This window comes from Phocoena sinus, chromosome 19 (genome assembly GCF_008692025.1).
Source record: "Phocoena sinus isolate mPhoSin1 chromosome 19, mPhoSin1.pri, whole genome shotgun sequence".
NCBI classification, from domain to species: Eukaryota; Metazoa; Chordata; class Mammalia; order Artiodactyla; family Phocoenidae; genus Phocoena; species Phocoena sinus.
The window spans coordinates 7,105,045-7,238,604 of record NC_045781.1 but is presented as its reverse complement, the minus strand read 5'-3'; the positions used below and the strand labels follow the sequence as shown (position 1 = coordinate 7,238,604).

The following is a 133,560-nucleotide window of genomic DNA, read 5'->3' as shown; positions in this document are numbered from 1 at the left end:
TGGGTGGGAAATTTGGGACCTTGCTAGGTTCGGCACACCCCGTTGCTAAAGATCCTTGCTTTTGACAATCAGAGTCCCTCGGGTGGCACCGAAACCAGGGTTCGGAAACAGGAGGATGGGGCAGCCCAGAACACCCCCCTCCTCCCCAGCCCCACCAAGAAGCTCGAACCTTGGTGCTCAGGCTGCCAAGCGAGGAGATGGTAGAGGCGCTGCTGGCCAGGCTGAGGCTGCTCCGAGGTCTGCCTTCCTCCATCAAGGGCTTGGGGATAGGAAAAAAAAGGGGCTGTGTGTGCCTCTCTGCAGATGACCCGGCTGGGGACAGAGACAGGGTCAGGGGCTTGCAGGTCGGAGGAGGCTGAGGAGAAAGAGCCTGTTGTTTGGGGCCTGGGGGGACTGGGGGAGGCCCTGGCCCGGGACCGCATACCAAGAGTGATGCCAAGAGAGGTGGGCGGCACTGGCAGCTGCAGGGAGGGGGCAGCTGTCTGCAGCTAGAGACAGAGAATAGGAGCCCCTTTATTCTTGCCCCCCCTGCACACTGGCCAGGAATTTGACCCTCTCTGTGCTCAAGACCCCCCATTCCCTGTCTCTTTCCCCCCAGCTACCTGTCTCCTGCCCTCCCACGTGCACCCCCAGAACATCCCCACTGAGACCCGGGCACCAGGAATGTGCACCCAGGCAGCTCCTCCCTCCCAGCCAAGCCAGGGAACTTACCAGCTCTGGGGTCCCAAGGACAGAGGGCACAAGAGGGCAGCGTGGAACCTGGGACACCCAGGCACAGTCCCCCTACTCCTCTGCCCCTTAGGGGATGACTCTCATAGCCCTCAGTTCTCACCTGCTCATTCACACCCTTTTGTCTCTTTGTCTCTGACAGTGAGTCTTCCTCTCACGCTCTACCTTCCTCTTATACTGTCTCTCTCTCCAGTCTCACCTTCTGTCTCTCTCACTCTCTAATCTCTGTCTCTTCCAATCTCTCACTCATTCCCTCCTCGGCAGCATCCCCACCGCCATATCACTTTCTCTCCCAATCTTTCTGGTTCTGTCCAAATCTTTTTCTGGGACTCATGGAGTCTCTTCTTTAAGTCTCCATCCTGTTCTCTCTCTCTCTCTCTCTCTCTCTCTCTCTCTCGCTCGCTCGCTCGCTCGCTCGCTCGCTCTCGCTCTCGCTCTCTCGCTCTCGCTCTTGCTCTCTCCCTCTCTGTTCCCCCTTGTCTCTCTCTCTCCCGTACACTCAATCTCTTTCTCTTTCTCCGTGGCCCTCCACGTCTACTGTTTCCTCCTCGCTCAGGTTTCCCTTCTTTCTCTTCCCCGCTCTCCCAGTTTCTCTTTCCTCTCTGCGGGTCCTTCCCTCCGTCTGCCAGCCGCCCACGCGACTGCCTCCCCTCCCAATCCCGGCTGACCCCGCCCCTCTTGGCCTCCCCACCACAGCCTGACCTCTGGCTCAGCTGACCCCATGCTGAGGGGCCACACACACACACCCCTCCCCGATTCCTAGGTCCCTGTTGGGCTGGAGCCTGGGGAGCCAGGGTCCCATAGAGGCTGAAGCTGGGATTCCTAAATGTTTGGAGAGTAGGAGCTGGACCTGGACTCCAGGGCCTCAGTGGGCTGGTGGTAGTCAGGGGCCTAAGTCATGGGCACCACGCGCCCTCCCCCGAAAGGAGATGGCTAGGATCTTGGAAGGGGTGGGGGCTGAGACTCCAGTGTACCTGGGAAGGTGTGAGCTAGGAGTCAGGACTCCGGAGCTGTGAATAGAGCTGGGGGTCTGGAAGTGTGGCTTTAAGTGGATGGACCTCCAGTGAGGAGGGAGTGGCCCCCGATCCCTGGGTGCTGGCGAGAGAATGGTCAAATGGCCAGTGTCAATCTCCACCTCAGATTCAGATGAAAATTCTCTTCTAGACTGAGGTTGACCCCCTCAGGAGGGAGACATGGGTTCTGGGTGTATTTTGAGGGAAAACATTACGAACCAGGTCAGGGGTGGGTGGTGCGGCGGGACTGGGATTGTGTCCCTGAGCCTGGAATTTGTGGCAGAAGACCCCACTCTCCCATGAGGTTCCGTTGGTGCTCCCCAGCCAGAATTTCAGTTTGTGTAAGCAGAGGTTTTGTACAGATTTGAAGCCGGTGAAACCTAAGAGTGGAACCTTGTGCCTGAGACAGGGAAGGGGTCCGAGATTTTGGTTTCATATCCCTTCACCACATATTTGTTGAGCACCTACTATGTGCCAGGCAGTGAGCAATGCAAGGTGCCCGCCTTCAGGGGGCTTACACATTCTGTCTTTTTTGCAATGAATCTAGACTCTGCTGTGACCACCTTGAGCAAGTGATTTCATTCCCAAGCCTCAGTTTCCCCATCTGTGAAATGGAAACAATAATACTCTCCCACACCGGGTAGGAAGCCGACCGGATGGGAAAGTGGGAGACTCTAGACTGGGGCCTGCTGGTTAAATAAGGGGGGAGGCATCTGTCTGCAACAGGGGTTACGCGAGCTCCCTCACTGCTTAAGCAGTTCACGCGTTTGAGTGACAGCTCTCTTGCTTGGGGCGTGGCCACGCTTGGAAACACCGCCGCCGCCGTGACGTCACAAAGCCCGGAATCTCCGCGAGAAGTCCAACCTGGTTTTCCGCTCAGATCCTCACGTTTACGTTTCGAAACCCCGCCTCCCCTCTTGGCGTTAGCACGTCCGGCAGCGTTGGCCTATAAAAGCCCTGCGGGTAGCGTCAGCGCAAACCCGTTTAGTTTCCCACTTGTTTGTATTTTTGCGTCTCCCGGCACGATCCCGCGCCCGTTTGTCGCGACAGCACTTGTAGCAGCCGGTGACAACTTGAGTCCCTGAGCCCAACGCCGGAGGGGGAGATGAACGCGCTGGCCTCCCGAGGCGTCCGAACCTGTGATCGCTTGTGGCAGCCCCAGCCGGCCCTCCTGCCCCCAGGGTGACGCACGGTCCCGAGCCGGTGAGTTGGGGGGTCGGAACACCTAGGTCCCCAGGGGTTTGGGGGCTGGGATCAGACTGCGGGTCAGTTATGAGGAGGGTGCTCGGACTTCAGGGTTCCGAAATAGGAGGGTTCGGGGCCCGGACTCCTGGGTCCTAAGGAGGGCCTGGGAACCTGAACTCTTGTGTATGGAGGGGTGGGACGGACCCTAGGGCTCGGACTTCGGAAGCAGAAGGAATTGGGAACTTGGAGTCCTGAGCCAGACGGAGGAGGGTTCTGGGAGCCAGGCTCTTGGGTCCCCAATGAAGGAACCATCTGGGGATCGGAATTTTTGAGTCTCCGAGGGAGGAGGGTGATGGGGGTCTGATTTGTCAATCCTCAGGAGGGGGCGAGAAGCAGGGACCAGGACTATGTCCCCAAGAGAAGCAAGTAGAGGAGAGAGTGTTCTCTCTGCTTGGGACCAGGACTTAATGGGTGAGAGCAGATGGGGCTAGAGGCTTGTTGAGACCCAGACTCTTGGGTATTGAGAGAGGAGATGGCGAAACAAGGGACAGAGATGGGAGTGGCTGGGATCAGAAAGGAATGTGGAAAAAAAAAAAGGAATGTGGGGCAGGGACTTTGCTGTTGCTATTTGTGTTACTGTTTCCGTTGCTATGACTCAGGGTCATCCTCTGATACTATCCCCTAAATGGCTTCTAAACTTGATTCCTTTTTTTTTTTTTTTTTTTTTTTTTTGCGGTTCGCGGGCCTCTCACTGTTGTGGCCTCTCCCGTTGCGAAGCACAGGCTCCGGACGCGCAGGCTCAGTGGCCATGGCTCACGGGCCCAGCCGCTCCGCGGCATGTGGGATCTTCCCGGACCGGGGCACGAACCCGTGTCCCCTGCATCGGCAGGCGGACTCTCAACCACTGCGCCACCAGGGGAGCCCCACTTGATTCCTTTTTTTTCTCCCTTTTTCCCAGTCCAGACAGATGGCCCCAGGCCAAGTGCCCCATCAGCCTGCCCCCTGGAGGGATACCCACCCCTTCTACCTCGTGTCCCCGCTGGTGGGCCTTCTCAGCTGGGCCTGGAGCCACCTGAGAGGCCCAAGATCTCCAGAGCCCTGGTTGGTGGAAGCAGTAACCGGAACAGATCAGGGAGAAGCTGTCCCGGAGGGAGAAGCTAAGGCTTCTCTGGCCACTCACCGTGCCCCCAAGGGCAGGCACCCTCAAGAGGAGACTGGAGACAGTGGAGCAGCTGAGAAGGATGGAGAAGCATCCCGGGGGGCATGCCCTGACCTGGAAACCAAGTGTTCTCTTCTTGAAGCCTGGGGACTTTCAGATAATGACGACGAAGAGTATGGCAGGGAAGAAGCAACCAGTATCCCTAGAGAGCAGGGAAGTGAATTTATGGATGGCCAGCCTGCTCCCCTGTGCCCCAGCCTTCTGGTAACATCCCTGCAAGACCTTCCTGGGGAGGAGGAATCTAAGGAAGAAGGGGTTACTGAAGATAAAGAAGTGATCGTGTTCTCTTTTCCTCCATCACACTGGGAATGTTGTCCAGGGGTGGAGGAAGAGGAGGAGGATGAAGAAGCTGTAAATAAAGAAGCTCCTAGAACATCTGCCTCTCCCTTAGCTCTGGGATCCAAGCCCAGAGCTTGGGTGTGCTGCCCCGTGGATGGAGCCACAGAGGAAGAAAGAACAGAGAATAAAGCAGCCACGAAGACCTCCATTTGCCCCTCATCTGCAGGCTCCCACCTCAGGGCCTGGGAGTGTTGTTCAGGAGAGGAGCCTGAGGAGGAGAAGCCCAAAAACCCTGAGAAAGGAGAAGCTGACCCAGAGCCACACTCCGCAGTTCCAGCCCAGAGCCCCCTGCTCAGGACCTGGCAGCACCAATCCAGTGAGATCACAGAGGAGGAAGAGGAGGAGGAGGACAGTGATTCAGGAGAAGCCGAGGCTTCCTCTTCCATCCCACACACAAGTGCCTTCCTGAGGGCCTGGGTGTACCGACCAGGAGAGGACACAGAGGAGGAAACTGAGTGTGAGGGTGAGAATGAGGATGAAGACGACGAATCAGAAGCAGCTGACTTGGAACCAAGTCCCTCCTTTCAGACCCAGAGTGCCCTCTTCAGGGGCCGGATATATCAGCCTGGAGAGGAAACAGAGGGAGGGGAAGCTGCCACAGAGTGGGGAGAAGCTGAGCCCTGCCCCTTCCGAGTGGCCATCTATTTACCTGGAGAGAAGGCCCCACCTCCTTGGGCTCCTCCTCGGCTGCCCCTCCGTCTGCAAATGCGCCTCAAGTCTGCAGAAACCCCCACCAGGCATCGGGACCCTGAGCCTCCCCTGAAGACCAGAAAGGTGGGTGCTGAGGGCTCAGATTCTTGAGGTTAGCGAGGAGAGGGCTGGGAGCTGGAACTCCTGGGCCTGGGGGCCAAAGGGCTGGAGGCCCCGATTCCTGGGTCCCCCGTGTTGCAGAGGGTTGCGTGTGAGCTCCGTTGGGACGGCTGTGTTCACTGTAATGCAATCCTTTGCAAGAGGCTGGGCCCTTGTGGGATGAAGGAGCAGCTGCACTCATGTCAACCCCAGGGAACTACCTCCATCTTCAGGGAGTCAGATGGAGGATCCGCTGGTGGGTGAATGACTATCCAGATAACAAGCGTTGTTGTGCAACTAATTTTTGTTTGGTTCTCTCTCTCTGTCTCCCTCCCTCTCCCCACACCCCCCAACCTGTGGCCGTTTGTACATTGTGTCTGTATCTCTGTGTCTCCCCATGTCTGTGACGGTCCATCTCCAGGTGCGCTTCTCTGAGAAGGTCTCCGTCCATCTCCTGGCTGTCTGGGCGGGACCCGCCCAGGCCGCCCGCAGAGGCCCCTGGGAGCAGTTCGCCCGGGATCGCAGCCGCTTTGCCCGACGCATCGCCCAAGCCCAAGAGGAGCTGGGTCCCTACCTCACCCCTGCCGCCCGGGCCAGGGCCTGGGCACGCCTCGGGAACCCTCCCACTTCTCTGGCCACCATACCTGCCCCTACCCCGACCTTACCCATGTCCCCATGCAGACCACATCTTTGAGCCACATTCTGGCCTCTCCATCTCCTCCCTGTGTGTCTCCTTGCCTGGACCTCAGTGGGAGGCGTGGCTAAGATGAAGTAGTTTTCATGTTATTACCTATTTATTTTTAAGTGTTGATTTATATAAGGAATAAAGCTTTTCATAGTGAGCAGCGTCTCCGTGTGTGTCTGAACTGACACCGTCCACTACTCCTGGGTCCCCAAAACAGTTGCGGGGGAACAGCATAAAGGCGAGCCTCTCAATAGAGGATAAATTACATTTCCCATCATCCCTCTTCCCATTCCGAGGCTTCTTTTGAACTAAGGACTGGTGGGTTTTGTCATTTTTCTTTGGCTTCCACCTATATTTGATTAAACCCCGGACAGTTATCTCCCCAAGGCAGCTGGGAACTGGACTCACCAAAAAAGGGTTAAGCTCCAGTTTTCTGTGTGTCCTTGGAATACAAAGACTCATCCTCCTACTGGCAGACGTGGTGAGTTCCTCAAGGCTTTCACATTTATGAGTGGGCCTGATTTCACATTTATAAATCATGTGTCCATAGACTCAGTTTCCTTATCTGTAAAATGCGGCTAACAATTGCACATACCTTATGAGTTTGTAAGGCCCCAAAGGAAGTCATAATTAAAACAATGTTTGTCAAATAACATAAGTGTTGGCTAGTATTTATTCTTACTCTCATGGATGTCTTCCAATTACCCATCCTACTTTTACCTCACCAGCTTAGAACTCTTCACAGCAGTTCAAACAAAAGTGGCCGGGGTGGGGGTGGGGCTTCCCTGGTGACTCAGTGGTTAAGAATCCGCCTGCCAATGCAGGGCACACGGGTTCGGGTTCGAGCCCTGGTCTGGGAAGATCCCACATGCCACGGAGCAACTAAGCCCGTGCACCACAACTACTAAGCCTGCGCTCTGCAGCCTACATGCCACAACTACTGAGCCTGCGTGCCGCAACTACTGAAGCCCATGTGGCTAGAGCCCATGCTCCGCAACAAGAGAAGCCACTGGGATGAGAAGCCCACGCACCACAACGAAGAGTAGCTCCTGCTCGCCACAACTAGAGAAAGCCGGCGCACAGCAATGAAGACCCAACACAGCCAAAAATAAAAAATAAAATTAATAAATAAATAAAATTAGTTAATTAAAAAAAAAAAAGAGTGGCCCAAACATCATGCACCCTATCCAGCCTCACACCTTGTCCCTCCCCATTGGTTCCCCAGGCTCCTGCTACACTATCCTTTCATTCCCAAACCGACCAAGCCCCCTTCCACCTTAAGAGCTCTGTATGAGCTGTGGCTACTGTCTGTTCCCGTCCCTGACCCCTCTGGCTCAGCTAGTTCCTTGTGATTCTTCAGATGTAGATGAAATTTTTTTTTTTTAAGAGATATCTTGCTCTGACCCAGCCAACTTGTGTGCCTTCCTCATTCATAACAGACGAGCATTTTGATTTTTTTGTTGTTTAAGACCCATCCCCCATGATCGGACTGTGATTTCAGGAGAGCAAGTGCTGCCGAACAGCCCACTGCCTAAAGCACAGGACGGGGCACTCAGGCGGCGTCTAATAAGTGTTGGTTATTAGTAAACTGGTGCAAAAGAAGGCACGCTGGGGCCCTTTCTCCAAATGAGTAGGCACACAAGCTGATGAGAGTATTTTCATTGAACTACTCACATGCCAGCTTCCCATCGAAACTGGACAAGCAGATGGCGAAGGCTTGGAGCGGACAAAGTGGGAAACGGAAGTCCATGGTGAACGTGTCTGGGGCTACGCGACCGAACTGGAGCACCAGGTAGTCCGCTGAGAAGGAAGTCAGGAACTAACGGGAGCGGGTGTCGTATCCCTGCCGCGGGCCTCTGAGCCGCGAGAACTACGACTCCCGAGAGGCTGTGCGGCGCCCTCGCTATGCGCGGAATCCTCCGGAAGTGCAGTTTATATGGCAGAGGGCCTTGTAAACTACACTTCCCAATAGGCTTTGCAATAGCGTAGAGTCGGCCCTGCCTAGGAAAACGCTCAAGTGCTAATGGGAGAAGTAGTTCTTGTCCTGCTCCCTCGCCCAGGTAAACCAGTTCCTAGGAACTCACGGTCATCCGGATGCACGATCTGGAAGTTCTTCACCGAGGTCCTAGTGACGCGACCATGAAAATTGAGCACGTAGGCGCCGCTCTTGTCGCTCCACGATGGGGCTTTATTTTGCAGCAGGACCAGCCCCTGGTTGGCCCCCCGTTGGAGGCGACTCAATAGCGACTCCTGTTCCTAGAGGGTAAAGTGGGGACGTGGTTAACCAACTACCAACCAGCTTTTTTCCTCCAGACGCAGAATTTTGAGTCCCTAGGCTCTCCTTCCTGAGAAACATAAGTCTGACAAAGTCCTACCGGCTTCATATATGACCTTATGCAGTCCATCGGCTCCCTCTCCCCTTAGGACCTATGGCCGGTCCCCCAGCCCTTCCTCCCCATTGACCCAGGGACACTCAACCTTGGCGCACTCACATTTTGTGGCTGGACACTGATTCTCTGGTTCTGGGCGTCGATTCCTGGAATGATCACAGTCATTTTCCGGGGCCCTCGGAATCCCAAGATGTTGGTCTCCTGAGGGTAGTATGCTCCATTTGGCCTTCTTCTTTCTCCCTCCCCACCGTCCTGCTCCACTCTCTCTCGTCTCCCAGACACTCACATAATACACAGCCCCCAGCTCCTCCCTGATCCGAGCAGTCTCTGGGACAAAATTCTTCCTTTCTGGATTCACCCCATTGTCGAAGATGGTGAATTTGGTGCCCAAGACATTAGATCTGCTCCAGGAGGGAAGTGGTCAGATAAAAATAATAATTATTCCTATTTTACATTAACTGCTTTCCCATGTCATCTCATGAACTCTTCCGATCAATCCTCTACAAAAGACTCATGTTCCATGTTCCATGTACCTAGTCCCAGCCCCCCTCTCTTTCTTTGGTGAGCCATGATTTTAGCCTCCTGCCTTGGCCCTTTAGGAACGCCCTTCCAAGACAAAAGAACTCACATATCCCAGCCCTCTTCTCCCACAGAAACTTAGGAATGCCAGCCCCGTGTCTCTCAAGAAGTCAAATGTCTTAAATGCCAACCTCTGCTCCAAAGCCTTCAGTTCTATTCCCAACCACCCTGGAGTTGCAACTTGAAGAACTACAAAACCCATCAGTCCCCAAGAGAAAAAATTGTAGGGCAGGTGGAACTTGTACTCTACAGCCCGCTGGGAAATGTAGTTCAATTGTCCCCTTGCCCCCCCCCCCCAACCCCCGGCCCTCTGCCACCTGTTTATCACACACATCAGGACTCTGCCCACCTGACTTTGCCCACAAAATTTTTCCCATCCCGAGATAGGTCTGTGGGGTCCAGGGAGACGAGGTAATTAGAGGTTTTGCTCCTTTTTCTCTTGCGCCCAGCCAGAAGGAAGTGCTGTGGATGTGAGAAACAGCCCATTAGAGTCGATTTCTGGTATTTGGCTAGGGCGAGGGGTCCAAAGACAAGGAAACACCAGGTCCCCAAGACAGAGGAAAGGGTAATGGAGCAATAAGCGTCCCAAAGCTTGCTGGGAGATGCGGTTCTCACTGAAGGAAGTCATCAGCTGGGTCCTGAATGGGGAGCTTCATTTCACATCTTTTTTTTTTTTTTTTTTTTTTTGCGGTACGCGGGCTTCTCACTGTTGTGGCTTCTCCCGTTACGGAGCACAGGGTCCGGACGCACAGGCTCAGCGGCCATGGCTCACGGGCCTAGCCACTGCGCGGCACGCGGGATCTTCCCGGACCGGGGCACGAACCCGTGTCCCCTGCATCGGCAGGCGGACTCTCAACCACTGCGCCACCAGGGAAGCCCCATTTCACATCTTAATATCTGCCCCTTATTCCTTCGGCCATTGGGTTCAGGGTTGGGGCTGGGCCCAGGGAGAGGCGAACCTGACTGGCAGGCAGGACCTGGCTTTGGAGAATAGGGAAGAGCCTCACTTGGAACATCGCAGCAGGACTTCAGTACGTGTTTCATCGGGGAAAAAACAGGTCTGGCACTGAGTAGGGGAAAAGCCTCTTTCTGGGAGAGAATGAGTAATTGAGGAGAAGCGGCCACACTTGAGACAGGAATGGCCAGACTGAGATGGGAGTCGCTTGGCTTTGGGTGGAAAATCCACGAAGCAAGGGGCTTGACTCCTGAGAGGCGGGGCCTGTCCCAGGATTGGGTGGGCCCTGATAACACAGAAGGCTCACTGAGGGACCAGACTTGGATCGAAAAAGATGAGGCCAGTACCTCACGAGGGTCTGTAAGAGGTCGGGCTTGGGACCTTCCGAAAGGGCGCGGCCTAGCCTTGAGAAAGGCGGGCCCAACTCGAGAGTGGACAGGGCTGGATTATGGGATGGGGAGGGCCTATCGGGCTCTGAGAGGAAAGAATCCTAGTGCTGTGAAGGGCAGGACTTGGCGCTGGAGCTGACTAGTCCTAGTTCAATGACGAACAAGGCCTGGATTCGCCTAAGTCTTGCTGTCGCTCAGAAAGGGGCGGGACTTGCCCTTGGGAGGTGGGACTTGCTTCCGAGGCTACCAGACCGCACCTTTCGGCCGTCGGCCGCCTCCAGGTAGAGATAGTAGAAAGGGAACATGCCCTTGTCTACCCCGCGCTTGTCGCGGCTGATGCGACACTGCACCGTGCGACCGCGCAGCGCTGGCCGCAGCACATACGCTTCCATATCCTCGCCCAGCCGAGGGCCTGGGGCGCGGGGAGGCGAGCAGAGCGAGCTCCGCACATCGCTGTTGCCCGCGCCGTCCGCGCCTTCCGGGGCCTCGGACACCTCTTCGTCGGTCGCCCATGGGGAGTTCCTCACTGTAGACTCCGACTCCTCTTTCTTCTCTTGCAGGTCTTCGCCCTAGCCCACGTGCCAAATTCAAGTTGAGGGACAGCCGAGACCCGCCCTCCCCCCCCCCCCCCCCCACGCCTTGCCAACTAGCGATTGGCCATTCCAGCTCAGGGTTACGCCCTCTTTCGACCAAGTTTTCTGTCTATTGGTCAAGCATCTAAGCCACTTTCTGATTGGCCAGTACATTCAAGGGGCCCACCCCACCAAGCCCTCTTCAAGTGTTGATTGGCCAGCACCATTAGCCTCCCTCTGCAGCCACACCCATTCCACCTACCGATTGGAGAATCCCTTTGAAAGCATTGCCCATTCCTCTAATACCAATGTTCATTGGGTCTAGATAACATATAGTACCGCCCAGATCTACTCAACTGAAACTATTTCACTTTCATCAGTAGCAAAGTGAGTGCCAGTTGGCCCTTTCTCACCCTTTCCAAAGCTCGCTGCCTTTCGAGGGGCTGGGTTTTAATGTATGTGCTCACATCAATTCAAATCCTCTGGATTGACTCAATAAATGGTGCGCCTCTGCTAGCCCAAACATAACAGGTTCCACTCACCAGTAAAAAGGGCCCTTGACTGGGCTGCAGAATTTTAGAGTCCCGTCCCCCCTAGAGTCCGAAACTAGGCTCTCTTCCTCCTATGTCCTTATTGCCTGTGCCACCTCCCACCTTGTTGGAGGCTAAGTCTCCATGGCCCCCGTCACCAACCATTCCAGGGTTTGGTCTCGGACTGGGCACCTCGTATTCATCTCCAACATCCTGGGATTCGCTCTCGTCCTCAGCACTGCCCCCTAAAGGGTGGAAGAAGCCCGAAGAAGACTGAGCTCAGGACACCTGGGTCCCAGGAGCTCGGGACAAGGTCATCAGTGCTAGCTGGAGAAGGCCAGAACCCCTGGGTTTCCGAACCCTACTGTCTTTGACTGCTCTCTGGATCTAAGGACAGGGAGTAGTTAGAGTCCTCTCTTTCCCTTGTCCCAGAGACAGCATCCGGGAGGAGGGAGCGGAGTTTGGAGTGGTAACCCAGAGTCCTGTTATTGAAATCGTTGGTCATGTCATGAGAATAAAAGGAAATGTCACCACAGTGGAATATTAAGAAATAAAAAGGAATGAAATACTGATAATGCTACAACATAGATGAACATTGAAAGCATGCTAAGCAAAAGAAGCCAATCACAAACGATTATATACTGTATTATTCTATATATGAATATAGAAATATCCAAAATAGGCAAATCTAAAGAGACAGAAATTAGATTAGTGGTTACTTAGGTCTGGGAGAAATTGGGGGGGGGTTGACTGATAAAAGGTATAGGGCTTTCTTTTGTGGGTGATGATAATGTTCTAGAATTCATTGTGGTAATTGTTGCACATCTTGGTAAATATACTGAAAACCATGGAATTGTAAACTTTAAATGAGTGAATTGTATAGTATGTGAAATATATCTCGACAAAGCTGTTACCAAAAAGGGGGAGGATTTGCCACATGGACCAGGGGGCCAGATTTCACCCAATGTCCCAGAAATTACCAGGTCGTTGGCGGGCTGGCCAACCCCTGCGCCGAGTCCCCGGAGGCTCTTCATAAGGAGGTGGTGAGGCAGGAATATCCTCCACGGAGACTTCCTCCAACTCGAGATCGGAACTGCCTGGTAATCAGGATGGGGGGGGGCGGGTCTGGAGACTGGGATTTCTGAATACTGGGGGAGGAGAAGGCTGGAGATTCAGATTCTTGCGTGTTGGAGAAGGAGAAGGTTCAGGACCTGGACTCCTTGGTATGAAGGAAACGGGGCCCCTTGGGGTCCTTTGGAGAGCAAGGACTGAGGATCCAGACTCCTGGGTTCTAGTGGGAGTGGAGTTCCAGTGTATAGGCGGCCCAAGGATTTGAGATTACCTGCTTCTGTCGGCGATACCAGGGGTCCACGCTCGCCACTGCCATCTCCACCGCAGCTCACGGTGCTCAGGACACTGCGGGCACCAGGGCGCAGATGTGTCTCTGGCACGTTCTCCTGAAGGAAAGGGTTCCCGGGGCCTGGGAGAAGGTACGGCGAGGGCCATTAACACGATGTACAAATTCCGGTCATCTGAGAAGATCCGCCTCCTCACTGGTCTCCGAGATATCTTCCCTGATTAACTGACTACCCAAAGACCCACTCAGGACCCTAACTCCATCCCAAGACTCAAACAAGCACAGCCCTACCGCTAAATTGTCTCGATTCCGCGTGTAAACAATCCCACGCGGGCTCTCCAGTACCTCGGCTCTAAATAACCCAGTCCCAGCCCTCGGGCTTCGCCTACTTCAGCAGTGAGGTTTCTTCTGCCTAACTGCAACCCGGAGCTTTCCCAGGCCCCGCCCCAGCACTTTCTGGGCGGTCCCCAGCTCCCCCAGGCTCCGCCCCGGAGCTCTAACAAGCCCAATCACAGGACTCTTTCGGGCCCCACCTCTAGTTGCACCACACCCCGCACCCGCGCTCTCCCTGACCCCGCCCCCGAACTCTCACAGGTCCTTCCCCTGGGCCCTCACAGGCCCTGCACTCAGGCTCTCCTGAGCTCCACCCAAGGGTTCTGTTAGGCTCCGCTCTCGTGCTCTACAAGTCCCCGCCCCAGGGCTCTGCCAGGCCCTTCCCCTCTAAGCCCTTTAGGCTCCGCACTCCCACAGACCCCTCCCTCCAGGACTGTGCTCCTGCCCGACCCTGGGAACCTTTCCTCACCGCTGTCACCCGAGAAGTGCTCCTCCCGCTGCCGCGGTCGCCGGGGCCTCAGGGAAGCGTCAGGATTGGCCTGAACCATGAGGGGTTCTTGGCGCTTCCGTCGCTGCTTCACCTCAAACAACCGCCGCTGCGCGAGCGGGAAAAGGGTGTATGGGCGGGAATGGGAGTGTTGGAACCGGACCAGAAGACATGGGTGAAAGGGGGCCTGGGGCAAGGGCCGTCCTGCGTCGGTGGGAGAGTTCCAGGCCTTCAGTCCCTCAGCAACTCCTTCCTTAGATCCAGGAGTCCTGGCTCCCAGGCCCCTCCTCCCCCAGGACCTAGGAGTCCTGCTCTCCAGAACCCTAGTTCCTTAGAAATTTTGGAGTCTCATCACCAAGGTTTGCTACTTGAGGATCCCAAATTCCTATTTTCTCATTTCCCAATTGCAAAACTTGAGGCTCCGAGAGAACCAACGAGGACCAGGAGTCCCAGAGCAAGTACTGGGGGTGGGGCTCCTGGGGAGGTATGGAAGATGGAAGAGTCGGGGGTGGCAGGATTCCTGAGCACAGTACCTGCTGTTCCAGCTTCTGCAGCCTCATGGCGCCAAGCTCATCCCCCAGGGCCCTGAGAGAGGTGCAGGTTCATAGTGACAGCAAGCAGGGCACCCTGGTTGCCCAAGAGCCCCTCCCCTTCTTCCCCCTGACCAACTTAGGGTTCTGAACGTTTGTGAGGACACAGAAGAGGCAGACCCTGAGCCTGCTCCACCAGTTCTGAAGCTCTTTCTCACAGCACTGGCCTGTCTAGAATCCAGGAGTCAGAGATCCCAGGCCCCTCCTGTCCCAGGACTCAAACCCCCCATCCCTTCCTCTTTCAGACCCAGGAGTCCTCATTTATAGCTCCCTCCCTTTAGGTAGGACCCAGAAATCCAAGCCCCCAGACCCTTCCTGCAAGGCCAATGGTGCTGAACCTGCAAACATTATTATGAGACCAGAGCTGAGTAGGTGTGGGCATAATCAGACTTTGAGCTCCCCCTTGCACCCCCATCTCCACCCCTGCGCATCTCATTTCCCCCACTCACTCTTTCTTCCATGTGTCATTCTCCTGAGACATCCTGGAGAAGCAAAATGAGGAGTCAGGACCCAGACCCAACATCCCAGTGGACTCTTCCCTTCAACACCTGATCTTAAGCTTTAAATTTTCCCCTGACCCAGGCAGCCCGAATTCCAGCACCAACACTTGCTAGGGACCCAGCAGCCTGTTTCCAGCTTTCGTCACTATCAGGAGCCCAGGAGTCCAGCTCTCTCTTCCCCAAATACCTACCTCTCTCCTTCACCCAGACATGAGAACTCAGGACTCTGGACCCCAAACACCCCATCCCCAGTGATTCTAGACCCCCAGCACCCACCTCCCTAGGATCCTGGAGACTCCCTTTCCCCTTCTCGTGCCTGGAGAGGCTTTTCACATTCACACCTCAGTTCCTTGCCTCTCTGGCCAATTTCTAAACATACCTGACCCTATCTTTGGGAACCAGTGACATAATCTCTGGGTCTCTGGGAAGTAAGCAGGGGAGAAAAAGAGGGCTTAGAGAGAGGGGGGATTCCCACTGGGACCTACCCTAATCCCCTCCCTCCTGGCTCCCCACGTTCCACTTCCAACAAAGCAATGACCCCTGGCCTCTGCTGTAGCCAGGCAACCCTGCTCCAGGGGTTCTGAATTGGAAGAGCATGCAGGTGTTCCTTAAAGGGACCTGACAGAGGCCGCATCGCAAGCTCGCTCTACACCTCTCTCTTATACAAGAAACTTATAACGTGACCTGTGCCAACTACTACCGATCTGTAATTTACAGCCACTTTTGGGAGAGACAATAAATGGGAAAACTACAACTCCCATGAGGCGAAGAGGCCAAGATGCCAGCGGAAGCTGACTCATTTTCCCCTGGCCCAACAGGGAGTTGTAGTTCTCTTTCAAAGTCTCCGTTCTTTCGCCTAAAAAGCAGGGTATGTGGCGTCAAAAGGTAGGGCTTCCAAGAAAGGAGGCTCGGCTTTCGAGAAAAGGCCAGCGACTTCGACAAGGGGCGGGGCCACTAGACAGGGGCCCGAAACCTGGAGCCATCGCGGACCAATCAGGCTGCTGAGAGCGGATCCTCTGCGGGGAAAGTGGGCGTGGCCTAGGGGGGAAACCGCAGAGAACACACCGGAGGTCCTAGCCCAGGAAAACGCCTTCTGCGGTGAAGGAGAGGTAAGGGGCTGGAGGGTCCTGGACTCTTGGGTCCTGGGGAGAAGGGAAGCGGGACACCAGAAGGCTGGAAAACTGAGTCTCTGAGAACACCAGTACCTCCAGATCCTGGGAAAAGAGGAGGCTGGGGCCCTGGACCTTTGGGCCTGGGGAAAGAGGGGGTCGAGATCCCGGAATCCTAGTCTAAGCGAAGAGGGTGCCGGAAGCCAGGACTCCTGGGTCCAGGGGAGAAGGCGGCTTGGGACAGACTTATTCCACCTCTCCGCCCCCACAGACCACGCCGCCATGCCTCCCGCTGGGCCCCGTGCAGCCCTCCTTCTCCTGTCACTTCTGCTGCTGCTGCGCGCTATTCTGACCGTGCCCCTGGAGCGGGGGGCGTCCAAGAAGGAGAATCCCGCGACCGAAAGCCCCGTGAGTGGCGTGCCCTGCTCGCCAGCCAGGTGTTTGCAGTGGTACTACAATTCCCGTGCCCCCGTGGCCCCTGGCTGGCTACGGATGCGGCTTGGAGTTTGCCTGCCATTCTTTGCCGTCCCAGGGCTTTGACGTGGTGAAAAACTTGGGGGCGGGTGTGTGTGTGAGAGAGAGAGATTTCTAAGCCCCTGACTTTGAGATATGGAAAATCAGGTCAGATTTTAGATGAAAAATCTGCATCACCCCCCCCCCGCCCCACCTAAACCTCTCTGCGCTTTTAAGACGCCTTCCCCTCGAGAAGGACTCAAATAAAAAACTACATTTCCCAGTAGCATCTTGAGCAGGTGGTGTTAGTTAACTGGGGTGTCCTCACATCATGGAGCTCATGGGAGTTGTTTAAATTATGATAGGGCACGGTAACTGCTCATTTATTCCAACTTGTGTTTATCGAACACTATGAAACCTTTGGTCTTAGGGAATTTGGAACTTGAAAAGATCCTCAACGCCAGTGCCCTGATTTGTGGCCCGAATCCTACAGCTCCCACTAGGAATGGACACACCACTGTCTCTGGAACAAATCATCCCATGCTCCTGTATGACAGGTCCCCACCCAGCAAGTGAGGCCTTTGCTCCATGAAATCTTTGCAGACACAGAAGGGCAGCTTGAGTCCCCTTGCCTTTCATTCATTCCACACATTTCTTGAGCATCTTCTAGGAGCCAGGCACAGTGCTAGAGCAAGCCCCCTGCCCTCACAGACCAGCTTAGTTTGCTGGGAAGACAATCAGCAGGTCCCTCTGAGAATGGACACCAGGGGTGATGGTCAGGGAGGAAGGAAGGGTCATTTGAGCTAAGATCTGAAGTGCAGGGAAGAATATTCCAGGCAAAAGGAAAAGCCTGGGCAAAGGCTGCGTGGTGGAGGAGAGCACAGTGAGTAGAAGGACTTACAGGAGGCCAGTGTGGCTGAAACAGAGTGAGTGAGGGGGAGATTAGGTCAGAGAAGGAAAAGGGGGAGATCCCACGGGGCCTTGTGGGCCATGGTGGAGACTTCCTTTATTCTGAGGCTACTAGAGTGTTATAGATGTCGATAACAACAATCATAATAACGTTGACAGCTCTTACTAAGTGCCGAGTTAAATATTTAAAGATATTAACTGCTCTAATCCTCACAACAGTCCCTATGAGGTGGATACTCACTAGCCTTACTTTACAGGTGCAGAAACTGAGGCACAGAGACGTTAAGTAACTTGCCCAAGGACTAAGATTGCCAGACTTAGCAAATAAAGACACAGGACACTCAGTTAAAATTGAGTGGGTTTCAGATAAACAACGAATAACCATTAGTATAATATACTGAAAGTTATTCATTGTTTTATCTGAAATTTAAATTTAACTAGGCATCCTAGCAGTCCGAACAAGGTCACATAGCTAGTAATTGGCAGATTTGGGATTCCAGCCCACTGTGTTTGGCTGAATGATGGCCCCGAAAGATGTCCATGCCCTAATCCCCAGAACCTGTGAATATATGGCAAAAGAGTGTTTGCAGGTATGATTGAGTTAGGTGGAGAAATTATCCTGGCTTATCCAGGTGAGCCCAATGTAATCACAAGGGTTCCATATAAGAGCCAGACAAGAAAGTCAGGGTCAGAAGCGATGTGATGATGTAAGCAGAGGTCAGAGTGATGCAAGGCCACAAGCCCAGGAGTGTAGGCAGCCTCTACAAGCTGGAAAAGGCAAGAAAGCAGATTGTTCCCTAAAGTCTCCAACATAAGCTCAGCTCTGCTGAACCATCTTGGACTTCTGACCTCCAGAACTCTAAGAGAATAAATTTTCATTACTCTAAGCCACTTAAGTTTGTGATACTTTGTTACAGCAGCAATAGATTAGTACATCCACAGTGCCATAGCTGGGTGATCGGCTCCCATTTATCACCCATGGTGTGTTCCTCAGCAAATGTAATGATAGCGGGCTTCCCTGGTGGTGCAGTGGTTGAGAGTCCTCCTGCCGATGCAGTGGACACGGGTTCGTGCCCCGGTCCGGGAAGATCCCATGTGCCGCGGAGCGGCTGGGCCCGTGAGCCATGGCCGCTGAGCCTGCGCGTCGGGAGCCTGTGCTCCGCAACGGGAGAGGCCACAACAGTGAGAGGCCCGCGTACCGCAAAAAAAAAAAAAAAAAAAAAAATGTAATAATAGCTATAGTAGACTGAGTATCTTCTAAAGCCTTACCGTGGTGCCAGGCTTTTTTTTTTTTTTTTTTTTTTTTTTTGGTGCCAGGCTTTTTATCTCTTACTTTTCACCACAGCTCTGAGAGGTAAGAAATTTATTGCCTATTGTACAAATGGAAGAGTGAGGCCCAGGAAGAGGAAAGTACCAGCCAGCTACACATGGCAGGGCTAGGACCAGGAGCCCAGGGATTTTCGTCTGTCTTGTTCACTTGCTGTGCCCCATAGAACAGTGCCTGGCACATGGTAGGGGCGCGCTGCATGCTTGTTGGATGAATGAATGTATGTTTCACTGCTTTCCAACAAATACCAGTGTGTCCACTCTATGGGCAGTGTTGAGCTGGGTGTTTACCCTTGTGATTTTAATTTCATCTCCACTACAGACAGACCTGGGAAGAAGTAAGAGCTGTGGCCCGGAGGATCAGGCAATTTGCCTGGGGTGACAGAGCAACCAGGGTCTGCTGGCTCTAGAGCCTTTATCCCATGCGGCAGGCCTCCCGTTCAGGGTTGGGGGCTGATCTCTGGGCCCCTCAGCAGGTGCCCAGGGGAGCAGAGCCTGGGTCCTACCTGCAGGGAAGAACCAGAGAGGGACAAGGGCTGAGGCTACTATGTTCATTCTTGTTGCCTTAGGACACAGGCCTGTACTACCACCGGTACCTCCAGGAAGTCATCAACGTGCTGGAGACGGACGGGCACTTCCGGGAAAAGCTGCAGGCCGCCAATGCTGAGGACATCAAGGTGCGGCTGGGTGCGAGCACACTGGGAGGGCATGCATGCTCAGAGGGCAGAATTCCGGAACGAACCAGGTTCCCTAAAGGGGAACCTTCCAGCCATCACAAAACTGAGACTCGGGAGAATTCACTTCTCGGGGTCACATAGCTGGGAAGGGATCTGGGGAAGACAGAATGTGTGGTTAAGTGTGGATGTGGATGGTACCTGCCTCCCAGTATCAGCTCTACCAGCTGTGTGGCCTCCCTTCACTGTGCCTCAGTTTCCCCATCTGTAAAATGGGGTAATAATAGAACCTGCATCATAGGCCTGTCCGAGGTAAAACGTGTAAAAGGCCTGGATGTGCACGGTGGCCATTCTCAGTAAGCGCTATCTGAGGGCTGGTTCTGTGAGTTCTCACCACAGTGCTCTTTACACAGGAAGAATTCAAAACACGGGAGATGCTGTCATCACTCACATCATCTCTAACTCTCATGTTACATCTCTAGAGGGGCTGTGATTCTCCTCATTTTACAGAGGTGGACACTGAGGCCCTAGTAGCAGGGTTTGTCCTTCCTGGAGGCCTGGGTCTCAATCCCTGGACTGACTGAGCCTGGAGCCCACATCCCACCCCATCCCCCAAGCAGTGTTCCTCGGAAAGGATGCTGACACACACACACACACACACACGCACACGCCATGAGGAGACAACACTGCCTGCCACCACCCCACCCCACCTAGATTCCCCTCCCCGTTCAGGTGCATGTTGGAACATCCCACCTGGGGGATCCACCCCGAGTTCTCCAAACACCTTGGGCCAGAGGAGGCCCCAGGGCCTGGGACTGATGGGGGTAGGGCAGCCCCGCTCTCCCCAAAACCTCCCAGCATTCCTTGGGCTCTTGTCCATCCCCATCCACCTGGCCCCGGACAATGGACGGGCATAACTAGAGACTGCTGAGCCCAGCCCATCCCACTGCCCAGCTGAGGAAACGGAGGCCCTATAGGCCACCCAGCTTGTCCAAGGTCATACAAGTGGGAAATGACATCAGAAACAGTGGCCCCGTAGGCAGGCAGGTTCTGGAGTGGGACAGTGGCAGGTTCCAATCCCAGCTCCACCTCATGCTCTTCTGCGCAAGTGGTCACACCCCTCTGTGCCTTGGTTTCCTTCTCAGAAAACGGGGAGGCTCACGCAGCACTTTCTGTTGCGGGGAGATGGGGGTGGGGTTGTGTGAATCAGCGATAATCCCCACTTTGAGGCTTTGGTCCAGCCTGTCATCAGCCTTCAGTAAATGTCACTTGTCCTTGTTACTGGTGGTGATAATCTCAGCCCCATTTTTGAGGTCCAGAGTAGGGAAACAGTGTGCTGGGGTCACGCAGTGCAGTGGTGCCAGGACTGGGATTTGAACCCAGGCCCCAGGACTCTCACTCTGGGGAGACATGACGCCACCTGTGTCACCAGGCTGGAAGCTGGCCTCCTGTCCTCACTGTCTGAGGAACCTTGGGCCAGGGGCTTCTCCTCCTGAGCCTCAGTTTGTTCATCTATAAAATGGGGTCGTGGGCAGGATTAGAGGACGGACTCAGTGAGTCCAGTGCAGGACTTGACTCATCGTAGGTGCCTGACTGGTTGAGGTTAACATGACTGGCACTGCGGTCCCTTTGTCCTGCTGCCTCTGCAAAGGCCACGCCCCCTGCAGGCTGGAGAGACCCAAACGAGTGGCTGAGAAAGCCATCTGAGACAGTGCAGGGTGCTGGGGTGGCTGGAGGAGGGACCCAGTCTGTCTGACAGTGAGAGAAAGCTTCTGGGGAATGGATTCTCCCGAGTGAGGTTTGAATTCTGAGTGGGAGTGTCTGGTATAAAAGTTGAAACGGGGGGGAGGGGGGAAGGGCGAGGTCTCAACAGTAGAACTGTGTGTACCAGTGAAGCATTCTGGTACCTTCAGCTGTCTGCTGCTGGCTCCTTATAACTGACATAAAGACAGAGGGATGGGGCTGGAGCGGGGACGGCAGGGAGGGAGGGGTAGGCATGGGCAGATGCAGGATCTTCAGTGTTAGGCCCAGGGATTCGGTCCTGTGGGCATTGGGGAGCCACGGGGGTGGGGGACTGTGAGAAAGAGAGGGGTGGGGTCAGCACAATTGAGAAACAGACATAATCCAAAGTGATGATAGAGGTAACTCAGAGAAGGCACCCTGCTCAGCACGTGTGTGTGAGAGAGAGAGAGAGAGAGAGAGAGAGAGAGTGAGTGTGTGTGTATATGTGATGGCGTCAAGGGGGTTGGGGATTCTTCCAAGGGAGGTGCCGTCTGCTTTGAGTTTATTTTGCTTGTTTGTTTTAACTTTATTGAGGTACAGTTGGTTCACAATGTTGTGTTAATTTCTTCTGTACAGCAAGATGACTCAGTTATACATATCTGTATTCTTTTTCATATTCTTTTCCATTGTGGTTCATCACAGGACATTGAATAGAGTTCCCTGTGCTCTACGGTACGCTTTGAGTTTTGAAGGACTGTAAGGACGTGGTTAGGCTTGGAAAGCAGTGACAGGGAGGATCCCAGGCAGAGGGACCAGCATGTGTAAAGGCCTAGAAGTGGGAAAGAGACGTGAGCCATGAGTGTGATCTGATGAGTGACGGGAAATAAGAAGGGCCTCCAGTGCCAGGCTGAGGGGCTGGAATCTTGTCTCGGGGCCTCTGGGGAACCCCAGGAGGCATCAGAAAGCTCTTAGAAGGCTCCAGAGAGGGCAGCCTGATTTGTGTCCCCTCTCTCCCGGGCAGAGCGGGAAGCTGAGCCGGGAGCTGGACTTCGTCAGCCACCATGTCCGCACCAAACTGGATGAACTCAAGCGGCAGGAGGTGTCAAGGCTGCGGATGCTGCTCAAGGCCAAGATGGACGCCCAGCAGGAGCCCAGTAAGCAGGCCAGTGGGGTGGGCAGGGCCGGGGGGGTGGGTGGAGCTGGCGATGTTGGGGGTCATGGGGCAGCCTCCCTCCCCGGCCTCCAGGTGATTTTGGCAGGTGGAGCCAACTGGGGCGTCATTCTCTCCACCCCTGTAAAATCTGCATGGAAGATTGATCGAGTTTTCTTCCTAGCACAAGCTACTATCAACATTACTCGGGAGATGTTAGTAATTTTAGTTGCTTGGGTGGTTTTTGATGTGTTTTTAATTTTTATTTTAACAAATCAGGGTCATTTAAAATTTTGATGTCACTTCAGACTTACAGAAAAGTTGCAAGAATATTACCGAAAGCTCTCAAATACCCTTAGCCCAGATTCTGTAATTGTTAACATTTGCTCCATTTATCTGTAGTTCACATTTGTGAGTTCCTTGCAGACACCGTATTCCTTTATGCCTAAATATTTCAGTGTGATTTTTCTTAGAACAACAATGTTCTCCTACAATACTATAGTACAGTGATCAAAGTCAGGAAGTTCAACAGGTTACACTGTACTTTTCATTGCTTACTTATTCTTTCTCTCCCCCACTAGAATGATTCTAATTTCCTGGTATTTATATGTGAGGCTATATTTTATAGTCTAATTGTATGGCTAAAAAAGAAAAACAAAGAAAGAAAAGAAAGAAAAATGTACCTGGAAGAGGGAGATTTGAGTGGATTTAAATTTCCAAGATCCCGCCTTATTTCTAACATTCCTAGATACAGTTTCTTGGAGCATGTGTCTGGACCATGCTATTTCTTTTAAATGACTTTATTGAGATATGATTCGTATACCAAACAATTTACCCATTTGAAGTATACAGTTCAGTGATTAGTATAGTCACAGGTATGTGCAACCATCATCAATTTTAGAACACCTTTATCACTCCAAAAAGAATCACTAGACCATGTATCTATCACCCCTCTATTCCCCCCTGCACCCCTGGCAACCTACTTTCTGTCTGTATAAATTTGCCTGTTATGGACATTTTGTATAGATGGAATCATACGATAAGTGATCTTTTGTGTCTGGCTTCTTCTAGTGTAATATTTTCAAGGTTCATCCACACTGTAGCATGCATCACTGCTTTATTCCTTTTTAGGGCCAAGTAATATTCCCTTGTCTGGATCTACCATATTTAGTTTGTCCATTCATCCATTGATGGATATGTGTTGTTTGCATCCATTGGCTACAACGAACCATGCTGTTTTACTCATTGTAGCTTTGTGGGATATTCTGGTACTCCTGGGGCACCTTTTGGCTTGTCACTAAGTGTAAGAACAATCCCATTTTACTGAGATTTACCTCCAGCTTCTTCTTTCATCTCCTGACCCCCTTGAGGCTCCTGTGTTACAGATGGGCACCCTGAACGTTGGTAGATGGTGTTAAGGGTCAGTAAGAGAGCTGAGCTTTGTTTTCATTCCTATCTGATGCCTCTTATCCATTGATCAAATATGTCTTGAGTTCTACTCTGTGCCAGGCACTGAGCAGGGTGCTGGGGCTCTAAGGTGACCAGACGGGCATGGTCTCCGGCCTCCTTCTGCATAACCATCCATGCCTTCTCTGTCTTGCTGTTTTAATTACTACAGTTTCGGAGTCTGACTTGATCTCTGGTAAACTGGATGTTCCCTGGTCATGAATGAGAAAAAATCCCTCCCATCAGTTGGTTGCTTATTACATCCCATACGCTAAGCTACGAACTTCAACTTTTGTCCCTTCAACAACTCAGGAATCTCCAGAATCTGATTACTTCTCTCCACGTCCATTGCTGTTACTGGGTCCCACTTGGATCAGCGCAGTCTCCTCCTCCCTGGGCACCCTGCCGCCGCCCTTGCTTTTCCCACTATTTCCCGTAGAACAGCCGTTCTTAACAGAATCCTGTTAATATCTGGATTCATTTCCTGTGGCCACTGTAACAAATCAGCAACAACTTAGTGGCTTAAAACAACACACATTTATTCTCTTTACCTTTTGGAGATCAGAAATCCAAAATCAGTTTCACTGGGCCAAAATCAAGGTGTCAGCAGGGCTCTGTTAGTTCTGGAGGTGCTGGGGGGGAATCTGTTTCCTTGCCTTTTCCAGCTTCCAAAGCTTCATTCCTAGGCTGGGAACCTCTTCAAATCCAGCAGCGTAGCGTTTTTCTCCAGTCATCACATGGCATTCTTCTGTAGTCAGATCTCCTGCTGCTTTCCCTCTTACAAGGATTACATTTAGCCCCCTTCTCCAGTTAATCCAGGATCATCTCCCCATCTCAATATCCTTAATTTGATCACATCTGCAAAGTCCCTTTTGCCCCATGAGATCACATATTCATAGGTTCCAGGGATTCAGATGTGGACATCTTGGTGGGGAGGCCTTTTATTCAGCCTATCACAGCACCCAGTTCAAATCCTGTCCCTCCTGTGCTCAGAACCAGCCATGGCTCCCCAGTGCCCTCAGGATCAAGTCCACACTCCTTGCTAGTTGGAGGCCAAGCTGAGTCCTGCCACGCCCCTCCTAGCCCCTCCCTTCACATGTGTGCCCTCTCACCCGACCCTCTGGCATCAGCATTTTTAGTACGGAGGGTAACACATCTTTCTCACCTTGGGACTTTTGCCTGTGACATTCTTTCTCGGGGCTCTTGGCATGGCCAGTGGAGCTTTGGTCTCAGCCCAGATCGCCCAGGACACCTCCCTCGTCCTGCCCTGACCGTCCTGCGTGAAGAGTCCTCCATTTGTTTGAGTCCTTTGTGGTCGTGTGTTTGTCCCTTACTCACCTGTTCTCCATCTTGACCGGGTGCTCCAGGGGACAGATGCCGTCACCATCTGTTTCCTGCTGTGTCCACAGTGCTAGGCACAGGGTCGGGCCCAGAGTATGGCTCAACACGTATCTGTGGCATGAATAATGAATTATGAGACTTGATCTGTGCCTGTCTCCTGGGTCTGTCCCTCCTCTGGGCTCACCCAGGCCCAGAGCTGCCGCCACTACAGCCTGAGTCACCTGGATTCCAGCTGCCTGTGTGTGTGCCTTTCACCCCCACCAGCCCAGGAGCCACTGGAGGTGCAGGCCCTGGTCTGATTCACATGGGGGCCCCCAGGAGGCCTCTCAAGATGTGTGTCCAGTGGATGAGTGGGTGCCAAGTGTGTCCTGGTCTCTCCCTCTCTGCCGGGAAACTCTCATACAAGGAGGCTGCATTACTTTGCTAGGACTTCTGTAACAAAGTACTACAGACCGGGTGGCTTAAACAATAGGCATTGATTGTCTCACAGTTCTGGAAGCCAGAAGTCAAAAATCAGGGTGTGAGCAGCTGGTGGTTCCTTCCGAGGGCTGTGCGGGAGAATCTGTTCTGGGTCTTTCTCTTTGATTTGGAGATGGCCACTCCCCGCCCCCCCCCCCCGCCCCCGCCATGTCTACTCACATTGTCTTCCCTCTGTGTGTGTCTCTGTGTCCAAATTTTCTCTTTTTATAAGGACTCCTGTCATATGGGATTAGGGTTCATCCTCATGACCTCATTTTAACTTGATCACCTCTGTAAAACCCCGCTTTTCAAATAAGGTCATATTCTGAGATACTGGGGGCTATCATCCTCCCTGTGAATTTGGGGGCACGCAGTTCAACCCATAACAGAATTAAGTGTCATGTGCTCTGGAACCCAACTAATCCTCACTCTGCCTCTTCCTAGATGGTGACCTAGATGTCACTTCCCCTCTCTGGGCCTCAGTTTTCACATCCATAAAATGGGATAATCACAGAACCTATGTGAGATTTTTGTGAAAAGTAAATGCATTAATATATTTAATATATTTAGAGCAGGGCCTGGCACATAGTACATGTTTGATACATGTTGGTTATCATCATGGTTATTATTATTTTCAGCATCAGACTCAGTTGTGGCATCACCTCGTCCAGGAAGCCCTCCCTGATTGCTCCAGGCTCATTCAAGCCATCCTCTGTGGGCTTCTCCTGTGCCCTCTGTGATCTCCTTTAGAGCACATCCAGCCCAGGATAGTTTTTGTTTGTTTGATTTTTGTTTGTTTTTTTGCTGTGCTATGTGGCTTGTGGGATCTTAGTTTCCCAACCAGGGATCGAACAGGGCCCCCGGCAGTGGAAGCGCTGAGTCCTAACCACTGGACTTCCAGGGAATTCCCGCAGGATAGGGATTTTGAAAGAAAGAACGTTCCATGAGTTGTTCACCCCACCACCACCCCGTCTTCCCTCTCATCCAGATGTACAGTTGGATCACCTGAGCCTCCTGAAGCAGTTTGAACACCTGGACCCTCAGAATCAGCACACATTCGAGGCCCGGGACCTGGAGCTGCTGATCCAGACAGTAGGTGGAGGGGGACCTGGGGGCAGAGGACTGAGGGAAGCTTTGTAGAGGGGGAGAAGGGAGCAGAGGCTGGGATGTGAGCCCACTCACCCCTGCCTGGTGTTCTCTGAGGCTAGTGGCTGCAGAAGGGCTGGTCGTGCCTAAAAACCTTCCCCAGATTCTCTACAGGAAAGCGGAGTTGTGTGCGTGTGTGTCGGGGTCGGGGGGTTGGCTCCACTCACATCTGGATTCAAATCCCTCTCCTATGACTGGGGGCAGGAATTCTCTCTGTGTCCTTGCTGTAGGCAGAATAATGGCCCCTCAAAAGACGTCACATGCTGTCTGCGGAACCTCTGGCTCTGTGACCTGATGTGGCAAAACAGACTTCGCAGTTGTGATTAAGCTGAGGAGCTTGCGATGGGGGTGATGAGCCTGGGTTATCCAGGTGGGCCCTAAGTGTCATCACAAGGGTCCTTGTAAGAGGGATGCAGGGAGTTCCCTGGTGGCCTAGTGGTTAGGATTCTGGGCTTTCACTGCCAAGGCCCAGGTTCAATCCCTGGTTGGGGAACTGAGATCCCGTAAGCCATGTGGTACGGCCAAAGAAATTAATAAATAACGTAACATAACATAAAATTTAAAAAGAGGGAAGCTGAGGGAGATCTGACTACAGTAGAGGGCGACAGTGTGACGACCAAAGCAAGGTGGCTGTGCTGCTGACTTTGAAGATGGTTGAAGGGGCCACAGGCACGTATGCAGCTCTAGAAACTGGAAAAGGCAAAGAAGGGCGTTCTCTCCTAGAGTCTCCGGAAGGAGCACGTCTCTGCCAACACTGTAATTGCAGCCCAGTGAAACTGATGTCAGACCCTGGCCTCCATGCTGTTAAGATGATGAGTGTGTGCTAAGCCACAAATAATAATTTGTTAGAGCAGCACAGGAACAAACGTGGTCTTCATGTGAGAAGTAGGACCTACAACCCTGCCTCGTGGGGAAGGCCAAGCTCGTGGCTGGGGAGTGGCACGGGATGCTCAGGTCTGCCCCTGCCTCTTCCCTGCTCACATCCCTTCTGTAGCTCCCCAGCACCCCCAGGACAGAACCTACCTCTCTCTACTTGAGCCTCAGCCTGCTTTTCTGGCTAACTGGAGCTCCATCTAGTGGCCATGAAGATCATAGCAGCCATTTGATCGAGTCCATGCCTGACCTTCGTCCCCGAGAGATGGTTCTGCCGCTTATTTCCAGAACATTCCAGAAACTGTCCGCTTTCCTGCAGCCGCTCTGTCATTCTCCTGGTCTCAACCCCAGAGATGGGCTCCTTGCTTCTGCCTTCCACACTCAACAGCAGGGTTTCTCAACTCGGCACTCTTGACACTTGGGGCTGGATAATTCTTTGCTCTGGGGGTTATTTGTGCATTGTGTGATGTTTAGCAGCATCCCTGGCCTCTACCCACTAGATTCCAGTAGACCTCCCCTAGTTGTGACAACCAACAATATCTTCAAACATTGACTGCTGTCCCCTGGGGACCGCAGTCACCCCAGGTTGAGAACCTCCGTCTGTTCCCCACACAACAGCTGTATTGGTTTTCTATTGCTGCCATATAACAAATTACCACAGACTCAGTGACTTAAGACAACAGAAAGCTATCCTCTTACAGTTCTGGAGGCCAGTAGTTGAAAATCGGTATCACTGGACCAAAACCAAGGTTTCCTTAGAGGCATCTGCTTCTTGCCTCTTCCAGCTTCTGGGGGTTGCCAGCATTCCTTGGCTTGTAGACACATCACTCCAGTCTCTGCCTCCACCATCACGTGGCATTCTCCCTGTGTCTCTCTGTGTCTTCTCTGTAGCCTTCTTGTAAAGACACTAGTCATTAGAATTAGGGGCCACCCTAATCCAGCAGGACCTCATCTTAACTAATTACATCTGCAAAGATCCTGTTTCCAAGTAAAGTCACATTCTGAGGTTCTGGGTGCACATGAATTCTGGGGGGACCCTATACAACCCAGTATAGTATTGTTATCACCATTTTCCAGAGGCAGAAACTGAGGCACAGAGAGAATGAGTAACTTGCCCAAGGTCACACAGCTAGCAGGATTTGTTCACATGGCAGAGCCTAGATTTGAACCCTGGGCAGAATAATTAGAGACCTCATGTTGTTTACCCCCTAGCTGTACTGCTTTCCATATTAAGTCACCTCATGTGCTGTTCCTTATTATTTATTCCTCCAAGATCTTGAGATTGTGGAGGACTTGAAAGAAGTGAGTTAAAGTTGCTATTGTGTAACCATCCTCGTCTTTTGACCGAAGAGAGGAGGCTATGTATTATGGGACAAAAGTGACGTCGGGACATAAGACCCAGCACACGTGGAAGTTGGGCCAGGTTCAGAGCCAAAGGCCTGGCATTCGGAGTTTGGAATTAGGGGCTGGGCATAGAAGTGAGGTGAGAGTGACCGTCTGCCTTTCCCCAGGCCACCCGGGACCTTGCCCAGTATGACGCAGCCCATCATGAAGAGTTCAAGCGCTACGAGATGCTCAAGGAACACGAAAGACGCCGTTATCTGGAGTCCCTGGGAGAGGAGCAGCGAAAGGAGGCAGAGAGGAAGCTGGAAGAGCAACAGCGCCGGCACCGAGAACACCCCAAAGTCAATGTGCCTGTAAGGACCCCCATTCATGCCTACCCCCCACAACCATGTCCAACTTTCCGAGCAACACAAGAAAGTAGCTGAAAAATTACAGCTCCCAGCAGACCTTGAGGCAAAAGGCCCCTTTTAATGTACCCAGCTACCTCCAGGGGCTGCTGGGAGTTGTAGTTTTATTGCTTGAGGGGAATGACATTTGAGGGATGGGGGTAAAGGGTTCTCTAGCTTTATCCTATGGGACCCAGACCTCTTGCTCATGAGCCCCCGGCTCTCCCTTCCACAGGGCAGCCAAGCCCAGTTGAAGGAGGTGTGGGAGGAACTGGATGGATTGGACCCCAACAGGTTTAACCCCAAGACCTTCTTCATACTGCATGGTAAGGAGGGAGTCCCAAGACCCAGGCTAACGCTGAGGCTCTGACCTTTCTGGGGCCTGAATGCTAAGAAGGGGTCTCCCTAACTCACGGGGCTTAGGGAGGCCAAAGAGGTCTGAGTCCCTCTCCCCTGGTGGTCTAGAAGGCCCTGTCCCTCCCTGTTGTTGGGAATAGGGTCTTCCATGGAAGAGCTCGTCCTTTTTTCCGGGATACACCAGGCCTCTGAGTTCTAAGGACTGACTGGTGTCCGTAACTGAGCAAACCAGGCTTGTCTAGGCCTGGGCCCCCCTCCCATGGGAGCCCAGAAGCCCCGGTCGCTTCTGGGGACTCTATCGCTAAGCAGGGGCTGCTCCCTAGTAACCAGGCCTCCAGGGACCCGGGAAGCCCCTTCTCCATGGTGATTCAGGGACATGGTCCCCTTCATTTTCTTCCTGTCTGGAAACATCACCTCTATGTCCAGCCTCTAATTCCAATCTCCAAACGCCAGGCGTTTTGCTCTGCATCTGGATCTTACGTCCTGATGTCACTACTTTTTTTTTTTGCACCGTGCGGCTTGCGGGAGCTTAGCTCCCCGACCAGGGACCGAACCGGGGCCCTTGGCAGTGAAAGTGCGGAGTCCTAACCGCTGGATCACCAGGGAATTCCCCTGATACCACTTTTTGCCAGGCCCCCTCAGGTGTGCCCAGGAACCCGAACCAAATTCTATAGCCTGTCACCAGAGCTTAGCAGGGTCTGATTCATTCATTCAGCAAATGTTTACGAAGAGACCTCTAAAGACCAAGCTTCACGGAGACCCTGTGTGTACAGCTGTGAACAAAAGAAAGTCCCCCTGGCATCACAGAACCAGTGATCAGGCAAACAGATAGTTCTGTAGTTCAGTGAATCTAAGTGACCATTGGAACATAAGATGAACACTTGAACACTTGAATTTTACATAAACTGCCCATTAAACTAACACATCATCGATGATAAGATGTCTCCCAATTTTATGGATGATAAAATATGGGGAGAAAAAAAGTGCATCTTAGAATCAGTGAAGTAGGTTCTATAGTAGATGATCAGGTAGTCACATTACCATGGAAAGGAGGACAGTGGGATTAAAGGTCTAGAATGATGATTTTAGATAGCCTGGCCTGGAAAGATTTGTGCTAGACCAGCACTGTCCAATAGAACTTCCTATGCTGATGGAAGTGTTCTGCAGCTGTGTTGTCCAATACAGCAGCCACCAGCCCCATTTGGCTTTATTTTCTTTTTCTTTTTTGGCTGTACAGCATGGCATGTGGGATCTTAGTTCCCTGACCAGGGATCGAACCTGTGCCCCCTGCAGTGGAAGCGCGGAGTCCTAACCAGTGGACCACCAGGGAAGTCCCTGTTTTTTTTTTTTTAAACGAATGAGGCAATTTATTAACCCAGCATCATTTGTTCTTTCATTTTAATTAATTTTTATTGGAGTATAGTTGATTTACAGTGTTGTGTTAGTTTCTGCTATACAGCAAAGTGAATCAGTTATGCATATACATATATCCAATCTTTTTTAGATTTTTTTCCCGTATAGGTCATTATAGAGTATTGAGTAGAGTTCCCTGTGCTATACAGTAGGTTCTTATTAGTTCCCATGTGGCTATTATTATTAATTAAGCACTTGAAATGTGGGTTTTACAACTAAGAAATTGAATTTTAATCAACCAAAAATTTTTAATTTATTAAATTTATTTATTTGGGGCTGCATTGGGTCTTCGTTGCTGCGTGCGGGCTTTCTCTGGTTGTGGTGAACGGGGGCTACTCTTCATTGTGGTGCGCGGGCTTCTCACAGCGGTGGCTTCTCTTGTTGCGGAGCACGGGCTCTAGACGTGTGGGCTTCAGTAGTTGTGGCACGCGGGCTCAGTAGTTGTGGCACACGGGCTTAGTTGCTCCGCAGCATGTGGGATCTTCCCAGACCAGGGCTCGAACCCATGTCCCCTGCATTGGCAGGCAGATTCTTAATGGCTGTACCACCAGGGAAGCCCCTGATCAATCAAATTTTTAAAAATTTGTAATTGTGGTAAAATACACTTGACATAAAATCTACCATCTTAGCCATTTTTAAGTGTACATATCAATAGTGTTAAGCATACATTATTGTGCAGGAGTCTTTTCATCCTTACAAAACGGAAACTCTGTATTAATCAGGAGCTCCCCACGACCCCTCCCACATCCCCTCGTAACTTCTGTTCTCTTTTGTCTGTGAATTTGACTCTTCTAGCTACCTCATATAAGTGGAATTGTAGAGTATTTGTCTTTTTTATGACTGGCTTATTTCACTTAGCATAATGTCAAGAAAATGAATCTTTCCTTGTATTTGATTGTTACTCATTTAAATTTCATTTGCCCCATGTGGCTAGTGGCCGCTGGATTGGACAGCACCGCTCAAGAGAGATGACGTTTGAACCAAGACCTCAGTGAAGTGAGGGGGTGAGCCTCGAAGATATTTGTCTAGATGGGGGGCATAGCAAGCGCACGCAGGGAGAATGAACTTGGTGGGTTTCCAAGGTCACTGGAGCCGAACGCTTGAAGAGAAGAATGATAAGAAAGGGAATTCCTGGGGGGCGTGGGATGAATTGGGAGATTGGGATTGACATCTATACACTATTGATACTATGTATAAAATAGGTAACTAGTGAGAACCTACTGTACAGCACAGGGAACTCTACTCAGTGCTCTGTGGTGACCTAAATGGGAAGAAAATCCAAAAAAGAGGGGATATATGTATACGTATAGCTGGCTCGCTTTGCTGTACAGTAGAAACTAACACAATAGTGTAAAGCAACTATACTCCAAAAAAAAAAAAACTCATAGATAAAAATTACTGGGCTTCCCTAGTGGCGCAGTGGTTAAGAGTCTGCCTGCCAATGCAGGGGACACAGGTTTGAGCCCTGGTCCGGGAAGATCCCACATGCCGCGGAGCAACTAAGCCCGTGCGCCACAACTACTGAGCCTGTGCTCTAGAGCCCGTGAGCCACAACTACTGAAGCCCGCGCGCCTACAGCCCGTGCTCCGCAACAAGAGAAGCCACGCACCGCAACAAAGAGTAGCCCCTGCTCGCCACAACTAGAGAAAGCCCGTGCACAGCAACGAAGACCCAACGCAGCCAAAAATAAATAAATACTTTTTTTAAAAAAAATTACCAATTTAACCATTGTTAAGTGTAAAAAAAAAGGAATTTCCTGGCGGTCCAGTGGTTAGCACTCTGCGCTTTCACTGCCGAGGGCGCGGGTTCAATCTGTGCTCAGGGAACTAAGATCCCACAAACGCAGCCAAAAACAAAAAAGAAGAATGATAAAGACTGCTAGGGAGGTAACAGCCACCCTAAGGGTAAGGAATTTGGATTTTATTCTGTCTTGGGTGAGACACAGCAAAAGGATTTTGAGCAGAGGAACTGACCCCATCTGCTTTAAGGGTTGGCAGGATCCATCTAGATGCTGTGTTGAGGACAGGCTGTAGGGGCCAGGGCCAAAGCCAGGACGCTAGTTAGGATGCCTGAGATGCTGGTGACTGGACCATGGAAGTAGGGAAGAGTGGTCATATTCTGGATTTGTCTTGAAGGTCAAGCTGGTAGGACTTGACGATGGACTTGATGAGGATTGTAATGGAACAAGAGAGTCAAGGGTGACTCCGAGGCATTTGGCCTGAGCAACTGGAAGGATGGAGAGAGAAGGGCAAGCATGTTTGTCAGGGAAGGTTGGGAACTGGGTCTGTCCATGTCAAGCTAGAGATGTCTATTAGACATTTATGTGGAGACGGAGAGTAGGCAGTTGGGTATTCAGGTGTGGAGGCAGCTTGCGGATGGCATTAAAGATGAGGGACTGGAGGAACCCATCTAAGGAAGTCTTGCCAGTAGAACTGTTTCTGTAATGATGTTCTCTGCTGCCCAGTATGGCGGCCACCAGCCATATGTGGCTACTGAGTGCTTGCCATGTAGCAAGTAGGACTGATAAACTGAAATTTTAATTTTATTTAAACAGCCCATGTGGTTAGTGGCAACCATATTGGACACATCTGAATATTTGATAGGGAAGAAGTCATTGTCTGCTGTCCCCTACACCACCCGTAGAGGTCAGGAAGAGGACAGGGCCAGTGAAGGAAAATAAGGGCAGCTGGAGAGGAGAGGGTGATGTTCTGAGAGCCAAAGGCAGAAAGTCAAGTAAGGTGCAGGCTAAAGCTTAACCATTGGATTTGCAAGGTCAGGGTTCCTGGCCGCCTCGCTGGGACCAGTGTGGGTGCTGATCAGAGTGAGCAGAGGAGGCGAAGGCAGTGAGCAAGGTGCATGTGGCGGAGGATTCCGATTGGCAGGGAGAGGGTTCTTTGGTGATCAGAGTCAGCCCTGGGCTGGTTCTCTGGGAGACGTCCCTGACACCCCTGTATCCTGGGCAAAGGGCTGATCCTGTGCCCAGGTCACTGGGAGCTAGAGATCAAGTCATTCTGCATGGCAATGGGCCCAAGAATGGTCCCAGTGGAGTCTCAGGACCCTGGTAGGGAAAGGGCTGTCTTAGCAACGGGCCAATGGGGCACTGAAGCCTGAAGGCCACCATCCTACTGTCGGAGACCCGTTGTTACCTATCCGCTGAGAACAGACCTCGCATCAGCCCAGAATTCCTTCTCCAACAGGTCACTTAGGAACTTGACCCACTCCGTCTTCAGTCCCCCAAGACACCCTGTTGTCTCTTCCTCAGATATCAACAGTGATGGTGTCCTGGATGAGCAGGAGCTGGAGGCCCTCTTCACCAAGGAGGTGAGTATCTTGGAAGCCATGGGCGCAGAGGATGCCCAGGTCAGCAACGTGTCCCCTCGGGATCCTAGTAGTCCCCTCAGGTCCCCCTGGATGTGCGTTCGGGGGAAAACTACAACTCCCAGCAGCCCCTGAGGCAAAAAGAGGCTGCCAGGAGTGGCAGGGTGTCCCAAGGACTGATGGGAGTTGAAGTTGTCTGTGTGTGTTAAGAGGTTGGGTAGCCTGGGAAGGAGCTTGCCCTGGACCTCTCAGTACATCCTGCTTTTTGCTTGACCCTGCAGCTGGAGAAGGTGTATGACCCCAAGAATGAAGAAGATGACATGCGGGAGATGGAGGAGGAGCGGCTGCGCATGCGGGAGCACGTGATGAAGAATGTGAGAGGAGGGCCCCGGGCCATGGGTGAGGGCGGGGGTAGGGGTGGAGGGAGGTACAGCTCTGTTGCTTACCCTTACCTGGCTCCCCAGGTGGACACCAACCAGGACCGCCTCGTGACCCTGGAGGAGTTCCTTGTATCCACGCAGAGGAAGGAGTTCGGGGACACTGGGGAGGGCTGGGAGGTGAGGACACGGAAGATACTCTGGATCCTGACTGTGTCTCTCTCTCCCAGACCTAACCCTTCTTTCGGGGTCTCTGGCCACTTCTCTTTCTCTCTGGGTCTCTGACCTCCAAGCCCCCCAGTTCTCTGTCCCCCCAACCTCCTGGGTCATTGTCTCCCCCTCTCTGGGTCCCTGTTCTCCCACTGCTCCACTCTGGGTCTTTATCTCCCTTCCCACCTCCCACTCAGGTCTCTCCATCCACACGCATGGCCGAGGCCTCCCAGCCTTCCCTGAACCTCCTCCATTAGCGGGGCCAGGGCTAGAGCCCCCCTGCTGATGGCCCCTGTCCTCACCCCGGCAGACAGTGGAGATGCACCCTGCCTACACGGAGGACGAGCTGAGGCGCTTTGAGGAGGAGCTGGCTGCCCGGGAGGCAGAGCTCAATGCCAAGGCCCAGCGCCTCAGCCAGGAAACTGAGGCTCTGGGTCGCTCCCAGGGCCGCCTGGAGGCCCAGAAGAGAGAGCTGCAGCAGGTGACTGGCCAGGGAAGGGGGTCCATCCTCTGAGCCCCTGGCGGCCCTTGTCCTAGTGTGTCCAGAAGTGCGGAAGGCTTACAGCCACCGTGTTAATCACTGGTAGATCTTTGGGTAGCAGCTGCCATCTTGAGTAAGGGCAGACGTTGTCCCCATCCCTGGCTGCTCTGTGGCTGCCATGTTGGATAAGGGCAGTGAGGTTGTAAGCAGGAGAGAGGGGAAAGGCCGAGGAGGGAGGAGGAGGCTTCCCTGTCCCAAGGTGTGACCCAAGCCATGACCAGGGAGGGAGAACTGGATCTTTAACTAGTATTAAGCCCAACTCTCAATGAGGGAGAAAAATTGAGGCCCATGGAGAAGGGACTGGTCCATGACCACTTAGCAGGTTGCCATGGAGACTCAACATCATACCCTCTTGCCTCTGTGATCTCCCCCACCCCCTGCAGGCCGTTCTGCAAATGGAACAGAGGAAACAGCAGCAGCAAGTCCACAACAACCCAGCACCCGGCCCTGAGGGACAGCTCAAGTTCCACCCAGACACAGGTGCTGGCCCCTGGGCCCAGGGGGCAGGGAAGGAGCTGGGGGCCCAGACTCCTGGGTCTGAGGGAGGAGGGGCTGGTACATCTAGTGCTACCGTTTTCTTCCTCCATTTCCAGATGATGCACCTGTCCCAGCTCCAGCTGGTGACCAGAAGGATGTGGATCCTTCAGAAAAGAAAGTTCCAGAACAGACCCCCAAGCTGCCCCAGCTGGAGTCACAGCACCTGTGATCCTTCTGGGACCCCGGGTTCCTACTGAAGCTGATGGGAGGGGGATGAGGTGTCACAATCAACCTTCTTTGGGGGCCTGGCAACACCTGTGGCCTGCTAGGTGGGGTGGGATGCGGGGACAGGATGGCACTTTCCATATTGCTGCCCAAGCCATGTATCTGCTGCCTCAGCTTCCACAGCCTTCCAGTCTGTGGTCCCTTCTTTCTGTCCCCCTCCGAGGGACCTGCCTTCGCTTGTCCAGTCAAGTGCTCACTGGCTCAGCCTACCTTAGGGAAGCCCCCTCCCTCCCAAAATGGTCTGCTCCATGCCTGCCTTTCTAGTTGCTTTGGCCTCAATGCCCAGGTTGTGGCCACTCTGGAATCCTGCATCCCCACAGCTACTGGAATCCTGCCTGCTGCTCTGGGCCCAGCTTCAGTTGGTTTATGGGGCTTGGGTGGTCCCTTAAGACCTTTCTCTACCTTTTGTGGGACCAGTGATGCCTCAAAAACAGTGTCTCCCCCACGGCTGGGTGTGAGGGCCAGAAGAGTCCTCAGCATAGCTGATCACCTCTCATACCAGGAGCCCTGACGTCTTGGCCCCTAGCCCCTTCCCCACACAACCCCAGAAGGGTCACAGAGCTGACTCCACCCCAGGATCAGGTTCCAGCCCCTCAGCCTTTCTGGCCTTATCTCACATGGCTCCCTGCCCTGCTCTGTACTCTGGTTCCAACCAAATACACTTCCTGGAACAAATCCATGCGTCTGTTTCTTTGTAAATCCTTTTCCTTCTGAAACTTCAGCCATGCTTCACCTGCCAAAGTCCTCCTCGTTCTTTAAGAATCAATTCAAGCATCATTTCTGAGAGGCTCTGTCCTGGCATCTTTGTCCTCTCCTGATGGGTCCGCTGCCTACGCACACACGCACCTTCAGTAGGATCCCTTCAGCCACAAGGACAGAAAACCCAAACCTAGGCTTAAACAATAAAGAAAAATGTATTATTGCCCAAAACAAGAAGTCCCAAGATAGGGTGACTCCAAAGCCTTCAGGGAACCAGGTTCTCCCATCTCCTAGCCCTGCTGTGGGAGGTGGTGGGGGGGGGGGGCTGTACTCCTCTTGTCCCAAAGTGGCTGCAGCTGCTCTGGATGTCACACCTGTCCGCACTAACAGCTGACAAAGGAAATTGGCAGAGGCTACAAATCAGAGCCTCTTCCCACCCCCCCCAGAGCCTGTTTACCAACATGTCACTGGGCATGAGACAGGTCTAGTTTAGTGTCCAAAGAGAGGAAGAAATGTGAAGGAGGCCCCAGTGATAAAAAATTATCTGGGATGCTCATTAACAATACATATTCCCAGACCCTGGAATGTCCAAGGAAGTTTCCTGGGAAGGTACATGTGCCACGCCCGCCCTTCTCCCCTGCTGAACTTCAACAAAAATGACCTTTGCAAACAGCCACAGCCTCTCTGCTTCTCTTGGAAAACTGGGAGCTGGGCCTTAGTGACCCAATCTGGAAAATGGGCATAAAATGGTAGCAGCTTTCTAGCATCCTTTGAAGGATCTGAAAATAATAATACACATGAGTGGCATAGCTTCTGGGCTGAAATTTGAGGTTAGCAAGTAATAGGTGTTATTGCTATTGAATGGACATGTCTATACAACTTATGTCTCTGGGAGCCTGTCCTTGACTCCCATATCGAAGGAAACCCATTCTAGTCACCCAGGATGCTTTTTACATTTTTTTTTTTTTTTTTTTTGCGGTACGCGGGCCTCTCACTGTTGTGGCCTCTCCCGTTGCGGAGCACAGGCTCCAGATGTGCAGGCTCAGCGGCCATGGCTCACGGGCCCAGCCGCTCCACGGCATGTGGGATCTTCCCGGACCGGGGCACGAACCCGTGTCCCCCTGCATTGGCAGGCGGACTCTCAACCACTGCGCCACAGAGATCTTGGCAGTGGTGGTTTGATGGGAGCTGGAGGGAGCCCACCATCCAAGGGGTCACTAGAGCATAAATCGGGAGGAAGGATGTGCGGGGGCGGGCGGTCAGGATCACATTTCCCACAAGCTCCTGGAGCAGACGTGTGTGAGCAAATCCACAGTTTGCCTGCCTCAGCCTGTGTGACCTTGGGCAGGGAACAGTATATGGGTAGGAGGTGTCCCTAACTGCACCCTCCCTTAGCCTCTCTCTGCCTTTGTCTCCTCATCAGTAAAGGGGAGATACCACACTATCCACCCTCCGGTGAGGAGTAAATGGGATGGTATACAACAGGCCCTAGCACACAGCAGGTTCTCTATAGATGTTAGCTGATTGGCCCTTCACTTTGAGGTCAGGCCTCCAGAAGCTCCAGGCCTCCATTAAGGTATAGAGAGTCATTTCAACAGGAACGTTCACAAGTGTTTCAGTGGCCTTATTGGCAAAGCCCGGGTCATATGCCCCTCTGTGTGGAAGGGGTAGGAGATCATTCCAACCCAAATTACAAGCAGTTGGAGGGGGGCTATATGTGGGTGCTTGGCCAACGAATTAGGGTTAACTCTGTGCTCTAGGAAAGATCTAACTTTCATATTTTTCTATAATAGTGAGAATAGGTTAGGTTATGCTGCAGTAACAAACAACCCCAAATCTCAGCTTAGCATAACAAGGTTTTTTTTCTCACTTGTGTTATATATTGACTGAAGGTTCTGGGCTGTATATGTCTGGGACCCAGGCTGACAGAGCCACTACCCCCTGGAGTCCTGCCAGTCAAGTGTGGCCAAGGAAGAACACCCTGGAAGCTCTTGTACCAGTACTTAAATGTTCTGACACAAAAATGACATACATAATCTCTTAGAATTTATTGGCCAAAACTAGTCATGTGACTTGAATGAACCACAGAGAGTCTGGGAAGTTCAATTCTACCACACTCCAAAAGATGGAGATGGATATATTGGGTTTATGACACTAATAACGCTCACTCTGAGCACATAAGCAAATTGGTAGAAATTTCAGAACATTGAGAGATTAGAAATCAGTTGAATGAGTTTTCTGTTGTTTGCCTATTCCAAGCCCCATTACATATCATTCAGCTATCATCACAGTGTGAAACCATTCAGCCCTCTGCTTGCTTGGTTTCAATCATTTGATCGTGTGGCCGATATGCCTAGATGTCCCCTTAATAATTATTCGCCTCTGATAGGGAAGTTTCACTGGACATATGGCTGCACAGCTAAAGACTACATTTCCCAGGCTCCCTTGCAACCAGTTTCTTGCCATGTAAGTGGTTTCTGGCCAGTGGGATGTCTGCAGCATCTGAGATATGGCCTTAAAAGGCAAGGAGGATGACATCCCTTTCAGTCTCTCCCTTCCTGGTGTAGGGATGTGTTGGGCATTGGTGTGCCCATCTTACACTGAGATGGAAGTGCTGTGTTGTGAATGGTAGGGCAACAAGCTAGAAGGCTAGAAGAAAGACATGATTATGGAAGTAGGCATGCCCCAAAATCTTCGGGATGAATTGGCAAACTGGAGACCCAGGACAGCCAATGTTTAGTTCCAGTCCAAGTTTGAAGGCATGAGTACCAGGACAGCTGATGGTGTAGCTGTTGTCTGAAGGCTGGCAGCTCTGAAACAGGAGGGAAGGGGGCAGGGCACAACGTCTAAAAGAATGACATAGCCCTTGAGGATAGGACATAAACTGGTTAGAACCAACTAGGTCCAAGATGGCAGAAGATTTGACTTACAGTAGACCTTGAGCCTCATTCTATGCTCGTTGTAATACATTCGCATATGCTAAAGGACACACCCACAGGTGCCATGACAGTTCCGAGGCTGACCATAAAAGGCCAAAAAGTGGGCAATGGCCCAATTCCTGGAAATCTCCACCCCTTCTCCAAGATAGTTGGAATAATCCTCCCACTCTTTAGCCTATAAAATTACCCAACCCATAAAAACCAATCACCCCATATTTCGGAGCCTCTCGCCTTCTGAGATGGTCCACACTCTGTGGACTGTGTTTCTCTCTAAATAAATCCACTTCTTACCTATCAATTTGTCTCTCACTGAATTCTTTCTGCGATGAGACATAAAGAACCTGAGCTTCATTAAGATCTGAGACCTGGTGTGTGATCTCAGTTAAGAGACAGTGTGTCGGGGGAATACTTCCCTGGTGGTACAGTGGTTAAGAATCCGCCTGCCACTGCAGGGGACACAGGATTGAGCCCTGGTCCAGGAAGATCCCACGTGCCGCGGAGCAACTAAGCCCGTGCGCCGCAACTACCGAGCCTGCGATCTAGAGTCTGTGAGCCACAACAGCTGAGCCTGCGTGCCACAACTACTCAAGCCCGTGCGCCTAGAGCTCGTGCTCCGCAACAAGAGAAGCCACCGCAATGAGAAGCCCGCGCACCACAATGAAGAGTAGCCCCCGTTCACCACAACCAGAGAAAGCCCGCACGCAGCAACGAAGACCCAATGCAGCCAAAAATAAAATTAAAATAAAGAAATATATATATATTTTTTAAAACAGACACTGGCGGGGTCACTTCCCTGGCAGTCCAGTGGTTGAGACTCTGGGCTTCCACTGAAGGGGGCGCGGGTTCGACCCCTGGTCAGGGAACTAAGATCCCACATGCCATGTGGCGCCGTCAAAAAAAAAAAAAAAAAAGACACTGGGTTTAAGTCCCACCCCTTGGGTTCAAGTCCCATCTGAATTGTGCAGTTTCATCTTGAGAACCAGGAAGAGCCAATGTTTCAGTTTGAGCCTGAAGGCAGGAAGAAAGCTGATGTCCTAGTTCCTTTTTTTAAAAAAAATATTTATTTATTTGTTTGTTTATTTATTTGGCTGTACCGGGTCTTAGTTGCAGCATGCAGGATCTTCATTGTGGCGTGAGGGGTCTTTAGTTGCAGCATGCAGAATCTATTTTCCTGACCGGGGATCGAACTGGGTCCCCTGCATTGGGAGCGCAAAGCCTTAACCATTGCGCCACCAGGGAAGTCCCTCAGGTCCTAGTTCAAAGGTAGTAAGGCAGAAAGAGTTCTTTCTTATTCAGAGGAGAGTCAGCCTTTTGTTCAATTCAGGCCTTTTATGCAATCTTCTTTACTAAGTTTCCTGATGTAATATTGATCTCATGCAAAAACACCCTGAGAGAAACACTCAGAATAATGTTAGACCAAACATCTGGGTACCCTGTCAAGCTGGCCCAGTAAAGTTAACATATAAAGTTAACCATCATAGTTCCTGACACTATGGAACTTTACTCACTGTTATTATCACTTAAGGTTACATATTCTTGGACTGTTACATGAGAGGGAAATAAACTTCTGTGTTGTTTAAGTCATTGTTATCATGGTCTTTGCTAAAGCAGCTGAATTGGTGTTCTACCTTATATTTTCCAAAGATATCTCCTGTCCCCACTCACTTCCCCCATTAAGAAGCAGATTCGAGCTCCCCTTCCCCTGAAGTGGTGTGCGCTCATGACTAATATGTAGCTGTTGCAACATGGCAGAAGAGTGACGCTGTACGATTTTTGAGGTCAAATCAGGGAAGGCAATGCAATTTCTTTGTTAGCTGAAATACCCTTGAAACCTTCAGCCATCAGGCAAGTAGTTCAGCTGCCCTGAAGCCACCAAGCTACAAGGAAGCTCAAGCTATCCCACACAAAGAAACTATATGGAAAGGCTTGAGGCTCCATGAAAATATATGCTCCACCAGGTCCCGACACCCTTCAGTCTCCCTGCTCTTTCAGTTCCAGCCACTATCTGACTGCAGACACTGAGTGACCCCGAGCTGGCACTGCCCAGAGAGCCCTTCCCAATTTCACTACCCACAGGCCTATCAAAGATAATAAAATAATTGTTGTTTTAAGCCACTAAGCTCTGGGCTGATTTGTTACACAGCAATAGTGAACCAGAACATCTGGTATAACTTTTATAGTGGGAGAGATGGATTCATTTTTAATATGTCTAAGCAGAAGTGGAACCCCCAAATCCTACTCACTCTTCTCCACCCCAGAACCTTCACTAGATCAGCCACCAGGGTCCTCTTCCCCTGAATAACTTAGCATCTACAACATGTTAGCCCTCTCCTTTGCTGTCCTTCCTCTATGTGCAAAGCGTTCTTCCTTTCCTGGAGTGGTAGTCAGTTTCTTTTCTTTTCTTTTCTTTTCTTTCTTTCTTTCGTTGAAGTATAGTTAACTTACAATGTCATGTTACTTTCAAGTGTACAGCAAAGTCATTCAGTTATATATATATTGAATATATATATTCTTTTTCATTTCTTTTCCATTATAGGTTATTACAAGATATTGAATAGAGTTCCCTGTGCTTTACAGTAGGTTCCTGTTGTTTATCTATTTTATATGTAGTAGCATATATCTGTTAACCCCAAACTCCTAAATGCTCTCCTCCCCCCACCCCTGCACTATCCCCTTTGGTAACCATAAGTTTGTTTTCTGTGTCTGTGAGTGTATTTCTGTTTTCTAAATTAGTTCATTTGTATCATTTTTTTATGTTCCACATATAAATGATATCATATGATATTAGTCTTTCACTGTCTGACTTACTTCACTGCAAATGGCATTATTTTATTCTTTTTTATGACTAATATTCCATTGTATATATAGATCACATCTTCTTTATCCATTCATCTATCGATGGACATTTAGGTTGCTTCCATGTCTTAGCTATTGTAAATAGTGCTGCTATGAGCATAGGAGTGCATGCGTCTTTTCGAATTAGAGTTTTCTCTGGGGTAATCAGTTTCTAAAATGGCTCTCAATGACCTCCACGTCCTGATATTCATGTCCTCATATAATCCCCTCTCCTGTGACTGTGCTGGACCTAGTGACCTGCCGCTCGTGGCAAAAGTGATGGGATGTCCCTTCTGAGACTAGGTTATAATAGACTATGACTTCAGTCTTGCCTGCTCACTTTGATTAAGCTTGCTGCCGTGTTGTGAGCTGCACTATGAAGGGGTCCCATGGCAAAGAAAGGAGTCCCAGCCAACAAGGAACCAAGATGCTAGCCCTCAGTCCAGCATCTCTCATGTGACTGGATCTTCCCAACAACCATTTATGGGTGCTTGGAAATGGATCCTTCCCCAGATGAGTCATTGGATGAGACCAGAACCTCAGCTGACACCTTTTTTATAGCCTTGTGAGAGAATGCAAAGCAGAGGACCCAAGTAAGCCACCCCCAGATCCCACCGATTATGTCCATCTTGTAATATACATCGGTAACTTTAAAACACCTATAAACTGTATTTTCCTTTGTTAGAAGAGTCTTAAGTTACTTCCCTCGTGGTCCAGGTGTTAAGACTGCGCTTCCACCGCAGGGGGCACGGGTTCCATCCCTGGTCTCGGAACTAAGATCCCACAAGTCATGTGGCATGCCCCCCCCCAAAGAAAGTCTTAAAACATCATTTTCTCTCTTATCCCTTTGGATATACAATAAATAACAGATTGTACTAGATTCATTGTCTTATAATAATATGTAAGAGAGATTTACTATTACCAGTGAGCCATGGGAGGGCTGTGATCAGGTGAGGACCAGGGCCAGCTCTGGATATAGAAAAACCCATCTAGGTTCATGTGGAAGATGGGCTGGAGGGGAGGGACAAGAGGTTGGGGCCTATGAGTGGGGCTGAGTAAGAAAGCCCTGTCCAAGTGACACAGGTCAAGCTGGAGACATGACAGCACCCACAAGAACCGTACAATTCTGGCAAATCCACCTCCTTCTCTGGGCTCTGGTTTCTGCATCTATAAATAGGCCATAATTATCCTAGATGTATTAGTTATGTATTGCTGTGTAACAAATTGCCCCCAAACTTAGCAGTTTAAAGCAACAATAAACGTTTATTGTCTAACACAATTTCTGAGGGTTGGAAATCAATGAATGGCTGAGCTGTGGGGTTCTGGCTTAGGCTCTCTCACGAGGTTGCAGTCAGGATGTTGGTGGGGACAGCTGTCACCTGAAGGCTTGACTGGGGCTGGAGGACTTGGTTCCTCGACACGTGTGTTTCTCCAGCAGATGACTGCTTGAGTGTCCTCACAATGTGGCAGCTGCTTCCTCTAAAGTGAGTGATCCTAGAGAGAGTCAGGCAGAAGCTGCAGTGACTTTTATGACCTAACCTTGGAAGTTACACTGCCATTTCCACAACGCCCTGTTAGTCACACTGTCAGCCCTATTCAATGTGGGAGGAGACTACACAGGGGCCTGAATACCTGGAGGTGAGAATCATTGGGGTCCATCTTGGAGGTGGACTTCATAGTTCTGATATAGTATCTTTATTATGGTAAACAATATTGACTTCAGAACTATCTCAAAAGTTTTTTCCCCTCTACTCAACAGCTGTACCATTTAGAGGTCTGTGGCTGCATTAAAAGCCCTTTCTTCCTTCTCTGTAACTGGGATGGAGGGAGGGCTAATTCATTGGGCTGGAATAACAGACACAAATAAAGCCAGCTTCAAAGTTAGCATGAAACACTATTTCCCAAGGACATGCTTTCTTACTCACACTGTTGGAAATTCTATCAGTAAAAATGAAACATCCCACTCTTGCCTGTAGGATTGAAGTCATTTGATACATAGTAGCAGCCTTGATTTCCAACCCAGGCGCAGAGTAAAGGGTTTCTGGACCCAACACTACACATCTACGTTCATCTTGTAGTTTGCAAGGATACAGGACCCTGGTTCCTTTTGCAGTCCACACACTGCTTGGCTTTGAGCCTAACATACAGTCATCACCTAAATTCCACTCTTCCTCCAAATCCTATAATAACTCTACCTTTTTCCTTTGTCAAGATGCTCCATGGTTTCTTTGTTGTGTGGTCTCCATCATCTCAGTGGGTCAATAAACTTTAATTTGTCAGACTATATTCCTGGTGTTGTCAGGCTGATGGATTAAGATACCTATAATCCTCAATTGCCGTGGCTCCCAGCCACCCTTGGGACATAGATTCCCTTCTCTTATATGCCCAAACCACTCATCATCTGGCCCCAGCCTATTTTTCTAATCTCAGTTCTTTTTTCTTCTTACTATTTTCTTTTGAAAGGGAGATATAATCATTTCCATACAGTAAACTGCACGTCTTATGTGTACAACTCAGTGAATTTTTAAATATGTGTATGCCCAAGTAATCACCACCCAGATAAATATATAGCACATTTCGGACACCCCAGGAGCCTCTCTGTCCTCACCCTGCCAATCTATCACCAATCTATCACTTTTTTTTTTTTTTCAACCTTGTTTGAAACTAGCCCACATGCTATATAAACAGACGCCATGAGCATAGCTTCAGTACTACTATTCCTCCTCTTACGACCACCAAGACCAAGGTTCAGGTCTGATGGGAAACAATCTATCACTTTTTGAACTTCAGATTCTTTTTATTTTCACAGAAACACATATAAACATTCATAGACTTTAGTCATCTGGAACGTCCTGCCTCAAAGAATCCTATCTTCGGCCTCTGATATTCCTTCTGTCCTGGCAAGGGCTCAAGTCCCAACCGAAACTTTTGAAAATATTGCAGGAATGAATGAATGAATAAAAGTTATAACTGTGATTGAATGCGTGCCTGGTGGAATGGCGCCACAACCAGTTCCTAAGGGGAAGTGCTGATTGGGCAGTCACGTGATAGGGGCCGAGCCTTCCCGGAGCAGGTGAGGCAGGTGCGGTCCTGCGTCCGGGTAGCCCTGCGGGGCAGCGGCTCGCAGCAGCCATTTTGCGGGGCGATCACGTGAGAGGACGCACGCTCAGCGGGGCGCTCACGTGACCAGGGGCGTGCTGCGGCCGCCCGGGCGGACCCGGCGAGAGGCGGCGGCGGGAGCGGCGGTGATGGACGGGTCCGGGGAGCAACCCAGAGGCGGGGGTGAGGCGGGAGGCGGACGGGCGGGAGGAGGGCGAGCCCCTCGCCGGCCGACCCCAGGATCCCTCCTGCCGGTATGGGGCCGTGCGATCGCCAAGCACTCCGGGGCAGAAACTCCGGGATCCGGCGCTGCCAGCTTCCACCCACTCCCGGGGTCCCGGGCTCTCTGGCCTCTGCGTCCGGATCCCTTCCTGTCTGGCGCTTTCGGACCCCCGAGAAGCTGGGGAACCCCATAATCCAAGCCCACGGGGCAGGCCCGGGCTTGTTGCCGGCACCACTTCCTGGTGGGAGGGGCGGGTCTCCCCTCAGTCCCCTCAGGCCAGGGGTCTGGTTGCATGAAGTGTTCCCTCAGCCTCCTCCCCCGGAAGAATGAAGGATACAGGCCCAGGACTCCTGCCTCTTTCTCCATCAGGGACTCAGCTGCCTGGGCCCCCAGGCACTTTATCTACCAGGGACCCAGAAATGCAGGGTCCCCTAGCGTTGTCCTCCCTCAGGGATCATAAGCCACTCCAGTTCCCTGGATCCCCCTAGGACCCAAGAGTCCAGGCACCTCTTACCTCCTTTCTCCTCTAGGGCCCACCAGCTCTGAGCAGATCATGAAGACAGGGGCCCTTTTGCTTCAGGGGTGAGTTTGAGGTCTGATTATTGCGGAGCAGATTTGAGGAGTGAGGCCCCATTCTGATTCTGCATTCCCTGCAACTCCATTCCCACTCTAGTTTCATCCAGGATCGAGCAGGGCGAATGGGGGGAGAGACACCCGAGCTGGGCCTGGAGCAGGCGCCCCAGGATGCATCCACCAAGAAGCTGAGCGAGTGTCTCAAGCGCATTGGAGATGAACTGGACAGTAACATGGAGCTGCAGAGGTGTGGTCCCTGGAACCCATGAGTCCAGCCAGTGAGCCCCTTCTCCCTCAGAACCCAGGAGTCCCAGCTCCCAACCCCCACTTTCCCTGGGAGTCTGGAGTCCAGGCCCACAGCCCCCTTTTCCGTCAGACCCAGGGGTCCAGGGCCCCACCACTCAACTCAGCACTCTGGACTCCCAGCCCTCCCCTGCCCTAGGATCTTGAAACTCTCCTTCAGGGAGTCATTTTCCCCAGTTTCCTCAATGTCCACCTCGTGGCTCTCCCCCATGATGGCTTCCTGGCTCAGGCCTCAGTTTCCTTATCTTTGGTATGGGGTGGACACCAGAGTTTCCACACTCCACCTGATCCTCCCTCCCCAGCACTGGCTCTCCTCTCTCCTGCAGGATGATCGCGGCCGTGGACACAGACTCCCCCCGAGAGGTCTTTTTCCGAGTGGCGGCCGAAATGTTTTCTGACGGCAACTTCAACTGGGGCCGGGTTGTCGCCCTTTTCTACTTTGCCAGCAAACTGGTGCTCAAGGTGGGCGGCTGCAGGGCTGTGAGCCCAGGCAGGCTCCCCTATGAGGACCTGGGACTCGTGAGGTCAACCCCTGTGGCAGCCCAGTAACCACAGAGGGAATGGAGAGAGGCAGCTATGGACCGCTTGTCTTCTTTTTCATTCATTTATTCATTCAGCAAACATTTATGGGGCCTATGGTGTGTGTGACCTGTACTCGGCACCCAGGACACAGAACAGAAAAGGCTAGGTCCCTGCTCTCAGGGAGCCCACGTCGTATGATGAGTGCTGAGCGAAGTAAACTAGGGTGACGTGATTGGGCAAAGTGGTCAGGAAAGACTTCTAAGAGGAGGTGACGTGAAAGCTTAAGTTGGAATGACAAGAAAGATGCAGTGATATATTGTATAAAGATGGGGGAAAAGGCATCCCGTAGAGGGGCAGAACATGCAAAGGCCCTGAGGTAGGGCCAAGCCTAGTGTGTTGTGGGCAATGAGGAGGCCCATGTGGTTAGAACAGAGTGAGGAGGGGGAGAAGGTGAGAGATGAGGGCAGATTGTGAGGGTCTTATGGGCCGCTGTAAAGACTAGCTTTACTCTGAGTGTGACAGGAGTGATTGGCTCGTTTTAAACAAGAGAGTGAGGTGACCTGATTTATAAATAGAAAAGACTTTTCAAGCAAGGAGAGCAAAATGTTAATTGTAGAATCTAGGTTGTGTGTATATGCCTGTACGCTTAGAAATTTTTTTTAACTTTTCTCTCTGAAGATTCTCATTGTAAAATATTGGGGGAGGGGAAGCCCAGCAAATTATTTTGGCCCTTTTGGGTAGAAAAATGGATTATGGGGCACAAGGGCAAAAACTGGGACGCTGACAAAGAGGTACCTGTAATAGTCCTGGCTAACGGAAGACTGACCTGGAGTCAGGGGGCAGCATTGGAGGTGGAGAAGTAGATTTCTTGATGTGTTTGCAAGATTGAGCTGATGGGGCTTGAATGTTAGAGGTGAGGGGGACAGCAGTCAGGGTGATGGTAGGGCTCCGTGTGGAGCTGGGGACAGCAGGTGAGAAGCAGCGAGATAAAGGCTGAGTAGGGAAGCTTAGGGAGTTGAAGAGCAGGCGTCAGGCCTTACCTGGTCTGAAGGTCAGAAAGCCCTCTCTGGGGAGGTGACATTAGACCTGAGCTGTGAGGTCTAATGTCCAAGTGCAAAGGTCCTGAAGCGGGTTAAGAATTTGGTGGGAATGAAGATACGGAAGAAGGGTGGGACTTCCCTGGCGGTCCAGTGGTTAGGACTCCGTGCTTCCACTGCAGGGGGCACGGGTTCGATCCCGGGTCGGGGAACTAAGATCCCACAAGCTGTGTGGAGTGGCCAAAGAAAAAATTTTAAAAGTTTAAAATTAAAAAAGAAAAAAAGATATGGAAGAAGGGCAGTGAGGCACAGAAAAGAAGAGGAAAATTGGAGTGTGATCAGGTCAGAGGCTTCACACAGAGCCTTGTGGGCCAAGATATGCTTTTGATTTTTTATCCCAGAGGTACTAGGGAGCCATAGATGGTTTGTGAGCAGGGAAGTTGACAGTGACCAGATCCACTTTACAATTTATGAAGCTCATTCTGACTGTGAGTGGAAAAGAGACTGCAGAAGGGCAGGAGGGGAGGCAGAGAGTTGAGAAAGGAGGCTGGGGGCCACGGCCCCAGGCAGTGAGGACAAGGCTTAGTCCCTAAGGCCCAGCCCACTCCCTGCAGGCCCTGTGCACCAAGGTGCCCCAGCTGATCAGGACCATCATGGGCTGGACCCTGGACTTCCTTCGAGAGCGGCTGCTGGGCTGGATCCAGGACCAGGGTGGTTGGGTGAGGCCCCTAACCCCATACAATCCCCCACTCCTCTGGGACCCCTGGGCCTTCCTGAGCCCACCACAGTGGTGCCCCCCTCCCCATTTTCGGATCATCAGATGTACTCTGTAATGCGTTTTCTTACATGTCTGATCAACCCTGATTCATATGGCACCCACTGACCTCTCCATGACCCTTGACCTCTTGGTGACCTCTGACCCGACTAGTGCCTTCTGCCCTCCCCGGTGCCTCTACTTCCTTCGGAATCCCTCAAGTTCGACCCGACTAGTGCCTTCTGCCCTCCCTGGTGCCTCTACTTCCTTCGGAATCCCTCAAGTTCTATGATAACTCTTTGGCCCCCAACTCTTTAGTACCATTAATCTTAGGCCCTTGCCCCCACTCATGCCCTCTGACCTCTCTGTGACCCCTCACGTGCTGGCCCAGGGCCTGCCCCTTGGCTGAGCTGCTGAAGTGCCTCATGTCCCTATCCCCAGGACGGCCTCCTCTCCTACTTTGGGACACCCACGTGGCAGACAGTGACCATCTTCGTGGCCGGAGTACTCACTGCCTCGCTTACCATCTGGAAGAAGATGGGCTGAGGCCACCAGCGGCCTTGGACTGTGTCTTTTCTGCATAAATTATGGCATTTTCCGGGAGGGGTGGGGACTGGGGGCCATGGGCATTTTTCTTACTTTTGTAATTATTGGGGTGGGGTGGGGAGGAGTGGTCTTCGGGGGGCAATAAACCTCTTTCGGGCCACACTTTCAGAGTCTGAGTCACTGGGCCCACTTCCTGGCTGTCGCAGGAGGCCAGGCTTCACGTGCTGACCCATCTTATTCTGAGGTTGCCTGGTGCCCTCTATGGGTAGGTGGTGAGTTAAGTCTTGGCCCTGCCCTTAAGGAGCCCACAGTCCTGAGGGGAACCGAGGTGGCTCGAGATCACATGACTCATGTGTCACAGCCTAGGGTACTGTGTTAGAGGCAGCACTGTGCCAGGCCCAAACCCGGCAGAGGGGGCTAGGGCGGGGGTGGGGGGTGGATATCAGGGTAGCAGGGTGCAAAGCAGCCTCCTGGACCCTGGGAACTAGAGCCTGGAAGCTTCCACCATATGGGACCACAGGAAGTTGCACATTTACTGAGGTGGAGAAATGGGGAAGAAGCTGGAGGGGGATAGACCTCGGGAGGACTAGGAAAGCAGGGGAGGGCTCTGGAGCCTTTTGGGGAAGGCCCTGGAGGCTGGAAGGCTGAGGAGGCTGGAGAGAGGGTCCAAGGGAGGACTCCAGGGGAGGCCTGAGCTTGAGCTGTGTGGTTGCAGAGGAGACGCACAGGCTGGAGACTGACAGGTTGTGGAGGGAGGGGCTGGAGGAGGAGGAGGAGTCGTCCAGGGTCTGGCCCCGGAAATGGGAAGGGCCCTCCAGGAGAGGGGCGGCCCCCTGGGAAGATGCTGCGCTCACAAAGAGGCACAGTAGATTGAGCCACAGAAGGAGAATCAGAAAAGGGAATTACAGAGAATAAGGTCACTCGGAGAGTCACAGTTGGTTGTCACCTCTCTGGCTGTCTTTCTTTGGCTGCGTTGGGTCTTCGTTGCTATGCGCAGGTTTTTTTTCTCTCTAGTTGCGGTGAGCGGGGGCTACTCTTCATTGCGGTGCCTGGGCTTCTCTTGTTGCGGAGCATGGGCTTTAGGCGCGCGGGCTTCAGTAGTTGAGGCACGCAGGCCCAAGGGCAGGCGGGCTCAATAGTTGTGGCTCGTGGGCTTAGTTGCTCTGCGGCATGTGGGATATTCCTCGACCAGGGCTCGAACCCGTGTCCTCTGCACTGGCAGGCGGATTCTTAACCACTGCACCACCAGGGAAGTCCCACCCCTCTGGCTCTCCATCCCCCTCTCTCTGGGTCCTTCTGTCCCCTTCTCTGTCTCTGTTCCTGTCTCTTTGTCCCTCTCTGGGTCTTTCTGTCCCCCTGTCTCTATCTCCCTGTTTCCCTGGGTCACTTGTCTTCTCCCATCCTCCCTGATTCCCCCCACCTTCTTCAGATAATCTTTATCTCACCCCTTCCTCTCCCTCCACCTGTGAGCACTTCCCAGGTCACCTCTCCTTTCCCAGGCTAAAGGTCTTTGGGCTGAGGTATGAAATTTGGTGAATGAGTAACTCAGACCCCATTGTGACTGTGTGCCTGGGGCAACAGCCCCTCCCCCAGAGGCTTGCCCCAGAGACGGCAAGTCAGGGGAGAGATGTCAGATAAGACAGAAGTGAGGGGAGGCTGAGTCACCACCCAGAGAGAGGGGACAATATGGCCACAGGCGGGAGCCCAGGGAAACCATCAAGGGAACTAAAAAAGACAGTGCCTTGAGACAAAGCACTCAAGGTGGCACCTTGGGGGAAGGGGGCAGACTTGGGGCCCAGCCAGGCCTAGTTCTCTGGGTCGCAGGCAGACTGCAGTCCACCCAAAGTAGATGAGGTCAGCGAGCGGGCTCCACCCCGCCCCTCTGCGGGAGCCCCTTCCAGAGCTGAGTTCAGCATGACTCAGCACGGCTGCTCTCCTGGCCACTGGCCCAGACACCCCTTGAGGACCCCAGATACCAGCCTGACTGGCGTCCCCTTGATCAGGGAGTACCCTGCCCGCGCTGCTTGGAGAGGCTTCTCTGCAAGGTGAGCCCTGACCTCTGCTCCCAACGCCCCAGCGGCTTCAGCTTTCCTGCCCCAGCCGAACAGCTGCCTCCATTAGGGCACTGAAAGAGGGTCAAAGTCCTGTCTTTGTTTCTCCTTCCCCGCAAACAACCACAATGGGTGCTCCTGGAGGGCTCCTTCAGCCAGCTCTGCCACCCAGGCACCAGCCTGGACCAGACACACTTTAAAAATGTCCATTGGTTAAAGACAGACATCCCATCCATAGGTCCCCAGACCCTCCTTGTTTCACCAGGACTCAGTACTTCTCCGTTATCTTGAAGGAGCATGTGTCAGGCAAGACAGGGACAATTTCAGCGAGGCTGCTTCAGAGTCAAAAAGAATTCCCAGTCTCTGGCTTCCTTCAAAGTCATCTCCACGAAGTGCAGCCTCAGAGGGACCCCCAAAACTCCAGTGTCATTTCACCCCTCCCCATCTCAGCTTCCAGAAAAAGTGAGCCCCTAAAATAGCCCCTAGGTATTCCAAGAGGCTCAGACAATCTTTCGAGGGCTCCAAAAGGCTCTCCAAGACCCCTGACCTCTTTAAAAAGCCCCTACTAGCCTTCTGGAAACATCCCTCTCCCCCACTCCGGGGCTGAACAGCAGGGCTCTACAACTGTCCTTTTAATCTCGCAGATCACTTCAAGGGCCTAAAGATCGCCCTACCCGCCCCCCCCCCGGGGAAGTTTCCAGAAAAATATGGACTTCCACTGTGAACTCTAAAGCTACAGAAACTCCCCCCACCTTTGAACCCCAAGGCTCCAGGTCCTCCCAGAGAGAGACCCAAGTTTCCAGAAATATCATCTCACAGCCTTCCAAACTTCTCAAGGATCCGGGTACCCCCTTATCTCCCAGCGCAAACCCCAGTCATCTGGAGGTTTCCGCACCTCTGAGGAACGCCCCCAGGGTTCCAGTAAAGTCCGTGCCCTGACACAGCACCAGAATCCGATCTACTTTCCTGAGACACCCCCAGGACCCAGGAATCATTATTTTCCAGGGTTCCCAGTGTCCTCATTAATCTTTCACCTACTAGAGAGTCTCCCTCCCCACCCCCACCCCCCCAGAATCACTTGACTTCCCAGAATTAGCCCCAGAGCTGTTGCATCCCGCGAAAACCCCCACCCCCCCATTCCCCATTTCACAACAGCCGTCGCCTACAGGCGCGTGACTTCCCCACCTCCGGGGGGGGGGGTCTAGGAGTCCTATATGCTCCTGATTGGTCACGCGTGGGCTCCAGGCCCCGCCTCGCACCACCGCAGATTGGCCGATTGCTCTCCCTGGCCGTCCCACTTCCGAGGGCCTGCGCGCTATAAAAGAAGCCGCCTTGGCGCCAACCGTTTTCATTGCGCTCGGCGGTTCCCCGGATCTGTCTCTTGCTTCAACAGTGTTTGGACGGAACAGACCCAGGGTCGCCCTTTCTTCCAGCCTCCGACCACCCTCCAACCTTCGGAGTCAGCCACTCATCTATCCACCCTCCAACTTTCGGAGTCAGCCACTCAGCTGTCCTCGGTCACCGGGACCAGCCAACACCATTTTTTGAGCCGAACTCCTTATTACCGATCAACCATGAGCTCCCAGATTCGTCAGAATTATTCTACCGAGGTGGAGGCCGCCGTCAACCGCCTGGTCAACATGCATCTGCGGGCCTCCTACACCTACCTCTCTCTGGTGAGGGTCCCCAGGACGCCCCCAGCCCAAGTTCCCCTCAGCTGCGCACCTCCGGCCCTCTGCGCACGCGCTGGCCTTCTTTGTCTTGTTGGATAGTCAGAGGCGGAGTCCGCATGCCTGGCCTCGCCTCCTGCTAACCATTGTTCCCGCCATCTCTTCCCGCAGGGCTTCTATTTCGACCGCGACGATGTGGCTCTGGAGGGCGTGCGCCACTTTTTCCGCGAATTGGCCGAAGAGAAGCACGAGAGCGCCAAGCGTCTCTTGAAAATGCAAAACCAACGCGGCGGCCGCGCCCTCTTCCAGGACGTGCAGGTAAATAGTGTGTGGACATTGGACTACATCTCCCAACAGTCCCTGCACTAGAGGCCCCTTGACTGTAGCGGTTTAGGCACCGCGTAGGCCTCGCGGAGATTGAGTTCAGTCTTTTGTGGGTTATTACAGCCGGAGATCGAGGCGCACCCAGTTCTCCCATGACGTGGCGGTCTAGAGCGCAGCGTGTAGTATCCTGGGACGTGTAGTTATAGGACACTGGGGAATGATAGATACAAACTCTTAGACGTTTTTTTCCTTTTAAGCCCTCTACTCTCGCAACTACTGGAAAATTAGTTTTTAGTCCTTTCCAGAGTATGTGGCTAGTACTGAGCCGTTTGTTTTCGGTATAGAAGCCATCTCAAGATGAGTGGGGTAAAACTCAGGACGCTATGGAAGCCGCCATTAAAATGGAGAAGAACCTGAACCAGGCCCTTCTGGATCTGCATGCCCTGGCTTGTGCCCGCGCAGACCCCCACGTAAGTATATCTCCAGTCATGTCTATAAGACCTTCCCTGGAATGATGCTTACATACTAAGCATTGGCCTCATTTGATTGGGCAGATTTCCTTCTGAGCCTCCTTCCCCCACCTGTCACATTGTTAAATCTGTACGTGGCAACATTTTCTCCTCTTATCACTCAGCTCTGCGACTTCCTGGAGAGCCACTTCCTAGATGAGGAGGTGAAACTCATCAAGAAGATGGGTGACCACCTGACCAACCTCCGCAGGCTGGCTGGTCCCCAGGCTGGGCTGGGCGAGTATCTCTTCGAAAGGCTCACCCTCAAGCACGACTAGGAGCCTCCGGAGCCCAGTGGCCTTTGAGGAGCCCCTCTGGTGTCAGGGCTTCTGCCTGAAGCCCCTCTCTGCAGCCAGTAGGCAGCTTGCTAACCACACTGGAGCCCTCTCCCAAGCCTTGGACCAAATGGAAACAATAAAGCTTTTTGCAGCAGCTAGTGGTTTTATGTGTGTATCCTGGGAAAAAAGGTGGGATCTGTTTTCACAAGGCTTCTGGCTGCACTGGGCTGGCAGGGAGAGAGGAGTTTGGCGCTCTACTTCTAAGACATAATAACACCTGTGGGGTGTTGCTGTAGTGGGTTTTCTGCTTTGCCAGGCTGTTAACTGCCCCTCCTAAGATGGTAGAGCCCAGACTCCAGGGAGAGTCTAGTAAAACCTGGGGTTGCTAGCTGGAAGCAGACAGCTGTGAAGGAGATCAGTAATGAGAAACTGGTTCACATGAGTTATGTTGCTAGGCACTTGCCAAGCTCTGAAAGTACTCTGCCTCGATTCTGGGAGGCTAAGTAGAAATGTGAGCTCCTTTATATGGGTAAGTTGAGACAAACTGTGTAAATTACCCATGATAACCGGGAGGCACACCCAGGTCTGACCTCCAAAGGCTGTTGGTTACAGGTGTGGAATTCAAGGCGCGTAATAGGTAGAACCTGGCCAGTGGGTCTGAGCAGCTGAGGGTACATGATGTGAAAGGTGCTGAGCTAGGGGTTCGGGGCTCAGCACAGACAGAAACGGGATGTGAAATTATCCAAATGGGAACTGAAGAAGCTCGAAGATGACTTAAGCAGCTGCTGGGTCCAAGCAATAAAACAATGTCAACTCTGACCCCCCTACCCCGTCCTATTTTCGGTAGCTGAATCTAAGAGGAAATGGCTGCTATACAGCTGTTCCAACCTCCGCCTCTCCTGCTGGTAATTCCGGTGGGGGAGGGGACTCTTGGGTGTCACAAACACTGCGGCTCTAACAGATGATCACACATCCAAATTCAAACAATCAGAGCTTTCTACTCCCCTGAAAAGCGATTGATTTCAGAGATGCACGTGTAGCCTAGGGATGATTAGAACTGAAAGGAGAAAAAGATCTTTTTCCAAAAGTAGAGTCATCCAGGGGACAGTAGGGCCAAAGTCCAGAGGCCAGGGTCCTAGAAACATGCTCTAAGCCAGTGCTGTCCAACAGAACTTTTTGCAGTGATGGAAGTGTTCTGTATCTGTGCTGTCCAATAGGGTAGCCATGGGCCACGTGGCCACAGTGGCTGTTGAGCCCTTGCATATGGCTAGTGCTACTGAGGAATTTAAGAGCCTGAGCCAACTTCGCCACTTGCAAGTCGAGTCAAAAACAAGAGAGTTGCCTTCCTTTGAAATAACACTGGAATCCAGTGGCAATCCAAGTCTCTAAGACAGTAGAATGAAACAAGAGAACCGGGACCCAGCAGTGGGCACAGGGAGGAATCAAGAGGTGAAGAGGGAAGGAAGAGGAGGGTGGGGCCAGGATTGAGGCCCACCAAGCCCTCCGGTCAGACTAGACCTGAGATTCTTAAATATAGATGTATTTTTTCATCTCTGGACACACTTCAATCACACCCCTTCTGCCCTCCCCCCTCCCAATTGCAAACCAAGGGCAGCAGACACAGCACAGCACACGTGAGGGGCCCCTCCCTTTCACCAAAGCTGGGGGCAGGGCACAGCTTAGGGATGGAAGAGCCTCGAGGTAAATATGGAGGTTCTAGAAACCAGTGGGCTGAGTTCTAGACCAGAGGGAAGGGACCAGGATGCAGCAAAGTGGCGAGGTTCTAAATTTGGCAGCTGGGACCTAGAATCCAGTGGTTTCATGGTGGGTCTAGCGGTTGGGGGTTATGTGTGCAGGTACTGGGGAAGGCAGCCAGTTGTCCTCAGCAGAGGGATTCCCTGTAGGGCGCAGGAGCTTAGAGATATGGGGAAGAGTTAAGACTCAGGGAAGAAGGAGTAGGGTCTGGTCCAGAAAGGCATCTAGACCAAGACAGCTTGTTCTCCAGTAGGAATGAGAAACCAAGTGGTTCTGCCCCCACTTGCTTGGCCAAAGTGCAGAGGAAGAAGGGAGCAGGGGTGGAGGGATCCTCCAGGCAGAGCCGGACACCCCAGGGAGGACTAAATCAGAGTAAACACGAGTGCACTGGCCTGGAGCCCGAGTTCTGGAGTTAACCTGCATTAAGTCCCTGAAAGTGCCCCAGCTCTGGACTTGATTGTCTCATTAGCAGGGACTCCACGTGGTTTCCAGTGCTTGGTGGCCCCGGGCCAGGCCTGGGCATGGCAGGCTCTGCATGCTGTAAAATTAGCAAGCCGCAAGGGGCTCAAGGAGCCCCAGCATAGAAGGCAACAGAGCAAGTTTCTGAAAACCTCTGGCACCACGGCAGGATAATGGCAGATTCCTGGCCTCTGGGATGGCCTGGGGGACTCCAGGGCACAGATTATGCGTTCTGGAACCCAAGAAAGGCACGGCGTTGAGGATTCTGGACTGTTTGGGATTTCGAGAGAGGAGCTAGAGGGGCTGGAGTGTATGGCGGAGGGGGTGGGGCTGTGGACCCCACAGAGGGCTAGGGATCTGGAGTGGAGTTTAGGGACAGCGCCATTCTGCATCCACCCTCAAGATAAAGGGAGGCAGGGTTGGCAGGGGAGTGCGGGTCAGGGGACTTAGTTGCGCTCCTCGCCCAGGGAGCTGGCGGGGCTGAGGGGCTCGCTGGGGGTGCTGACTGAGCTGGAGGGCGCTGTGTCCACCGAGCCGCGCTTGCTCCCGCCGGTTGAAGACGTGCAGGAGGCGCGGCGCGGCCACTCCGGGGCGCGGATATTGCGCCGGTCCTTGGCAGCCTCCTCGTCCTCGTCGTAGCGCTCGCCATCTTCATCGGGTGGTCCGTCCCGGGGCTCCTCCTCATCCTCGCTCTGGTGCGGGCTGGAGTGTCTCGACAGTGAGGGCGATGGTGGCACTGAGGCTGGCCGCGGGTAGCGGTAGCCCTGGGTCTGCGTACGGAGGTGAGGGCACAAACCGCATAGTGAGCACAGGCCTCTAGAGCCTGCCTGGGCGTCCAGCGTCCTTGAGGCCTTGCAACTCCAGGAGGGACACCCTGCTTCACCCCACCCTTCTAGCTCCTGGCCCCCCCTAGAGAGACCCCGGATCCACTTACCGCATCAGCCTCGTGGGGCTCGTAGGTGAACTGTTCTGGAAAGGCCTTGGCCAGCGCCATGTGGCGCGCAGACATGTAGTACTTGTTGGGGGGAAAGAAGAGGAGTGGGCATCAGGGGTCAGGAGCCTGACCCCGCCCCCAGCAGGTTTGGAGGTGGGGTGAACCCTGGTTACACGTTTTATGCAGATGAGCACAACCTGCGGTGGTTTCCAGTTGGCCCCTCTGCCAATCATCCATCTGTCAGGCTCCACCCCTTATGCAGATAAGCAGAGCTGTGAATGGACAGTCTCTGAGCCACACTCCTTTAACAGGGGCGGAACTCTCCAGTCAGGTACCTCTTTGGCCGCACCCTTATGCAAATAGAGAACTTCCCACCTCGGTGGTCTTCCAGTCTGAAAGTTGATTCTTTTCTTAAAGGGACAGCAAGCGTTACAAATAGGAAGAGACCATGCCCTTTGCGCCAGCTTTCGAGGCACGGGGAATCAGAGACCCAGAGCCGTAAGTGACTTATTCACAGCAGAGGACAGGGAGGGGAATTATACCCGGCCTAGGTATTTCCAGTCCAGAAGGTCGGAGAGGCGCTCCGTGCGGTTCCGCTGGATAATGCGCTGCCGCCGGCTCTGCTGGCAGAAACTGTAGAGGAAGGAGGTGAGCTGCGAGCAAGAATCATCCAGGCCTCGGAAACGCCGGTCCAGAATGTAGATGCCTGTCGGGGCCAGGAAGAGTCTCAGAAAACAGATTGGGGAAACCTTCATTGTCTCTGGGACTCTGCGGACACCAGGACGCCTCCTCCCACTGGGACTCAGGAGTCCACCCCCTCCTCTCTTAGTGACCCAAGAGACCACGCCCCTCCTTCCCAGGATCCAAGAGTCCCGGCTCTCATTCTGGGCGCTGACCGTAAGCTGAGGGGTCTGCGATGTGTTCCTCCATGAAGCAGCCGAAACCAGAAAGGTTGGTGGAGACACTGGGGATACCCATAACCGTGCACTCAGCTGCGGGAAGGCGTGAGAAAGGTCCGCTTAGCTTGCCCCTCTTTATTGCCTTAAATCCCAGTGAAAGCCCCAATGGCGCCCTCTATTGGCGCCTTTAATAAGAGCCGGGCGCTGTGCCGCGCAAGTCAGGAACCAGACAAATTAGGCTGTGCATTAAAGTATGATAGTCCCTATTCCTTAGAGGGGAAGCTACTAGGCTCAGAAAAGGGAATTCATTTGCCCCAAGGCCTCAGGGTAAGGAAGAGTCCATAATTGGGTAAGGAGGATGCAAATTTATTGAGCGCGGTATTCTGGGCCAATGTCTACCATTTAAATTTATCCTCATGACCTATAAGACACCTTTTTGTGCCAGACTGCACTGTTTTGGTTGTCATAGCTTTACAGTCTGTTTTGACAAGAGGTAAGACAAGGTCTCTCATTATTACTATCACTGTGTACAGAGCACCTACTACACCTCGCTTACTCCCTTAAATAACGCTGAGAAATGCTTCAAGGAGTTTATTATAATTTTTATATAAGTGTTTCTAAAAACCTCTGTAAGCTGCGAAAGTAGGCGCTACATATAACAAGGCTTATGGGAAAAATAGGGTTGGAGCTGGTCACACAAAACCTATGCACCATTTTAACCGTGGATGAAACTGGCAAACTTGTCAAATCACTCATCATTTAAGAAATATTACAGCAAATGTGGTATTTATTTTGCCTTAAAAACATATGAAAGTAGCTTGATTGTTAGAGAACAAGCTGTGCATTTAGCTGTTGTTGTTTTGGGGAACCAAACAGTAGCAAATCGGGAGAAATCACGTGTGAACCCTGATATCAGCCCTCTAGTTACTCACATGAGCTACTGTGTCACAAAAACACATGAACAGACTTGTTTCCATTGTTCCTGTTTTGCAAAGGAGGAGTCTGGAGCTCAGGAAGGGCCAGTCCCTTGTCCTGGGATCACGCCAGACGCTGAACTCACCTGGTGTGTAGCCCCAAGGCTCATAGTAGGAGGGGAAGACGCCCAGGTGGCAGCCGCGGACAAACTCCTCATAGTCCACAGGGAGCAGGGGGCTCGTAGAGGAGAGGAACTCCGGGTGAAAAATCACCTGGCAGTGGAAAACAAGGGCTCAGCCCGAGCACCTTATTTAGCTACTCCCTGGGGATCCCAGAGAGGATGAAAAAGTTGTCTAAAGCCACACAAGACAGAGTCAGGACAAAGACTGGAATCCAAGTCTGCCTCAGAAGCAAAGGTTCTTTCTAAACATTGCAATCCTTTGACATACCAGGGGAGATGGGGAATGCGAGGCTCAGGCTCCAGCCCCCATATCACCGCCCTCCCCAGCACCACCCCACCCCCCCATGCCCAACCCACCCTGGCCAGTGCCCTCACCTTGACCCTGTCGGCACTACTATTGAAGAGGCCAATTCGGCGGATGGTGGTCAAAATAGGATCTGAGGAGTCGTCCAGCATATTGTGGGTGCACACAGGAGGGAAAGACTGCCGCTGTAGGGGCCACAAGTGGGGTGGGGGGGTCAGGGAAGGGACAGAGGGCTTCCTACTTCCCCATGAGCCATGCTCATCCTGGGGATCTAAGGAGACAATTCCCATCAGGTTGTGGAGCAACAAACCCAAGAGATTACCAGGAGTTGTAGATTTCCTACTTGGCTCTATCTGTAAAGGTTTTCTTTTCCCTTTAACCACCATAAGCCGAAAAGAAACTACAATCCCAGCTGTCTTAGAGGCAGAGCCAGTGTTAACATGCCTCATAGACTAGAGGGAGTTGTAGCTATCTTGTTCTGTACTCTGGGCTTTCATCAAAGAAACCCAAAGGGACTGTAACTCCCAGCAGTTGATGGGGGCTGTGCCTTTCAGGGGCTGCTTGCCGGAAGTTATAGTTTTCTTATGAAAATCCTGGATCTCTTTCTCTCCAAGTTCCTTTTACTCTCCATCCTGTATTCTCTCCACCTCCACCCTCAAAAGAGGCCCAAAGAAACCACAATTCCCAAGAGCCACTGGAGGAAGACAGAGCTAGTGTGACAGCAGTCCCAGGGGCTGCTGGGATATATAGTTCTTTGCAGCTGTCCCATTATTCCTCTCATTAAAAGATCTATTCAGGGGCTTCCCTGGTGGCGTAGTGGTTGAGAGTCCGCCTGCCGATGCAGGGGACACGGGTTCGTGCCCCAGTCCAGGAGGATCCCACATGCCGCGGAGCGGCTGGGCCCGTGAGCCATGGCCGCTGAGCCTGCGCGTCCGGAGCCTGTGCTCCGCAACGGGAGAGGCCGCAGCAGTGAGAGGCCTGCGTACGGCAAAAAATAAATAAATTAATTAATTAAAAAAAAAAAAAAAAAAAAAAAAAAAAGATCTATTCATCTTCAGTTTACTGACTCCAGGAGCCCAGGAAACTACAACTCCCAGCAGCCCCATGGCAGAAACATCCTCAGTGAGGCCGACTGCCTTAGGAACTACTGGAAATTATAGTTTGGCCAGAAACAATTCACACCTTGTTTGTGCAACTTGGCTGTCTTGGTTTCCATTCCCCAGGATTGGGGGAAATCACCAACCCTGACTATAGGTACCAAAAACCCTTGACTCCAGAGAATAAAAGAACTCTAATTCCCAGAAGTTTCTGGGGCAAGGGAAGAGTCAAGGTAACAGAAAGCCCTGGGGGCTGCTGGGAGTTGTGGTTCTCATTTTGTGACTCCTAATCTTCTCTAAGGTTTCCCACCCATCTAATTAACTCCAGGTATCCAAAGAAGCTACAACTCCCAGGGGTATTTGGAGACTAAGACACAACCAGTGGGATAAGAAACAGTAGCTGCTGAAAGTTTTCAATGTTCTTCAGTGAATAACTGTTGTTTTTCGTTGTTTTTGTTGTTTTTTCTTCTTCTTTGATTGCACCATGCGGCACGTGGGATCTTAGTCCCCAAGCAGGGATCGAACCCGCACCCCCTGTATTTGAAGCACAGAGTCTTAAACCCTGGACTGCCAGGGAAGTCCCGAAATAATTTTTTTAGCTGACCTGGCTCTGTCCCTAGAGGCCCAACAAAACTACCACTCCCAGCAGTCTCTGGGGGAAGAGGCGGAGGTTGCTTGCAGCAAGGCCCAGGGTTAGCTGCAAGTTGCAGCTCTCCTTTTGTGGCTATCTTGACTTTAGTTTAAGGTCCCTTGCACCTTTTGTTCATGGATCCCCAAGGACTCAAAGAAACTACAACTCCCAGAAGCCTCTGTGGCAGAATAAGCTGTGGGAAAGCAGGCTGCCCTAAAGGCTTCTGGGAATTCAAGTTCTACCAGTCAGCTCACACACACCCTTCTGACTTCAGAATTGATTCCTTGAATAAGGACTGCCAACAAAGCAGAACTCCCAGCCATCTCTGGGGTCAGAGCTAACACGGCAACCTGCCTCCAGGGCTGCTGGGAATCGCCATCTTTCGACTCAGGAGTCCAAACCATACCTGCGTGGCAAAGATGGCTCTCTTCATCATAGTGAAGTCCTCCTTGTCCAGCATCTTGTTCATGTCTGGGAGGCTCCCCCTGTAAGGTGAGCAGTGGGATGCATCTGGGAATGGGTGATGAAAGGGTTTAGAGCCCAGGAGGATGCAGGGCTGAGGGCGGGACACTCACACCAGCAAGGATTCATAAAGCTTCCTCCCAAACTTCTCCTTCACTGTGTTGGCTGTATCCCTGGAAGGAGCAGAGCGACAACATCACTTATAGACCAGCTGCCATTTATTGTTAGGCTTCTGGGGCAGCTGGGAAGTTGAGGTCTGAGCAGAGAAGCTCTGGATATTTCTGGCTGGAGGATGGAGACTCAGGGAATAGGCCCTGGAAAGCTCGGATCCCTTGTGCTTTGCATCAGCTCTGCGGCCAGGGACAGGTGGCCTTCCCTCTCTGACTTCAATGCCTCATCTGTCAGATGGGGATAAAAATAGAAGCAACCTCAAAGGTTTGCAGTGAGAATTCGATGAGGTCATGACAAAAAGTGCACAGTGCCCATCACAGTTAGCCTTCCAAAAATGTCAGCTATTATTAGGACTTAGGCTAGTCCTGGTAGTCGTGATGCTAAGCCCCATTTTATAAAAAGGGAAAGTTACATTCTGAGAGAGGAAAATGTATGGACACAAGTAAAGCTAGCAAAGTGCCACGCTACAACTTCATTGACATTCCTCTGTTTATGGTCCTCTCGTAGCTCTAGCCTCATTTTCTACCCCATCTCCCTAGGGTACTCTGCTTCAGCCCCGCTGGCTTCCTTGCTGTTTCTCAAACATGCCTCAGGGCCTTTGCACTTGCCATTCCCTCTGCCTGAAATGCTGTTCCCCAGATACACACAGGGTTTCCTCCCTTGTTTCCTCTCTTGGTCTCTACTTGCTGGCACTTACTCAGTGTGGCCTGTCCTGACAACCCTGTCTCATATTCCAGTCCTGCTTTTTTTTGCCAGAGCACTTTCTATAGAACTTTCTAGAATGTGAACACAATAAGGGCAGGGATTTTATCTTTCTGCCTCACAGCTGTGTTCCCAGTGCCTAGAACAGCACCTGGCACGCAGTAGGAGCTCAAGAAATAGCTGATGGCTAATAGGTGTTTTTTACAGATGAGGAAACTGAGCCTTGAAGACGGGGAGTGGTTTGCCTAAAGTCACAAAGCCAGAGCAGGACAGAGGCATGAGCGGGATCTCGCCAGCTTGATACCAGAGCCCTGGTCATGCTGTCACACTTGTCCTGCCTGCGACTGCGACTTCGTACTGCCCCCGTGTTGCAGGCATCTGGAGCAAGTAACTTTGCTGGGAATCAGGTGGGGGATGGGTTGATCATGTCACAGATGACAAAACTGAGACTCCAGGAGAAACGGGGGACCCAAAGCACACAGCTGGGAGTGGGAGCGGCAGGGATGCCGGGCTGAGGGCTGCTGACCAAAGCTGCTTGCGCACGGCTTGGCCCTTAAGGGTTTCCACGTTGAAATTGTTGGTCCGAGCTGGCATGATGAAGAAGGCAACCACTGTCTGCTCGCTGCCATTCACCTGGGGCAGAGGAAAGGGAGGGTGTGTGTGTGTGTGTGTGCGTGTGAGTGTGTGAGGATCATATGGGAGAAGGCTGTCCCACCCTTTTCCACCCCCCAAGACCACGAGGACCCTGCCATGCCCCTCACTGTCAAGGAGAATTATAGGACAGAGCTACCATTCCCACGGGGACTCTGATCTTCTTTCTGGGTCCCTACACTCCTGTTTTACACATGGGTTTCCCTGCCCCCACCTCCCCAGGTCTCCGTTCTCCCCAGTCATGTACTGATTTTCTCATCCTCCTTGTCCCCTTGCAGCCCAGGCCTTACTCTGAGCAGATAGTTGAGCCGGGCCAAGGCCTCCAGGAAGACATCGGCCCCCTTGTTGGAGAATTCATAGCGGCCAGCGATAAAGAAGTACAAGGTCTTGTCCAAGTTGAAGTCCAGGTGCCTAAAGAAGCCACAACACAGGGTGAAGCCAAGACCCTCACCCACTAGCCCCAGCCTTGAAACTACAAACCCCAGAAGCCACAGGGGCAAAGAACATCTTAGGACAGAGGCATCATGGGAACTCCTGGGAAATGTTCTTTTCTCCTTAGATGGGGATTTCCTTAAATACTCAGCCATTGTTCTGGCGCTCAAGAACTCAAGAGGCTGAGTCCTCAGCTGTCCCCTCTGTTGGCCCCAGGAGTCTGGGTTCCCAACCACCCTCTCTCTCAAGACCTAGGTATCTGGCCTACATACCCATAAAAATGGCCCCGCACAAACTCCTGGATTCGAGCCTTGCTCTGAGCATGGAGGTTCTGGAACTCATGCATGGCAGAGAATTTCTTCACATTCAGTCCATTGGGGGTCACGATATCTGGGATTGGGGGAGAAGGTCCCACATTTCATTTCTTCATTTCTTCGTTCAGATCAATGTGGCTGAATGAATAAATGAAGGAAAGACCCCTTTCCTTTCACAATGTCTTTGTTTCAATAGCTCCCCAGTGAGCTCCTGTGGTGACCCAGCTGCCCTGCTACTCAGATACCTTCTTGCCCAATATTGCATGCTTATATTCACAAGCCTGACTACAACTCCCATCAGCCCCTGTGAATGGCTAACCAGACAGGGAACAGAGCAACATCGGGGCTTCTGGGAGTTGTAGCTCTTTTGTTTCCCCTATGCCACCCTGAGCTGGAGGAATGAGTCTATGTCCCCATCCTGCTTCTCTATCTTCAAGCCTCTTTTAGGGCCCCAACCATTTCCTATTATCATAGAAATTAAAGCATATCAGTGAAAAACTATAACCTCCATCAGCTCCTGGGGCAAAATTCCAGGAATATAAGGAGCTAGACAGCCAAAGGTATTCTGGGAGTTATAGTTCTCACCTTATAACCAATGAGAATGGATGCTATAGTTTGGGAAGAATAACTGGTTCCAACACTGCTTTTCTCAAAAACAAAATGCAAGGAACCTCCTTCCTCTTTCAGAAGACCAATATCTACATTAGCCAGTAAAAGAATTTTACCATTTCTGAAATTAAAGAAACTACACTTCCCATTAGCCTCTAGGGCATCCAGCCAGGCAGCCTCATATTCAGGTCACCAACCTAGGGCATTCTAGGAGTTGTAGTTCTCTGCTCTTTACAGCAAAAACATTGCAACAGGCCTTGGCATAGACTACCTCGCTTACGTCTACAGACCCAGGCCTATTTCCTACCTGGTTTCCTTTTGAGTAGGTGCTGAGCCTCAATGGCAGTAATCTGGGACACGGTAGTGAAGACATGAGCGCAGTGGGCTGCCGCCCGCTCCATGCAGTAGCGGTGATAGATTTGCCTCTCACCTGCTTCCTTGTCCACGTTGAACTGGGTAGGGAGGGAGGGCAATCAGGTTAGAAGAACTGGGGAGAAGACAGGCGGTCCAGACTCCAGGGTCTTAGGGGAGATTGGGCCATGAAGCTGGACTCCTGGGCCTGAGGGTGGAGGAGGTTGGGGACTTGGATTCCTGGGTCCTGGGGGAAGAGGGAACTTGATCCCCTTGGGCTTCGCAGACAGCCTCGGGCTGTCCTGAAATATTGGCAACCCCCATCTGCCACGCTCCCAGCTCACATTCTCCAGGTTGTTGTAGAAGTCCACGGCACCGGCACACAGGTATCGCCCCAGCAGCGTGGCGTGGGTCGTGAAGATGGTAGCCACGGGCAGCCGCCGGGCACGGCATAGGCAGAGCCCGATGCCCGCCAACCACTCATGGAAGTGTGCAACCACATGTGGTTTCTCCTCGCTCTGGGCCAGGAACTGTGGGGCAATAGGGATAGGGCCACTGTGTCTCCATGTGTGTTGTGAAGACAACCAGCAATCCCCAACGTGGATGAGGAAGCAGGTGAGAGGTCAATCTATCCCCACAACCACACAGAGTGGGTGGTGACCCATTGCAATCCCCATGGGACAAGGAGCTCTAAATCCTTAAGGCAGCCAGACTAGCTAGCTGACTTCATTCCCAGAGGCTGATGGGAGCTGTGTTTTTTTGACCAACCTTCTAAGTCCCAGAAGGGCTGAATTGGAAAGACCAAAGTTTTGGTGTCACCAAGTCCTGAACACAATTCCTGGACACCTTTTATGTCAATCAAGAGTAGACCTGTACTGGATACTGGTTGAAGGACTACAACTCCCAGAATGCCCTAGGAGCAGCCAATACATAAACTGTCCCAGGGTATGGGAAACAAGTTTCTTGAGCCTTTTAAAACCTCAGAGAGGGTCCGAATTGGGGTTCCTGGTTCTCAGATAGGCTGGGGATTCCCAAACATCCGGGGACTCATCTGAGAGCCAAGTCCCGCCCATATTAGAGAACTACAACTCCCAGAACTCCCTGGGGGGGTGAGCCCTCCCGTCAAGCCAGCCTCCCCAAGAGCTAATGCTTAGAATTCCTATATGTGGAAGACTGGAGTGAATGAAGCTGGGGTTGGGAGACTGGGTCTTTGAGGAAAGAAGAATCTTGGCCCCTGGATGTCCATATTGCCAGAGATCAGAGCTAATCCTCGGTTTAAAGGACTACAACTCCCAGAATGCTCTGGGAGACACAGGCCACCCTCTGGCCTCGGATGGCCATTGTAATTTGGGGCCTGGGGTCGAAAGGAGTGACACGGGGATTGGCATTGGGGCCTACCTCACCGAGGAACCAGGTGGTGAGGAAACCAAAAAGGACGGCGTCGTTGCCTTCTCGGTCATACCAGGGCACCCCGATGTTGCACGTGTCCCATAGCTCCCCCTTCCAGCGCTCCAGGGCCCAGGCTGAGGCCCCCACGTCGAGGAGCACTACCAGGGGGCCCCCCTCGATCAGCCAGCGCCCGAAATACACCTGCAGGGGGACACAGGGAGGCTTAGGGTTTTGGCCACCTGTCTCTGGGCACAGCAACTGCGTTTCTCCCATCCCCAGGGAGACGTCTGGGTTCATGGCCTCAGTGCTTCTACCTTCTGTTTCTGTATCTGCTGCTAATTTCTCACCTACTGCCTTATTTCTCTATTTGCCATTAGTTATTCCCACCACAATTTTTTCCCATCTCGGCTGCAGCATCTCCCTATCCCTTGCTTAGTTTCTCTAACAGTTGCCTCTCTTCTCTACTTATAAACCCACATTGCACATGTCCTGTCTGTGTGCCCCCACTGCCTTATTTCTCCACCCTGCTAATCATTTCTCCAGCTCACTGCCTTGCTTCTGTGTTCGCTGCCACATTTCTTTCACCAACCATAATGCTGCTTTCTCCCATTATCTTTCCTTTCTGCCGCTCACTCCTTGTACTGGCTCCTTCTTCTTCCACTCGCTCCCTTGTTTCTGATCCTTTCGCCATATATTTGTCACCCGCTTCCTCTTTTCTCTGCCCATAGGCCCATCTTGTACTTTGCAGCCTCATTTCTAACACTGCCCGCCCACTTTCCATGCATGGGGGCTACATTTTTCTACCCACTGCCGTGTTTCTAAGCCTCGTGGTCGCATTTCTGGCCCTGCCACGTTTCATTGATCTGTTGCTTTCCTCCTGAGACCGCGATCCAGATTTTGGGCCTGCTGCCAGATTTTGGGCCGAAAAGCCATCCTACTCCTCCCCAACCTGGCTTTTCCCGGCTTTAGGCGCCTGACCCCCTATGCTCCTCCCCCTCCCAGCTGTTGTCTGCCCTTTTGCTGGGGGGGCTATTCTTAGGCCCCCAGCACATGGACAGCAGCTGCCATGGGGGAGGGACTGGGCTGCCCTAGGGTTCCTTAGGGACACAGTTCCGTCTAACTGGACTCCAGACCCCACCCCAAATCAGAGGCTGTGAATGAATGAAGGCAGCATTGTACCTCTCCCTCCCAGACCCCAATGTCTGCACCTCAGCCCTGCTGCCTTATGGCCCTCTCCCTGGGGGACAGCCACCTGTCTGTCCTCATCCTTCAGTTCTCAGCGGGTGCCTGGGACTCTCCCCTCCTCTTTTTTATTTTTTATTTTTCCCCTCCTCCTTTTAATTCCTGGCTGCGCATCCAAAACTCTGTCCCCTGGGTTTGCCTGCCTACCTCTCCTCTCTTCCTCAATACTCCGTCTTCCTCTCTCCTTCGAGATCCTTCTCTCTAAAACATCAGGCTACCTCTTTTCTGTATCTGGACTCTGTCTATCTCCCTATTGCTCTAACCACTGGGGCCACCATCACTTTTTGGAACACTCAGCCTCTCTCCATTGCCTGCCTGTCCACCTCAGTCTGCAAGTGTGGCTGCTTTCAGTAATAATGATGATGATAATAATAACCACGACGACACCTCACAGCTCACAGACAGTACTAACTGCATGCCAGGTCCTGGGCTGAACACTTTTTATGAACTACTTCATCCTCCCAGAAAACCTATAAAGTGGATGCTATTAGCATGTTCATTCGCCAAGGTCACAAGGCAGGAAGCAGAGAAGGCGAATTTGAACTTCAGGCTCCAGAACTCCTGCTCTGGCCTCCTGCCTCACCCCCAAGCCCACCTCCGCTGGGTTTTGTCTGGCTGTCCATCTAGCTCTTTTCCTCTCTCTGGATCTGAGGATCTTGGCCTCTTGGGACCATCTTTCAGTCTGTCTCATACCTGCTGTCTGTCAATCCATTCACCAATGTCTTAGAGCTGGGGGTTCACCCACTCACTTCACGGGGTCCTGCATCTGTCTGAGTGTCTGTCAGATATCTGCCCGGGAAAGTGCTGGGCCATCCTGAGTTTCTGTCCATGCCTCCCTCTCTCCCTGGGGCTGTCCATCCCCTGCTCCTTCTCTTGCTGCTGCCCCCACCCTGCCCTCAGCCGGGCCATGTCCCACCTTGCAGCCCTTGCTGTTCATGGAGTCCAGCGTCCTCTTCAGGGCTGGGGTCGGGGGCTCGAGCAGTTCCACCTGGGTCCTCACGCCCTGCTCCGTGTACGGTCCCACCAGGTAGTAGTTGTCGCCCCACTCATCCCCTGTCACCTTCGCCTTCGTCTGCAGCACCGTGTAGATGCCACCCACTGTGGGCAGAGGTCCACAGATCTGGGGCCTGGGGTGGGGTGGGGTGGGGGGCCGCGGGAGCCCCGGACCTCTGGCTCAGAGGGAAAAGGGGCCTGGGAACCCACACTTCAGAGTCAGAGGAAGGAGGGGAGAGGGCAGTGATGGACGGTACTCCTGGGTCTATGGGAGAAGGGGGCTGGGGTCGGGACTTGAAGGGAGGAGGGTGCTGAGTCTGAGAGAAGGGGCTGGGGGCCTAGGCTTCTAGGTGTGAGGGAATTAGGGGCTGGGGCTGAGGAGGACATAAGCTGACAAGGGTTATTAGGGCCTAGCTTCTTGAGTTCCCAGCTTACAGGAGCTGGATTTAAATTCCCAGTCAGGCTCCAGGACACAGTAAGGGAGAATCCCTCTTCGTGGCCTCATTTAGGTTCTCGGAGTTGCCCAAAAGAAGCCAGAGCTGTTATTCCTCACTCCCCAGGGACTCTGCCAACCTGTCCCTCAGTTCCCTCTCCCTACATGGGGACACAGGCATGCAGGGCCCTGCCCCTCCCATGACTCCATTCCAGACCCAGGAGTCTGGGCCTCCAGCCTCCTTACCTCCTGAAGCCTGGGCCCTGGAGATCCATGTCTCCATGTTCACAGACCTCCCCTTTCTCTCCCAAGACTCAGCAAAGCAAAATCCCAGCTCCCTTTGTTCTGTGGAGCTAGACTGCCTAGCTCTTGGGGTTCCAGCCCCAGCCTTCTCCAAACCCAGAACCTCAGGCCCTTTGGAGCCCAGAACCCAGAAATCCAGGTCCCCAGCCACTCCCATCCCAGGGCCCAGCCCCTGGCCAGCTCAGGACTTCCCAGCCTTTCCCCATTCCTGCGCGCATGTCTCTGAGGCTACAGGCTCCTCTGCTCCTAAGAACCCAGAGCTCAGGCCCTCAGAACCCAGGCATCCAGGCCCTAACTCTCTCTCACCCTAGGATCTAAGAATTAGGGTCTCCAGCCCCTTCACATCTTTACTCTCAAATGACCAGTTCCCCAAATTCTCCCACCACGATTCACGCATCGTATCTCCAAGTGGGCTCTCTCCCAAATCCGGAGTTACATCCCAAGACCCTTCCCCCTAGGGCCACAGTTCTGAAGTGCAAAACCCCTCCCCCCATCTCCTTCCCTATTGAGGACCCAGGTCTCTGGTCTTTTTTCATTTTAGCCCCCTCACCCCTAGGACCCAGGACCTGGGTTTCCAACCTCCTTTCATCTTAGGCGACTCATCCCCTCCCTCCAGGGCCCAGGAGACAAACTCCAGTCCCTCCCCAAGGACACAGGAGTCACAAGCTCCTTGCCCAGGACCCAAGAGTCATGCCATACAGCCTCGTTACCCCCATCCCCGACTGCCCTTCTCGTCCGGGTCCCTCCGCCCGGCGTGCTCACCCTTGTTGGCCACCTCCCAGGCCACCTCAAAGAGCACTGTGTTCTCCAGGTCGAATTCATCGTCCCAATCCTCCAGTCCTGGCAGTGAGGACACGGACAAAGTGCGGTTTAGAGGCATGGCCGACGCGGTTAGAGGGCTCCGGGGGCCACAGGTGGGGGCCCCAGAGGTGTCTGAGGAATGCACTGGGCAGGGCGCTGGGCCAGGTAGCTGGTGCCCGACAGGAAGCTTGCACCACCCTCAGCTTTCTATTGCACGACCGCACTACCGCCTGGAGCGCTCGGACCGGGGCCGGAGGCGGCCGCAGCGTCACTGAGCCCAGTGGGTTTCCTGCAGTGAAACCTTGCGGCCACCAGGAGGCGGTGCCCGCCCCCCGGCCAGCGCCATTGGTCTGCGCCCGGAGGCGGGGCTCCCGCGTCTCTCATTGGTGAACAGTGCAGGGTTCGCTCAGCCCCGCCCCCGCCTTGGCTGTTGGTGCGAGCTCCAGTGGGCGCTAGCTGATTGGCCTTCAGCTCTGTCAATCCGAAGCTAGAGGCCCCAAAATTGGCGGGGGAAGGAAGACGGTGGATAAGGAGGAAAGGAGGCGTGGGGGACGTGTGGTTGCCCAAAGAAGTGTTAAGAATTTTGCAATCGGCCTTAGCAAGGAGGCCTGGGTAAAAGGAGGAGGAGCCACGACGCGTGGGGAATGGACTCAGGAGTTCTGGGAACTCATCTTCCAGAGCAGCCTGGATGGGCGGGGCCTGAAAAGTGACGCCGCGCCCTGAAAAGTGACGCCGCGCCCCACCAGGAGAACCACCGAGATATTTGGAGGACCTGGCAGTCTAGAGGGGCCAGAACGCCTCGTTCCTAGCGCGTTTCCGTTTCCGCTAGGATATTGGCGGTTGGTGAGCATCATGGCAACCGTGGTGAGTGTCGGCGTGCGGAGGGCTGAGGAGTCTCAAGGAGGAGGGGGCTGGACGGGGACTCTTGGATCTTAGCGGAGAGGAGGCTGGGGGCCTGGACTCTTGGATCTTAGCGGAGAGGAGGCTGGGGGCCTGGACTCCTGGTTCTGAGGAAGGAGGGAGCTGGGGGCCCGGGCTTCTGGATCTGAGGGAGGAAAAAAGAACGGACTAGGATACCGGCATCCTGGGTTCAAGTGAATGCTTACGGTCTCAGTGGTCAAATCTGACTCCATCAACTTCTAGGAACTCCAACTTCCAATCCTCTGGACGCAACTAGTGGCCAGTTCTCCAGTCCTTTGCCTTAAAGTCTGATGAGGGTTGTAGTGTCTTGGGCTCCAAGCCATCCAGCAGTCTTGGGTTGTTGATGGTGTGAATAGTACCTGAGTACAAGGGAGAAACACAGGCGGGGACCTGCCCAATGCGCCTCAGATCGTGGAGTTGCTTATTGAGTCTTGACCCAAAAGAGAGTGTTGAGAACCCAGAGGGTGTCAGTAGAGAGCGGAAAGGGCCGGGGGCACAGAGGCTTAGGTACTTGTCATGGGATTGTTTTAGCCATTTTCATATTCCCAGCATTTCATCAGGACATGCCCAACGTGGATGCTCAATAAGTTATCACTTGAATGTATGCATGTGAACTCCATAAAGGAGAGACCAGGTACACTGGGCCAGGCACCTAGTACTTTTCTGAGAAACATCTGAATGAAGAAGGGATGTAGCCGTAGCTTGGCGGTTGGACGTGGCTTCCAGATGCCTCGGTTCCCATGGTGACCCCAGTCAAGATGGGGCTAGGGTCGGGATGAGAGTTAACTGGTGCCTGAGGGGCGACATGTGAGTGTTTCTGTTGTCATGGCAAAGGGGATGGATGGGGAAGCGGAAGAGGAAAGGGCAGTGGCCACACTCCGGAGACCCAGTTTGCGTGGGTATGGATGAAGTATTGGGAGTATGAGGGGATGGTAGCTCAGTTTTGTTTCCATGGGATCAGCAGGCAGCGCGGGGTAGGAGAGGCTTATGGTGAAAGGAAAGGTTTTGTAGGAGGCAGGTCTGTTTATGTTGGGATTCCTGGACCCATGTCTATTTTTTGTCTCGAGTAGAGTCTGATAGGCTGTATAGGGGTGGGTGAGAGTATGTTCTCAATCTTCTGATAGGGGTTTGGGGGCAGTGACCAACCTCCTATGAGGAGGAGTAAGTGGGAGAGTTCACAAACAGCAAGGGAGGAGGCTTGTGACCAGGCCACGGTCAGGAAGTCTGAACTCTTGGTTCCAGAGAGAGGAGGGTTTTCCTTGGGTTGGATGCCTGCATCTCCTCTCATTCTGGTTAGGAGACCTGTGAGGAGGAAGAGGGTTGGGGGCAGGTGGCCAAGGAGCTGGGTCAGCGTGCTGGCTTCTTAGGCCTCCCTTTCTTTATTCACCCCAGGCAACCTCTAATCTACTTTGTGTCTCTAGATTTATTTATTCTGGATATTTCATATAAACGGAATCATACAACATGTGACCTTTTGTGTCTGGTTTCTTTCACTCAGCATAATGTTTTCAAGGTTCATCCACGTTGTAGCGTGGATCAGAGCTTCATCCCTTTTTTAAAAGAAATATTATTTACTTATTTATATAAATTTATTTATATATTTTTTTGGCTGCGTTGGGTCTTTTTTTTATTTTTAAGAATTGTATGCTGCGTTGGGTCTTCATTGCTGTGCGTGGGCTTTCTTTAGTTGCGGTGAGCGGGGGCTACTCTTCATTGCGGTGCGCGGGCTTCTTGTTGCAGTGGCTTCTTTTGTTGCGGAGCATGGGCTCTAAGCGCACGGGCTTCAGTAGTTGTGGCTCGCGGGCTCTAGAGCGCAGGCTCAGTAGTTGTGGTGCACAGACTTAGTTGCTCTGCGACATGTGGGATCTTCCCGGACCAGGGCTCGAACCCGTGTCTCCTGCATTGGCAGGCGGATTCTTAACCACTGCGCCACCAGGGAAGTCCCTTCATCCCTTTTTATGGCTGAATAATATTCCGTTTTATGGCTACCCCATATTTTGTTTATCTATCCGTTGATGGATGTTTTGGGTTTTTTCCACCTTTTGGTTATAAATAACACTGCCGTGAATATCTGAGTGGATCTCCATTCGGTTCTTGAATTGTCCCAGGCGGTGTTTACTCATCTCTCTCGCCCACGTGAGAGGGGATAATGTCTGACTTTGCTCTTTGGAAAGCTGGGGACACAGGAGACCTCAGTTCCTGCTTGTTGAGTGAACTCAGCACTTCAGGGCGTCATTCATTCAAACTCCAAACTTTGAGCCCCAAGGGAGACCAGTGAGACGTGGGCTGTGCCCTTCATGGGACTCACATCCATTGGAGCCAAGAACATTGATCCAACAGTCTACCTTGTGAGTGTGAGATCAGACTCCCAAAAGAGGCCCTTCCTTCTGTCTGGATATCCAGAGACCCTAGAACTAGCCGGGCAGGGGCTGAGGTCAGGGAGGGCCTCCCTTAATGAGTGACGCTTGATCTGATTCAGTGAGGGGGGTGGGGAGAGCAGGCCAGACCAGGGACCTGCACATGCAAAGGCCTAGTGACAGAGAGCTGGGGCAGCGAGGCGCAAGGGGGGCCAGAACACATCCAAGTTAATGCCCACTCTGCATCTGTCCTTGCAGCTCTGGGGGACGGGGAGGACTTCTTCCTTCAGCAAATAATTCCTGGGCACCAAACGTGGGCCCGGCCCTGGGGACGGGGCTGTGAACGAGACAGACACAGTCCTTGGCTTCCTGGGACTGACGGTGTAATGGGGTCAACCCACCAGCCCTAGTGGGTGACAGCTGAGGAGGATCTGGTGTTTGGGATGCCAGCCTGTCTGTGGGGAGGAGTGGAAAGGACTGTCTTGTGGGAGGCGGGCAGGAGGGACAGAGGAGGGGTTGTTGAAAGCTGGGACCGCAAAGGCTCGTACTGATGCGTCTTCCTCCAACCCCAGACAGCCACAACCAAGGTCCCAGAGATCCGCGACGTGACGAGGATTGAGCGTATCGGTGAGTGAGCGTGGGTCAGGAATAGGACCTAGCCCCTGCCTTCCCTCTGTACCCCTGACAGAGCCAGCTTAGCCAGGGCCCCCAGGAGGGAGTCGGCCTGCACACCATCCCACCATCCCCCATCCCCACTATCCAAGGAGGGAGGTTCCTGAGTTCTAGAGCAGGTCAGATGGCTGGGGGCGGGGGTGGGGTAGACCATGCCAGGCCTCAACCCCAGGCGGTACTGCTGCTGGCTTGGCTTCCCTGGCAGGGCTCCCTGATGCCCCAGCATCCTGCTTGGAAATCGTGAAAGTGGATATTTGCTGAGTGCTGACTGGGGTTGGCCCTGCACTGACTGTCCCAAACACCAAGCACACGCATCATCTCTTTGAGGGCAGGGACCTGGTCTGTCTCCTTCCTAGCGGTGTCCCCAGCACAGGCCCTGGCAGACCAGACGCTCCACAGATAACTGTTGAATATGAGTTTGCATCCCTCGAATCCTTACAGTAGCCCCACAAGGTGCCTCTTGTGACTGTCATCCCATTTTTAGCTGAGGTGACCGAGACTCAGAGCAGGCAAGCCCCTGGTCCCAGCTCACCTGGGACCAGGAAGTTGGGGTGTAGTGGCAACAGCAGGGTGCAGCCTTTGCAAAGAGCCTGACTTGCAAGGAGGAGACTACACTTATTTGTTCACATTCATTCATTCAGAGCTTCCAGAAGAGGCAGTAAAGCGCTCCTGGCTATGAACCCGGGTTCTGGAAGCACGCTGCTGGCCGCGTAGTAAGGGACTAGTTGCTCTCTGTGCCTCAGTTTCCTTACCTGCAAAATGGTGGGAGAGTAGTTCACCTCCTCAGTTGACATAAGATACAATAAGGTAAAGCACTTAGCTATCAAGGGCCAGCCCTGCTGGGAGCTGAGGACCCAGGAGACTCTAGCTGCACCCAGTCCCTGCCCTCAGCCTGCCTACAGGCCAGCACAGGGGTTGACACATCTTTCCTTAAAGTGCCAGATAGTAAATCTTCTCTGTTGAAAGTAATCAATTCTGCTGCAGCAATGCGAGAGCACCCCCAGATGGTATGTGAACGAATGGATGTGGCTGTGTGCCAATAAAACTATTTACAAAAACAAGCGCCCAACCACAGGCTGTAGTTTGCCCAGCCCTGGTCTAGTGTAAAGCATTGGAATCCTGCGTCTTCACCTCTCACTGGCCGTGTGGTCTTGGGCAAGGGACCTAACCTCTCTGAACTCCTCCTCGCCTCCATGTCAGTGAGGGCCTGGGGGCGATTATTGAGCCCTGGCCATGATCCAGGGTGATAATAGCTGAGACTCTTGTTCTCAGAGTTACATGGAACGAGATTAGAACCTGGGAGGTCACTCAGGCCACCACGTAGCCTAAGAGCCATTCTTATTTACTGAGCATTTACCATGTCCGGCCATCCTCCCAGTGAGGTGGGGAATCGAGGTGCCCCTGTGACCGAGGAGGAAACCAGGGCTCGGCGGGAAGCCCCTCAGGCCACACATCGACACGAGCTGGCTGGTAACCGTGTCTTCTGGTTCTTTCCCCACAACAGGCGCTCACTCCCATATCCGGGGGCTGGGGCTAGACGATGCCTTGGAGCCACGGCAGGTAGAGCCCAGGGGGCCGGGGTGGGAAGGCTGCTCCATGGGGGCCTCGGGCAGAGGGGACCCAGGGCTGTGGGGAGTATGGGGACTGCGTTATGATCTTCCAGACCTTTGTGCTGTATTTATAAAATTCAGCCGCATGTGCAGTTTTATCGGTCTTTAAAAAATGGGGGTGGAAAAGGCTTTTTTGGCTTTTTTCTGAAGTCCCTGCCAACATGTCCTGTTTGATCTCATCAGCCTGGAGGTGGTAGAAATGCAGTAGTAGCCCAGGAGGAAGTCACCTTGTGTGCTCTGTCACCTCCCACCCCCAGGCTTCCCAGGGCATGGTGGGCCAGCTGGCGGCCCGGAGGGCAGCCGGCGTGGTGCTAGAGATGATACGGGAAGGGAAGATCGCCGGCCGGGCGGTCCTCATCGCCGGCCAGCCGGGTACTGGGAAGACGGCCATCGCCATGGGTAAGACACCTCTCAGGGCAGGATCTCTTCTGGCCTTGCCAGACGATCCCTCCCGTGTAAGTCAGGGTTGGGTTCAGCCACGTCTAACAGCTCAAAATGGCAGTGCCTTAAACACTATGGGTTTATTCTCTCCCATAGAATAATCTGAATGTAGGCCAATTCAGCCTTGTTGAACAGTGAAGGCTCCTACCTTCCTGCCTCCACATCACTTGCTTCCATGTCAGGGTCACCTCATGTTGCAAGAAGATGGCCTACGCTCTAGCCTTCCCATCCATACTCCATATGGGAAGAAAGAGAAAGAGGAATTGCAATGAGGGTGTACCTCCAAGAGGTAGCTCCCTTTAAGCAGCTGTCTTGGGACTCCCACACACTCTTGCTTATATTTTATTGACTAGAACTTAATGGCTACACTCTGCTGCACAAGACAGTGAGACATTAAAACTTATTTTAATATTTTAATTGGGATCACTGCTACCCTAATAAAATGGGGGTTCTGGAACGAAGGAAGATGGGAAAGATGGGCATTGCATAGACAGCCAGCAGTCTCTTTTGCAATGCATTAGTGAGTTAAGATCTTTTTACTCACAACTGTCCCTCATCCTTGTTGAGCTCCTATTCATCCTTCAAAACCCTACCCAGGCATCTTTTCATCATTGAAGCTTTCCTGGACTCTCCTCTCTTCCCACTCATTCCCACGTTTGTGCCTTGACTGTGGGGCCAGGCAGTGAGAATCAAGGTAATAGCTAGGTCTGCAGTTAAGATAAAGTAGCACTCATTTGGGTACCCTGGTGTGCCAGGCCCTGGACCAGACACTGCAGACACTAAGATGATTAAGACCAAAATCCTGACTTTAAGAAGTTTACGGCCTGGGGGAGGTGTTCGTGGACATGGTACCGTCCAGGGTGATGAACAGAGGAGGCTTCTACCTCCGATGAGGGGTGGTGGGGAGAGAAAACGGGGTGGCGGTTGTCAGGAGAGACTTCCCAGGTGAGTCAGAACCTGAACTAAGACTTGTAGGATGTCTGGGAGTCTCCTGGACAGACGGTAGGGAGCAGGACACCCAGGCACAGAGTGTGACACACATCTGTAAAGGGGACCAAGGAGAGTTCCCAGCTCACACTGGTCAGGAGGGTTCGGTGACTTCCTGTCCGGGAGACTTGGCTCAGAGCTGGGCAGAGCCCTCAGGAAGGGGAGCTGGCAGAGGGGCTCAGCGCTTGGAGTGATGGCAGGAATGGCCCCGCTGTGATGGCAGCCAGCTCCAGGCCCCAAGCCATAGAGGAGGCCCGTCCCTGTGCTGGTTCCAGACCGTGACGGAGTCATGGTTGAGCACCAGTGTATCCCTGCCTGCCCTCGTAATCGCTCCTATGCAGGGTGCCATCCCGTGCCAGTGCTTGTCATGTTATCGGTCCCATTACACAGAGGGGCAAACCGGCTTGGGGAGCAGACTTCTCAAGGTCACCCGGTGCTAAGCCCTGAAGCCGGGATTCAAACCTACACAGTCTTACTCTCTTACCTTCAATTTCAGCCCCTTGTCTCTACCCCTGCTCATCACCCCCAAGCCCTGAGGCTAAACAGCTCTTAGAGGTTAGGAGGAAGGCTTGGCAAGATTATAGAGTCATAAGGTCTGCCCTCTGCACAGCGCAGGGTTCTGATCCTCCCCATGCGGCCCTCTGTCCCCTGCCTTCTCTGCGTCTCCTTGTCTGCCCCCTCTCCTGCTCTCCTGCCTGAGGAGGGAGAAGAGCTGGTTTGCCACAGAGCGGGTATTGGGGACCTGGTGCCAGGGCTGCCCCCACCTACCCAGGCTACCTCCCCTCCTTCCCAGGCATGGCACAGGCCCTGGGCCCTGACACTCCGTTCACAGCCATCGCCGGCAGTGAGATCTTCTCCCTGGAGATGAGCAAAACAGAGGCGCTGACACAGGCCTTCCGGCGCTCCATCGGTGTGCGCATCAAGTAAGCAGGGGGTGATCCAGGTCCCAGCGGCCTTGGGAGGTCCCCCCCCCACCCCCGGCCCTGGCCAGCTCATCCTGCACCCAAGGGCTCACGGGAGTTGGCAATTCCTGAGGGGCTCTCTCCTTAGATCTGTTCTCTGCCCAGGGAGGAGACTGAGATTATCGAAGGGGAGGTGGTGGAGATCCAGATTGATCGGCCAGCAACGGGGACGGTGAGTCTGCTCCCGAGTCTAGGCTACCCCCAAGGCTGGAGGGTGGAGGTCAACTCGCACTTTTTTTTTTTTTTTTTTTTTTTTTTTTTTTATGCGTTACGCGGGCCTCTCACTGTTGCGGCCTCTCCCGTTGCGGAGGACAGGCTCCGGACGCGCAGGCTCAGCGGCCATGGCTCGCGGGCCCAGCCGCTCTGCGGCATATGGGATCCTCCCGGACCGGGGCACGAACCCGTGTCCCCTGCATCGGCAGGCGGACTCCCAACCACTGCGCCACCAGGGAAGCCCTCAACTCGCACTTTTAACACCTGTAAACAGCCTCCTAAATTAGTCTCATCCATTGCAATTAAATTTTGAATTTTAAAAGCATGGTAGGAGAATCTTTAAATATAGGGAAAGCTATTCTCCAGATAGTTCTTTAAATTAGATTTTGATTACAGCAGAAATCCGTGGATACATCCTCCCTTTAAAAGTGAACAACCAAAACTCGCTTTAACTCCCTCCCCAATCCCGGTCCTTTTATGCTGCCACCTGTCCCTACAAAGGAAGCACCTCACTATGGAAACAATTCCAGGAAACAGGAGAGACTCCAATATGCTGGGAAAAGCCCAGACTTGGTGACTGTTCATCTTGTGAGGAGGGGCGTGGCATTTTGTTTTCTTAGTTGTGTTTAGCTGAGTTCTTCTGGGTTTGTGATCAAAAACCGCCTTTCGGGCTTCCCTGGTGGCGCAGTGGTTGAGGGTCCGCCTGCCAATGCAGGGGACACGGGTTCGTGTCCCCGTCCGGGAAGATCCCACGTGCCGCGGAGCGGCTGGGCCCGTGAGCCATGGCCACTGAGCCTGTGCATCAGGAGCCTGCGCTCTGCAACGGGAGAGGCCCACGTACCGCCGAAAAAAAAAAAAACAAAAAAAAAACCGCCTTTCATTTGGGTGTAGAAAAGGAGTGTTACAGTGGGACCCCTTTGGCCATTCTGTGAGACCTTAGGTCCCTGTTGTTTTTATAGATTTTGTCTTTTAGGTTTTTGTTTGTTTCTTCACTGGATTTTTAATAATAGCTTTATTAATGTGCAATTGGCAGCCAATAAGCCACGCCCTTGAAGGTTTACAAGATGTTAGGCTTTGACACACACGCACCCGGGAAGCTGTCACCGCAGTTGTAACAATGGATATCTTCGTCAAGCCCCCAAAGCTGCCCCATGTCATGCTTGTTCTGAAGCTGTGTTCGGGAGACATTGGGCCCGTCTCTGAGCCCCTTGCCTGGCATGTCACCCCTCAGGGCTCCAAGGTGGGCAAGCTAACCCTCAAGACCACAGAGATGGAGACCATATACGACCTGGGCACTAAGATGATTGAGTCCCTGACCAAGGACAAGGTCCAGGCTGGGTGAGCAGTGGGGTCCGCACCAGGTGGTCAGGGTAGGGGAGCTCTGGCCCTTCCTTTCCTCACCCCCACCCTTCATCCCCTGCAGGGATGTGATCACCATTGACAAGGCCACGGGCAAGATCTCCAAGCTGGGACGCTCGTTCACACGCGCTCGGGACTATGACGCCATGGGCTCCCAGGTGGGCCAGGGCTCCAGGTCCCCTCGGTCAGGCACCAGGATGTTTCTCTCTCCTCCATCACCCCAGGGCCTACAGGGTCTGGATCCTCCTGTCACCCCAATCCCGTGTCCCTGGTACTCCTGGTTCTTCCCTGTACCATCTAGGACAGCTGGGGTCCCTCAGCTTGGCACTTGGCTCATGGTTTCCGGGGTCCTCCAGGCACCCCCATATCCTTCAGTGCTGTTGACTACCCCTTGGGCCTGGGGTTTCTGGGTGACCCCCATCTGGATTCTTAGTTCCATTCCAGGGAGCCCCAGTCTCCCCCAGACGGCCCCTTGGGCCCCCCCTTCATGCTCTTTTCTGCCCTTGTCCACACCGAACCCCACCCCGGCCCCATAGACCAAGTTCGTGCAGTGCCCAGACGGGGAGCTCCAGAAACGCAAGGAGGTGGTGCACACGGTGTCCCTGCACGAGATTGACGTCATCAACTCCCGCACCCAGGGCTTCCTGGCCCTCTTCTCAGGTGAGGCCCAGCCTTCGTCTCCCCCCGCCCCGGGGGGCCTGGCAGCTCCCCTCTCCCTCTCCCATCCACCAGTACAGCCCCCCCCCGTGACGATGGCTTTTCCCCTCTTCCCCCATCCCTGTTCGCTGACTCCTGTTCTCCATCTGTCAGTGTGGTTCGTCTCTCGCCCTGTGTTGCCTCTCTGGGACATCTCCGACTCCCTGGCCCTCCCGTCGTGCTGCCAATCCAGGGGCTTGGTCTCTATTCCCTCTGTCCCTGGCGTCCCATCCTTCTGCATCTTGGTCCACCCTCCGGCCCTGGATCCCTGTCTTGTCTCTGACACCCCGCCTCCCACAGGTGACACAGGGGAGATCAAGTCAGAAGTCCGAGAGCAGATCAATGCCAAGGTGGCCGAGTGGCGGGAGGAAGGCAAGGCGGAGATCATCCCCGGCGTGAGTACCGGGACAGGGCCAGGGCAGGTGACGTTGCGATGGGGGAGAAGAGGGGACACAGGAGGTGGGTTTGACATCCGCCCCCCTGACCCCCAGGTGCTATTTATCGACGAGGTCCACATGCTGGACATTGAGAGCTTCTCGTTCCTCAACCGGGCCCTGGAGAGTGACATGGCGCCTGTCCTCATCATGGCCACCAACCGCGGCATCACCCGGTGAGCCACTGCCGGCCCCTCAGAGGCCCCTGGGGAGAACGGGGACCTCTGGGTGGTGGGAACGGTCACTGGGTAATCAGGGCACGTTTGGTGATCACCTCGTTAGGGAGGGGTGGGCTTGGCTATTCCCAAGCTTTGTGGCCCAGACAAGACAGTGTACTTTCCCCTCAAACTAAAGTAGGTGGCTGGTCAGGGCTGGTGGGCAACTCTGCTCCACAAGGAAGTCCAGGTGCCATGTTCTTTCTTGTTCCGGTAGCCCTTAAGGCTCCAGTTCCCAAACTGTCTGCCAAAGCACCCCAGGGTACTGCAGAGAACACAGGAGTGCTGTGGGATGTTTTTTTGTTTTTTGTTTTTTTTTAATTTTTGGCTGCACTGGGTCTTCGTTGCTGTGCGCAGGCTTTCTCTAGTTGCGGTAAGCGGGAACAACTCTTAGTTGCGGTGCACGGGCTTTTCATTATGGTGGCTTCTCTTGTTGCAGAGCATGGGCTCTAGGCGTGCGGGCTCAGTAGTTGTGGAGCCAGGCTGTAGAACGCAGGCTCAGTAGTTGTGGTGCATGGGCTTAGTTGCTCCCACATGGGCATGTGGGATCTTCCCGGACCAGGGCTCGAACCCATGTCCCCTGCATTGGCAGGCAGATTCTTAACCACTGTGCCACCAGGAAAGCCCCTGTGGGATGTTTTAAGGTTTTAAGGGATGCACAGTGACATGTTTTGGACGCTGCAGAAACTACTACAGTTAAGTTGCTTGCACCTAACTGCTTAATAGAAATAAAGGGAACGAAGCTTAGTATTTCTCTTGACCTAAGGATACCATGGAAAAATTCCTGAGACGTGAAGGGTACCAGACGCCATAAAGCTTGGGAACCTCTGCCCTAGGGTGTCGCTGCGCCATGTCCTCCCTGCTGGCTCTTCCCCACCTCATCTACGTTTCAAGAGTCCACAGGAAGGGAGAAGGAAGTGGGGGGCAGAGAGCTCGCAAGAGGCTGGGGCCCAAAGGCTGCACTCAGCATGGCCACTTGGACCCATTACCCAGGGCTGCTCAGGTGTGTGGCAGCACCTGGCTGCACGGTAGCCCAGGGACCAGCACCTCCAGGGCAGCAGCCTCGTGCCAGCTGTAGTGCAGGGAAGACAGGGGCATGGCTACCAGGGGCAGCAGGCAGGTTGTCCTTGGCTCTGTGCTTGGCCCTTTTCCAGGATGAACTGCTCGGCCCCCTCAAAATAAGCTCGGGAGGTAATATTGTCTCAGCCCTGCTTTATTTTTGTTATTATTTTTTTGGCAATGCATCACAGCTTGCAGGATCTTAGTTCCCCAATCAAGGATCAAACCCGTGCCCCCTGCAATGGAAGCGCGGAGTCCTAACCACCCGTACCACCAGGGAATTCCCTCAGCCCCGTATTAAAGATGGGGACAGCATGGCCTGGTAACTTGCCCAAGGTCACACGTAGAAGGTGGCAGGGCCAGAATTTGGTATCCAGATGACAGGGTTGGACGAGACCAGCTGAGAGCATGTTTGTAGCAGCTGCAGGTCAGGCTGTGGGAACAGGGGTGTCTCCTATGAGGGGCAGCAAACGCAGTCATTCCTCTGCAGATTCCGTATTCGTGGATCTGCTTACTCGCTACAGTTGATTTGTAGCCTCCAAATTGGTATCCATCACACTTTGGCGGTCATTCACAAACGTGTGCAGAGCAGGAAAAAATTGAATCGCCCATGGCAGACCGTCCAGGCGAGGGTCAAAGCAGGCAGTGCTTTGCCTCCTAGTTTCAGTTCACGTGCTGTAAATAAGTGTCCTTTTCCTGATCTGTTTAGTGCGACATTTGTCACATTGTATGCTTTTTGTTCCTGGTCATTTTGCTGTTTAAAATGGCCCCCAGCTGTCCAGTGTCGCTAAGCGCAAGAAGGCAGGGATGTGCCGTACAGAGAAAACACATGTGTTAGATGAGCTTCCTTCAGGCACGAGTTCAAGTGCTATTGGCTATGAGTTCAGCATGAATAAGTCAATAATATATATTGAATAAGGTGTCTTTAACCTGAAACCGGGCTATCTATTGATTGGTTGCCAAAAATTGTGACCAGAGGCTCACAAGAGCCTAACCCTGTATTTGCTAGTTGAGTGTTCGCCTCCACTTTGTAGAACACAGCTACCATGAATAATGGGAATCTGTTGTTTCCTAGCACCACGTGCCAGGCCTTGTGCTGGACCAGGTGCAGCCGGGGACAGGACCGGCACAGTTGCATCCCTTGTGGAGCCCTGTGTCAAGCAGAGGAGTGGGACCTTGATCCAGTAATCCTGGACACAGATATCTAGCTAAAACCAGCTCAGCTCCAGGGGGATTGATGCAGTCAGGGGGTGGCTGCGCCGTCGGGCAGTGACACCAGCGCGGAGCTGAAGGCTAACCGGTATTTGGTCCAGTGAGCGGGCTGTGGCCGAGGGGGTTGGTAGGGGTGGGGTGTTCTGAGTAGAGGGAACGGAGAGCCAGGTTCTAAGAGCACCACCCTGACAGCTTCCCTTCCCCCTCCTCCCCAGGATCCGGGGCACCAGCTACCAGAGCCCCCACGGCATCCCCATTGACCTGCTGGACCGCCTGCTTATCGTCTCGACCTCTCCCTACAGCGAGAAGGACACAAAGCAGATCCTCCGCATCCGGTGCGGGTGGGGCGCCCTGGCCTTCCGGGGCAGGACCAGGCCGCAGGCCTGAGAGGCAGGGCTGGTGTCCACCCTGTTTGACACGTGGCAACACTGAGGTCTGAGGGGGAGGTCACTGGGCCTGCCAGAAGCAGGACTGGGCTGGGCATCCAAGCAGTGGCCTATGATGGGGGCGTGCTCTTTGGAGAAGGGAGGGGTTGTGCCAGTGACTGACCTCGTGGAAAGAGCCTTGGAAGGGAGAGGCTCAGGAGGCCCAAGGTTTGGGCCCAGCCTGTGCCTCGGTGGCTCTTCTGTGCATCTGAGGACGTGGACTCCACGTGTACCCCAGAGGCCCAGCAGTGCCACGGCCCTGGCTGAATGTCACCTACGCCCCCTGCCCGCATTCTGTGCATCTGAGGACGTGGACTCCACGTGTACCCCAGAGGCCCAGCAGTGCCACGGCCCTGGCTGAATGTCACCTACGCCCCCTACCCGCAGGTGTGAGGAGGAAGACGTGGAGATGAGTGAGGACGCCTACACAGTGCTGACCCGCATCGGGCTGGAGACCTCGCTGCGCTACGCCATCCAGCTCATCACGGCCGCCAGCCTGGTGTGCCGGAAACGCAAGGTCAGCGGCTACGTCTGCCCAGGGGTCAGATGAGCGAGTGGAGGACATGCTACTACTCCCAGGGCTTTCCCTGGGCAGTTGCATTTAGTCTCAGAACCCAAATTTTCAAAGGCAGGGGACTTTGGTCTCTCGGGTTAATTTCTGTGGCTCCCAGCCTGACACACGGGAGGTGCTGAGTAAATATCTATTGGCTGCAAGTTGATGCCGTTAAGTCCATTTTACAGATGAAGAAACTGAGGGGTGGGGGGGCTTCCCTGGTGGCGCAGTGGTTGAGAGTCCGCCTGCCGATGCAGGGGATGCGGGTTCATGCCCCGTTCCGGGAAGATCCCACATGCCGCGGAGGCTGGGCCCGTGAGCCATGGCCGCTGAGCCTGCGCGTCCGGAGGCTGTGCTCCGCAACGGGAGAGGCCACAACAGTGAGAGGCCCACGTACCGCAAAAAAACAAACAAAAAAAGAAACTGAGCAGTGGGGAGGTGGGGCCCACAGCCACGAGGTGGCCACAGCAGGATTTGAATCCAGGCGACCTGGCCCCAGAGTCCTCACCCTGACCCACCTCCTGGGAGGGGCCCCACTGAGGTCTCAGTTCCCCTATCAGGGCACCGAGGTACAGGTGGATGACATCAAGCGGGTCTACTCGCTCTTCCTGGATGAGTCGCGCTCCACGCAGTACATGAAGGAGTACCAGGACGCCTTCCTCTTCAATGAGCTCAGTGAGTGTCCCCCTCCCCGCCTGCCCCAGAGAGGGAGGAGGGAGCCCAGCCTGGAGAGCTCAGGCCCTGCCCTCGGGGCCACACTGACCACGTGGCCTTCCTTCTCCCGACAGAAGGTGAAACCATGGACACCTCCTGAGCTGATATCACCTTCACCCCCGCTTCCCCATTTCCTCCCAGAGTTCTGACACTGTGACTTTGTATAAAATGGCTCTGAAACTGGACCTATTGTGTGTGCGTGTGCACGTACACAGGCGCACACACCCTGAGACCCCAGAAGGACACCCCCAGAGTGCGGTTTGAGAAGTCTTTATTAGGAGGCATGGGGAGGAGCGTCTGCTGGCTCCAGGAGTTGAGGTGGGCATGGGAGGTTGGGGTGGGGATCCTCAGAGGAAGAGGAGGCCTGGGCGAGGGGGGCGGTCACAGGCCGAGGGCTGGGCTCTGGGACCCCCACAGTCAGAGCTGCTGAGGCGGCAGGGCCCGCAGTGACAGCTGAGGGCCACAGGGAAGGAGACCACTGGGTCCACGCCAGGCGGGCAGCCGGGGAGCCGGATGGAGGCAAAGCGCAGCTCGCGGTAGGTGCACACTGGCTGGGGCACAGGCGGCAGGGCAGCCGGCAGCACCCGAACCTGGAGGTGGCGGGGTTGGGGGGGAGGGCTTGGGTGTCTACTTGGGGCCAAGCCCTCCCCCAGGCTCCCTCACTGCACCCTACAGATCCCAGACTCGGGTGTCCAGAGGACCATCTGAGCTCTCCCTCCCACACGCCCAGCCCCTGCCCCGGGCGGCGGGCCACCTTTCTACCCCCGGGGCCACTTCCTGTCTTCTGTGGGCCTGGCCCTGAGTAATCCACCTGGAGCTGAGGTGGCAGCACCCACCCACCCCGGGCAGCTCACCATGCTGGGGCAGTAGCCGGCACAGATGCTGGTGGTGAAGGTGATGCAGACAGGGCAGGCCTCGTTCTCAGCGGCCAGGGTGGCGTTGATGGGCCGGCACAGCGGCCGCAGTGGCCCCCCGGGTGCCCACACCCCGGCCGCGCTCAGCAGCAGCCACAGCAGCAGCCCCTGGGACCAGGCCAGCGCCTCAGGGCCAGCCCGAGCCCTCCGCCCCGAGTCCTTACCACCCAGCCCCCGGCCCTGCATACACACGTTCGGGGACCCAGCTCCTCTGCCTGAGGTCTTCCATTCAAGAATCTCCCATCCCCATACCCAGGGACCCCAGATACCCACCCTCAGGCCCTGCACCAGCTGCTTCCCTCCTCCTGCCAGGAAGCTTGCTGCCTCTCCACACCCTTCTAGAAAGAGGCCTCCTTTGCCAGGTCACAGGACTCTCCCTCTTCCTTCCAGCCGTGGCCTGGATGTAGTCGCAAGGGGCCCAGGGGCCCTGCGGTCTTACCTGGAGCATCTCCATCCTCGGTGTCTCCCCTGCCGAGTTTACCTGGTCTTATAGCTGCGGGCTGTGGGGGCGTCAAGGCCACTGGGGGCGGCAGCATGGTGGTGTAACCTGGACACTAATCTCCCCGGGGGCGAGAGGCAGACAAGGTCAGGGAGTTGCAGGAATGGCCCAGTGGCGCCCCCCTCCCCCCACTCCCTGAGTGGCTTCCGCTCCAAGAAGCAGAGATGCCCAAGGTGAAGCGGACTTCACAGACTCAGTCCCCAGGTGCTAGGGAGGCCGTGGTGGGAGCACAAGAAATAGGGTATAGGAGGCTGTGCCCCTTGCCTTGTGGGCCCCCCTCTACCCATCCTGAGGGGAGCCCGCCAGAGGCTGGAGCGCCGCCCCTCTGACAATCCTCCAGTGGTTATAGGCTGAAGCCTCAACCCTGCTCTACCTGCGGTAGACTGAGTCCGACTTCTTAGGAGGGGGGTGGCTTCGATGTTGGATTCTGTCACCAGAGGTGGGGGGGGGGTCCACCCAGACGCGCCGCCCCTCCACCAGGGATTCAGCGGGAATCCCACCTGCTCCACACTCAGGCCCCCAGAAACCAGGATGCCGGAACTGAACCCAGCAAAGAGCGTGGTTTAGGCTATTTAACTCTGTCGTCGACTGAGATAAGCTCTGCCCTTTCCGCCGCAGAGGGTGTGTGCCACCCTCTAGCCCACAGCCCCAAGGTACATTTTCCAGGCTCAGTCCCGCCCCCGTGATCGAGTGGACCTGTTAGATTCGCCCCGCCCCGCCGGTGGGCGGGGTCCCGTCTTAGCCCCACCCAGTGTACCCCTAGTCCCAGTCTTCCAGGCTCAGCACCGCCCCCGCTTGGGGGGCGTGTCCAGGGCGGGGCTGGCCCGTCTGGCTCAGGCCAGCGCCGGCTTTAAGCTGCCGTAGTTGAAGTTCTCGGTGCTGTAGGCTTGCGGCACGCTGTAGGTGCCTGACTCGGGTTTCCAGTGGGGGCCGCCCCAGGGCAGCTCCAGCGGGCAGAAACGGTCGAGCCGGCGGAGTGGGTGCAGCGGGGGGCTGTAGGATTCTTGAGCCAGAGACAGCGCCCCGCGGTGCGGCACGACTGGCATCACCGGACGGGTGCGGGGCACGCGGATTTTCGGCGGCCGGAGTGGCCGAGAGGAGCACGGACCGGGCGGCTGCTTCGGGCCGGGGCCCCAGGCCTGGGGCGTCTCCCCGAAGCTCCAGGAGGTCATCGAGTCCTTGCGAGGGTAGCCTGACAACTCCTTTCTGTCGGGGTTTGGGGTGGAGGCACGATGGGGAGGGCACAGCTAGATAGATCCTCGAGGACACATTTGTAGGAGTCAGGGACCCTTTAGGAAGCATGAGCCTGGATTCCTGGGTCCTCGAGGTATTTAAGGGCCTGGAATCTGGGACTTTTCTCATCCTTGGAAAAGAGTTATCTGGGGGACTCAAATACCAAAGGAAGCCCGCCCTAGACCCTCAGGGCCACGTCCCCAGATCCAGAACTCCTTCTTGGGCCGTTTGCAGGCTTCCTGTTCCTGAGAGTTGACACTAAGTATACCAGGGCGCTAAAAAAGGTAGGGGCTGGGTCTGAACTTCTGATTACTGCGCGTGCAGGAGCTGAAGGCCGAGACTACTGAGTCAGAGACGGGGAGCCAACACCGGGGGGCTCGGCGTCCCACCAGCCTATGCGGGGGCTGTGCAGGGGGTCGGTGCCAAGGGAGGACCCAGGCTCACTTCGAATAGGCCTGGAAGTCCCGGGCCGAAGTGGTCAGATAGAGCTGATGGCGGTCCAGGATGCCCTGGTCAGAAATAGTGAAAGGCCGGCCGGCCGGCCAGCTGGGGGTTCTTCGTCCAGGGGATTAGAGCCTGAGGAGGATTGCGGGAGGAGGGATGAGCAAGAAAGGTTTCATACCCTTTTTCATGCCCTTTGTCCCAGACGGAATTCCTCTTCCTTTGGCCTCAACAGCGCCTCTGAACCAGGCCGACACTCGCCCCCAGAATCAGAATCCTTCCTGGCCAGTGCACTTCAGCTTCGCTCCCCAAATCAGAACCCTTACTAGCCTCACCTCCAAAATCCAAATGCTTTCTGCCCGTCATCGGACACAAAGCCAAGCACCCAGTCACTAAAAAACCTTCCCTGCTCCTCCCCTAGATTCAAACCTTCTCGGTCCCGCCCCTGGAATTCAGCTGCGCCTCGGGCGACTGTTACTCCTTACACCACCCTAACAGGGGAAGCCAGCCCCGCCTTCCGCCCCAGACCGGCCTCAGAATATTCAAGCTCCGCCCACACGTACATTAGGCTACCTAGCTCCGCCCACAGCCTCAGAACCGCCTCCTAGGCCCGCCCCAGGATTTACGGGCTATGGCCCCAGCCCCAGAGCTGGGATTTCGGGCTTCCAGTCCCCTCCTCCTCCTGGCTCCGCCTCAAGGGGCCTAAGCCCCTTCCCCACTCAATGTAACCTCCAGATTCTGTCCCACTCTTTAGACCCCAGACTCAAAATTCCCTCAGACCCCGCCCCAGGGTCTCAAAGCTCTGCCAGATCCTGCCACTGCGGTCTTCTCCGCTACCTGGGAAGGGCCCCCTCGGTTGTGGTCCGCAAGCTCCAGGGGCTGGGGCCCGATGAAGGAGGTGGCGCCCCGGTCCAGGCTGGGCCAGCCGGTGTACTGCGCCCTCGTCTCACTGCACTGGTGCTTTGTGATCAGAGGGAGGCGCCAGCCGCGGTGTCTGAGCTGCAAGAAGACGACGCAGGGACACAACATGAGGGTGCACGGGACTCCAGTGCGGTCCCCAGCCCTGTCTCCCGCGGACCTGGGCATCCCAGAACCTTACTTTTTCCGCTACATCCTTGATCCCCACAATCCGCGTGCGGTCCGCAGGTTCTGGGGCCTTGGGCTGCGCGTAGGGCCCGCCGTGGGTCTTGGGCACGTGAGCCGAGCCCGAGGTTGTCTCCCATCTGTTGGTGACCTCGTCGAAAGCCCAAATATGCAAATCCTGCTTTGCGGCCACGAGCAGGGGCTCCGCGACCGTGGACTGAGGAGAAGGTGCAGGACGTCAGCTAAAAGGACTCAGGAGTCTCTTCCGCAAGCCCTGATCCTTCCCAGTCAGTCCCCAGCCCTTTCCTACCGCCCGTTCCAGGCATCCAGGTTCCCTGACCCCTCCTCTCTCAAACCCAGTCCCTGGAACCCTCCTCCTTCTGTCAGACAGGACTCTAAGCCCGGAATCCCCTTTTCTCTCAGCAGGTGTCTGGATCCCCAGGCCCCTCCTTCAGTCTGGGGCCCCAGTCTCCTCTTGGCTAAGAGCCTAGGGTCCTCTCACCTGCACAGTGGGCGGGGGAAAGGGCACGGGCGGGATACAGTGGTGGGCGACGCCACTGCTGGTGAGATGCCAGCTGGGCTGGGATCCAGGCACCTTGGTCCCAGAGATGGGGGACCGTGGGGGACCGTAGCGCCGAGCTAGGGTCCGACCCGCCATGGTCCCACCCCCGCCCCGTAGCCTAGCAGGAGCCGGCTCGTTGTTGCTGTTGCCCCGGGTGACAGAACCCTCCCACCCTAAACCCAGCCAATGAAGGGCCTGCAGGCGTGCAGATGGATGGAGTGAGAAAGACACCCAGGCAGGAGAGAGGAGGATTTTGAGAGTACAGAGACCCCAAAAGGGGCACAAAAACTCAGAGAAATGGCGGGGTGGGGACGGAGACCCAGAGGGAGAGGAGGGCAGAAAGTTCAGAGAGTTTGAGACCCAGAGACCCAGAGAGGGAGCAGCAGAGAGAGGGGGACAGAGACCTGGGGCGGGGGGTGGTCAGAGACCCAAAAATAGAGGAACAGAGGGAGAGAAGGGCAGAGCTACTCAACGCATCAGGGCATCCATGAGAAACATCCCCCTTTCCTATAGGGTCCCGGCCCTCTTGGCCACCGCCTCCCTCTGCCAGGACAGCCCACCTCGGCAGCAGAGGGTAGGGGTGAGGGGCTGGGTAACGATTTCCAGACTTCCCCAGGGCTCTCCCTCCCTCCCTGTGTGTGCTGAAGGGCTCAGCATCAGCTTCGGCTTCTGTCCTGCCTGCCTTTGATTTGGTTGAAAACTTCCACCTGGGTATGGGTGTGGGAGAAGAGGGAGGGACCCAGGGGGAAATACTTAGCAATAAAGAGGGGGGTGTGGAAAGAGCTTTGCTGAGTGAGAAAGAAACACACACAGGAATGGGTGAGACAGTGAGTGAGAAACAGGGACAGAAAGAGAGCTACTGACCCAGAGATGATGGGACAGGAATTTAGACAGAGAGACAGCAAAGGAGGCGGCAGAAAAGAGAGCGGGAACCACAGACCCAGAACACAGAGATGTAGAAACAAGGGCAAAAGTGTGTGTCTGTGTTTGCATGTGGCTATGGAATGGTAATATACGAAGGGGTGTCCTGAGGGTGTGGGGTCTATCCCTGACTTGTCACTTCCTCATTTTAAAGCCCTTTTGGTCAAAGCCTCTGCCTCCTCAGCCCCCATTATCTCATCCCACCAACCCGTTCTTCAGACAGGGAAAACTGAGGCTGCCTTCTGCAGGCTGGCCCAGGGTGCCACTGACCCCCTCATTCAGGCTTCTGGGGCCGCTTCTCCTGTTGGATTTTCCTGGCTCATTCTAGGATGATCAGGGTCCAAATCACCCCTGATCCCAGCCGGGGGACAGGCCAGTTGGTCAAAACCTCATGCTCTACTCAAGCTGGACAATGGTAAGGTCTATTTCTTTACTAGTATAGGGTAAAGGTTGGGACAGGGAAGAGGGGTATCCATCTGATTCCAACTCCCCACCAAGGCCAAACTCTTAAGCATCCTGACCTCCTGTCATTCAACCTTGCTTGTGCTCCTGCTGTGATAGGTAGCTCACTACCTCAAAACAGAATATCTAAGCCAACACTTGCCCTATCTGACTAAGTAAGATTTCTCATTTGAACCCCAGCTCCCAACTAGCTGCCTACATGTTCCAGTTTTTATGCTCCCACACACACTTCTTGACATATCCCCTCCTTGTCACTCTCTCCAGGGTGGGCAAGGTGATGTCCTCTGAGATCGCATGGTCAGCAACTTAGAAGCTGAGGGCCTCCAATGGTCAAATCCACCAGAGCTGATCTGACAAGTTGTGTATTAGAGCTCATAAACAGTAGGCACTCAGAAAATATTGGCTATCATCATCATCATCATTATTACCCTCAAGTTCATCCAAGAGAACTCCTATTCATCCTTCAAAACCCCATTTGGTTTCACCATCTGTCTTTCTTGCCCAGATGGAGCTCTCAAAATCGGAGAGCTGTGATTTTTGTGACCATTTGACGAGTTCCCAAACTGAGGCCTAGAGCAGCCAGGCCACCCCTGAGGTCTTTCAGCATCCAGCTCTCTTCTTCCTCTACCTGCCCAGGTCCCAGGCATGGGCCTCAGGCCCGGCCAGTCCGGCTGAGGAGTGTGCAGACACAGGCAGTGTCAATTCGAATCCATCGCCAGCCCACACGGCCCTGGGCATCGGTAGTCAATGCCCGCACGTAGGACTGCTTGGCCTTACACTCAGACACCCAGTGCCTCCGGTCCACACCCCGGCAGCCTCCTCCACCCCCACCGGGGCCACCTTCCCCAGCGCTGTCAGCCTTGCAGCGGGTTTCAAAGAAGTACTGGCGAAGGGGACTGCCGCCAGCCGCAGGCACCTCGCCCAGCACCTCCACCTCGCGCCCACGCAGGTCCACAGCGGTCCGGCGGTCTGTCACCCAGCCGCTGACTGCGTCACACACAGCCAGCTCTCCGCGGCGACTCGCTGGTGCTGTCTCACTCACCCCCCGCCGACTGCGGTTGGCCGGGCTGCCAGTTGGCTCCCCAAAGGCTCCAGCCTCCAGCAGGAAGAGCAGAGGGGGCCCAGCGGGGGTACCCCTGGACAGGGCTACTCGGGGGGACAAGAGGTCCCACTCGGGGACTGGAAATGGGGGCAGAGGTGAGGGTGAGGCGTGGGGCTCCATTGGGACACTGGGGAGGAGGAAAAGTAGGAGGATGGGGAGGGAGCCTGAGGGGTGAGGGAGCATCTCGCTGAGCACCTGAGGATAGAGAGAGGGAAGCTGGAATTAGAGAGAAGGATAATAACTTAGTGGGGGGGCCGATGGGAACTTCTGCCACAGGGAGGAAGTTCTGGCACTTGTTCTAGAACTTGGGGGGACCCTGTATTCTAGGACTTCGATAATGCTCAACTTCTAGATTAATCATAATTAGTCTACTATTATTCCTATTAATAGCCAACAAATGGGGAAATACAGGCAAATGGGGAAATACAGGCTCAGAGAGGTTAGTGACTTGCACCAGGTCACACAGCCAGCCAATGCCAGAAGTGGAACTTGAACCCTGTCCCAGCAACTCCACTCTGCCATCCTGCCTCTACAACCCCAAGGAACCCTAAGCCCTGCAGTCTGGAGGAGGTTTGAGTTTCCAGAATTCTGAGAAAGGTCATGTTCTGGCATCCTAGGGAGACCCAAGTTCAGCTTCAAACTGCCACTGTGAAGGCAAGACACTTCCTCTCAGGTGGGGCTTCAGTTTCCCTGTCCATGAAATTGGCCCAGGGCTGGGAGACACTGGCAGGGGTTTGCATATTGCAGTCTCTCTAGAACATTCTGGAAGCCTGTGGATTCTGGGACAGGATGGCCTGGAGAGGACTGATTAGAAGTGGGTGGTTACCAGACCTGTCAGCACCTCCTCCGCCTCTGAGCTCCGGGGTTGGGGGCCCCCAGGCTCCGGGGGGCCCCTGTGGGGGACGCAGGTGGCCCCCTCCTTCCTGACATCTCAGGAGAGGGAGGGGGCAACCACCTAGCGGAGGAAGGGAACAGGTAGGTTATAGAGGCAGGTGGAGGAGGGGGCCTGAACACTCCCCTTCTGTAAAAGTGTTCTTTTTAAAGTGTAAGGGACCAAGAGTCAAGGCTGCATCCCCCTGCCCAGGTGATGGCTCCTGGATGGAAAGCAGATGGGAGGAGGAGAGGGGAGGGGAGACGCTGAGGATGAAGGAGGCTGGAAAAGATTACATCCTCCTCAGCCCATTCATCTCTCAGACAGGGCGGGGGCAGGGCTGGCCTGGACACCCGGGTCCCTGAGGGCCCACACTTAAGAAGCCCCGGGTCCCCGAGGCTGCTTCCTGGAATGTTCTCTCCTCACAGGACAGGCCAGGGCCCGTCCAAGACTTCTATTGCACATACCTGGCGTGGCCGCCTGCCCTGTCTGGGAGATGGGGAAATGGGAAGGGGGAATTGTGAAGAGGGGCACATGTTGACCCAACCAGAACCCAGAGTGTAGGTTCCCAGCTGCCTCCTGCCTCAGATCTGGAGTCCTGGGCCCTAGCTTCCCCCTCCTCACTCAGACCCAAGAGCCCCGGCCACAGCTGCCTCCTCTTTCAGGACTCAGGTCCCCAGCTCCCTCCCTCAGATGCGGGAGTCCAGGCCCCCAAATCCCTCTTCCTTCAAACCCGGGAGTCCGACCCCCAGTGCCCTCCTCCTTCAGACCCTGGAGTTTTGTTGGAGTTCAAGCTCCTTCCCAGGTACTCAGATATACGGACTCCCCGGCCCCCCTCCCCCAGAAGGTTTAGCCAGGGGGTGCGGACTCCTGAGACCCCGCTGGGGGGTCACGGGCTGTCCCTCTGGGACACTGCCCTCCTGCCTCAGTTTCCTCCGCCAGGCCCCGCCCCCGCAGGCCCCGCCCCCGTCCCTCCCTACCCGGGGGCAGGGCGACCCGGAAGCCGGAATCCCGGGGGAGGAGGCGCGGAGGCTCTTACCTGGGGCGCACTCCTCGGCTCCCCCGGCTGCCCCTGGCGCGGCGGCGGCTCCTCCTCCTGCTCGCAGGCTGCAGGGACGCCCGCTCGCCCACCGACTCCTCGCGGCACAAGCTCCCGAGGGCCCGGGTCGGGGGCGGGGGCGGGGTGGCGCCCGACGGCGGAGGAGGGGCCGGGGGATCCCGCCTTCCACACACGTGCAGAGACCTCGGAAGCCCGGCCTGGCTAGCTCAGCCCTCCGCCCGCCTCAGTCCCAGGAGGCCAGGCGCCAGCACCCACCCCTCCCTCCCTCAGACCCAGGAGTCCGGGTCCCCAACCCCTCCTCCCCCGGATCCAGGAGTCCAGGTCCCCCAGACCCCTCCTCCCGCAGACTCCGGAGTCTGGGCCCGCGCAGCTCCCTCCTCCTTCAGACTCAGGAGTCTGGACCCCCAGCCCCTTCTTCCTCAGCTCCAGCTGCCTCCTCCCTCAGACCCAGGAGTCTGGGCCTGAGATTCCTTTGCGTTCTTTTGCCAGTGAAGTGTCAATCCCCGGGCAGATTCCCACCCTCTGCTCTCATCCCCAACTCTCCCGGGAGCTCCAGGCCAGACATTAACCAGCTGGGCTCGGGAAGTGATAAGGCCCGAGGCCCCGGGGAGACGCTGGGTGAGGAGGGTCTCTCCCACGTAAGTCCTCTCTGCTGGAATTTCCTGGGTGGGGACTGGGGAGAGGGTCTTGTCCTGAGTTCAGATAAGAGCAACTCAAGGTATTCCAGGACCCGGAGATAGACAAAGATATGATTTGGCAACAGAATGACCTGCTTAGAGAAAGAAAGTGAATAGTGACAGATGAAGGGAGGTGGGGGAAAGGCACAAAAATGGAGAGGAAAAGGGGACAGACTCCCAGAGAAAGAGGGAGACAGAAACCCAGAGAGAGAGAGAAGACACAGATGCAGAGAGAGGAGACAGGCATGCTAAGAAAAGGGAACAGAACCCCACAAGGGGGACAGAGACCCAGAGAAAGAGAGACCTTAAGACAGATGGAGATCAGACAGGAGTTGGAGTCCCGGGACAGACTTAATGCTTCACCCCTCCCCTGGAGCTATTTTCAGGAGGAAAGCCGACACCTGCCTTCGTGGAGGTGGGGGGGGGTCATCCCGTACCCCTCCCTCAACCTAAATATAGCATGGCAAGGTGGCGGGAAGGGTGTCCCCGGATTAGGGTGTTCCCCTCACCTCTCCCCATCCGAGCCAAGGCCACATAGAAGGCTGCTGCGGTTGTTTATTGGGGTGGAGGAGGGGCGCTTCTCAGTCTTTGAGTGTCCACTCAGGTCACTTCCCTGACCTCGCCATGCTTCCCATACCCCTAAGCACCCAACATGCCCCACGCCCTACCACAGGAACTTTATGCAACTTTCAGTCTCTGAAGGGGTAGTAGGGGTGAGTTTTCAAAGAGTAATGGGAAACAGTTTCCGTCTCCCCCTCTCTCCTTGGGTCTCTGTCCCCCTCTCTCTGTATCCCTCTCCTCTCTGTCTGGGTCCCTGTCCCTCTCTCTTCTCTGGATCTCTGGCCCCTCCTCTCTGGTCTCTTCTCCCTTCTATGGGTCTTTGTCCTCCCTCCTGTCTCTTACCCCCTCCCAGACCGCCGCCCTCTTCTCTCCTGCTCTCCCTCCTCCCCTTGGGTATCTCTGTCCTCTCTGCACGTGTCTCTTCCTCTTTGGGTCCCTGTGCTGGGCTCTGTGCCTGCCTCCCAGACTCTGCCCTGTGTCTGTCACTGTGAGGGGGGTCTGTCTGTCTCCGTTTCTCTTCCAAATGTGCCTTTCTCTCCATTTCGGAGAGAAGTGTTATATTATTTAAAGGTTACATTATTTTCAACCTTTACCAGACACTTCTCACAATCTGTACCTTCTTCTATCTCTCTGTGTAAAAAGGTGGTTGGATTAAATCAGGGGTTTCCAAACGGAATATGTTAGCCACAGTCTGAGTTGTCAAGAGAGACTCCTCAAACCAGTTCACACCCTCTGATGCATCACACCGGTGCTCCTAAGTGAGATTTCATTTGACCAAAAAAGAAAGGGGGGTGGTTTCCTAGCTAAAAATAACAACAACTCTCTGTAAACCACTGGATGGATTTTAATAAATGAATACAAGTACTTTGAAAGTTACCCGGCACCCAGGCAGCCCTATATATGTTAGTGATGTAACCATCCTCCTCTTCTTTCTCCTCCAAATGCCCTTTTAGTACTGAAAGACCTCTGACCTTGGGTAACCCCCCACCTCCCCCGAGCCTTAGTTTCTTCATTTGTGAGAAATGAGGCTGTTAGACTTGGGAAGTCCTGTGCAGACCAGCAGGCTGATGGGGACAGGTAGGGTCAAGCAACAGGCCACAAGTCCAGCCCCCCATCCCTCCCCGGGGACAAGCCACGCGACCTTGGGAAGCCACTCCCATGCTCTGAGACACTGCTTTCTCCCCAGGAAGATAGAGTGGGCCCTGCAGTTTGTCTGACACACTTCTTGAGCTGCGGGAGGGTAGGGTGGTGCATCCTGATTTGGGATCCCTTTGTGATTCCATGGAATACACTGTGCATCTCTCTCAGGTTCAGGGGCACTGCCTTTTTCTTTCTTGGTTCTCTTTCTCTGGGGTGCTCTGGTCTCTTTCCAACTCTGGGTCTCTGTCCCTTGCTCTCTGGCTACCTGATACCTGCCCCCTATGGGTCTCTGTCTCCCCCTCTCTCTGGGTCTTTTTCCCCTCTTGGGGTTTCTTTCTCTTTCTTTCTCTGGGTCTCTATCCCTCCCCAGCTCTCTGTCCCCCTCCTTTGGGTTTCTATCCCCCCATCATGTCTGAACAGAGTACAGTTTCTCCCCCTTTCCCCTTCCCTTGTGGCTCTGATCTCCATGTCTGGAAGGAAAACTCTATGGGAAGACAGAGAAGGGGTTTGAATGGCAAAACAAAGCAGGTGTGGGGTAAACGGAAGGGGCATCTACATCTTCCAAGTTCACCCAGAAGCCTTCTGTGTGACCAACTGAATCTACAAATACAGAACTTAGCCCTGCCCCTTATAGGGATGACACTGGGCAAGCCAGTTCAGTTGGTCTCCTAGAGTCCACATACCATATTCACTCCTTGACACGATTCCTTCCCAGTGCTGTTATCCTTGGGTCCTGGCGCTACCACTAAATGCAAAACAAACCAGTATGGCCCTGTGGTGCTCATACATACAGTCCAGCTCAACCCAACGTTCCTACAGGACTCAAGGACGGAACTTGATGTAACCCAAATCAAACAGTTGTATGACCCAACTGAACTGGTCCTACGAGGTTCACATGATTATACAACTCATTACGACTCAACTCATTGTAGCCCCGACAAACTTCTAGCCATATAACTCTACACAGTTCAACACAACAGAACCCTGAAAGACTCCTATGCTCATACATTCCAACCCAACTTAACCTCATATGACCTAGAAAGCTCACATTCTATCACATGACTCTTCGTATTTCTACATGACTCACAAGTTCACAGAACTTAAAATAACATGGCCCTAGAAGAATCACAAAGCCACGCAGTTTCCAGTGTCTCAACCCAACTCTACAGTGCCATGCGTGAACACACAATCAGTCCCAACAGTGCCGTGGGTGACCACCTTACTTGATCCAACATGGCCCTAGGGGACTCATAAAACCACAGAATCCTGCATGATGCACTTGGACAAGACTCACCTACACTCGTAACCCAATCCGACCCAACATGGAACTAAGAAACTCACAAAATTATGTGACAAAACCTATCTCAACACTACCCCAAGCTTTACACAACCCAATGCAATACAAACCGATGGAGCCTCCCCCTCAAATCAACATAACCCATTGCCATTCACTGTCACCTGAGGAGGTACCCACAGGAGCTACCAATCCACAACTCAAGACCCAATAAGACTTAGTGTTCCCCAACTCATCACCACTTAACTTAGTTCTTCCTAAACCCAACACCCTCCCCCCAACTTTCCTCCCTCCCTCCCTCCAAGGAAATGTGAGGTGCTGCAGACCTCAACTGTCCTCACACTTCGGTGACCATGTGTTTCCCAGGGGGAGCCCAGAGGAGTGGAGGTGGGAGCTCAGGAACCTCTCGATCCACAAACCCCCCATTGACCTTGCCCTCCAGTGGGCAACAGGGCTGCGTGTCCACGTGGCTGTACATCCCAGCCTCTTCGCCATCTGTCTCCCGGTGGTAAAAGTAGCTGAAGTTGGAGACAATGACTGGCACAGGTAGGGAAATGGTCAGCACGCCGGCAATGGCGCACAGAGAGCCCACTATCTTGCCGCCCACAGTGACGGGCGCCATGTCTCCATAGCCAACTGTGGTCATAGTGACCACTGCCCACCAGAAGGACTCAGGGATGCTGGTGAAATGGGAGTCTGCCCGGTCGGCCTCAGCAAAGTAGACTGCGCTGGAGAAGAGGACCACACCAATGAAAAGGAAGAAGATGAGGAGGCCCAGCTCTCGCATGGAGGCTCTTAAGGTCTGGCCCAAGATCTGCAGGCCCTTTGAGTGCCGGGACAGCTTGAAGATGCGGAAGACGCGTACCAGTCGGATGACTCGCAGGATGGCCAGTGACATGGCTGGCTGGCCCACCCCCCGCTGCCGGGCCAGCTCGGTACCCAGTGCCACAAAGTAAGGCAGGATGGCCACGAAATCGATGAGGTTCATCACGTTCTTGAAGAAGGCTGTCTTGCTTGGGCAGGCTGCCAGGCGCACCAGCAGCTCGAAGGAGAACCAACAGATGCACAATGTCTCCACCACAAAGAACGGGTCATCGAAGGGCAAGCGAGGTGGGGGTCCAGGCACTGGGCTGGAGCCGTTCAGCCGAGCCGGAAACTGCAGAGAGGAAGGGGTTCAGGGAGGACCATGACAGGGCTGGGACGCACTGGAATGGCCATATTTCCTGTTTAAATATTCAACTACTTCTTTACAAATTGGTCAATAGCTGCTGCCCCCAGAACCCCGGTGACCTAGCTGTAGTACACTCCTTCTCGGGACCCCCAGGGAAGGCTGACTTTAGGGTCCCTGATCCTTCATTGGCAGGGCCTCCTGAAATAATGCTTGAGTAGGGCTCAATCTCTTCCCTCCCCAAATCCCACCCCCAGAGTTGAATTTCCAGATGGGGAGGGTCCCTATCCTGGCCCCACTCCCTTGTGCCCTGCCCTCCCCAAACCCAGCCTGGACCATAATGGTTAAACACTTTATCCTTATGCCAAAACCCGGGCCCCTCCCCTCATGGCCCTCAGCTCAACTTTCTTTATGATGGATTCCTTTTGCCCCAATCCTCAGGCCCCACCCCTCCATCTGCAGCTCCCTCGGCGGCTTTCTTCAGGTCCCAGATCTCACTACCTCCAGCCCATCCTTCCCATTGGTTACTGCCAGCCGTATAGACCCCCAAATTTTCAGTCTCTCCTTATCCCTCAGTTTTGATTTCTTAATACACCTGTCCTCCAGTGCTCCTGCCCTCCAAAAGCCGAGTTTCTCACCTACCTCAGCGCACGCCTTCTGAAAAGGCAGGTCCTCCTATTTAGATCCTCAGGCCCCGCCCCATTAAGCTACACCTTTCCCGCCCCCAGCCCAGGATTTAATGTAGGGTTCCCAGGTCTGGCGCCGTCCCTGGCTTGCCCACCTCTCGCAGGCCTTTGCCCACCTTTGATTGGTCAGGTCTTACAACCAGGCCCCCAATGCCTTGCCTATCCACAGCCAGGCCCCACCTTCCTGAGAGGCCCCACCTCCCATTGCCCCTTACCCCACTTTATGATTGGCCAGGACCCCGTGGACCTCGTCCAGCTCCTCCCAAATCCCGCCTCTCCACACGCAGGCCCCGCCCCCTCACCGGGCCAGCTGCAGCCACCGCGGCGAGCCCCGAGTTGTCGCGGTCGTCGCGGAAGTCGGGCAGCGTCTCGAGGCAGAAGACGACGATGGAGACGAGGATGACGAGCACTGAGACAACGGCGAGCACGCGCGCGGCCTGCGAGCTCTCGGGGAACTCGAAGAGCAGCCAGAGCTGGCGCGCGAAGGCGCGGCGGGGCAGGGGGCGCTCCGATGGCAAGGGGCAGCCCTCCTCCTCGCGCAGGCGCGCTAGCGCTGCGGCGCCTAGCCCATAGAAGGCCACCTCCTCCAGGAAGACGTCGAGCGGCACGTGCGCCGGCCGCCGGAGGCGCCCGCCCGACTGGTAGTAATAGAGCACCGCGTCGAAGCTGGGCCGGTGCCGGTCGAAGAAGTACTCGCGGCGCGCGCCGTCGTAGAAACGTCTGCGGCGTACCGGGTCCCCGAGCAGCGTGTCCGGGAAGCGGCCCAGCGTGCGCGCCCGGGTCTCGAAGCGCAGCCCAGCCACGTTGAGCACCACTCGCTCGCAGCAGCCGCACGGCTGCGGGCACCCGGGTTCCATGGTGCGCGCAGCCCCGGCGACCCGCGGACGGACGTGTGGCCCCGACGCCCGACCCGGCCCGGCCCCGCCTCGGCCGCCGCCGCCGCCGCCGCCCCAGCCTGGTGTCCGGTGTCCACGCGTAAAAATAGCCCGGCCGTGCGGCCAGGACGCGGGGGAGGGGGCGCCGTGACCCCGGCGGGGCAGAGGGCGGCCGGGCGCCCTCTGCCGGGGCGCCCTCCCTTTACCCCCAGGCGACGCGGCGCTGCGCTTTCTCCGGGTCCACCTGGCCTTCGGGGTTCCTTTCACTCTGTCTCTCCATCGCCTGAGATCTCTGTCCTGCGTCTCTCCGGGTTTCCGTGTATGTCTCTCGTCTATGTTTTTATGAGTGTCTGAGCCGCTCTGTTCGAGTCACAAATTTCCATCTCTTTGTCTCTCTCTCTCGTTCTTTTGTATGTCTCTGTGTCTGGCTATGTCTTCACTTTGGGTCTGACTGTATCTCTGATCTCGGGGTTTTATCTCTGAGTATCTCTATGGGTCATTTATCCCTGAGCTTTGCCGTTCTAGGGTCATCTGTGTCTGGGGATTCCCGTCAGTCTCTGTGTCTTGGTCTCTCCGAATCTCCGTCTTTCTTATATTCTTGTATCTCTATCTCTGTTTCTTTCTTGTCTCTCTTGGTCTCTGTCTTTCCCCTCTGTCTGGGTCTCTCTGCTTCTTGTCTCTCTGGGTCTCTTCTCTCTCATTACCTCTCAGCCCACTGTGTCTCTCTCCCTGGGATTCTCTGGGTCTCCCCTTTGGGTATCTTTCTTTCCCTGTTTCTCTGAATTACTGCAAGTTTCTGTCTCAGGGCCTCTGGAGGACCGAGCCTCTCCCGAGTCATATCTCTGAATCTCTCTCTGACATTCACCCTAGGTTGTCTCTGCCATTGTCCTGGTGGTTTCCCCATCCTGGGGATGCTCCAGCAGCTCTAAACCCTGAGCATGTGCCCCCCACATGGGGTGCCCTCGCTCGGGTTGCCCCTACCCCCACCCCCCGGGTCTCCACCTGGATTCTCTGCCAGACTTTCTTAGACCCAGCAAGGCCTGAGCTGCAGCCCTGAACAGTGCAAAAGGAGACCAGGCCTGCCAGGAACAGGTCAGGGGTGGGCTGGGGAAATGCCGCAGGGTCACTCGAAGGGACCAAAGGACAGACATACGATGGCCTTCCAGCCACCGGTGTCCTATGACACGGGGTAAAAATAGCCCCATCCGATGTGCTTGGCGGGAAGTCGTGGGGATTGGACACCCGGACTCCAGGGAATGAGGCCCCGGGCGCCCTCTGCTGGGGGAGTAGAGAGAGACACTAAAGGTTTTAACCCCCTAGGAATTCTGGCACTTTCTCTTCCTGTCTACAATTTCTTTCTGGGATGCTATGTCACCATCCATCTGGATTTCTGTTTACCTCTTTCTGTGTCTGTGTCCCTTTCTTTCATGGTCTTTGGCCCTACCCGTGTCTGGGTCTCTGTCTCCCCATCTCTCTGGCCTTTTCCCTTCCTTCTGGTCTCCTTTCTCTTTTTTTTCCTCATTCTCAGAGCCCACAGAGATCCCTCTTTGTAGGTTTCTGAATGCTGTGTGTGCACCGAGCTCTCCTGCCTGCAACCTTATCTCTTAACACCCTCCTACCACTGAGCCTTCAGGTGGGCGCTCCTTCTTGCCACTTCCAGACAATTCTCCCTCCCTCAGCTCCTTTGAAGCTCAAGTTATCCATGGACACCTCTTCCCAGCCTTCCCTAAAGAACTCATCTCTTTCCCTTCTGCCCACTCCCACTCTTTCATGGGAGATTTTCAATCCTGGCTCTATATCCATCACTCTAAAACGACTGTCATAATTCTTAATAATTTCAATATCCCCATATAGATGATTCTGCTAAAACCTGGCCTGTACCCGGTTGTCTTTTCCAAAAAGGACCGTATTTTTTGTCCAAGCCATGTCACACCCTATCTTGTGGAGTCCATTCTCCAGCCTTTGGTGAGACCCTCAACTAACAGACCACCTTGGAAGAGACGCAGTGTGATTTCCGAGGTTGGGTCATAAAAGGTAACATTCCACCCCACTCTTTTCCTTGGGACACTTGTGCAGGCTAGATGACAAGGCCCATGTGGAGAGGACTCTAGGCTACTAAACACACAGCTCATCCCCAGCACCAGCCTGCAGCCACGTGAGTGAGCCATCTTAGAAGCACATCCTCCTGCCCCAGCCGGGCTACCCCCTGGAGGAGAGATAAGCCTTCTCCCCGAGGCCCTGCCCAGCTTGCAGACCTGTGAGTGAGATAAATGATCTTTATTGTTTTCAGTCATACAGTCTTTGGATGGTTTGTTAACATACACCATGATACTAGATAATCCACACGTGGCCTCTTGGTACTCTGAACCCATCATTTCCATCCATCTTGACCTCTGATCTATCCCAGCCCCCTTCCTTCCTTCCTTCCTTCCTTTTTTACAGTTTTATTGAGCTACCATTCACGTACCATACAGTTCATTCATTTAAAGTATACGACATGGGACTTCTCTGATGGTGCAGTGGTTAAGAATCCGCCTGCAGGGCTTCCCTGGTGGCGCAGTGGTTGAGAGACCGTCTGCCGATGCAGGGGACACAGGTTCGTGCCCCGGTCCGGGAAGATCCCACATGCCGCGGAGCGGCTGGGCCCATGAGCCATGGCCGCTGAGCCTGCGCATCTGGAGTCTGTGCTCCGCAACGGTAGAGGCCACAACAGTGAGAGGCCCGCGTACCGCAAAAAAAAAAAAAAAAAAAAAAAAAAAGATAGAGAAAAAAGGATCCGCCTGCCGATGCAGGGGACACAGGTTCGACCCCTGGTCTGGACCATCTCACATGCCTCAGAGCAACTGAGCCCTCGAGCCACAACTACTGAGCCTGCATGCTGCAACTACTGAAGCCCACGTGCTTAGACACCACTGCAATAAGAAGCCCGCGCACCACAGGGAAGAACAGCCCCCACTCGCCACGACTAGAGAAAGCCCACGCGCAGCAATGAAGACCCAACGCAGCCAAATTTTTTTTAATAAATTTAAAATAAAATAATTTTTAAAAGTAAGGTATATACACAATGGTTCTTCTTATATTCATAAGAGTTTTGCACGCAAAACTGCAATCTTAGGCAATTTTTGTTTTCCTCCCAAAGAAACTACACCCGTATCTATCTGTCCCCCCTGATTGTGCCACCCACTTCCTCGGCCATACCCTTGTCCTTGTCATCAGTAACTACACACCCTTAAAACTTTTTTTTTTTTTTTGGCCACACAGCACGGCTTGCAGGATAACCTGGGCCACAGCAGTGAAAGTGCCAAGTCCTAACCACTGGACCGCCAGGGAACTCCCCAAACTATCTCTTTCTTCCTCTTTTTTGTTTGTTTTTTATGGGAGTTTAGTTGATTTCCTCATCTTTTTTGAAAAAATTATTTTATTCAAGTATAGTTGATTTACAATGTCAATTTCTGCTGCACAGCACGTAAAGTTATACATAAATATACTTTTTCCTCTTCTTTTCCGTTATGCTTCATCACAGCATACTGAATATAGTTCCCTGTGCTACACAGTAGGCAAACTATTTTTATCATCCCATTCTCTGTCCATGCACTCCCTTTTCCCACCAACCAAATTTAAGAAAAAAACTTTCAAGGGAGTTCCCTGGTGGCTTAGTGGTTAGGATTCTTGTCTTTCACTGCCATGGCCTGGGGTTCAATCCCTGGTTGGGGAACTGAGATTCTGCAAGCTATGGGGGTGCAGCAAAAATAAATAAATAAAAATAAAGCCAACTTTCAAGCCCACCAGCAGGTACAATGCATTGACCCCATTAGATTCTCATTATCTTTGGCTCCCCACATTTTGTCCTCCCTTCCCTCTTCCCCCTGCTTCCACCGTTCCACGGTCCCCCATAAAGTCACTCTCCCTTTGGATATCTTCCCCTTCTTTGCCTATGATCCCCTCCAGGGCACTGTTGGGGTGAAACCCCAACCCTAGTAAATCTTCTCACCCACTCTGTGCCTTCCCAGGGGGCTCTGAGGGGGGCTGGATCCCAAATCCCAGCCCTCCTGTGACCCTGCTCTGTGTCCTTCATGAAGGTACACTCAGCACCCACCCCCCCACAAGATGGCCATTCCCCATATTCATTCTCCTCAAATCCCCACCACACCCTGGTCCTCCACCTTCAATCAGCTGATTCCCTCACTCCTCATTCTTCTGAAAGCGTAGAGTCTACCAGACACTTCATCTTCCCACAGCCCATTCTATCAGCTGCCCAGATGCTCTGCTTTTCATCTGTCCCTCCCAATCCAAGACCAACATCTCGCCTGTGTCCTGGGTCCCATCTCTCTGTCCCGCCTGCAGACTCAGCTCCTGTCATCACTCCTAATTCTCTTGTATCATTAATATGCGAGGCAGAATGATGTCCCACCCCCACCCCCGGAAGATGTCCACGTCGTAAGTCCTAATTCCCAGAACCTTTGAATATGTTGGGCTGGCCAAAAAGTGCCTTTGATTTTTTTTTGTTTGTTTGGTTTTTGGTTTTTGGGTTTTTTTGCGGTACGCGGGCTTCTCACTGTTGTGGCCTCTCCCGTCGCGGAGCACAGGCTCCGGACGCGCAGGCTCAGCGGCCATGGCTCACGGGCCGAGCCGCTCCGCGGCATGTGGGGTCTTCCCGGACCGGGGCACGAACCCGTGTCCCCTGCATCGGCAGGCGGACTCTCAACCACTGCGCCACCAGGGAAGCCCGTGCCTTTGGTTTTTAAAGACACATTTTTCATTTTCACCAAGAACTTTATTGAACAACGTATTCACCTTTTTGTTCCACTACCTTCTGCCGTTTTTCAGGCGGCTTCATAATTCCATCTTCCCAAAACTTTTAACCTTTTTGAGCAAAGAACTGTTCCAGGTGCCTTTTACAGTCTTCCAGGGAACCGAAATTGTTTCCATTAAGAGAATTTTGTAAAGACCGAAATAAATGTAAATCCGAAGGTGCAATGACTGGTGAATATGAATATGGTGGATGAATCAGAACTTCCCAGCCAAGCTGTAACAGTTTTTGCCTGGTCATCAAAGAAACATTCAGTCTTGTGTTATCCTGATGGACGATTATGCGTTTTCTGTTGACTAGTTCTGGACGCTTTTCGTCAAGTGCTGCTTTCATTTGGTCTAATTGGGAGCAGTACTTGTTGGAATTAATCATTTGGTTTTCCAGAAGGAACTCACAACAGAGGACTCCCTTCCAATCCCACCATATACACAGCATCACCTTCTTTGGATGAAAACCAGCCCCTGCTGTGGTTGGCGGTGGTTCATTTCACTTGCTCCATGATCTCTTCCGTTCCACATGATTGTACAGTGTCCACTTTTCATTGCCCGTCACAATTTGTTTTAAAAACGGAACGTTTTCGTTACGTTTAAGTAGAGAATCACATGCAGAAATACAGTCAAGCAAGTTTTTTTCGCTTAACTTATGTGGGACCCAAACATCAAAGGGATGAACATAACCAAGCTGGTGCAAATGATTTTCAACGCTTGATTTAGATATTTTCAGTGTCAGCTATCTCCCGGGTGGTATAATGTTTTGTTTTGTTTTATTTTTTAAATTTTATTTATTTGTTTGTTTTGACTGTGTTGGGTCTTTGCGGCTGTGCATGGGCTTTCTCTAGTTGTGGCGAGTGGGAGCTACCCTTCGTTGCCGTGCGTGGGCTTCTCATTGCGGTGGCTTCTCTTGTTGCAGAGCAGGGGCTCTAGGCACACGGGCTTCAGTAGCTGTGGCACATGGGCTCAGTAGTTGTGGCGCACGGGCTTAGTTGCTCCGCAGCATGTGGGATCTTCCTGAACCAGGGCTCAATTCCGTGTCCCTTGCATTGGCAGGTGGATTCTTAACCACTGCGCCACCACGGAAGCCCTACGTGGTGTAATGTTGATTGTTCTCAATTAATGTCTCGATTTGATCGCTATCAACTTCAACTGGTCTACCGGACCGTGGAGCATCGTCCAGCGAGAAATCTCCAGGACGAAACTTAACAAACCACTTTTGACATGTTCAGTCAGTCACAGCACCTTCTCCATACACTGCACAAATCTTTTTTTTTTGCATTTCAGTTGCGTTTTTACCTTTCTTGAAATAATAAAGCATAAAATGCCGAAAATGTTGCTTTTTTCTTCCATCTTCAATATTAAAATGGCTACACAAAAATTCACCAGTTTTGATACGTCTTTTTTTAAATGCACGCTGATATGACAAGCTGTCACATAAAATCTAACAAAATTGTTTCAAATGAAGTTAAAGACAACTAAGTGCTACTAGAGCCATCTCACGGAAAATAACGAATGAACCTTTTGGCCAACTCAATACTATATGACAAAAGGGACTTTGTGGATGTGATTAAATTAAGGCTCTTGAGTTGGGGAGATTATCCCAGGTGACCTCGGTGGCCCCAGGGTAATCACAAGGGTCTTTACAAGAAGGAGGTAGGAAGGTCAGATTCTTAGATGATGTGAGGATAGATGTACAGGTAAGAAATTAAAATAAAATAGAAAATACTTAAAAATGGGGACTTCCCTGGTGGCCAGGTGCTTAAGACTCCACGCTTCCACTGCAGGGGGCACGAGTTTGATCCCTGGTCGGGGAACTAAGATCCTGCATGCTGTGCATGGTGCCGGGGGAAAAGAAGATAAAAGACAAAAAATAATAGTAATTAAAAATGAAAAAACAAAAAAAGTAGAGGTCAGAGAGGAGAAAGATGCTACTTTGCTGACTGTGAAGCTGGAGGGAAGGGCCATGAGCCAGGGAATATAGGTAGCCTCTAGAAGCTGGAGAAAGCAAACAAGGAAATGACTTCTGCCCTAGAGCCTCCAGAAGGAACACAGCCCCGTGGACCCATTTAAGAATTCCAACCTCCAGAACTGTAGGATAATAAATGTGTATTGTTTTAAGCCACTAAGTTTGTGGTAATTTGTTACAGCAGCCAATAGGAAACTAACGCAGACGTGTTATGTCAATTTCAATGTCAGTTTCTCCTATCCTCCGTATCAGGTTGTCATTCCTGTGTTATAATAAGATCTTTTTTCTTTGCTTTACTTTTAATTTTGAAATATTTTCAGACTTACAAAAGTGTGGCAAAGATAGCACAGAGAATTCGTGATATCCTTCACCCAGTTTCCCCTAATGTTAGCGTCTTACATTGCCAAGGTTCATTTGTTAAAATGGAGAAATTGACACTGGTACAATGCTGTTGACTAAATGACGTTCCAATTGCCTCCATTTCCCCACTAATTTCCTTTCTTTCTTCTAGGATCCAGCCCAGGGTACCACATTGCATTTAGCTGTCATGTCCCCTTAGCCTCCTGCAATTCTGCAATCGTTTCTTACTTTTTCCTTGTCTTTAATGACCTCAACACTTTTGAAGAATACTGGTCAGTTGCTTTGCAGACTGTCCCTCAATTTGCATTTATCTTGCATTGTCTTGTCTTGATAAGATTGAGATTATAGTTTTTTGCAGGGAGGGAGGATGCCACACAGTTGAAGTACCCTTCTCATCACATCATATTGGGGGCACATCATGTTGCTATATCTTATCACCGGTGACATTAATTTTGATCACTTGGTTAGGCTAGTGTCTGCTGGGTTTCTCCATTATAAAGTTATTATTTTTTCCCTTTGTCATTAATGAATTAATTTGGGGAAGCCAGTTTTTTGGTTTGGTCGAGTTTATTGAGATTTAATTCTCATAAAATAAAATTGACCCTTTACATGTACACTTCTATGAATTTTGGCAAACAGATAGTTATGTAACTGCCACTATAGTAAAGATATAGAACCTTCCATACTTCCCCCCAAGTTCCCTCCTCCCCTTTGTAGTCATCTGCCTCCCCCACTTCCAGCTGTTGGAAACAACTGCTCTGTTTTCTCTCCCTCTGTTCTTGTAGTTTTGCCTTTTCCAGAATGTCAAATATAGTTGACCCTTGAGCAATGCTCCAGGTCGGACAGGGGTGCTGACAGTCCACGCAATTAAAAAATCTGAGTACTGTGGTTCCTCCATATCCACGGTTCTGCATTCAGGAATTCAACCAACCGGATCCTTTAGTGCTGCAGTATTGACTACGGAAAAAAAATCCATGTATAAGTGGATCTGCGCAGTTCAAACCCGTGTTGTTCAAGGGTCAAGTGTAAATGAAATCATAGGATATGTAGCCTTTTCAGTATGGCTTCTTACACTTAGCATAATGCATGGAAGATTCATTCCTGTTGTGTGTATCAGTAGCTCTTTCCTTTACGGTTTTTTAAAAAATTAATTCATTCATTCATTTTTTGTCTGCGTTGGGTCTTTATTGTTGTGTGCGGGCTTTCTCTAGTCGTGGAGAGCGGGGTCTAATCTTCGTTGTGGTGCACAGGCTTCTCATTGCAGTGGCTTCTCTTGTTGCGGAGCACGGCCTCTAGGTGTGCAGGCTCAGTAGTTGTGGCGCACGGGCTTAGTTGTTCCGCAGTACGTGGAATCTTCCCAGACCAGGGCTCGAACCCGTGTCCCCTGCACTGGCAGGCGGATTCTTAACCACTGTGCCACCAGGGAAGTCCCTACATTTTATTTTATTTTATTTATTTATTTTATTTATTTATTTTTTTTGCGGTACGCGGGCCTCTCACTGTTGTGGCCTCTCTCGTTGCGGAGCACAATCTCCGGACGCGCGGGCCCAGCGGCCATGGCTCACGGGCCCAGCCATTCCGCGGCATGTGGGATCCTCCCGGACCGGGGCACGAACCCGTGTCCCCTGCATCGGCAGGCGGACCCTCAACCCCTGCGCCACCAGTGAAGCCCCATTTTATTTTTCATTGAAGTAGAGTTGACTCTTTTTCATTCTTAACATTCAGTACTATTCCAAGGCATGTGTGCCCATGTGTTTATCCATTCCCTGTATGAAGGACGTTTGAGTTTCATTTAGTTTTTGGCAATTATGGAGAAAGCTGCTATAAAAATTATGTACATGTTTTTGTGTGAACATAAGTTTTCAGGTCTCCTGAATAAGTAGCTAAGAGTGAGCTTGCTGGGTTTTACGATAAGTATATGCTTAATTTTTTTTTTTTTTTGCCATCAGCAGATAATTCTGCTATAAGACCTTCTATCTTAACATCTTTTCTATCCTAAAAAAAAAAAAGGAATTCCCTGGAGGTCCAGTGGTTAGGACTCCGTGCTTCCAGTGCAGGGGGCATGGGTTCGATCCCTGGTCAGGGAACTAAGATCCCACAAGCCGTGTGGCGTGGCCAAAAAAACCCAAACACCCAAAACCCAACCTTCCTTGACTCCACTTCCCTCTCCTTCTATTATCACCTCTCTGTGTTCCCTCTGTAGCAAAACTTCTCCAAAAATTTTTCCCTACCTGAGGTCTCTGTTTCATCTCCCATTGTTTAGTCAAGGTCATCTATGGTAGCCAAACCTCAGTCCTTATGTTTCTGCATTTCTCAGCAGCATTAGACACTCTGAACACTGCCTCTTCTTCCTCCTTTTTTCTTTTCCTGTGTTCTTTTTAAAATATTTTTTATTGGAGTATAGTTGATTTACAATGTGTTAGTTTCAGGTATACAACTTAGTGATTCAGTTATACATACACATATATTCATTCTTTTTCAGATTCTTTCCCCATATAGTTTATTACAGAATATTGAGTAGAGTTCCCTGTGCTATATGGTAAGTCCTTGTTGGTTATCTATTTTATATATAGTAGTGTGTGTATGTTAATCCCAAGCTCCTAATTTATCCCTCCTCGCCATGTTTCCCTTTTGGTAACCATAAATTTGTTTTCGCAATCTGTGAGTCTGTTTCTGTTTTGTAAGTAAGTTCATTTGTATCATTTTTTTTTTAACATCTTTATTGGGGTATAATTGCTTTACAATAGTGTGTTAGTTTCTGCTTTATAACAAAGTGAATCAGCTATACATATACATATGCTCCCATGTGTCTTCCCTCTTGCGACTCCCTCCCTCCCACTCTCCCCATCCCACCCCTCCAGGCTGTCCCAAAGCCCCGAGCTAATATCCCTGTGCCTTGCGGCTGCTTCCCCCTAGCTATCTACCTTACTACGTTTGTTAGTGTGTATATGTCCATGACTCTCTCTCGCCCTGTCAAAACTCACCCTTCCCCCTCCCCATATCCTCAAGTCCGTTCTCCAGTAGGTCTGCGCCTCTATTCCTGTCTTATCCCTAGGTTCTTCATGACATTTTTTTCCCTTAAATTCCATATATATGTGTTAGCATACGGTATTTGTCTTTTTCTTTCTGACTTACTTCACTCTGTATGACAGACTCTAGGTCTATCCATCTCATTACAAATAACTCAATTTCATTTCTTTTTAAGGCTGAGTAATATTCCATTGTGTATATGTGCCACATCTTCTTTATCCATTCGTCCGATGATGGGCGCTTAGGTTGTTTCCATCTCCGGGCTATTGTAAATAGAGCTGCAATGAACATTTTGGTACATGACTCTTTTTGAATTTTGGTTTTCTCAGGGTATATGCCCAGTAGTGGGATTGCTGGGTCATATGGTAATTCTATTTGTAGTTTTTTAAGGAACCTCCATACTGTTCTCCATAGTGGCTGAACCAATTCACATTCCCACCAGCAGTGCAAGAGTGTCCCCTTTTCTCCACACCCTCTCCAGCATTTATTGTTTCTAGATTTTTTGATGATGGCCATTCTGACTGGTGTGAGATGATATCTCATTGTAGTTTTGATTTGCATTTCTCTAATGATTAATGATGTTGAGCATTCTTTCATGTGTTTGTTGGCATTCTGTATATCTTCTTTGGAGAAATGTCTGTTTAGGTCTTCTGCCCATTTTTGGATGGGGTTGTTTGTTTTTTTGTTATTGAGCTGCATGAGCTGCTTGTAAATTTTGGAGATTAATCCTTTGTCATTTGTATCATTTTTTAAAAATTAGATTCCACATATGAGTGATATCATATGATAATTGTCTTTCTCTGTCTGACTTGCTTCACTTAGTATTGATAATCTCTAGGTCCATCCTCCTCCTTTTTTCTTTTTTCTATTGAGTGAAAGATTCTTTAAATTCTATCGTGCTTTACAATTTTCAAAAGTTTCACACAAGTGATTTCATATCGTCCCACAATAACCCTTTTCCCCGGCTACCCCTATCATGTCCCTGCCCCCTTCCCTCTCCCCACTGGTAGCCACTAGTTTGTTATCTATGTCTGTGAATCTGCTTCTTTTTTATTATATTCGCTAGTTTGCTGTATTTTTCAGACTCCACATATAAGTGATATCATACAGTATTTGTCTTTGTCTGACTTATTTCACTTAGCATAATGCCCTCCAAGTTCATCCAGGTTGCAGCAAATGGCAAAATTTCATTCCTCTTTATGGCTGAGTAGTATTCTGTTGTATATATACACCACGTCTTCTTTATCCATTCATCTGCTGATGGACACGTAGATTGCTTCCATATCTTGACACTGCCTCCTTTTTTTTAATTTTTATTTTTTTTTATTTAATAATTGTTTTTTGGCTGCGTTGGGTCTTCATTGCAGTGCGTGGGCTTCTTACTGCTGTGGCTTCTCTTGTTGCGGAAAACTGGCTCTAGGCGTGTGTGCTTCAGTAGTTGCAGCACGCAGGCTCAGTAGTTGTGGCTCACGGGCTTAGTTGCTCCGCGGCATGTGGGATCTTCCAGGACCAGGGATTGAACCCGTGTCCCTTGCATTGGCAGGCGGATTCTTAACCACTGCACGCCAGGGAAGCCCAACACTGCCTCCTTCTTGAAGCACTTTCCTTCTTGGCTTCCTGGACACCCAACTCTCCTGGTTTTTCTCCTACATTTGTGATCACTCCTACTCAGTCTCCTTTGCCGGGTCTTCTTGCTTTATCTAAATTCTGATGGAGGGCCTTGGGACTTGGTCCTCAGATGTCTTCCCCTCTCCATCTTCTCTCCTCTCTAACTGAGTTCATTCAGTCACATGGCTTCAAATACTACATCTACTCCAATGATTCCCAAATCTAGGTTTCCAGGCCCAAATTCTTCCGTGATTGCCATATCTTCCAACTTTCAACTCCACAGCTCCACTTGAGTGTCAAACAGACATCTTTGACGTGTCCAAACCCAGAAGTCCTCCTCAACAATCCCACTCTTCCCCACGTCTTCCCTCTGTAAATCAGTGGCACCACCAATTACCCAGTTGCTTAGCCTACAAATCTAGGAGTGAGGATTATTATTATTTTTTATTTAGTTGTAGTTGACTTACAATCTCGTGTTAGCTTCAGTGTACAGCAAAGTGATTCAGTTATACATGTATACGTATATAGAGAGATTCTTTTTCAGATGATTTTTCCTTACAGGTTATTACAAAATATTGAGTATACTTCCCTATGCTATACAGTAGGTCCTTGCTGGTTATCTATTTTATATATAGTAGTGTGTATATGTTAACACCAACTCCTAATTTAACCCTCCCCGCCTTTCCCCTTCGATAACTGTATATTTGTTTTTCTATATCTGTGGGTCTATTCCTGCTTTGTAAATAGGTTCATTTGTATCACTTTTTTAGATTCCACATATAAGTGATATCATATGATATTTGTCTTTCTCTGTCTGGCTTACTTCGTTTAGTATGAAAATCTAACCCTTTATTATTATTAAGGGAAGATTAGCTTCATTAAAATTTTTCTTTAAACTTTTAATTTTTAAATCGTTTCAGACTTACAGAAAAGGTGCAAAGAATAGTACAGAGTTCCCATATATCCTTCACCCAGTTTTCACCAACGTCAACTTACATAACCATAGTACAATTATTTGTCAGGAAATTAACAAGGGTATAATACCATTAACCAATGGTACAGACCTCATTTGAATCTCAACAATTTTCCATTAATGTTCTTTTTACGGTTTAGAATCTAATCCAGGATCCCACGTTGCATTTAGCTGTCTCCTTAATTTCCTCTAGGAACTATTTTTAACGTCCCTCTTTTCCATACACTCTAATTCCACTTCTATAGTAACTGAGTGAGATCTACCTTCACAATAGATCCTGAATCTTACCAATCCTTTCCACCTCACTGTTATTGTAACGGGGCAGGACCCTATGGGGTCTTCCCAGAACAGACCCCCTCTCCATGTCCTCCGCCTGCTTTCTGTCTGTAAAAAACTTTAGCCAAAGAATAAATTTCATCAGAAAAATGAAAAAAAATGCAGAAGCAAAGAAAAGCAGTCAAACAGGACGAAATAATAATTGTTTAGTCATTAAACAAAGTTAAGGACCTTTAGTTCCTCCTCAAGGGCTCTTGATAATATTTTGAGTCATCTCCTTTGAGATGTTGTGCAGATACCCAAACCGCCCCCAGGTGGAAGAAGTTAACTACATGATAACCAGACCGTAGCCATGACATAAGCTGCTTCATCTTCCACTATTCCGAGAACTGGCCTCAAAGAAATGGGAACAAACTGACTCTGGAACTGAAGACTAACCGTACTTAAAACAGTCAAGATGATGCTGATCAGACCACCAATGACCAATTTCAAGATAGCTGTCAAAGCTGACTGTGGTGCTCTGCATGTAACCCCCTCCCTCTGCCTATACATCCCTGAAACTCCCCTTTAAAAGCTCTTGTGGGGTTTCCCTGGTGGCGGCGCAGTGGTTAAGAATCTCCCTGCCAATGCAGGGGACACGGGTTCGAGCTCTGGTCCAGAAAGATCCCACATGCTGCGGAGCAGCTAAGCCCGTGCGCCACAACTACTGAGCCTGCGCTCTAGAGCCTGTAAGCCACAACTACTGAAGCCCACGCGCCTAGAGCCCATGCTCCGCAACAAGAAAAGCCACCGCAATGAGAAGCCTGTGCACCACAATGAAGAGTAGCCCTGGGCTTCCTTGGTGGCACAGTGGTTGAGAGTCTGCCTGCCAACGCAGCGGACGCAGGTTCGTGCCCCAGTCTGGGAAGATCCCACATGTTGCGGAGTGGCTGGGCCCGTGAGCCATGACTGCTGAGCCTGTGTGTCTGGACCCTGCGCTCCGCAACGGGAGAGGCCCGTGTACCGCCAAAAAAAAAAAAAAAAAAAAGAGTAGCCCCCACTCTCCACAATTAAAGAAAAAGCAATGAAGAACCAACGCAGCCAAAAATTAATTAATTAATTAATTAAAAAAAATAAAAGCTCTTGTGGGACTACCCTTGTGGTCCAGTGGTTAAGGCTCTGCTCTTCCACTGCAGGGAGCATGGATTTGATCCCTGGTTGGGAAACTAAGATCCTGCATGCCACGCGGTGCAGCTAAAATAAATAAAATAATAAAATCTCTTGTGCCCTGATAGGCAGTGGTGAGTTGGTTCTTTGGGACATGAGTCCACCTTCTCCCCAGGTTGTTGGCCTCCTAAATAAAGCAACCTTTCCTTTCCTACCAACACTTGTCCCTGGAGTATTGACTTTCCAGCAGCAAGTAGCTGAACCTGAGTTTGGTAACACTACCATCTTAGTCCAAGCCACCATCTCTTCCCTGGGAATTGTAGTCTCCTAAGCATTTGCCTGTTCCCCTTCAGCATCTTTCCTTCAATTTTTCTGTCCACAGCCATTGACGTGATCTTTTAAGAATGCATATTATGTTCTGTCCATCTCCTGATCAAAACCCTTTAGTGACTTCCTATTGCTTTTCAAAAAAAATCTGCCCTCTCCCCCATGTAACACTTTATTCAGGCAAAGATCAGCGATGGCTGCTACAACCATGAGGTGAGAGATGAGGTGGTCGGGGAACAGTGGCAAAGTCTCTCTGCTTAGATTACCAAGGAGAAAATGTCCTTTTACAAGGAGAGATCTATCAGTTAGCCCCTTGATCAGGTGGTCAAACTCAGCATCATAATAGTGGAGCTATCTGACATTATTGCACCTCCAGAGGTGATGCAATATGAAGCCCGCAGTATCACCAGGGAAACATTCTTGCCCCAAATGCTCGATGTTAGTCTATTCAAACCTCAGACTCAATTTCCATGTTATAGGCAAAACAGAGGTTTTGGAACACACTAAACACCATGAGGAAACAATCAGACAAATCCAGAATGTGGGATATTCTACTGGAAACTGGTCTGAACTCTGGGGAGAAACCAACAACATATGGGGAAAAAAAGTGTGTGTGGGTGTGCATGTGTGTGTGTGTCTGTATTCTATATTAAAAGAGAATAAAGAGACGTGACAACCAAATACAATGCATGAAACTTGATTGGCTCCTGGTTCAGATTAAAACAAAATACTCGTGGGTCAATTGGGAAAATCTGAATAGGGACTGGATAAACTTTCTAAGAGGTGAAACTAGTTCTGTGGTCACGTAGAAGAATGCCTTTTTCTTGGGAGATGCATGGTGAAGTATTTAGAGGTGCAGTGCCGCAGCAATTTACTTTCCAGTGGTACAGAAAAAAAAACATTATTAAGGCAGGTTTAGCTTTATTTTCTTTAGATTTTTTACTTTGAAATAATTTTAGAATTATGGAAAACGTCAAAAACATAGTTCAGAGAGTTCCCATATAAATACATAAAGCAAATATGTCAAAATATTTTAAACATATTAGTCACTTAAATGTTGTAATAATTTCTGTATTAGTAAACAGCCAATTGCATCTATCAAAAAACTTAAAATATTTACTTCTTACAGGTCTACAGGGCCCTAAATAACACGGCCACCAGTTCTCTGCTCTCTTGGCCAACCACCTAGGATTCCTGCCATCCTTCCTAAGTCAGGGCCTTTGCACTTGCTGTTAATCCCGCCCTGATCTCCTTTCCATCGGGCCTCTGTTCAAATGTCACCTCTGCAGAAGACCCTTCCATTATCATCCTTTCTAAAATAGCTCCTCTTTCGCTGCCCAACACCCTACTCTCCCCTATTTTTCTTTATTGTGCTGGCCACTATACGAAATTAAATTTATATTTTTAAATGCCTTTATTGCCTCCCTCAGTACAATGCAAGCTCCAAAAGGGAAAAGACTTTGCTTTAGTCACGTGCTATATCCCAGAGTCCAAACAAGGCCGAACACACATTAGTCGCTGGATGAATAGTTACTTATTTAATAGGTTAGGCAATCACACCGTTCACAGAGGGATTCTTTGCCAAGCGGCGGAAGGGTAAAGCGCCCTACATGACGATATACGCATGCGCACAAGATCCGGGAAGTGTGTTAGGGGAAAGGGGTGGAGCATAGAGAGGAGTCTCGCGGACAGAGGCTGTTGGATCCCAGAGCGCGAGGTGGAAGAAGACGGCTTGGGGAGAAGCGCGCGTGCGCACTGTGACCAGCTTGCCGCGGCAAAGGCGTTTAAGGTGCCGGAAGGCGGTGGGTAGTGGTCTTGCGCGTGCGCAGTGCCCGCGGCGGCCCCAGGCTTCCCGTGTGTGAGTTGTGGTGGACTCGCGCAGCGCGTGCGCAGTGCGAACGGCGGAGGGATTTGAGGCTGGTTCCACCCCGTGCCCTGTCGCGAGCCGAAGCCGCGCGGGCTCGTGAGCAGCGGCCTGGAGCGCGCGGTAGGCGAGCGATAGAGACTGAGGGACGCGGACGCCGCCAGAGTCGAAGCCAGAGCAGGAGTGTCTGCTGCTGAGGGTCCGCCGCAGCCGCCGCGAGCCCCCGGACCGTCGCTAGGCCGAGGAGGGTGCCGCGCGGCGGGTGAGTGTGACTTAGTGGCCTTACCGGGCGCGGGGCCGCTACCCACAAGCCCCTGCGGTGTGCCTCAGTCCCTTCCCCGCGGCCGGGTCCCCTTCCCGCGCCACTGCCATAGCACCTTTTTGCACCCCTTATCCAGAGTTCTCTGGTCACTTAGGCCCTCTTCCCATAGTCGCCCTCTTCTTCAGCGGTCACTTACCCACAGGCCCTTGCGGTGTGTTGCCTTTTTTTCCTTGCCTCCACCGACCCTTACCCATAATTCATTTCGCCTGTGGGGCCCACATTTATTCCTCACAACTCCCTGGCTTGAGGTTTGCTACTTTTGATCCCCTTCCTTGATCGGAGACTTCCTGCGACCCTCGCCCCATAACCTGTTATCCAAGGTATGGGACCACCAGCCGCCACTGCCTTGGACCTCCTTTCTCAGGATCCTTGATGCCCCCACAAGCCCCCAGGGACCCTCAGCCCCGCAGTTCCTTGCTCAGGACTCTGAGACTTCACTACTCAGAAACCCTTTTTCAGTCTTTGTTTCTGTTACCGGCTTCAGCCCTCCCTCCAAAACCTGCTTTCTCATTCAGATTTATTCCTTTCCCTTGTGGTTTAGGAGCACTCTGTGCCCCTACAGAACTTGTTTTGATACTGAGATTTTGCCCCTATTTCCCTCTTTTCTTGGAAGTCAAGGGATTATAGGGGCCTTATCTCTCCAGCCCACCCTCATATAATGTGGTCCTGCTTCCGCTCTCAGACTTGGCAAGATGACCCAGTTCCTGCCACCCAACCTTCTGGCTCTCTTTGCTCCCCGTGACCCCATCCCATATCTGCCACCCCTGGAGAAACTGCCACATGAAAAACACCACAATCAACCTTACTGTGGCATTGCGCCATACATCCGAGAGTTTGAGGTGAGTTCACTCAGCAGACTTGGGCTGGGTTGGGTTCTGGGGGCCGTGGGGCTGGATTGGGGAGTCCAGTCTCTGGCCAGTTTTCCAGCTGTGTGATTCAGGCAGGTGACTTTTATGCTCAGTTTCCCTGTCTTGATTGGGATGGATAATGCATCCCTTGTTGGTTTTTGTGGAAGTTCCGTAACTACCAGTTGAGGATTCAGGCTCTCGAGTTAGGTAGACCTTGGCACACCATTTAGCATCTGTGTGACCTTGGGCAAGTGGTGCATCCTCTTAGTGCTTTGATCGCTTCATCTATAGCAAGGGGATATTAGTGTCTTCGCTGTAATATTGACGGAGAATTAACTGGAAATTTTATGTCATGGGGTTTGATCCTAAGCAGTCAGCAAATGTCAATGTTTATTATTATATTTATCATTTTTGTCACAGGGTGATATTTGTAAAGGGTTAGCACCAGGTGATGGGCTGCTTAAGACTGTGGGGTTGAGAATTTCAGGATAAACACGAATAAACGACTTGTGCTCTTGGGCCTCAGTTTTTTCATTTGTGAAATTGGGATAACAACTTCCACCTCTTAAGGTGTATCAGAGAACACCTGAGAAATGCTGCCAGAAGTCAGAAGAAGAAAGTCTGGCATCGAGTGGGAAAGGGGAGATGGAGGAAGTTGCAGAGCAGAAGTTAGTCGCGCGGTGACAGAAGATCGGCTCTTTAGTGGGATTTGCCACCCTCATTGAACTGGTACTTGGAAAATGTTGTTCGCCAGTTACGCTAATTTAATGGCTACAGGCCAGTGGCAAACATGGGTTATGTGCCAGTTACTATTTGATGAAAGCTTGCTGAGGCCTTCAGGAACTGCTCTGGCCCTCAGAGGGTGTTCAGTTGTTTACCCCTGAGCACTGCGCTGTCAGCTCCTTTTGCTTCAGGCCTGGTCCCGATTCCTGTTTATGATTGAGGACAAATATGCCGCAGGTTGACTTTCTTGATAAATACAAGAGAGTTTCTTTCATTTTTCTAGTATTTTTAGAGAAAGACTACAAAGTAAAAAATCAAAACTTTTTGGTTAAGTTCAATGGGCATAAAACTCCTCTGTCAGATCGCTGTAGAAGTTTCTGAATACCAGTTCCTGGCTTCTCTACTCCTCTTGTCACAGACCAGTAACAGTTCACAGATAGCATTGGTCCATGGACCGTGCTTTGATCTGCTCCCTGGAACTGTCCATGTTTGTTTGTGCGTGCGTGTGTGTAAACACGCAGGGGAGCGTGGCCAAGGTATTTATTATTTCCTGGCTGGGTGTCTCTTGCTGTTTTCCCCTGTCCCTCCCACCCTTTCACCTCTTCTTGTTCCCAGGACCCTCGAGATGCCCCTCCTCCGACTCGAGCAGAAACTCGGGAGGAGCGCATGGAGAGGAAGGTATGTAGTGTCTGCCTTCTGGCCCCACGTCCTTTTTTGCCTCTTTCTTCAGGATGTTCCCTGACATCAGGGCACTTCTGTCTGTATTCAGTTGTCTACCTTTCTCCTGACAGAGACGGGAAAAGATTGAGCGGCGACAGCAGGAAGTCGAGACAGAGCTAAAAATGTGTAAGTCTCTCCTTCCTCCTTTCATCTCTCCTTCAAGCACTCCTGTGTTTCTCTCTGCCATTCCACCCCAGGACTTTAATTTGGGAAAGCGGTTTGTGAGTTCACTCTTTTAACCCCACCGTTTGCCATGCACTGTATTTGGTTTAGGCATTTAAGCAGGGGAGTGTGGAGTCAGGGTGGGCAAGAAAGGAGCCTGGTACCTTGGGCTGCGTCCTGTAGGGGCCTGCACTTGGAGGCGCTCCCGCAGCCCAGCCAGGTCTCACAGGGCGAGGCCCTGAGGCAGTTCTGGCTGCGCCGTAGCTCCCTGATCCTCGGACTGCGGGTGATTCATCCCTTCCAGGTACATGAGGAATTGGAGTTTGGGATGGGGACCTTGTAGCCATTGACCAGACTTCACAAGAGGGTCGCCTGTCGGTCTCCAATGGCCCTTTCTTGTTAGGGCGAGGGCTTTGTAGTTAGGACTTGGGTTTTCCTCCTGTACTTGTGCGTCTGTGGTGAATCACTTCACTCAGAACCTTATTCCCTGGAGTGGCCCATTCCTCAAGGAGCTTGTGCAAATGCTTCACAACTGAATACCTGGGCATCTAAATGAGAGCTATCTAAGCCCTCACTCTCACTGCCTTCCTGTCTTTTCTTGGACGCTTCAAAGGCATCTCAAACTCGGTGTCCAAACCACAATCAGGATTTCCTTTCCCCAACAACCTGGTCTTTGGATGTTTCCTTTGCTGGAACCTGGTCATCCAGCTTTGCAAATCATGACCTCAGTCATGACCACCCAGTTTGCTTTTAACAACTTTTTCTTGCTATTTCCCCAGCTTGTCACCAAAACCTATCCCTGTCACAAATCTGAGCCCTCTTTCTGTGTCCACCACCCAGGGCCCCTCTAGCCTGGACACGCAGTCTAATGTCTAACGGGGTTTACCTGCATCTCTGTCCCCACCAGGTTCTGGAGGGCTTTTTTTGGTTTTTTTAATCTGTGCTACACAGCCTGTGGGATCTTAGTTCCCTGAGCAGGAATCGGACTCGCACCCTCTGCATTGGAAGTGCAAAGTCTTAACCACTGGACTGCCAGGGAAGTTCCCTCTGTGGGGCTTTTTAAAATACAACTCTGCTGACACCCTTTTGGTGGGGGAGGGCGCACTGCGCGACCTGCAGAATCCTAGTTCCCTAACCAGGGATTGAACCCGGGCCCTCGGCAGTGAAAGCAGAGTCCTAACCTCTGGACCGCCAGGGAATTCCCACACAGCCTCCTTTTGCTTTCAGCAAAAAGACCGGAGTTCCTTCCCTGCCCACTGGGGATGCATTCTGCCCATGCTCCCCTCCTGCTCCAGCCAGCACGGGCCTCTTCCTTCCCAGATGCTCTCCTGTCACTGGGTCTTTGCCTGGGCTCTTCTTCAGTCTCACATGATACTTGGTTTATATGGAGCTGCTCTTCGTATCTCTGTCAGCGTCACTCCTCAGGAAGCCTTTCGTGACTTCCTTGCTCTGGTCCGAGTCCCCATGTACATTGAAAGCCCCGAGTCCTGCGGCAGGTTGGTCACTTCAGTCTGCAGGAAGGATTCACTGGTGAATATCTATCTTACATTGGTTCATAGTTGCTCCAGGAAGGCAGGGTTTGGATGGAATTTGCTCACCATTGTGGCCCCAGCTCCTGTAGGACCTGGCTCACAGAACTGTTGGCAGCAGGTAACTTGGGGAACCTTTCAGCTCTGCTGCTGGGGCACACACCTTGTAGTCTGACCCACATGAGTTGTTTGTTTGTTTTAATCTTTACTGGAGTATAATTGCTTTACAATGTTGTGTTAGTTTCTGTTGTAGAACAAAGTGAATCAATTATAAGTATACATATATCCCCATATCCTCTCCCTCTTGAACCTCCCTCCCACCCTCCCTGTCCCACACCTCTAGGTGGTCACAAAGTACCGAGCTGATCTCCCTGTGCTGTGCAGCAGCTTCCCACTAGCCATCCGTTTTACATTTGGTAGTGTGTATATGTCCATGCCACTCTCTCAGTTTGTCCCAGCTGCCCGTTCCCCGCCCCCCCGGCCCGTGTCCTCAAGTCCGTTCTCTACGTCTGCATCTTTATTCCTGCCCTGCCGCTAGGTTCATCCGTACGGTTTTTTCTTAGATTCCGTATATGTGCGTTAGCATACGCTCTTTGTTTTTCTCTTTCTGACTTACTTCACTTTGTATGACAGGCTCTAGGTCCATCCACCTCATTACAAATAACTCAGTTTTGTTCCTTTTTATGGCTGAGTAATATCCCATTGTATATATGTGCCACATCTTTATCTGTTCATCTCTGACCCACATGAGTTTTAACCCCACCTCTGCCACTTACAGCTGTGTGGCCTTGGATAAGTCACTTCTCCTGTTGGAAATTCACACTTTAAAACGGGGATCTTGGCATGTTAAACAATACTGAAGATGCAGTCAGTCATTTAGAATGTGGGAAATTGTATAGGACAAACATGTGATCCAGTTTCTTTAACAAATGTTAAAAGGGTGGCAGGGGGCAGGGAGTGAACGAAATGGATTAAACAGTCAAAAGGCACCTCAACCAAATGGTAAGTGTGGAGCTTGTTTGGAGCCTGATTTAAATGAGCCAACTGTAAAAATCCAGTTTTGAAACAGTGAAGGACATTTGAACACTGGGTCTTAGTGAAGTTAAGGAATTAACGTTGACTTTTTAAGTCATAATAGCAGTACCGTTGTTACTTTTTTTTTTTTTTTTTTTTTAGTCTTTATTAGCAACTACAGTGGTATATCCGGGGTTTGACTTAAAATGCTGGTGGGGTTAGAGATGTAACAAGTGCAGCCACGTGGCGATAGTTGAAGCTGGTTCAGAGGGGTTCGTTACACTGTTCTCTGTTTCCTTAAGTGTTTGAACTTCCCCGTGAAAGAAAAGGAAAAGGAAAGGATGGGTCAAGTATAGTAGGTTTTCTCTGCCCCTGAGAGCCTCCATCCCCAAGTACAGAAACTTGCTGTGCCTTGTCACAGTTAACAGCTACCATTCAAGGGGACCTTGCTCCTTGCTGAACACTTGATGTATTGAATATGTCATGATTTTGACTTACAGCTTCCAAGTGCAGCAGGGGTTATTACTCCCGCTTTTAAGACAGAAGATGGAGGTTTGTGGAGGCCGGGTATGTTTAGCAAGAGCAAGAGTTCTGAGCTACTTTCTTCGCCATCTCAAAGCCTAATGAGTTTTCTCAGCTCCACAGGCTAGTCCTTTGAGCCCCTGCTCTGGGCTGCTACCTACATAATCCCTTTAACCAAGGATTTCCCAAGGGCAGAGTTGCCAGCGGAGTGGAGTGGAGTGAGGGTGTGTGCCTGTTGACTGGTGAACTGCTCATCAACTTCAGTTCATTGTCACCCTCTTTTAGCTCAGATACGTGGGTACTATTGGCTCAGCTGCACTAGCTTTTACCTTTGGTCACACTCCTGGGCCTCTTGGTTAAGCAGAAACTATAGAGACTCGTGTGGTGTGCCCGGGGTGGTTTCCCCTTTTGTCTGCCGGGCTCCTCCAGGCTGCCCATCAGGGAGCTCAGCGCTCTGCAGTCTGGCCTTCGTCCACTCCCCCAGGCAGTGATCGGGGTCCCACTGCACTGCTCCTGCTCTACCTGTTAGACCACCTGCTGCCTGGTGGTGTGAGGTTTATTTCCTGTTAAATACAACTTCAGGTCAAGTGTTATCTCAGTGAGGCCTTTCCTGACCTTCCCATTAAAATTCTTCTCCCCATCTGCTATTACCGGATAGAACTAGATGGTTGCCTTATTTACCTTGTTTACCTTCAGCCTCCCTCCAGTAACAGATGAGCTCCAAGAAGGCAGGCATCTTTTTTGTCTTTGTTGAGTCCCCAGCACCTATGTGAGTTTCAGGCACAAAGTGCTTAATAGATATCTGTTGGGTGAATGGATGCAGATTGAGACATTTGGGCATAGAAAATTACAACCCAAAGGGATGAGGTTTGGTGAGGAAGTGAGGGGCAGGCACAAAGATGGACTTGTTTTCAAAGGCTACCATCAGTTTCCAGGTAGTCATTCCCTTAAATTTGAGTTCAGTCTTCTGTTTTCCAAGAAATTCCCTGAAGTCGTCCTGAACTTAGTTTATGTCTGCAGCCAACCTCTCTCATGAGAAACAGATCTGTGACCTTTAATTCTCTGGCTTCTCTGAGAAGCTAACACGCAGGGTTCAGCCTGGGGCCTGGGACGTGAGGTCAGGCTGGGGTGTAAAGCTGAGCTTGGCCTCTCTGCTGTCTGACACTTCTCCTCTTCCATGCCTCAGGGGTTGGTTGCATTTCCGTTTGCAAAATGATGGTAAATAAGTCTCAGCCTCCAGCAGTGTCTGAGCCTAATTATGTGTTCAGTAAATTATTAAGGTTATTCCTTTTCTCACGTTCTCATAGAAAATGGCAAGTTCTTCAGGAAGTAGCACTACATTGTAGGAGAACCGCCTCCCCTGGCAATGGGCAGGGTGCCTTTGTGGCCCTGGCAGGAGTCAAGAGCCACTGTGTATGCTGGGGCCGCCATACTTGGTGAAAAAGACTTCTTTCTTCCCAGGCCTGACCCATCAGAATCACCTATGGAGTTGGTTTTGTAATAAGAGTCTGGTTTCTGTCTGTGGATATGATTATTCCTCAGTGGTCTGGCGGTAGTAAGGCTGGGAGTAAGAATCTGACCCGCCTCTTGTGAGCTCCAGCGCCAGCCTTTGGTTCCTCCCTGAGGCCACAGGGCATAGGGCAGAAAGCAGGGCTCCGCCTCTGCTAGGCTTCCACTCCCAGTCTTAGGGTTGCTTGATCTCAGGTTTCCCCTGGGGCTGCAGTTGCAGGCCCTGCCTGTGGGTGGCACTGTGGCCCTGCAGGTGAGAGAGGAAGCTCAGTACCTGGAGGGACCAGGCTGCTTCTCCAGAGATGCCTCTTTGAGCTTAGTTACACCTGGGAGGGACCTGGGCCTCAGGATACACACGTCTGAAGTGGCAGTTAGGCTGGCCTCTGTCCTGTCAGCTTGAAGTCAGTCTTACCCCCTCCCTTTGTCAGCCTAAATCAGCCACTTAGATGAAGGCTGCTGTGCTTCGGAGAAACCAGGGCTCAGAGGGGCATGCCCAAGGTGGCCAGGTGACCAAAAGTTCTGGGTCTCTGCCCGTCGGTCTGTTTCTGTCTTGCTCTACAATACTGTTGGCACCTTCTACTTAGAAGTTCTTTTTTTTCCTGCACAGGGGACCCTCACAATGATCCCAACGCTCAGGGTGATGCCTTCAAGACTCTCTTTGTGGCTAGAGTGGTGAGTCCCCAGCTCCCAATCCCTGGAGCCCCAGAGGAGTCTGGAACCCTGGACTGCTGAGAGCTTGGGTGTGGGCAGTAGACTAGGTCCCGGGGATGTTCTGAGGGCTTCTCCCACTTAACTTCATTTCTGTCTACTTGTAGAACTATGACACGACAGAATCCAAGCTCCGGAGAGAGTTTGAGGTGTACGGACCCATCAAAAGAGTGAGTGGACTGGGGCACGGGGAGTTTGAGTTGGACGTGTGTGGAGGGAGGGAGGAGGCTGGCTCCCAGCCCTGAGGATGCATTGCCTCATTTCTGGCTTTGGAGTCCATAGCCTGGGTTTCTATCCTGACTGCACTTCCATGCGGTAGACTTGGGACAGCAGAAGGACAGCAAAGAGGTAGTGACTACTTGCTGCAGATTTAGAGCACAGGTCGGCACACTACAAAGTTGGGTCCTGTAAGTAAAGTTTTGTTGGTATCCAGCCAGGCCCATTTGTTTACTGTTGTTTGCGGCTGCTATTGCCGTAAGGCGGAGTCGGGCGGGCGGAAAGAGACCGTGTGGCCCTCAGAGCTGGAAATACCTGCTGTCTTCTCTATTACCTTTATAGAAAATGTATGTTGATTCTTGTTTTAGAACAAGGCTTCATGTTTAACTGACATTTCTTCATTTAATTTAAATGTTCTGGGCTGTAGCAAGGGCTTGAGGTCATCGTGCGCATAAACTGTGAAGCCCAGGGCCTTTAGAGCAGCAGTCACTCTGGGTCCTTGAAGGGACGGAGAGAGGGTCTGAGGTGTCTGTCGCTAGCATTACCCAGCCCATGGCCTGGCATACGGGCTGTGTGATTGACAGGGTGGGATTTCCGTGTGTCAGAGCTGACCTCTGCCCCCCAGATACATATGGTCTACAGTAAGCGGTCAGGAAAGCCCCGGGGCTATGCCTTCATCGAGTACGAACACGAGCGAGACATGCATTGTGAGTACCTCCCGCCTGCGCCCTGCCCTCTGACCCTCTCTCTTCTCTGCTGCCCCAGCCCCTTCCCGTCGTCTGTCCCTGCCCCCCTCCCTGCCAAACCTGACATTAGCAATGTCTCTCTCCTCCTCCCTCTGTTTCTGATATATCTTTTTTTTTTTTATATACGTGTTTTTTTAAAAACAAAAACCAAAATCCCCCACAACGTGTGTGTGTGTGTGTGAACCCGGGAGGTAAGTGTCACACGTTGAACCTCAGGGGCAAGGAGGGAGCCGGGCGGCGGCTGGGGCTAGCGGGAGGTGGGGGGAGGGGTCGGAGTTTCGGGGAGCCTTTCCCCGTTCCCCCCCCCCGGAGTTGGGGGCGGCCAGGTTAGAATGAGGACTGGCCTTTGAACCTGCCCTCTCTTCCCCCAGCTGAGCTGGGGCTGGGCCACCCGACCCTCCGCCTCCCCACCCCGGCCCCCGCCCTGCTCCTCAGCGGGCAGTGGGCTGGTTGGCGTGTTCAGCGCCTGCCCCCACATCTCCAGAGCCCCCTTTGAGGCCGCGGCGGCGTCCACGTGGGCAGGGATGGGTGGGTGGGGGCGGGCAGGGCTGCGGCGTGTCCAGGGGCCGCCGTATTAATTGACTGTTCTTATTGTCACTGCAGCCACCACGCAGCTGGCTTGCAGCTGATGCTTACGCTCCCCTTACAACACCTCAGTGTATGGTTGGTATAAGGGTTTGTATCATGGGTAAGATCACTCAGCACCGCACACCAGCCCAGCTTAGCCAGGCAGCTCAGGAGCAGCGAGGCATCCCTCCTCCCATCCCCAGGCGCCCCTCAGCCTCCCCGCACCCAGAGCCCTTTCCTCGTTTGGGTGCCCTTGGTCCCATCTGCCCCCCATCCATCTGCTCTCCAGTAATCCTGCTGATCCCAGGAGGGGAGAGATGAACCCCGACGGGAAAGGCAGCTGGGCTCGACCCAGCCCCCTGACTTACCTGGCTTCATGACGTCAGTGGCAAGGTGGCGGGAATACTGAAGACGGGATGCACGGGGACCAGGGCTCCATGTGGAACCCTTCAGCCCTCCGCTCCCTGCCCCTGCACCTTCGCGGGGCTGTCACTGTGGTGGCCCTGGAGAATCGTTTTGCTTGCTAGATTCGGGGTGCTCTGCCCCCTCCTGTCTGCCTTATCATGGTTGAGGCCTCCCGAGAGGCCGTGGAGCCCAGCGGCCCAGCTGCTCTCTGGAGTGCATGGGATTGGGGACTGGGGTGCGGGAGGGTTCGAGTGACAGGCCGTAAGCAGCAGAAGGTGGTGTAGATTTTCCTGAAGACCCTTCCACTGTCTAGAGACCTAAGAGAGGGAGAGAGAGTGAAGCCTAGAAATACACACGTCACATGTTTTCTCTGCTGTTACTCCCGGGTTGGGCCTCTTCTGGGGTTTGGGACACAACCAGAGCAGGGTTCCTTCACTTGACGGTGTTCCCAGCCCTTAACTTCCTTCCCCTACCACCCTCCTCTGGGTTCAGGGGCCAAGCGGCCCCTCCCCCTAGGATCATGGGCAGCACTCCATCTCCTGGACCCCCAAGGCTGTCCCCTTGGGTGCCAGCCTTTGGGCTGAAGCAGGTGGTGGGAGGGAGTGTGGAGTTCGAGGTGGAGAAGTCATTCCACGTGCTGAGAGGGGGCGGGCGTGTGCCTAGTTCAGCGTGGACTTTACTGGGGAAAGGTGAAGGTGGACAGGCTTGCCGAGGCCTCCCTAGCCTTCTTTATAAAATCAAACAGGATAGTCCCACGGCTTTCCAGCTCCCAGACTTGATGTTAACCCTTGTCTCCCCCTCTTTCAAGGCCTCCGTGAGGTTTCTTTGGGGTCCACCACTTCCTCTGCCTGTCTCCAGGTGGTGCAGGAGATGTGGTTCCTCTCCCCCTCCGTGGCTCCCTAGAATCCCTTCCCTGTAGCTTTAGCTGACCCCGTGGTGGTGGGTGTGGGGTCTGTGCGCGTGCTCAGGTAAGCTTGGGGGCTCCAGGTAAGCGGTCCCGTGTCCCCCCCCGGGAAGCCCGCCTCCTCGCCAGGCCCCCAGGAGTTGCCGAGCCCCCCCCATCCCGCTCGGTTTGGACACCCGCAAGGCCGGCATCGGTAAATGGCACCTTTTTCTCTTCCTCTGGTTGTTATTTGGGGGGGAGAGGGCTGGGGCGGGGCCGGGTATTGTGGCTGGTTGAGGACAACCCCCTAGGCCAGGGCTGGGGGTGGGAAATAGGGACTTTTTTGGCCTTCCCGACAGCCCCACGTGAGACAGGCCGGGGATCAGGCCTGTCCTTTGCTGTGCCCTGCCCGAGAGCAGGACGTGCCTCTCCCCGCATCTCCCCCTCTACTCCTCACCCTTCCCGAGAGGCTCAGGCTGGGCTTGGCCTCCCGGCGTGTGTTGAGCTGGGGGTGTGGAGTGAGATGGGACAGGGGCTGGGGTTGGGTGGCAGTCATCTCAGGTAAGGCAGGAATTTTCAGTAGCACCGCACATCTCCCGTGCCTCCCTCCACTTGCCCTCTCCCCCGCCTGCTGTAGGGGCCCCTCCAGGCCCCCGGGAGCACCATAACCCGCCCTTCTGCTCCCTGCCATCTCCTAAAGATTTCTCCCACCCCCCCCTTCTGGTTCATTTTCTGTTCTGATGTCTGTTCCCCCCACGCTCACCCTCCCCCCAAAAAAAACCACAGAAAAAGGAAACCGGTGTGAACTGGGGTGCAGAGCGGCCCGGCTGGGCCTCCTCCCCCAGCATGATGTTTTAGGGTGCATGCCTGGGGTTGTGGAGGAACCCTCCCCCACAGCGGAGTCCAGCCTTGAGTTAACCTCCAGTTTCTTTGCAGCGACTTTGGCCACCTTGGCGGGAGGGGGCTGCTCTGTCGAGTGGGAGTAGGAATGGCCTGGGAGCCCAGGGGGGTGGTTAGGGTCAGGATGGTGCCTGGGAGTGGTCTCGCCCCCCCAATGGTGATTGGGGGTTGGTAAGGAAGCAGGTGCCGAGATGGAGCAGGCCCCTCCTGGTTTGCGAGAGGGTTGGTCTGGCTGTCGGTTGCCTGGCTGTCTGGTGGGCATGTGTGTCTGTGTGTGCGCGTGTGTAAGTATGTGGATGGGGACACGGCTGGGGGGTGGGGATGCCACAGAGCTGTGCTTTAGCCTGACTAGAGGACCCTCTGGGGACTCCTCCCCCTTCCCCTCCCCCTCCCCACATCTGTTGCAGCCGCTTACAAGCACGCAGACGGCAAGAAGATTGATGGCAGGAGAGTCCTCGTGGACGTGGAGAGGGGCCGCACGGTGAAGGGCTGGAGGCCCCGGCGGCTAGGTGAGCACATCCTGCACAGGCTGGGCTCAGTGTCCTGCTGGCTGCTTTCTCACCTCTCTCTTCTGTACCCTCTGCTGCTTTCTGTCTTCTCTTCCTCTCCCAGCTGCTCACATGCTCTCTCCCTCTCTCTAGCTCAGCCTTTCTCGTCACCATCTTTCTCCTGGTCTGGTTTCTTACTCTGGGTTACTAGTTAGGAGCAAGAGTACTGTGGTTGAGAAGCCAGTCTGGGATCAGATTCCAGCTTACGTACTTCCTGGCTGGTGGATCTTCTCTTCCTCCTGCCTCATTTTCCTCATCCTGGAAAGTGGGAATAACGGCAAGAGTTAGTGAGCTCAGCATCTCAGATAGCCAGCTTGGCAAGCGGCGTACGGTCGGGCTTGTGAAAGTCACTCTCTCGTCCACTTACCCTTCGCTCCTGCTCGTTCGTTCGTTCATTCATTGATTGAGCAAACGCCAGTTTGGTCACCAGCTGTGTACCAGGCTTCTAGTCAAGAGCAAGACATACATAGTCTCTGCCCTCAGAGCCTTCTGCATTCCGTCCCCCCCACTCTCTGTCTCTAAATTGTCAATCGCCATCTCAGTCAAGGTCAGTTTGGTAGCAAGCACCAGAAATACATTTGAGCTTCCTAAAGCATAAAGGGGACTTGTTGATACAGAATCCCAGTGTCTTGGAGCCCAGAGACAGGCGATGCCTGTGGGCCTCAAGAGGACCTGGAAGCCGAACCTGAACGGTCAAGAGCCGCCTTTGGCATTTCTGCAGCTTGCTTCTGCCTTGTTCGCTGTTCGTGTGGACTGTTCTCTTCTGTGTCTCTCCGCACTGGCCCAGTGTGGCATTCCACAGCCCAGTCCTTGATGAGTCTCTCTACGTTTTGGGGCGGGTGGATCTAAGTGGCTCAGCATTGGACCTGGACCTGGGGCTGAGGTCCTGCCATCCAAACATGGCTATTGAGGGCCAACTCCTATGAGGGTGAGTGACACAGTTGTCAGAGAAAATGATCTTCCCTGTGCAGACACCCCCAGTGGCTCCAGGACCCTCTGCTCTTATTTCTGCCTCCCAGCCTGCTGTCGTGATGCTTGACTTGCCTTTGTTGAGTAGACCACACACTCAGTCTGCTGAGTCTCTGGACTTAACAGATGGGTTCTTATCTCACTCTCTGGTTTCTCTGGGGTGGAGTGAGTCCTTCAGAGTCTGCTGTTTCCGACTTTCTGATGGTGACACCTGGTGCATCTTGACCCAGTGCATTGCTACATGCAAAAAAATACATTTAACCCAAACAGAAGTGTTATGAAACTATCTTTTCTACAGGCAGTGTATACTAGTATTTTATATTCTGTTGCTTTATTATTATTATTTTTAATATATTGGTTGCTACCAATCACATTTAATGATGTGATCCATTGCTGGGTTGTGACCTGAAAATTGAAAACACTAGTCTCTTCTGCCCCATACCTGTGATATTCCAGAAGCCTGGTCGGTTGCTTGTCCCTATTTGAATGTCTTTGATATCCAGGCCGCCTCTTTTCCTTTTTCACCCTCGTTGCTGAAAGTCATTCCTTATATGGAACCCCAGCCCACCTCACTGAAGCTTCCTTCCAGGCAGTGTGGGGCAGAAGCGTGCGTGAGAGGGCAGCTTCCTGGGTCTCAGCTCTGCCCTTCCTTGCAGAGTCACCCCGGGCAGGTGGCTTTATCTGAGATTGTTTCCCCGTCTGAAGAAGGAGACCGTCCACTACTCCTTATAAGCTGTTCAGTCATTTGACTGCTTGCTGCACATACGATTTTATATCCTGGATGCTGTACCACGTACAGTTACAGCGAGCAGAGCCAGACATCGTCCTGACTTTGATGGTGCGTTACAGGCTGGTGGGAGAGGCAGCTGTTAACTCACACATGTACATGTAAAATCGGAAATTCCACCTGAAGTTCTGAGAAGGAAACGTATGTGAGTCGTGGAGAACAGCTTCATCTGGTAGGTCAGGGCAGGCTTACTGAGGAAGCGTTGTTCGGGTTAATGTGTGAAGGGGTAAGTAGCAGTTAACTAGACAAGGGAAATGAGATTCCAGGTAAAGAGGTGAATGATCCCCAAAACTGGGGCAGGAAGGAAATGGAGACCACGAGGAGATCTAGGACGTGGAGAGCCAGGGCGCCTTGCTCTAAAGGCAGGAAGGAGCCAGCCATCTGACGGACGTTGCTTTAGGCTGTGGGGGGCCATTGGTGGCTTTGGAGCAGATCACGTTTTCAGTTAGAAAGACCATTGCCGTGCCTTCGGGTGAGGGTGAGGATGACTGGAAGACAGGATTTGCCAGGAGGCTGTGCGCGTCTGTAGTGGTGAAGATGGTGAGCTTTGGAGTCAATTACAGGAGCTCCCAGCTCGCGCTGTGGAAGTCCTCTGATCTCTGAAGAGCGTGCGTGTTGTGTTAGAGAAGTGCGGCAGAAGGTCCTCACGGCACCTGGCCCCATAGGCGCCGGCAGAGGTGCTTGGTGGCCTTTGCCTTGCCCCTTGCTGCCCCTCGCTCGCCCTGCTGTGGGCCCCGCCCGGACTAACCCGCTGTGGTCTGCCCCCGCCCCCAGGAGGTGGCCTAGGCGGAACCCGGAGAGGTGGCGCTGACGTCAACATCCGGCACTCCGGCCGGGACGACACCTCCCGCTACGATGAGAGGTGAGATTGGGCAGCCGGTGTCCTGGGACGGGGGCGGTCAATGGGGGAGCCCTGCCGCAAACCTCTGCCCACCTCATCCAGGCCCGGCCCCTCCCCGCTTCCCCACAGGGACCGGGACCGGGACCGCGAGCGGGAGCGCAGGGAGCGGAGCCGCGAGCGAGACAAGGAGCGAGAACGACGACGCTCCCGCTCTCGGGACCGGCGGCGGCGCTCGCGGAGTCGTGACAAGGAGGAGCGGCGGCGCTCCAGGGAGCGGAGCAAGGACAAGGACCGGGATCGGAAGCGGCGCAGCAGCCGGAGCCGTGAGCGGGCGCGGCGGGAGCGGGAACGCAAGGAGGAGCTGCGAGGCAGCGGAGGTGGCGGCGACATGGCAGAGCCCTCCGAGGCCGGCGACGCGCCTCCTGATGACGGGCCTCCCGGGGAGCTGGGTCCTGACGGCCCCGATGGCCCGGAGGAGAAGGGCCGGGATCGGGATCGGGAGCGCCGTCGGAGCCACCGGAGCGACCGGGAGCGGCGCCGGGACCGCGATCGCGAGCGCGATCGGGAGCACAAGCGGGGGGAGCGGGGTGGTGAACGGGGCAGGGATGAGGCGCGAGGTGGGGCGGGTGGCGGTGGGCAGGACAACGGGCTGGAGGGCCTGGGCAGCGACGGCCGAGACATGTACATGGAGTCCGAGGGAGGTGACGGGTACCTTGCTCCAGAGAACGGGTATTTGATGGAGGCTGCGCCAGAGTGAAGAGAGCCTCCCACCGGTTGATTGGACGTGTTCCTACCCTCCCTGTTGCTGTCATCCTCTCCCCAAACCTTCTTGGTCACCACTTAAGTTTGCCAGCCAAGGGTAGGAGTCTCCTTATTTGTTCTGGTGTCTTGGATTTAAAAATAAAATTAATTTCTTGTTGATAATGGGCATTTGGTTTTTTCACTGCTCTTACTTTCTTACCCAGAAGAGGGTCACCTTCTGCCTTTTGATAGCTCTGCTTTGGTTGGTTTTCACTTGAGCTTTATGACCTAAGGCTGCGGCTAGCCCCGGTACCCCAGAGCTGTTTCAGATGGGGTAAGGAAGCCCTCCCTAAGGGTCCTTGATCCCTTTGTATCTTTCCTTTTTTACGTCTCTCCCACGCATTCCTCCTGCGGCTGTTCATACCCCTGGCTGTTCATACCCCTGTCTTGGTGCGGGGATGGGGCTTAGGCATTAGAATACTCGGTGGAAGCTACAGCTTTGTGTGAAAGGGAAGCTGTTAGTCTGAGTTGGAGAGCAGGAAGAAGGGTGAGGAAATGAAACGAGAGCAATGTATAAAAGACAGAACATTCTGTAATACCGTATACAGAAATAAACTCAAAATGGATTAAAGACCTAAAAGTAAGACCGGATACTGTAAAACTCCTAGAGGAAAACAGAACACACTTTGCCATAAATCGCACTGAAATTTTTTTGGTTCTGACTCCTAGAGTAATAGAAACAAAAGCAAGAATAAACAATTGGAACCTAATGAAAAGCTTTTACACAGCAAAGGAAAGAAACAAAATGAAAAGACAACCTA

At 52.7% G+C, this 133,560-nt stretch overlaps 12 protein-coding genes and 1 long non-coding RNA gene across 30 annotated transcripts in view; 7 read left to right on the top strand and 6 right to left on the bottom strand.

Annotated features, from left to right (window-relative positions):
- PLEKHA4 (pleckstrin homology domain containing A4) overlaps positions 1 to 7,708 on the bottom strand; it is a 32,474-nt gene extending 24,766 nt beyond the window's left edge. For 6 of the 9 annotated variants that reach the window (XM_032612152.1, XM_032612154.1, XM_032612151.1 and 3 more), the window contains exons 1-2: positions 712 to 1,199; positions 170 to 259 (exon numbers count right to left, since the gene is read on the bottom strand). Coding sequence is in view for 8 of the 9 variants with exons in the window: in XM_032612154.1 (XP_032468045.1) it covers positions 170 to 253 (84 nt within the window). In the remaining variant the exon portion in view is untranslated. Of the gene's footprint in view, positions 1 to 169; positions 260 to 711; positions 1,200 to 7,633 lie in introns of those variants that run through there. The other 3 variants (XM_032612148.1, XM_032612147.1, XM_032612155.1) reach the window with 3 other exon arrangements.
- PPP1R15A (protein phosphatase 1 regulatory subunit 15A) lies at positions 2,706 to 6,116 on the top strand. 2 transcript variants are annotated; one of them, XM_032612161.1, is made up of 3 exons: positions 2,706 to 2,945; positions 3,891 to 5,259; positions 5,696 to 6,116. In XM_032612161.1, the coding sequence occupies exons 2-3, from the start codon at positions 3,895 to 3,897 to the stop codon at positions 5,966 to 5,968; spliced, it is 1,638 nt and encodes a 545-aa protein (XP_032468052.1). In that variant the 5' UTR covers positions 2,706 to 2,945; positions 3,891 to 3,894; the 3' UTR covers positions 5,969 to 6,116. The 2 variants fall into 2 exon arrangements, with proteins under 2 accessions (XP_032468052.1, XP_032468051.1); XM_032612160.1 differs by having other exon boundaries at positions 3,886 to 5,259.
- TULP2 (TUB like protein 2) lies at positions 7,604 to 15,144 on the bottom strand. The gene is made up of 13 exons (XM_032612162.1): positions 14,918 to 15,144; positions 14,591 to 14,623; positions 14,085 to 14,136; positions 13,534 to 13,660; positions 12,717 to 12,854; positions 12,355 to 12,471; positions 11,498 to 11,619; positions 10,530 to 10,841; positions 9,278 to 9,390; positions 8,636 to 8,750; positions 8,452 to 8,550; positions 8,044 to 8,215; positions 7,604 to 7,759 (listed from the first exon to the last, which is right to left on the bottom strand). Exons 2-13 carry the CDS (start codon positions 14,620 to 14,622, stop codon positions 7,626 to 7,628), a joined length of 1,533 nt encoding a protein of 510 aa, XP_032468053.1. The 5' UTR covers position 14,623; positions 14,918 to 15,144; the 3' UTR covers positions 7,604 to 7,625.
- Positions 15,145 to 15,528: 384 nt separating this feature from the next.
- On the top strand, positions 15,529 to 36,632 carry NUCB1 (nucleobindin 1). 2 transcript variants are annotated; one of them, XM_032613998.1, is made up of 13 exons: positions 15,529 to 15,750; positions 16,022 to 16,158; positions 19,008 to 19,115; positions 21,856 to 21,988; positions 26,219 to 26,322; positions 28,761 to 28,946; positions 29,215 to 29,305; positions 34,012 to 34,070; positions 34,349 to 34,441; positions 34,532 to 34,624; positions 34,965 to 35,135; positions 35,579 to 35,675; positions 35,789 to 36,632. In XM_032613998.1, the coding sequence occupies exons 2-13, from the start codon at positions 16,033 to 16,035 to the stop codon at positions 35,899 to 35,901; spliced, it is 1,374 nt and encodes a 457-aa protein (XP_032469889.1). In that variant the 5' UTR covers positions 15,529 to 15,750; positions 16,022 to 16,032; the 3' UTR covers positions 35,902 to 36,632. The 2 variants fall into 2 exon arrangements, with proteins under 2 accessions (XP_032469889.1, XP_032469890.1); XM_032613999.1 differs by having other exon boundaries at positions 15,730 to 16,158.
- Positions 36,633 to 45,607: 8,975 nt separating this feature from the next.
- Positions 45,608 to 49,644, top strand: BAX (BCL2 associated X, apoptosis regulator). 2 transcript variants are annotated; one of them, XM_032614717.1, is made up of 6 exons: positions 45,608 to 45,712; positions 46,283 to 46,334; positions 46,426 to 46,572; positions 46,955 to 47,090; positions 48,802 to 48,911; positions 49,333 to 49,540. In XM_032614717.1, the coding sequence occupies exons 1-6, from the start codon at positions 45,679 to 45,681 to the stop codon at positions 49,523 to 49,525; spliced, it is 672 nt and encodes a 223-aa protein (XP_032470608.1). In that variant the 5' UTR covers positions 45,608 to 45,678; the 3' UTR covers positions 49,526 to 49,540. The 2 variants fall into 2 exon arrangements, with proteins under 2 accessions (XP_032470608.1, XP_032470607.1); XM_032614716.1 differs by having other exon boundaries at positions 45,609 to 45,712; positions 48,802 to 48,906; positions 49,383 to 49,644.
- A 1,747-nt stretch (positions 49,645 to 51,391) lies between these two features.
- Positions 51,392 to 54,473, top strand: FTL (ferritin light chain). Its single transcript, XM_032614390.1, has 5 exons — positions 51,392 to 51,532; positions 52,932 to 53,214; positions 53,380 to 53,526; positions 53,877 to 54,002; positions 54,167 to 54,473. The coding sequence occupies exons 1-5, from the start codon at positions 51,402 to 51,404 to the stop codon at positions 54,317 to 54,319; spliced, it is 840 nt and encodes a 279-aa protein (XP_032470281.1). The 5' UTR covers positions 51,392 to 51,401; the 3' UTR covers positions 54,320 to 54,473.
- A 1,369-nt stretch (positions 54,474 to 55,842) lies between these two features.
- On the bottom strand, positions 55,843 to 70,615 carry GYS1 (glycogen synthase 1). Of its 2 annotated transcripts, XM_032613747.1 has the most exons (16): positions 70,309 to 70,615; positions 68,734 to 68,915; positions 66,585 to 66,776; positions 65,531 to 65,716; positions 65,143 to 65,287; positions 64,185 to 64,302; positions 63,771 to 63,891; positions 63,356 to 63,462; positions 62,070 to 62,129; positions 61,901 to 61,979; positions 59,838 to 59,951; positions 59,427 to 59,553; positions 58,364 to 58,459; positions 58,010 to 58,173; positions 57,468 to 57,548; positions 55,843 to 57,303 (listed from the first exon to the last, which is right to left on the bottom strand). In XM_032613747.1, exons 1-16 carry the CDS (start codon positions 70,424 to 70,426, stop codon positions 56,980 to 56,982), a joined length of 2,214 nt encoding a protein of 737 aa, XP_032469638.1. In that variant the 5' UTR covers positions 70,427 to 70,615; the 3' UTR covers positions 55,843 to 56,979. The 2 variants fall into 2 exon arrangements, with proteins under 2 accessions (XP_032469638.1, XP_032469639.1); XM_032613748.1 differs by lacking the exon at positions 68,734 to 68,915 and having other exon boundaries at positions 56,276 to 57,303.
- Positions 58,180 to 63,838, top strand: LOC116744254. Its single transcript, XR_004347002.1, has 3 exons — positions 58,180 to 58,418; positions 63,037 to 63,216; positions 63,759 to 63,838. It is a non-coding gene; the product is annotated as an uncharacterized LOC116744254 (long non-coding RNA).
- A 223-nt stretch (positions 70,616 to 70,838) lies between the features above and the next one.
- Positions 70,839 to 85,362, top strand: RUVBL2 (RuvB like AAA ATPase 2). 4 transcript variants are annotated; one of them, XM_032613941.1, is made up of 15 exons: positions 70,839 to 71,211; positions 74,198 to 74,252; positions 75,802 to 75,857; positions 76,165 to 76,306; positions 78,129 to 78,258; positions 78,403 to 78,469; positions 79,742 to 79,848; positions 79,934 to 80,027; positions 80,406 to 80,529; positions 80,866 to 80,960; positions 81,057 to 81,175; positions 83,701 to 83,820; positions 84,298 to 84,427; positions 85,024 to 85,138; positions 85,252 to 85,362. In XM_032613941.1, exons 1-15 carry the CDS (start codon positions 71,200 to 71,202, stop codon positions 85,275 to 85,277), a joined length of 1,392 nt encoding a protein of 463 aa, XP_032469832.1. In that variant the 5' UTR covers positions 70,839 to 71,199; the 3' UTR covers positions 85,278 to 85,362. The 4 variants fall into 4 exon arrangements, with proteins under 4 accessions (XP_032469832.1, XP_032469829.1, XP_032469830.1 ...); XM_032613938.1 differs by having other exon boundaries at positions 70,866 to 71,211; positions 84,721 to 85,138; XM_032613940.1 differs by lacking the exon at positions 70,839 to 71,211 and adding an exon at positions 73,404 to 73,616.
- A 69-nt stretch (positions 85,363 to 85,431) lies between these two features.
- On the bottom strand, positions 85,432 to 87,367 carry LHB (luteinizing hormone subunit beta). 2 transcript variants are annotated; one of them, XM_032613945.1, is made up of 3 exons: positions 86,531 to 86,634; positions 86,032 to 86,199; positions 85,432 to 85,767 (listed from the first exon to the last, which is right to left on the bottom strand). In XM_032613945.1, the coding sequence occupies exons 1-3, from the start codon at positions 86,543 to 86,545 to the stop codon at positions 85,525 to 85,527; spliced, it is 426 nt and encodes a 141-aa protein (XP_032469836.1). In that variant the 5' UTR covers positions 86,546 to 86,634; the 3' UTR covers positions 85,432 to 85,524. The 2 variants fall into 2 exon arrangements, with proteins under 2 accessions (XP_032469836.1, XP_032469835.1); XM_032613944.1 differs by having other exon boundaries at positions 85,433 to 85,767; positions 86,032 to 87,367.
- A 4,271-nt stretch (positions 87,368 to 91,638) lies between these two features.
- Positions 91,639 to 94,433, bottom strand: NTF4 (neurotrophin 4). Its single transcript, XM_032613943.1, has 3 exons — positions 94,305 to 94,433; positions 93,226 to 93,349; positions 91,639 to 92,589 (listed from the first exon to the last, which is right to left on the bottom strand). Exon 3 carries the CDS (start codon positions 92,575 to 92,577, stop codon positions 91,945 to 91,947), a length of 633 nt encoding a protein of 210 aa, XP_032469834.1. The 5' UTR covers positions 92,578 to 92,589; positions 93,226 to 93,349; positions 94,305 to 94,433; the 3' UTR covers positions 91,639 to 91,944.
- Positions 94,434 to 98,334: 3,901 nt separating this feature from the next.
- Positions 98,335 to 100,830, bottom strand: KCNA7 (potassium voltage-gated channel subfamily A member 7). The gene is made up of 3 exons (XM_032613942.1): positions 100,793 to 100,830; positions 100,154 to 100,757; positions 98,335 to 99,153 (listed from the first exon to the last, which is right to left on the bottom strand). The coding sequence occupies exons 2-3, from the start codon at positions 100,706 to 100,708 to the stop codon at positions 98,335 to 98,337; spliced, it is 1,374 nt and encodes a 457-aa protein (XP_032469833.1). The 5' UTR covers positions 100,709 to 100,757; positions 100,793 to 100,830.
- Positions 100,831 to 116,858: 16,028 nt separating this feature from the next.
- On the top strand, positions 116,859 to 132,926 carry SNRNP70 (small nuclear ribonucleoprotein U1 subunit 70). 2 transcript variants are annotated; one of them, XM_032613109.1, is made up of 10 exons: positions 116,859 to 117,341; positions 118,084 to 118,240; positions 119,588 to 119,650; positions 119,764 to 119,818; positions 125,036 to 125,100; positions 125,244 to 125,306; positions 125,978 to 126,059; positions 129,261 to 129,362; positions 131,932 to 132,019; positions 132,101 to 132,926. In XM_032613109.1, the coding sequence occupies exons 2-10, from the start codon at positions 118,094 to 118,096 to the stop codon at positions 132,753 to 132,755; spliced, it is 1,320 nt and encodes a 439-aa protein (XP_032469000.1). In that variant the 5' UTR covers positions 116,859 to 117,341; positions 118,084 to 118,093; the 3' UTR covers positions 132,756 to 132,926. The 2 variants fall into 2 exon arrangements, with proteins under 2 accessions (XP_032469000.1, XP_032469001.1); XM_032613110.1 differs by having other exon boundaries at positions 116,921 to 117,341; positions 132,128 to 132,926.
- The last annotated feature ends 634 nt before the right edge of the window (positions 132,927 to 133,560 follow it).

Bases quoted from the DNA above. Each gene is read 5' to 3' on its own strand.
- PPP1R15A (XM_032612161.1), top strand. From the start codon at position 3,895: ATGGCCCCAGGCCAAGTGCCCCATCAGCCTGCCCCCTGGAGGGATACC. The intron at 5,260-5,695 runs GTGGGTGCTGAG...GTCCATCTCCAG, and splicing joins CTCCCCTGAAGACCAGAAAG to GTGCGCTTCTCTGAGAAGGT.
- TULP2 (XM_032612162.1), bottom strand. From the start codon at position 14,622: ATGTCTCAGGAGAATGACACATGGAAGAAAGA. The intron at 12,855-13,533 runs GTGAGGAAAGGT...ACCTTCTCCCAG, and splicing joins GCACTTCTCGGGTGACAGCG to GCCCCGGGAACCCTTTCCTT. The intron at 9,391-10,529 runs GTGCGGTCTGGT...TCACATCCACAG, and splicing joins AGGCGGCCGACGGCCGAAAG to CACTTCCTTCTGGCTGGGCG.
- NUCB1 (XM_032613998.1), top strand. From the start codon at position 16,033: ATGCCTCCCGCTGGGCCCCGTGCAGCCCTCCTTCTCCTGTCACTTCTG. The intron at 34,442-34,531 runs GTGAGAGGAGGG...CTGGCTCCCCAG, and splicing joins GGGAGCACGTGATGAAGAAT to GTGGACACCAACCAGGACCG. The intron at 35,136-35,578 runs GTGACTGGCCAG...CACCCCCTGCAG, and splicing joins AGAAGAGAGAGCTGCAGCAG to GCCGTTCTGCAAATGGAACA.
- BAX (XM_032614717.1), top strand. From the start codon at position 45,679: ATGGACGGGTCCGGGGAGCAACCCAGAGGCGGGG. The intron at 45,713-46,282 runs GTGAGGCGGGAG...TTTCTCCTCTAG, and splicing joins GGAGCAACCCAGAGGCGGGG to GGCCCACCAGCTCTGAGCAG. The intron at 46,335-46,425 runs GTGAGTTTGAGG...TTCCCACTCTAG, and splicing joins GGGGCCCTTTTGCTTCAGGG to TTTCATCCAGGATCGAGCAG.
- FTL (XM_032614390.1), top strand. From the start codon at position 51,402: ATGACTCAGCACGGCTGCTCTCCTGGCCACTGGCCCAGACACCCCTTG. The intron at 53,215-53,379 runs GTGAGGGTCCCC...CTCTTCCCGCAG, and splicing joins CCTACACCTACCTCTCTCTG to GGCTTCTATTTCGACCGCGA. The intron at 54,003-54,166 runs GTAAGTATATCT...CTTATCACTCAG, and splicing joins GTGCCCGCGCAGACCCCCAC to CTCTGCGACTTCCTGGAGAG.
- GYS1 (XM_032613747.1), bottom strand. From the start codon at position 70,426: ATGCCTCTAAACCGCACTTTGTCCGTGTCCTCACTGCCAGGACTGGAG. The intron at 66,777-68,733 runs GTGGGACATGGC...GTCCCCCTGCAG, and splicing joins TGAACAGCAAGGGCTGCAAG to GTGTATTTCGGGCGCTGGCT. The intron at 58,460-59,426 runs GTGAGTTCAGCG...GCCTTCCCGCAG, and splicing joins GCCTTGGGGCTACACACCAG to CTGAGTGCACGGTTATGGGT.
- RUVBL2 (XM_032613938.1), top strand. The intron at 78,259-78,402 runs GTAAGCAGGGGG...TTCTCTGCCCAG, and splicing joins TCCATCGGTGTGCGCATCAA to GGAGGAGACTGAGATTATCG. The intron at 79,849-79,933 runs GTGAGCAGTGGG...CATCCCCTGCAG, and splicing joins AAGGACAAGGTCCAGGCTGG to GGATGTGATCACCATTGACA.
- LHB (XM_032613944.1), bottom strand. From the start codon at position 86,277: ATGCAGGGCCGGGGGCTGGGTGGTAAGGACTCGGGGCGGAGGGCTCGG. The intron at 85,768-86,031 runs GTGAGCTGCCCG...CGCCACCTCCAG, and splicing joins CCGGCTACTGCCCCAGCATG to GTTCGGGTGCTGCCGGCTGC.
- NTF4 (XM_032613943.1), bottom strand. From the start codon at position 92,577: ATGCTCCCTCACCCCTCAGGCTCCCTCCCCATCCTCCTACTTTTCCTC.
- KCNA7 (XM_032613942.1), bottom strand. From the start codon at position 100,708: ATGGAACCCGGGTGCCCGCAGCCGTGCGGCTGCTGCGAGCGAGTGGTG. The intron at 99,154-100,153 runs GTGAGGGGGCGG...TCCTCTCTGCAG, and splicing joins CGGTGGCTGCAGCTGGCCCG to TTTCCGGCTCGGCTGAACGG.
- SNRNP70 (XM_032613109.1), top strand. From the start codon at position 118,094: ATGACCCAGTTCCTGCCACCCAACCTTCTGGCTCTCTTTGCTCCCCGT. The intron at 125,307-125,977 runs GTGAGTGGACTG...TCTGCCCCCCAG, and splicing joins TGTACGGACCCATCAAAAGA to ATACATATGGTCTACAGTAA. The intron at 132,020-132,100 runs GTGAGATTGGGC...CACCTCATCCAG, and splicing joins ACCTCCCGCTACGATGAGAG to GCCCGGCCCCTCCCCGCTTC.